This window comes from Catharus ustulatus, chromosome 29 (genome assembly GCF_009819885.2).
Source record: "Catharus ustulatus isolate bCatUst1 chromosome 29, bCatUst1.pri.v2, whole genome shotgun sequence".
Lineage (NCBI taxonomy): Eukaryota > Metazoa > Chordata > Aves > Passeriformes > Turdidae > Catharus > Catharus ustulatus.
The window spans coordinates 5089625-5222026 of NC_046249.1; the positions used below are offsets into that span (position 1 = coordinate 5089625).

At 54.6% G+C, this 132402-nt stretch overlaps 4 protein-coding genes across 6 annotated transcripts; 1 reads left to right on the plus strand and 3 right to left on the minus strand.

Moving 5' to 3' along the window:
- Window positions 1-2693: 2693 nt before the first annotated feature.
- On the plus strand, window positions 2694-27871 carry BTBD2 (BTB domain containing 2). Its single transcript, XM_033082055.2, has 9 exons — window positions 2694-3293; window positions 9970-10089; window positions 13419-13575; window positions 17173-17278; window positions 18085-18282; window positions 21785-21977; window positions 23520-23607; window positions 24558-24704; window positions 25197-27871. Exons 1-9 carry the CDS (start codon window positions 2707-2709, stop codon window positions 25356-25358), a joined length of 1758 nt encoding a protein of 585 aa, XP_032937946.1. The 5' UTR covers window positions 2694-2706; the 3' UTR covers window positions 25359-27871.
- Window positions 27872-28965: 1094 nt separating this feature from the next.
- CSNK1G2 (casein kinase 1 gamma 2) lies at window positions 28966-71853 on the minus strand. Of its 2 annotated transcripts, XM_033082205.2 has the most exons (13): window positions 71790-71853; window positions 45558-46057; window positions 38187-38227; window positions 37589-37658; window positions 37045-37193; window positions 36378-36612; window positions 36086-36171; window positions 35651-35735; window positions 35420-35568; window positions 34953-35036; window positions 33348-33452; window positions 31418-31524; window positions 28966-30938 (listed from the first exon to the last, which is right to left on the minus strand). In XM_033082205.2, the coding sequence occupies exons 2-13, from the start codon at window positions 45742-45744 to the stop codon at window positions 30884-30886; spliced, it is 1353 nt and encodes a 450-aa protein (XP_032938096.1). In that variant the 5' UTR covers window positions 45745-46057; window positions 71790-71853; the 3' UTR covers window positions 28966-30883. The 2 variants fall into 2 exon arrangements, with proteins under 2 accessions (XP_032938096.1, XP_032938097.1); XM_033082206.2 differs by lacking the exon at window positions 33348-33452.
- Window positions 71854-75730: 3877 nt separating this feature from the next.
- Window positions 75731-97231, minus strand: SCAMP4 (secretory carrier membrane protein 4). The gene is given in 10 exon segments (XM_033082117.1): window positions 75731-78706; window positions 78708-78758; window positions 79778-79849; window positions 79852-79897; window positions 81810-81911; window positions 84843-84999; window positions 88632-88760; window positions 91547-91600; window positions 91971-92041; window positions 97042-97231. Coding segments are annotated over 8 exon segments (690 nt in total). The 5' UTR covers window positions 91554-91600; window positions 91971-92041; window positions 97042-97231; the 3' UTR covers window positions 75731-78580.
- Window positions 97232-101445: 4214 nt separating this feature from the next.
- LOC117008450 (nuclear receptor ROR-beta-like) lies at window positions 101446-117069 on the minus strand. 2 transcript variants are annotated; one of them, XM_033082320.1, is made up of 10 exons: window positions 117007-117069; window positions 109593-109678; window positions 109354-109495; window positions 108583-108996; window positions 107988-108109; window positions 107605-107737; window positions 106432-106539; window positions 106001-106111; window positions 105552-105664; window positions 101446-105006 (listed from the first exon to the last, which is right to left on the minus strand). In XM_033082320.1, the coding sequence occupies exons 1-10, from the start codon at window positions 117011-117013 to the stop codon at window positions 104845-104847; spliced, it is 1398 nt and encodes a 465-aa protein (XP_032938211.1). In that variant the 5' UTR covers window positions 117014-117069; the 3' UTR covers window positions 101446-104844. The 2 variants fall into 2 exon arrangements, with proteins under 2 accessions (XP_032938211.1, XP_032938209.1); XM_033082318.2 differs by lacking the exons at window positions 101446-105006; window positions 105552-105664; window positions 106001-106111; window positions 106432-106539 and having other exon boundaries at window positions 106696-107737.
- Window positions 117070-132402: the final 15333 nt, after the last annotated feature.

Here is a 132402-nt window from a genome sequence, read left to right on the forward strand (position 1 = left end):
CTCCACCAGCAGCGTGGGCTGGCTGGATGATCCTGCACTCCCAGGCAGGGCAGGAGCCCCTCGGGGCACGCCTCCAGCACTCCTGGAGGGGAGAAGAGCGGGATCACACAGCCAGTGCCCCCCCGGCGCTTGGCCTCCAGGCCATTCCTGCCAGCCATCAGACACGTCCAACCATCCAGCCGAGCTCAGCGAGTCTCCAGCTCCCTCTAATGTTTCTGGCCCGAAAGGAGCACCCGCAAGCAGGACAGGCCTGAGCAGGGAGCGGGCGGGCGGCCAGGCTGCACGGCCCCGAGGGAAAAGTGTGACGCTGAAATGCGTGGCCAGAAAGGGGGGAGTGATGTGCCGAGCAAACGGTGTTAAAGAGTAAAGGATGCAGCATTTCAAGAGAGAATACAGCTGTACTGAATGCCTGGTTATTATTAATAAATGAAAAATTTCACAGGAAAAACGACTGTTCATCTGAAAAATACTATTTCTAATACTCTAAATAGATACCCTAAAATGCTGTAAGACCTTCCAGCCCTGGAAAAAACGTGTGGTGACATGGTTTAGTGGTGAACATAGTGGTAGTGGTGGGGTAACAGTTTGGTCTTGATCTTAAAAATGTTTTCCAGTATTAATGATTCTATGGTTCTGTGGTTCTTCCTGTCTGCACTGGGACTGTTAGGACAAGAGCTGTGCACAGGAATTTCCCAAACCTGTCCATGTGAAATGCAGCTTTAAAAATGCAGCAAGAAACCTGACAGCACAGAACGCAGCAGAAATGGGTATTGATAACACAATACAAAGCCAGGTTGGAAGCCCTCAATCAAAATCAGTGGTGTAGCAGCACTGCTGTGTCCGGCCATCGTGGTTCATGGGGAGATCCCAGAGCTGTGTGAGGGTCTGGAAGCATTGAACTCACACAAACAGCACACAATCCACACAAACAGCACACAGTCCACACAAACAGCACATCTCTGTGTGCTCCAGAAGCTGTAATGCCAAGGCACAGGAAGCTGAAGGGGCAGCCAAGCCATGGCCCCTCTGACACATTGACTCACAGACCACACGCCTGCTCCTGACTGGCTGTGTGTGCAGCACAGATGAGGGGATGGATAACAGAGAGAGGGGGAATGTAATTACCCTGTGAAGAATAAATCACTTTAACGGTTCAGTTACTGAGATCACAGCAAGGCAGTGGCACAGCCTCTTAATTAATCTTCTGCTTTGCAGCCGGCTCCTGCCCCCACTCCATCTCCATCTCACGCTGCCTGGCGAGGAGATGCCATTGATGGGGACAACACTGGCCAGTGGTTTCTGGTTGAGCAGGTCCAGCAGGAGCAGCAGGGCATGACCAGGTGAGGGATCAGGGTGCTGTTGCTCCCAGGTTTGTGCAGGGTAACACCTGTGGTGGGCCTGGTAATATGATGTCCTGCGGTGCCCCAGGCCTGTGTCAGCAGCAGCAGCAGCCAGTAACTCCGAGCTGATTATTGAGAGGAATTGCTGGGCATGGAGCAGAATGGGGAGGCCTGGGTCTGCTGCAGAGGAATTGCTGGTGTGTGAGACCATGAAGAAAAAACCCCCCTTCATCTCCACCTCCACATGGCCCAAACCTCCCTGACTCCTTGTGCCCAGCACTGACCCCCTTCAGCCCTTTAATTCCCGACCTCTTCTCTGTGAATTGCACCCCCATTTCTCATCCCCTCACAAACTGCTCTCTGGGCTCCTTCATCCCTCATCCTCCTCAGAATAACCCCTTTCACAGGATGCTCATCCCTCAGAATTTCCCCTCAGGGATTGCTCACCTTTGTCCTACTCACTTTGCTCCTCGGGGAATCGCCGTTATCTCCCAAACTGGTTCTCAGGGATTGCTTCTGTCACTCCCCCACACCGTTCCTCAGGGAACTTCATCCCTCAGAACTGCCTCTCAGGGATTGCTTCCTTCATTCCCTTTCCCCCTCACTGCTCCTCAGGGAATCACTCCCTTTTCCTTGCTCCTCAGAGATAGCCCCTTTCACCCCAGGGATATGCTGTCATCCTCCTCAGGGATGCCCCCTCATCCCCAAAACTGCCCCTCAAGGATTGCTCCTCTTGCCGCCCCTCCACGCTGCTCCTCAGGGAAATGTTCCCTTATCCTCAAAGCTGTCCCTCAGGTTTTGCCCCTCATCATCTTCAGGGATTACTCCTTCACGGATCATCCCTTTACTTCCCCTCAGGGATCACTCCTCATTCCCAAAACTATTCCTCAGGGACTGACCCTCTCCTCCTCAAGGGTTGCCCCATTGTCTCCTAGGCTGCCCCTCAGGGATAGTCCTCATCCTTTTCAGGGACCAACCCCCTGTTGTCCCTAAGGGATTGTCCCCTCATCCCCCAAACTGTCCCCAGGGATCGCCCATCAAAATTGCCTCTCTCCTCCTCTACACTGGTTCCTCAGGGTCACATCTCCTCTGGCCCCAAAAGTGCCCTTCAGGGATTGCTCCCCTACTGCTCGCCAGGGAAATGCCCCCTTACCCTCAAAAGAGCCCTTCAGGGGTCGTCCCTCAGCCACCTCAGGGATCGTCCCCTCAAGAATCATCCCCTTAGGGATCATTCCCTCACTCCCCCTCGCATCGCCCTCCATCCTCCCCCTCCGTGCCAGCCCCGCCCGCCGCCCCACGCCCTCTCCCCGCCCCGCCACCGCCTCCGCCGCTCCCCCCGTGCCCGGCCGGCGGCGGCGCCCGCCCCATGCGCCGCTGCTGCCCGGCGCTCTGCATCCGCACCGCCTTCGACGCCACCGCCATCGACGCCACCGCCGACATCTCCGCCGCCCTCGCCCCCGTCCCCGGCCCGCCCGCCGCCGTGTCCCGCCCGCCGCTGCTGGTGCTGGTGCTGCTGCAGCGCCGCCCCGCGCCGCCCGCCCCCGCGGCCCCGCCGCACAAGATGGCGGCCGGAGGGAGCGGCGGCCCCGGCGGCCTCTCCTCCTCCTGCCCGCAGCCGCCGCCGCCCCCGCCGGGCAACGGGGCCGCGGCCGCCGCCTGCACCAACGGCGCGCCCGCCTCGCCGCCCGGCCTCACCTACAACCAGAGCGGCGCTGCCAACCCGCCGGCGGCCAGCGGAGGCGCGGGGGGCCCGGCGGCGGCGGGAGCGGCGGGGGCGGCCGGCGGGGCGGGCGGTCCCGGCGGGGCGCTGCAGCGGGAGCCGGTGTACAACTGGCAGGCGACGAAACCGACGGTGCAGGAGCGGTTCGCGTTCCTCTTCAACAACGAGGTGCTCAGCGACGTGCACTTCCTGGTGGGGAAGGGCCGCGGCTCCCAGCGCATCCCGGCGCACAGGTGGGGCGGGGGGCGCGGGGGTCCCACGCGAGGGGAGCCGGGAGTGCGGGAGGGATGAGGCGTGAGGGGGGACCCAGCCCCACGGCCCTGCGGGGTGGCCACGGCTCCCAGGCCTCGGGAGGGTCGTGGGGGCCGGCCCGATGGCCCTGGGGGCGTCCCCTCACGCCCCCCACACTGATAAAGGGAATTGCCCGTTTATTTGACAAAACTGCCCCTCAAGCATCGCTCCCGCTCCTGTCAGGGATCACCCCCTCATCCCCCAAATTGTCCTTCGAGGATTGCTCGTCTTACCCCCCACGTTATTCCCTGAGGGAATTAATTACATATTCCCTTGTGGAATTGCCTCCCTATCCTCCTCACTTCCCACCAGAGATGGCTCTCCTCACCCTATCCCCCAAAACTGCCCCTCAGAGAGTGTCTCCTTATTCTCAGAACAGTTCCTCAGGGATGGCCCCTCATCCTCTTCAGGGATGATCCCTTTACTCTCCATCAGGGATGGCCCCTCGTCCCCAAAACTGCCCCTCAGAGCTGGCCCTGGGAGCGCTGGGGGCTCTCCTGCAGCCTCGGGTAGTGATGTGCCATCAGGTGGGGTACAGGGGTTCAGGGTTTGGGCTGCTGCACCTCCCCTGTCAAGAGAGAAAACGGGGCCACATAACTGCACCCCACATTTCACCCCCTGCTTAGGGACACACCCTGAGCACAGGAATCTTGCTGTGGTCACTCAGTGTTGCCCCAGATCTCTTCCAGCCCTTGGGTCAGTGTCATGCCCCTCCTCATGATACCCACCTGGGATGGGTCCAGGGTTTGAGTGAGAGTGTTTTCTCTAGAGGGATGGCATGAATGGGGTAGGTGCATCATGGAAAACCCCAAATCCATGGGTCTGGCTTGGAAGTAACCCTTGGTGTGGTGGGAAAGAGGAGAGGAGGAATAGTCCCCCAGGCTGCCTGGTCCCTGCTGACAGGGATCACCAAAATCAGTGAGAGCATCGGGGTTGGAAATGAAAGAACAATGATTTGGAATCCCAAATTTCAGGTTCAACATTTTAATTTTAAAATTACCTTTATTGAATCTTTTCCAAAGCCCTGTGTTTTGGGGGCTAATCCACTACCACAAAGAGCTGGAAGAGCTGTGTAGAGAATGACACCTGGGCCTGAGTAATGCGTGGAGGTTTAGTGCTTAAGGCTGAGCTGCCATTTAAAAATTTGCAGCTCAGGGGAGCTGAGAATGCAGGAGCTGGGAATCGCCTCCACCTGGATGATGCAGATGTGATGTGGCTGATTGACATTCAGCTGGTTCCTCGGGGGAGCTCCAGTGAATCCATGTGTGCCACCCTCTTCCTCTACCCTGGGAAGGGCCTCACAAGGAGGAGCTCAGACATGGAACCAACTTTTTAATTGGGTGAGGGAGGTCCCTTGGTGTACCTGGAAGTGGTGCTTGGCAGAGGGAGTCTTGCTCCAAACACTTTCAAACTATTGCTTTTCTCCTAAGTGCTCACATTCCTGGAAGTTTCCCCTTTTGGATTTCCCCCTTTTGTCTCACTTTTAGAACAAATTACACTTGTTCTAGGCTGTTTTGAGTGTTTAGGGTGTCAGCTTTTCTCTCTTGTAATTTGAAACTTAATTAGTATTTGGGTAAGCTTGCTCCTGTCCTGAGAACTAGGCTTGCTGGATGGGGACAGGTGATATTCAGCCCAGAAATAAATGGAAAATAAAGGAAGCTTTGGAAAAAAAAAAATGTCCCCAAAGAGAGATGCTGCTTAATTGCTCTGAAATTCTTCTGGTGCTCTGGCTGGTAAAGATAGAATGGAGTGTGTCATGGTGTGACATCCCACCTAAGGATTCTAGAGATTTTAGTGAAACTTGTCTGTGTGATGTTACAGTTGGGATATCCTGGTGATTCATGAAGTGCTGTGATTATTTCAGAAATAAGGGAGACTAAAATAAAACCACCCAGACCCCTTCTGTGCTCAGTTCTCTCACAGCAGCTCAACAGCAGAGGATACTTTGTGTTGGAATTGAGTTGCAAAGCAACCATGGGCTCAGTTGGAGAGGTGCTGTTTGGCTTTAGCGACCAGGGCCGATGTTGGTGCTTTGTCAGATGTCTGAAATCATAAACTCACAAAATTAAGGTTGGAAAACCCCTTTAAGATCATTAAATCCAATCATCAGCCCAGCACCACTGCATTCACCACTAAACCATGTTCCTAAGTGCCACATCCACAGGTTTTTTGATCGCTTCCAGGGATGGTAACTCTACCACCACTCTGGGCAGTCCATTCCAATGTTTTACAACTTTTTCTGTAATGAAATTTTCCCTGATATCCAATGTAAACCTCCCCTGGCACAATAGTGCACAGCTCACAGGTAAATACTTCAGCAGTCTGGTTGAATTGTGTAAATTTTCAGACCAGTTCAGGTACCAAGCATGGCTGGAGGAGGAGCAACTCCTGAATAGGGCTCTTGGACAGCTCCTTGGTGCTCCTTGGTGGTGCCTTGAGGAGTGGTGTGCAGCATCCTGCCTCTCATCCTCGATATGACTTCATGATGTGCTGGGAATGGCTTTGGCAGCAGACTGGGAAGCACAAATAATCCAAGAGATTATTGTGGGAGCTGGAAGTGATGGTGCAGGTGATTCCTGGTCAGTCTGGATGGATGGAGCTGAAGAAATGTGGGGGATTTGTAGGTGCTGGTAATGAAGTGGTGTCAGTGAGCACCACAGGTGCTGGTGCCAGGAGGAGCTTTCTGACTGAGCTGTAGGTTCAGGTGTGGTTCTGAGTGCGCCTGGCAAATTCTGTTAATGGTCTTGATCTGAAAGGAGGAGAGATTTAGATTTGATATCAGGAAGGAATCCTTCCCTGTGAGCATGGGGAGGCCCTGGCACAGGGTGTCCAGGGCAGCTGTGGCTGCCCCTGGATCCCTGGCAGTGTCCAAGGCCAGGCTGGATGGGGCTTGGAGCAGTCTGGGACAGTGGAAGGTGTCCCTGCCATGACGGGGTGGCACTGGATGAGCTTTAGGTCCTTTCCCACCCAAACTGCTCTGTGATTCTCAGAAATTTGTGATTCTCAGAAATTTGTATCAAGCCACAGAGACAGACAAAATAAACCTCACAGAGCAACTAAGAGCAAACATTCATTTATGTGTGAGAGCCCAGTTTGTAGATAAAAGGTATAAATGGGTTTGACTGAAGGGTCACCTGTCCAAGTATCTGCAGGCCTGAGAGGATGAGGTATTTCCCACCTGGAGGAGGCTCCAGACCCTGTCGAAGTTCCTTGCCTACCCTGAAGCAGGCTCTGTCTCTGAGCCTTCAGCTCCTTCCCTCTTGCTGCTGAATCAGCCATGAAGATGGGATGGCCTTAATTTTTTTCATTGTCAAGGCCGGGCCGAGCAGCTGCCTCGAAGCCTCACGGCGCCAGCATGGCCAAGGTCAACACATTGATTAGACCCAGCAGTAAGAAGGAAGGTTTTTTGTCTTTTTCCAGATCTGCTTCATTGAGCACACTATCAATGGGATTAGAAATGCCTAAGCATCATCCATCAGGAGCTGCATGGGTGTCATAATTAAAATTGTTAATTGGCCAAAAAATAGAGCTCCAGGGTGAGCAGGGCGGGCATGTGGGGATGCAACCCCTTGTGTGCTCCGGCCTGGGAAATCTACAGCTTGGGGACAGCCTGAGTAAGATTTTGGCTGTTGTTTCCAGGAGTCTCTTCTGAGCCCATCCTGTCTTTTCTTGGGCAAGTGTTCACTCACAGTTCCTGCAGTGTTGTGTGCTGAGGTGTCCCATGGCTCCTGTGCAGGGCTGCTCCTGCCTCCTGCTCCTTTCACCTGGGGTCTGCATCTTCTGCAGCCAGAACACCAGCAGCCTTCCTGCCTCCTGCTCCTTTCACCTGGGGTCTGCATCCTCTGCAGCCAGAACACCAGCAGCCTCTTCTCATCACCTGCGGTGTCACCGAGCTCCAGCATGTCACGTGTTGCTCTGTTCTGTGCCAGCTCTTCTGGAATAGATATTTTAAGGTTTCTCTGCAGTGGTGCAGATGGAGGAGGGAGCTGTGCAGCAGCAGTGGGGTAGTTGTGGGTTTTGAGTGGTTTATTTTATTGGTGTTGCTGTAGTGTCTATAAAGGGAATGGTACTGGTGGATGTGCAGATGAAACCAGGTGACAAGTGGAGGTGTTAAGGTGACCATGAAGCAGTGAAAGTTGTGGTAGGAAGCAAAATAGCAGAAGGAAAGGTTTTCTTGCAGGCCTTTGACAGCCTGTAGAGTCAGCTTTGGATCCTTTTAAAGACAAATCAAATTAACCTCAAGGAAGTTCCTGTGACTCTTATTGCTGACAGTCAGTTTACTTTGGCTCTTCTGGTGCAAAGGCAATGAGGAGAAATCAGGTGTTGCTTTCTTAATTCTTTCATTCTGTTTCTGCTTATTTCTCTGCCTCCTTTCAGTAGTCCACTCTGTTTTGGCCACAAAAGTGTTTAAAAATAACCCTCTGTTGGATTTTCCCATCTGAAACAAACTCCATCTCTTCCTCCTGCAGACCTGCGTGGTTGGGGGAAGCTGTGTAGGAGGAATGGTGTGCATCCCTGCTTTTCCTGGAATGTTTTTACTGCATCCCTGCTTTTCCTGGAATGTCTTTACTGCATCCCTGCTTTTCCTGGAGTGTCTTTACTGCATCCCTGCTTTTCCTGGAATGTCTTTAGAGCAGCTTTAAATGTTCGTTTTTTGAAGAGTAAGAAAATGCTGAAGAGAGAGGAATTTTCTTATGTTAATTACGTTCTCTTAATGTTTTAAGAGAACTTCAAATGTGGAGTCCTGTGTTTCTCTGGCACCTCCTGGGATCCTATTAGGGCTCAACAGTTTACAAAATCTGACTGATTTGTCCCTGACTGAAATGGAAGCAAACATTTGAGAGTTTTTTTTAAAATGAATGCCCTTTTCAAATAGCTTCTGAAAGCTCTTGCTCATTGAGGACCTGTACTGGGCTGGCTGTGAGAATGAAAATTTGAGAGTGCAATTAATATATGTTAATTTTTAGTATCAGACAAAGCCAGCAATTGTTTTGCCATCATTGCTGCTTTTGGAGAAACAAGGATTTTTGTTTCATCTGGCAATTCTGGTATTGTGAGGAAGGTTTTTATTTGTTCTTGACATTTTTCTTGAGAATGGTTTGACAGAAATATGCATGTGTGTACTTTTTTGTAACCACTGTGGTTTGTCCTGAGCTCCCTGAGCCCATGAGGAACAATAAGCTGACTCGTTCAGTCAAACTCTGTCATAGCAAATGAGCCTGGCACATCCATGGAGCTTCACTCCATTGTATCCCTGGGAAGTCCCCTCTGGATGGGAAGGGAATGAAAAGTGAGAAAATGAAAACATTGTTTAAATGGAAATTTCCTACTTTTAAAAGGTTATTTCCTGTTAAATCTGACTGAAATTCCCCTTTAGTGCTGGACTTTCCTTGGGCTGGAGTTTTCTGCCCCATGCCTGCTGTCTTGCATGCATTTCTGCCTGCAGTTCTTGCTGCTTCTCTGGAACTGTGCATCAAAGCACTGCAGCAAGAGCCTGGAATATTCCAGCTTTTTCCTTTTTCTAGCTGGTAGAGGAGTGGTTGTAGTCATCCCCTGCAGCCTGGGCTGCTCTGCTCCCCCACACTCCTGAACTGTGACCTTCAGTTTAACCTCAGGGAGCTGCATGGTGGCAGACACAGGAATCCTTCATGGCAAAAGCTCATCTCTGCATTTCTGAACAAGAAAGTTCTCAAAATGCCTTTTTGAGTCCTGAGGCAGGTACAGCATCTTAAATGTACACAGGACTCTCAACAGCCCAGGCCTGGGCCTCCTCCTGAAACAGGAGATGTTGTTTGTCAGGGGGGAATCATCTTCTTTGCGTGGGAGTGCTGGGACATACTTTTTGGTCTCAAACCTGTTTTGTGCAAATGCCTGTTTCCTTGAGAACCTGTAATGTCCTCTGTGCCAGTAATTCCCACATAAGCTGCCAGCAGTGCTGAAGGGTTCATGTGCACCTCACTGTGCTGGTTTGCTCTGAGGGAGGTTTGTTCTTCCCTCTGGGCTGAACTCAGGGCAGTTATCCATGGAAGGGCTCAGAACGTGCCTGGGGAGGGCAGCTCCTGTGCCAGGGCTTGGCATCTGCAGCTCCTGGTGCAGTTTTGGTTTTGGGAGCTTGTTCTGCCATCACCAAAGACGTGTGCCTGGACCTGCAGAAGAGGATGGATGGTGTGCAGTGACAAGTTTCCCGTAAGTGTTTGCAGCAGGTGACTGTGGGGGATTGCAGCAAGACTTGGACTCTGTTTACTGGAAGAACTTGAACTCCTTAGCTTTGCTTTTTCTTTGCTTCTCCACCGTGGGATGATACATAGGCTCGCTCCTTCAGGGACTTTACAAAGCAGCATGTGTATTCTATTCCATAATTCCCAAAATCTGGCCTTTGGGGAAGCATTACTGTGCTGTGTGCCAGGCCAGGGCTCAGAAGGAAGTTTGGTGCTTTACAGTTAAGGAGCAGCAACCTGACCCTCCCTGCTCTTGCAAAACACTTTTCCTTGAACTCCACAAACAATTTGCTTTCCCTGAGGGTGGCTTTGGGGATTAGCAACCAGCCTGGGATTTTTTTGGAATATAAATATGGTTTAACATAAGGTTTTATTTGCATGCTTGTTTTTTCCACGTTAGGTTCGTGCTGGCCGTGGGCAGTGCTGTCTTCGATGCAATGTTTAATGGTGGGATGGCCACAACCTCTACAGAGATTGAGCTGCCTGACGTGGAGCCTGCTGCCTTCCTAGCTCTGCTCAAGTAAGCTGCTTCTAAAGCACAGGATAAGTGGGATGCACAGATTTAGTGTAGAAAAAAATGTTTTTAATGAAAGTAGAGGAGTATTTGTAGAGCAGAGATTGTTAACTTCCAAAATGAAATACCTCTTTGATCTTTTCAATGGTAGTTAAATCCCTGTTTTCTTGGGTAAAAGTCTACTCTAGCTACTGCATTTAAAAAAATAAATATTTATATAAAAATATATATAATATTGGCCATTGTGTTATAGCTTCTTATTCATTAATTGGTTTGGTTTAATCCAAATGCTCTTTAAGAGAAGAGGGGAAAAGCGATCTTTTGAAAGCTCTGTAAGTTACAAATACTTGGAGCTTGTTTAGGTCATGAGCAAGTTGTAACAGGTAAGCAGGGGTGTGTAATAAATGTCAGCCATTCCATGTTGTATCACCCTTTGTGTGGATTTTATTCCTCTTTTGGAGAGCTGGGCTTGAATTTACATTTCCAGTGTGTGTTGGAAGTCTGTGTGCTGAAGGAGGAGGAGGAAGGGGCTGTAACATCCTATTCACCAATTCCTTTAAGCTTGGCTGGTGCTGTACAACATCCAACAGCAATCCTGAATGGATGCTGGAAAGTCATTGTCCTGTTTCTATAGGATTTCTGTAACCTACTTCCAGGGGTTTCCAGTCCTGTGCTCTTGACATGTTCCCCACTCACTTCCTACTGGGAGCAGTCACTATCTATAGCTCTGGCACACTTCTTGCTTTACCTTCAGAAAGTGCTTTGGTTTTGCCTGTGCTACCTTGGAATAATTCAAAATTGATCTGGGCTAGAATGAAAGGCCAGAAATAATTGGGAGCCCCAAGCCCCTTTCCCTTTGGCTGCTTTAAAGCAGACACCAGCACGTGGGGAATCCCTCTGATTGGTGTGTGCCTATCAGCCATGTGGATCTCTCTGGAGTGCAGAGCTTGTGACTGTCTTTAAATCTTTGTGAGGCCCAAATATCCAGTGAATTAGAGGCAAAAATCCTCTTGTTTCCTGCCAGTTCTGAGATTTCAGCACGTGATTAAACAGACATTTCAGAAGAGACCCATCATCTCGAAAGACAAAGTGATGAGTTTAAGTGGATTTCAGCAGAAATATTTACATTTTTTTAATGGAAAAAGTCGTTGGTGGATTACGTCAGTGCCTCTGAGCTGTGCCCAAGGTCCAGTGACATCTTGGGTGCTTAAATCTAGAAATTAATTTTAAAATAGCTTTTAAAATGCTCAGAGCTTAAATGTGCCAGAGGAGGTTTGGGTGCTGCTTCCAGGAGAAAGCTGACAAATATGTGGTATGAGTTCCTGGAGTAAAACCAGTCCCTCCAAACACTGGAATGGCAGCTGATCCTTACATATGTCTCTGGACTTGGTCCAAGCCATGATGTGATGCTGTAGGATCAGGAGCTTATCCAGGGACAAAGTGCTCATCCTGAATGTTCTGCAGAAGGTCCAGTCTGGATGCTGGATTGTGATGGAGTTGTGGGCTAGTCACCTTTAATAGATGTGCTGTAGTTTTGCAAGAGATTATTTTTCATTATTATTATTTTCTGATTAACCCAAAGATGAGAACACATCTGATTGTCTGGCGTTGCAGTCTAAATGCTCTTTTAAATTGCTGCTGGGCTTTTTCACAGTTCGAACCTTGCTTGTTGTCCCTCTTAGTGGACTGTGGTAAACAGAAATACTGACACAGTCACTGAAGTAAACAAATAATTGGTTTTAGAGCCACTGTGTTCTTTTAAACTTGGAATAGAAAGGATTGCTCAGTGCAGATGGGGCTGGGAAGGGATGTGTGCCAAATACGTTGATGAACCTGTGGCATGAGGCTGCTATTGACAAATGGCCTGAGGCAGCACAAAAGCCTGCTTTCAGCAGTGAGAGTGCTTCCCTGCCTGTGGATCACACTGCTCATGCTGCCCTGAATGGCATCCTGCTCCTCTGCTGCAGATGGGAATGCTGCCTTGCATCCCCCTGAAGAGCCCTGCTGTTGCATGAAGCTGCATGAAGCTTCCAGGAGTAGCAGCCACACAACCTGTGTCCCCTTCAGAGAAATGCAGAGCAAGAAATTCCTGGAGTTTCCAAAATACCGTGTGGAATAAGGATGCCAAGCACAGTTAATACAGTATTACATTTCTGTGCTTTGTGCCTTTGAGATCCTAACTGACTGGTTAAATGAGATACAGTAAAAAAAAAAACAACTCTGCATGGGCTGTTCAGCCTGGAGAAGAAAGGGCTCTGGGGAGAGCTCAGAGCCCCTTCCAGGGCCTGAAGGGGCTCCAGGAGAACTGGAGAGGGACTGGGGACAAGGGATGGAGGGACAGGACACAGGGAATGGCTTCCACTGCCAGAGGGCAGGGCTGGATGGGATATTGGGCAGGAATTGTTCCCTGGGAGGGTGGGCAGGCCCTGGATCCCTGGCAGTGTCCCAGGCCAGGCTGGGCAGGGTTTGGAGTAACCTGTGGAAGGTGTCCCTGCCATGGCAGAGGCTGGAACAAGACAGACTTTAAGGTCCCTTCCAAGCCAAACCATTCTGGGATTCTGTGATAAGGATTAACACCAGTGTGTTTTACTGAGCTCAGCCTCTCAGTTCCTGCTGTCTCTGGTCAGTGAGTTCAGGTATGAGGGGGTTCAGTCAGGTTTCCTTTGTTTTTCAGATCATGAATGTGCTTCCTTGTTTTGACCTAACAGTGAAGGCTGGTGCTTTGCTGCAGCATGGCAGTCCTTGTTTTTCACTGCAATTAACTCTTGCTTGATGTTGAAGTTACACTGTGAGCTGTACTTAAACATCTGTGTCATGAAATGAAACAGTTCAGTCTATAAAGTGAAGAGATGAGAAAGGGGAGTGTGGGTAAAGCACCTCATGTGCAGTGGATGGATATGTCTGAGTGCTTCTCAGCACTTCTGGATTAGTAGTGTAAAATGGAGCTTCTCTTCTGAGGGAGGCAGGCAAGGTTGAATCTTTGTCCTTGTTTATTGTAATTGAACAGGCAAAAATATGAATTTTAAGGGGTGCACTTGGCCAGAGACTTTTTTAGCCTGGTATATGTGACAAGTGAAGAGCTCACTGGTTGTGGGATGCAAGGTGGTTTGAGCTGCTTCAGTGGAAATCCCAGCTGTTAAAAGTTGTACTGTAAAATGTCTGTTAGAAAAAAGAAATTAAAAATCTTGGTAAACCAGAGTCAAACCCTTCTGTCACTCTAGTAGAGGAAATGGACTGGGATGACAGGCAGAGGCACAAACATGTTTTCTATGAATTGAGGGGTTTTACCCTGTTATCCAAATTCACCACAGCAGTGTTTGTTTGCATGTTTTCAGATTTCTTTACTCAGACGAAGTTCAGATTGGACCAGAGACTGTTATGACAACACTTTACACAGCTAAGAAATATGCAGTTCCAGCCCTTGAAGCTCATTGTGTGGAGTTTCTTAAAAAAAACCTCCGAGCAGACAATGCATTCATGCTGTTAACTCAGGTGAGTTTGTGATCATCTCCATTCAGCAAGGTCGAGCACAGCCAGAAAATGTGAATTTTCCAGATGTTACAGAGTTGATCATCCAAAGTGGAGCAGTTCTGGGATGTTTGGAATTCTTCATCCCAGGAGTCCAGCACTGCTGAGCAGCTTCTTACAAAGACCAGTAAAATACAGCAAAGTTTGCTGTTGTTTCAGATCTTTCTGTTTCACTGTGACAGGTGGTTCCTTCCAGAGTGTGAGCTGGGGATGGACTTAACAGGGTGGAAAGATTTCATCTGCCAAGAAGAAAAGTGGAATGAGAGGATTTCCATGTGTTACAGGATCAGGACTGGTAATGCTGAGCTTTCTCTCAGTGCTGTGTCTGCCTGCTCAGCCATTCCTTGAAGGACTTCTCTGCAGTACATTCCCTGAAGTGGGGGTGAAAGAAGACTTTTTCATGAGTGCTTTGCTTTATTTTCGTGGGAGAGGAGTAAGGTGTTCTCTTCCTCAGCCTGGTCCAGCCCAGCCTCCTGCACTGAGGGCTCACAGATCCAGAGTGTCAGAGCAGCTGTTCCTTGGCCCTGGGTCTGATCCAGTCTCTGAGGGTTGGGCTCCTCCACCTTGCATTTGACTCTTGAAGCAGCAAAATCAAAGATAGTGTTTAAAACTTCTGCTTAGTTTGGAAAAGATCAGACTTTGCATTCCGGTTGATTAAATGAGCATCACTGTCGTCCCCATTTCCCAGCCCTGTCTTCTCTCTGATGCCATATTGGTGACATCCACAGTGCTGTCACCTGTGTGGTGGAGTCTGGCACTGCCAGAGACACCCTGTTCTGGGAGCTGTAGGAATAAGAAACACACAGGCATTGTGTATGAATCCTTCCTTTGGGGAATGGGCAGCCTGGAGTGGCTCTGGAGGGATGTTTCTCATCAGCCAGCTCAGAAAAGCTGCTGTGATGTCTGATGTCAGATAGAACTTGCAGAGGAGTTTCCCAGCTGCACTGAGTTGCAAACCAGCATGCTAAGGTGGTCTGGCTCTGAGGGATTGCCTGCCTTGCCCAGCACCCCTGTCTGCTGCATTTCTCCCCCTTGTCAGGAGTAGGGGTGTCTCCAGGCTGTGGCTGTAGGTACCATGTGGGTGGCAGTGGCTACAGCAGCAGTTTTGCAGATACTGAAGCAGTGCTGGCCTGAAGCAGTCACTGCTGAGCTCTTTGCTTGGGATTAGGCTGGGATTTTTTTTTTTTTTTTTAGTTTAACTATTTGGATCAGTTCTCAAAGTAGTTCCATGTCTGCTGCTTCAGACACTTGGCACTGCTTGGGTTCAGCTCTGCTGCAACACTCCATGGCCTTCTTTACCATCCCCTTTAACCTGGCCCTTCCCACATGCCATGAACAGATGAGGCAGCCCCTGAGACAGAGGGGGACCCACACTGTACTTCCCAGAGGCAGATTCAGGACTTGAAGGCTCTTGAATTGGGCAATGGCAGCCAACTCTGTGCTTCCATCTGATGCATGGAGGGACAATTGCAGCTCCTTGGCTGCAACTCTTCTGTTCTTTGCAAATCTGAGAGATCAGTAGATGTTAGCCAGGAGCTGGGAGCAGATCTTTCCTGTAGACTGAAGTTTTGGGGAGGCCTCTTAAGTGAGCCATTTCCTCATGGGTTAGAGGTGTTGGCTGTTGCTGGTATTCCTAATGCAGAGATTTTTTGTGGCTCCCTGTGTTTCTGTACATGAGTTTGTAGCTTTGGCCAGGTAATATTTAGGTTTATGGTGGCTTCCTTAGAGGTCACAAAGGTCCTTCTTTGGCAGAGGAGGAAGGTATCCTTGTGTTTCAGGTACCAGAACCAAAACAGTGCCTGGCATTCTCTCTGGCACTGAGGCATGTGAAATGCCAGATGGGGAAAGGCTTTCCTGATTCCTTTTGTCTGTAGCTTGTTCATTCTGTATAATCATCACTGGTGATTCCCATCTAGTGTTATGTTCACTATTTCTCTGTATCAAGCCTGAGATGTTTGAGGCAGGTCTTGCTTGAGAAACGTGCCTGATCTCCATAACTGGCTGCAACTCACTGAAAGGATCTCTTCTCATAACCCTCTTGTTTCTGGTCCTGTAGTGTGAAAATCTGCCTGTTTTCTGCTTCCACTGCATCGAACCAAAAACCTTTTCAGTAAATTACAGACCTGAGATATATTTTGTACAAGTCATTTCCCAGTAGTCTTAACATCATGGACCTGAGATCCCAAGTAGAGCCCCAAACCTCCTTTAGTGTGTCTGCCCAATCTGCTGGTCCAGCAGCTGTGTCACTGTCTGTCTCAAGCAGCTCCTGATCAGTGGCAGAAATATCAGAGGCAAACAGCTTCCCTAATTGTTTGTGCCTCGTAGTGAACCGTGATCCTCTCTCATGCCAGAGTAGATCCAAGTGTCACTTTGATCAGCAAGGAAATAAAGCTTGCCTGGAGCTGCTGTGGGGAGAGCTCTGCGAGCATAGTCGAAGTCCTCACGTGTCCAAAGAGCCACTGGAGTAGCAGAGTCTGAGTCAGTCACAGCTCTTGATGCCAAGAGTGTGAAGGCACTGGCAGCCCTCCAGCCCCTGGAGCAGGTGACAACTGCTGAAGTTTCCCTGGGCCCTGAGAAATTGTTGTTTCAGCTTTCTGCACTTGAGGTCTCAGAGCAAAGGTTGGACTTGCTGAGCTCTGCATGCCACAAGCAGGGGAGAAGCAGAAGATGCTTGAAGATGCCTCCTGAATGATGGAATTCCCAGCCCAAAACATGAGTTTTAAACCTTACCTGTGGCAGCGAGTTCAAGTCCTGGTGTGTTCTTGTTGGGTGTGATGTCAAGGCAGTTCATTCCTAAACAATAAAACTAAAGCACTGAAGTAAGAAGTCATTCAGTGTTTTTTTAGTGTGTTCCATCCATTTCTGCTGATGCTGGGCACAGGGCTGGTAACACGTGGCAATCCAGGCTGATCTGAAGTGGCAGCAAAATTGTTACAGGACTTCATAGAAGTTGGGCAGAAAAATTCTGAGCAGCTCTCCAGGCTTTGCTTGGAATAGTGACCTATTTTGGGACAATTTTTTAAGGTGACTGGATTAGAGTAGCTGTTTCTGTGCAAAACATGGAAATGCACTAAGCAGGCTGTGTACCCTGTAGGGCTCCCCAGGACACACAGGCACTGCTGCTGCAGCTTTTTCTTGCTAATACATGAGATCAGTGTGGCTGTTCTTACAGAATAAGCTGCCTCTGCATTATTCCTAGAGCAAGCAGGCCTGGAGTCAGTGGGCAAAGCTTTCTTGTAAATAGAAGAATGATGTAAAAACTGCCTGTGCTCAGCTGACAGGGTCAGTGTGGTGCTGGAAAGCACGATCAGTGCCTGCACCCAGGCCGTGTTAGAACAAAGACGTGCCTGAAGACATGCACAGCTGAACCAGGGCTGCTGCCAAACACAGAATTTTCTAGTGTTTGCCTTGTCATGCTTAACTGCTTGTGAAAGGCCCAGTGGATTCCTGGTGCAGTCAGGCATGGTATTGCTAATGAAGATGGGCTGTGGCAGGGGAAGGGGGGTTCTTAGTGTAAACTTTAAAATACCTTTAATGTTAATGATGCTCTTTCCTGCCTAGGCCCGGCTGTTTGATGAGCCCCAGCTGGCCAGCCTGTGCCTGGAGAACATAGACAAGAACACCTCAGATGCCATCAATGCAGAGGGGTTTACAGACATTGACCTGGGTAAGTGCTTTTCCACCCCTCTCTCTCTCCCCCTGCTTTCATAACCAGCTTGTCTCCAGAGTTGTTACAGGTTAATAATGCTTGGCACTCGTGGCTCGGCTGTTCTGGAGCAATCAGTTGAACAGTCCCTGGCACAAAGTGGCTGGAGACAGGGAATTTGCCAAAGAGTTTTCTGCCTTGCCTGCAGAAATGCCCTGTTTTTAATAGTCTGCTTACTTTGGTGCAACTTGAGTTTTCTGGGCATGACACAAAGCCCGCTTCCTGTGTTGATGTTGGCAGGTTTTGGGTGGGTGTAAACTTGCCTTTTTTTGTAGAGTTGGCTTTGTTCCCCAAGTCTTTGTCAGGTTTTGGAGTTAAAAAGGTGGTGTGTTTTTGGAAGCAAGGACTGGCTATTTTAATTACTGTCTGCAGTTTCCAAACTTGCTGGGCACAGTTAATGAACATTAAAATTCAGGCTTTAACCTTCCTCTAATGAGATGGGCTGTGGAGGTAAGGCACGGGTCACCTTCTGGCTTTCATGCTGCTTGTTTCATCCAAATTTGACGTCAAGCAAGTTGCAATTCATCCTCCTGCACTTGCATTAACATGCCAATTAAATGGGCTCTGTTTGTTGCTCCAGTGAGTTCCTTGCTGATGGAATATGCAGATAAATCTTCCTCAGAGGCTGCAGGCAGCACTTTTGGGAGATGCTCTTGGTTCAGCCGCTTCCTCTTTGACCTTGGCTGTGCGTGGTGTCCTCCTGGCGAGGTGAAAGGGGCTGATTGGGGGTTAGAGGCTGAAGCTGTGCCTGTTGTCATGCCCTGCAGACACCCTGGTGGCAGTGCTGGAGAGGGACACCCTGGGGATCCGGGAGGTTCGCCTGTTCAATGCCGTGGTGCGCTGGTCGGAGGCCGAGTGTCAGCGGCAGCAGCTCCAGGTGATTCCAGAGAACAAGCGGAAGGTTCTGGGCAAAGCTCTCTCCCTTATCCGCTTCCCACTGATGACTATTGAGGAGTTTGCAGCAGGTAACTCAACAAAGGTGTTTCTGGGCAATCCTGGTCTTTGCTTTTTCTCTGCTACAGAGATTCAAATCACATCAAAGAGGGTTTTCTCTGTGTATCCTGTAGTGATCTAAATATGAGATTACCCCCCCATTCCTCCCTGTTTTCCCTCATTCTCAACCTAAAAGGGGTTTACAAGAAAGCTGGAAAGGGACATTTCATAAGGGCCTGGAGTGGTAGCACAAGGGGGAATGGCCTCCTGAAGGAGGGCAGGGTTAGACAGGGTATCAGAAGGAAATTCTGCAGTATATGAGTGTGAGGCCTTGGCACAGGTTGCCCAGAGCAGCTGTGGCTGTGCCATCCATGGAAGTGTGCATGACCAGGCTGAACAGGGTTTGGACTACTCTTGGATAGTGGAAGGTGTCCCTGCCTATGGCAAGGGGTGGAACTTGATGAGATTTAAGGTCCCTTCTAACACTCTTGTGTGATTCTATTATCACAGAATCTACTGTCAAACTGCCATTTTCATCCATGCCCATTCACTCATTTTACAGCCTGTGGTGCTCCCCTGGGAGGAGCAGGGGGATCACAGCTCTGTTTGCTCTCACAGCGTGGTTGGATGGTTATTGTCCCATTCAGCTGAGAGCAAAGATCCAAACTGGGCTTCACCTGCTCCACTTTCCAGCCATCCCAAGCATTTAAACTACACAAAACTAATGGAGTTGCAAATAATTGGTGTTGATCATAGCCTGTTCCCAAAGAGAAAGGGGAATGTTTCTCGCCATGCTCTGCCTGTGGTGGTGTTGGCCCTGTCTTGCCAATCCTGTTCAGAGCAGAGCCCCACATCTGAAAAACTTTGAAAATGTTCTTTGAGCTGCAGGCTTGGTGTTGTTTAGTCTATGTCTCAAAGCATTTTTCAAGTTTACATTAAGATCTTGATCCACAGAGATGTCTAACTCATTTCACAGCTTGGTCTATAGATTGCCTTGTTTTGTTTTCATTTCTTGTTGTCTTTCACTTCATCCTCTGGTGATTCCCCAGGGATTGAAAGCTGGCAAATAGCTTAAGTAGTTTTCATGCTAAAAAGACACAGTGGAGCCATTTTCCAGACTGTAACTCATTTCAGGCTGCAGTGCTGTGTACACAGAAGCAAACAGGGGCACTGACCTCCTTCCTTTGCAGGTCACTTCTCAGGGCAGTGCTGGCGTCAGCTGGTCAGTCCTTCATGTCCCTGTTCCCATGTCAGGAGGGCTGTTAGTAAAGAGAAAATCTGTGCTTCAGACTTGGTCCCCACTCTCTGCTTGGCCTGTCACAGCTGTGATATGGCCCTAGGGATGTGGATTTCTTCAGAAGGAGCTTGCTTAGTGAAGCAGAGGTCTTTGCATTCTTCTGCAGAACGCATTTCTTTCAAGTCTTCCTTGCGACCTTGTATCATTCTGTCACTGGCAGGAAACTGTTAATTTTGGTGCATTTGGGTTGAAGGCTTTGAGCTGGGAGTGCCAGTGCCCCTCCCCATATTGTCTGTCACAAACTGCCTGTCCCACTTGGACCTTTGTGCTATGAGAGAAATTCTCAACTTTTTTCCATCACTTTAACCTAAAAGATGAACAAAACCCCCAAACCTGGGAGACTGCAATGATCCTTAAACAATGAATTAACCTGGAATTCCTTTAGCTTTGTCCTTTTTCTGGGTTTCTGAGAGACTCTGATTTCTATGGTGACCACAGTAGAGAAGGAAGCCTTTCCCTTCCACACCCCTCTCTCTCAAAAGCAAAAAAACAGGGAATTTTATAGCAGTGGTTTTACCATTTTATTGTATAATCTGCTATCAAATGTGGGGTTTTGCATGAAGATGTTTTAACTGGCAAATGTGTCCCGCCCTCCCCTCAGAGCAGGTAATTTGAAACTTTGCAGAAGTGAGTTGCAGCAACGTGGGATAAGTTCAGACACGATCAATGAGGCTGATTTTTGCTGAACAAAGTATCCAAAAGCTCATTTACCTTTGAGGAGTCGACTTCCTTGAATTCTTGAGTCTCTCCCCGTTGCATAATTGGGCCAGTTATGTCTGGGCAACATCATGCTGAATTTAACCAGCTACAAGTAGTTTTGGACCTACAAGTAGCTGGGCATTTGCTCACCACACTAAAGAGCATTTAACTGCTGTTGTTTCCCCAGTACTCAGGGGTCTTGTTTCTGTTCAAAGCCTTGTGCAAACAGCCATAGAGAGGCTTTTGAGTGTTAGGCTGACAGAATAATTTTTATCCAGTTTCACTTTTGAAAGTGTTTGAAGTAGTTTGCAAAGATTGAATTTAGCATCAGCAGCTGTGGCTGCTCTTGTATCCCTGGAAGTCCAAGGCCTGGCTGGACAGGGCTTGGAGCACCCTGGGATAGTGGAAGATGTCCCTGCCCATGGCAGGGGGTGGAACTGAGCTTTAAGATCCCTTCCAACCCAGACTGCTCTGTGATTCTGTGATCGCTCTGGAAAAAATGTCTTGTTAGTGGAGAAAAGATGAGAACATGCTCCAGCTCTTGCTAAAATCATTAGCATTTTTCCCAAGGTTCTAAAGGTATTAAAATGTGAATGTGGATGAAATGCCTGAAGGAATGAGCTGAACCACCTTTGTCTGAGTAAAAATACTCTTCAGCTGCTTGAGTTGATGGTAACTGCATGAGAGTCCCTCTGCCTCTTCCTCATGATCCTCCATCATGTCTGAACCACCAGTGTGGGTGTATGGAAATCCCTGTCTCTTACCAGTGTTATCATTTCCAGAAGGATTCGGACAAGGATCAGCTTTTGGGTTTTTTTGGTAGCCCAGTGCATTTGGGCTTCACAGAACTGGGCAGTTATTCACAGTTCCATTTTCCCTGAAGGCTGTGGAGCCCATAACTGCCCTGTGGATAATGGGCAGCACCTTTGTCTGGGATTGAATATCCTGATGCACCGCTGGGATCCCATCTGTGATGGGGGCTTAGCCTGCTCCCAGGCTTGTTTCCCCATGAAAATCCCAGAGAGATTCCTTCTGCTTATGCAGTTCTGGGGCCCACACAATCAGAAGGACCCAAAGGAGGGACACAGAGCTGGGGAAGGTCTGGGGAGCAGCTGAGGGCACTTGGCTCGTTCAGCTGGAGCAGAGGAGACTGAGGGGAGACTCCTCGGGGGCTGCAGCTCCTCCCGAGGGGAGGCAGAGGGGCAGGGGCTGAGCTCTGCTCTGGGACAGGGACAGGAGCCCAGGAAGGGCTGGAGCTGTGTCAGGGCTTGGCATGGAGCTCAGGGAAAGGTTCTTCCCCACGAGGGTGCTGGGCACTGCCCAGGCTCCCCAGGGAATGGTCCCGGCCCCAAGGCTGCCAGAGCTCCAGGAGCGTTTGGACACCGCTCTCAGGGATGCTCAGGGTGGGATTGTTGGGGGGTCTGGGCAGGGCCAGGGGCTGCACTGATGGTCCCTGGGGCTCCCTCCTGCCACAGGATACCCCAGGACTCTGTGGTCCCCTCAGGCTGATGGCATTGCCACTTCCCTCCCCTGTGCAGGGCCTGCCCAGTCGGGGATCCTGACGGACCGGGAGGTGGTGAGCCTGTTCCTGCACTTCACGGTGAACCCGAAGCCGCGGGTGGAGTTCATCGACCGGCCCCGGTGCTGCCTGCGGGGCAAGGAGTGCAGCATCAGCCGCTTCCAGCAGGTGGAGAGCCGCTGGGGGTACAGTGGGACGAGTGACAGGATCAGGTCAGCTCTCGCGTCCATCCCCACCCCTGGGCTCGTGTTCCTGAGCTTTCCACTGCTTTAGCTCTAAACACTCGAGGTTCTGGGCTACACCCCCACTTCCCACCCTGTGAACTCCAAAAGGAAGGTGTTCTGCTGGGCAGAATCATCCCCTGATGCACTCACCTGCATGTTGCTGCCACTTTGCATCTCTGTTGGCAGAGGTTTCCAGGAAATGTGGCAGCACAGGCCCCTGGAAAGAGAACGAAATAACTCCCCAAAGCCTTCCTGCAGCTTAGGGGCACATAAATGAGTTGTCACCAGTTGTCCCCCTGCCATGCTTTGTGTGGGACAGGTAACCAGTGCTCCATCACATTGGTTTCCTGCTCCAGGTGTCAGTGTGGCTTTTTGAAGCCCCTTAACCTCTCCTGTTGGAGAGAGGGGATAAAGTTCTGCTGATTCTCAGTTTGTTCAGACCTGAGCTTGTGAAGAACCAGCAGACCCCAGTTATGGTGACAGAGACTGGCAGGTGTGGCTGGAAAATGGTGCTTTGCAAGGCTTGTGTGGCCAGGGAATGAGAGCAAGACAGGAGGGAATCGGGAAGCCTTGGTTCTTTCCTGATTTGTGTTTATCTTGTGTGGAAGGGGACTCACAGCAATGAAACTCTTCACAATTTTTAAGATGGTTCTGTTGCACTGGAGCTGTTGGTGAGATCCTCTGGTTCATTCAGCCCTGGCAGTGGGAGCTGCTGCCAGCTCCAAAACTTCCTGCTCTCACCTCTAACACTCACAGACCTTTTGGAGCTTGGGCTTGACTTCAGGTTCAGCCTCTGCAGCAGCAGGGGCAGTTCCAACACTGAACGTTCCATGCTGGCTGCAGAGCAGAGGCTTCCAGCCTGCCCCAAGTGTTTGTTCTGGAAACACAACAGGGCTAAAAGAGTTGGTGAATAGATGAAGAAATGCTGTTGGCATCTGGGCAGGCATTGAGGCTTCTGCTGCCTGTGAAGGTGGAGCTGTAATGGGGTAAATACCCTTCCCCTTCTTCCTTGGGGATTCCTTCCAGGGACTCCTGCACTCAGGAGTGACTGAATCCTTGTGTCTGCTCTTGGTAAGTTTGGAATGCAGAAAATACCCAGCAGCACATGAAAAATTCCCCAGGGCTCAGCAGTGAAATATCCAGTGGTGTTTGCTGGACAGAGCCCTGTGAGATGGGCACTGTTCCACACTCCCAGGCTGCCCTGCCTGGGCCTGGTGGGTGTTTGGGGGTGTTGATGTTTTTCTGCGACTTGGAAACTCTTCCTGTGCCTGGACCCTGAAATGTGGTGATGGCATTGTGCAGCTCTGTGTTTCACACAAGCCCACTGGGCAGTCAGAGGTGTGAGTGTGCAGGTGATGGTTTCTGTGCAGGGTTTCACCTCTTTGTAAAGGCTGCACTTAAATCTGTATAGGTTTGATTAAATCATAGATGTAAAATCAGCACAAGTGGAGATATTTGTGCATTGGCTTTGTACTGGAACATTACAAGGGTGGCAACTTTGGAGTGACTTTTCCTGCTCTTTTCCTGCAGGTTCTCAGTAAACAAAAGGATATTTGTAGTTGGGTTTGGATTATACGGATCCATACACGGGCCAACAGATTATCAAGTGAATATACAGGTAATTCTCTCTACCTTAAATTCCTGGCTGTTTTAGGGGCTGGCAAACACATTTTAGTGAATCTGTAACAAAACCTGAGGTTCAGAGGGACTGTGTGTGTCCCTGGGGATGGGGGCTGGCAGATGTAGCAAGGGCCAGATGGGGCACTGGGGATCTGAAGGATTACTGCTCTTGGATTTTATTGCACACGTCACTGCAGCATCTCCCCAGGTCTGCTCCCAGCTTTGGGGCAGTGGGGAGGCAGTTTGGGAAGCAGCTGTGCATGATTTCCCACCCTGGGCAGGCTGGGGAGACTCAGGTGTCTCAAGTCCATCATGATCTTGCCCAAAAACCAGGTTGTCCTGTGGATGCTGTGTGCCTGTTGTGGGTGACACGTTCTGTGCCAGTGTGAGTCACTGGAGAAGGACTGTCCCCAGGAGAGTTACTGCAGCACACAAGGCAGGTGTGATGAGCACAGGCTTCTTCCTCGATTCTCAGGGCTCATCCTGCTGCCCTGAGTTCTTGGAGGAGAAGGGTCTAAGCACACTGTGGGCTTGCAGTGCTCTGCCAGCCTGAGGGGGACGAGGGGGTGTCCTGGGCTGTCTGGGACCTGAGCCCACAGCTCTGTGGGGAGCTCAGAGGGGCCCAGAGCAGCTGTGACTGTCCCATCCCTGAAGGTTCAGGTCCAGGATGTGACTTGGAGCCACCTGGGATAGTGGGTGGCATCCCTGCCCTTGGCAGGGGCGTTGGAGATGGATGACCCTGAAGATCCTTTCCAACCCACTCTGGGATTCTGTGGTTCTGTGATCATAGCATTGATGAGGGACACGAGTAGTTGATGACACCAGTGCAGTCATCACAGGACTGGTCAATCTGGGAGTGCCTGGGGCTCAGCCCAGCTCAGGGACACTCACGTGGGCAGGGCTGGCAGTGCCCAACCCTGCAGATGAAAGGCTGAGCCTGTGTTGCAGATCATCCACACGGACAGCAACACGGTCCTGGGGCAGAACGACACCGGCTTCAGCTGTGATGGATCATCCAACACCTTCCGGGTCATGTTCAAGGAGCCGGTGGAGATTTTACCCAACGTCAACTACACGGCCTGTGCTACTCTAAAGGTACCACATGGGCTGGGGTGAGGTGCAGGCAGGTGAGGGCACCTGCAGCTCTTCAGTGCAACCTGGGCCTTGCTCTGTGTCCTCTGAGGCCAGTGGTGCAATCTCCAAGGTCTGTGTGTGACCTGCTGCTGCCATGAGCTTGTTCACCACGAGCATTCAGAGCTGGTTTTTGACTTGTCTCACAGCACTGAACAGATGTTTCACTGAGGAGGGCATGGGGTGGTGTTTTTTGGTGTGTACAGTTGAGCTGTGAGTCCTGCAGCTGTGTAATCCAGAGCCTGCTGCAGTGGTCTCAAAAAGTTCATGTTTAGCTGTTGAGACCTGGTTAAGTTAGTATTAAGTTCTGATAGAGATGAGATTGAGCTCAGACTACCTGAGGTGCAAATTCAGGAGGAAAAGTGAGGAAATGAGATCTCCACAGCTCCAAACCCACCAGAGAGCCTGGGCAGCAGCAGGGTCCTGACCTGTTCTTGTCTTCCGTGACCGCTGCAGGGTCCAGATTCCCACTATGGAACCAAAGGACTGCGCAAAGTGATCCATGAATCACCAACAACGGGAGCCAAAACCTGCTTTACGTTCTGTTACGCGGCTGGGAACAACAATGGCACCTCTGTGGAGGATGGACAAATCCCAGAGATCATCTTCTACACATAGTGCCACTGCCCAGCCTGCCCTGGACTCGACTCTTCCCCGTCACCTCCCAAACGAAATCTCTGGCTGAGTTTGACCACACCAATTGGAGCCACACTAGCCAAAGGTCTCAGTGAAATCATTTCAAAGCTCATGTTCTGCCTTGTGCTAGTGCTGCTGCTGCTCTCAGGTGCCAGGCGAGCTGGTGTCCCAGTGCAGGCCAGCTGGTGTCCCAGTACCATTCGTAGGTTGTCTGTGGCTTGTTGTTTTTCACCTCCTGATTAACCCTATCTAACAACGTGCGTTTTTTGGACTGTAATGAATGTAGATGCTTTTCCACCGGTCAGAAGCGAGGCAACGAGTGGCTCTGGTTGTGGTTTCACTTGCCATGAGGAGATGGTCCTGCAGACAGACTCGGTCAGGGCTGGGTGGCCCCTGCTCTGCTCCAGCTCAGCAGTCCAGGCCAGACTGCAGGGCTTGGCCAGCTCGTGTCTGGCACCTTCCCTCCCTCCCAGCAGCCTCAGTACACAGAGCCGCCTTCAAAAGTCATGGGAAGTGACCTTTTCCCTGAGGCTTTGCTGTTCCAGCACTACACAGGTTTGGAGACCTCAAACCTGAGCTCCTCCGGAGGGACTGCGACATTTTCCTGCTCTTCTCACTGACCTGTGACAATCTCCACCTCGTGCAGTTGGTGGCAGCGAGGTGACCTCCCTGCAGAGTGGTAAGGGCAGCAGCCTGGCCAGGCAGGCCCTCCTGCATTCTGAGTCCCCGTGGTGCTGCTTCCAAACCCTTGGCATGTCCCAAGCGCTGGGTGATGCTCAGCTCACCCCTGAGCAGCTCCAGCTCTGTTGTTACTGGTTGTTGTCCTTTGCAGAGTGCTGGGGTTTGTCAGCTGAAGCAGAAGGGCACCTGCCTCACCTGTTCCCGGGCATTCCTGCAGTTTCCATGCATGTTTCCATGCATTCCCCTGTTTGTGTGCATTGCTGCCCTGCCCCTGCTGCCCTGATGGAAGCAGGAAGAGAGGCTGGATGTGCACCTGCCTGTTACCTATAATGCAGCAGATGGACAAGGATTTACCAAATGGTTCAGGAAAACCTGGAATATTCTCTGTGCTGGTGTGTGTTTGCACACTGCCACTGGCCAGGCACAGGAGGGAGATCACAAACATCACCTGTTGAGCTGTGGAGCTTGGTGACCTTAAGATACCCCTGGTACCTGTTCAGGTCCAGCTGCTTTTCCCTGTGGCTGCCACAGAGAGGGTGGCTGGTCCTGGGCTGCCTGACCAGCCCCATCCTCACTGCCCACGAGTGAAGACCATGAGGCTCTTCCTCCCCTCCTCTGCAGAGGAAGCTGGAATTAAGCTCAGCCTGGCAGAAACACCGGAGTCACTGAAGTCTCTGTGGGACTGCCTGGGGTGGTGCTGCCTCAGGGTCCCTTCTCCAACCTCCTGCTCCAGCACACAGAGCCATTGCCACTCTCTGGACAGCTGCTGCCACTGGATTTCACTGCTGGAAGTTGAAACCTGGCTGTCCTTGGCTGGAGCACAGCTTCTGCTGCTGCCCCATCTGGGATCCTGGGACTGTGCTGGCTGGAGTCTCCTCCTCAGCTGTGCAGCAGCAGCCTGGGAATGCCCTGCAGCTCCTCACCAGTAGCTGTTAGAGGTGCCCAGAGTGTGTTCTGTGCTCCAGGGAGATAGTGTGAGCTCTGTATTGTCAGCCTGCTTCCAGGTGGGATGGTTCTAATACGGCCAGTACTAAAAAAATAGAAAAAAACCCCAACCCTGGGTCCGTGACCTGGTGACTGAACCCGACTGTGCAATGCAAACAGTGTTGTGAGATGGAGTCACAGCCCGTGCTCTGTGTCCCTTGGGTTGGCCGTGACTGTGTCACCACCCCTCTCCCAAAGGTGGTGGGAGCATCACTGCTGGCAGCCAGGGCCCGTGCTGGGGCCTGCACCTTCCCCAGGGTCTGATCTGGGATCTGCACCTGGGGCATTGGGTGCAGGTGGAAATAGTGGAATAATTGGAATTTGAGAGAAGCAGAGCTGTGCACTTGGCTCTGGGGAAGAGCAGGGCTCGGTCTAGCCCTGCCCAGCTGCAGTGGGAGCCTCCCGTTGGCTGTTCCCTGGAAGTTCTGTTCTCATTATTATTATTTTGTTACGCAAATTCTCTTCCCAAATCCCACCTTCCTGCCCTCCTTGTGTGGGGCAGGTCTGGCAGCTTGTCCTGTCACGGAGGGAGAGGAGTCAAACTCTGAACTACACCTGAGCAACTTCTGTTCTTTATGGCTTTTCCGCAGTTTGATGCAATTCTGGCTTTTGTAGATAGATGAATGTAATTCCTTGTTGGACATGCCTGTTCCCAGAAGTATGAGCCATTCTGTTGTACCACGTCACCTTCCAGCAGCGCGGGCCCGGCCCGGCTCCTGTGCTATTTGATGAATGTATCCGATGCTCTCGTCCCGTGTTCACACTCTGCTTTTTGGCCAGCTTTGTGATTTGTAAATAGGAAAACAATAAAGACATCGAGGTTGTCTTTATGAAAGTTTCTTTGTGATTGGAGGAGAATGATGGCTGCTGGAATGGTGGAGGGGAAATCTGGGCCAAGCTGGCTGCTGGCCCATCTGCCCTGTCCCTGGGGTGAGTCAGATCCTCAGGAATCCTGAAGTGACCCCAGCGATCACTGCGGGGGAGTGCAGACCCTCAGGGTGTGAGGTGGTGTTAGGAAGGCAGCAGGATGGCACAGGGTGGGCATGCTCTGGGTGATGTCATTTTATGACAATTTCTTGAACCTGAATGGGAGGGTTTTGACAATTGAATGCACTAAAAGCTGCCTCAGCCTTTGCCCTGGGGAGAAAGGCAGATCCTCTGGCCTGTGATTCCCAGCACAGAGAGGCTGTGGGGGCTGCTGGAGCAGGGATGAGAGCTGGGCTCTGCCCAGAGCAGCACCTGTGCCCAGCACAGCTCCCACTGTCAGCACCCTGGGGTCACCAGGGCCCTGCCCTTTGCCCGGAGGGAGCAGTGGGGCCAGGGTTGAGCCCCTGGACCAGGGACAGCTTCGCTCTGCTGCAGCTCGGCCTCGGGGCCCTGCAGTGCCTGGAGCAGGGGCAGTGCAGCCCAGCCCAGCCTGGCTCTCACCCTGCCCACACTGTGCTCAGCAAGGCACACGGTCCTGGGGCCTTGGCTGGATCCTGCCGGGCTCAGCACAATGTCCTGGCCTTTCTCCTCCTCAGCCACGATGCCAAGGGCTCCCCCAGCTCCTGTACCCGGCTCTGGGCTGTGGTTCCAGGCTGGATCCTCATTCCAACCTCTGCTGGAGCATTGGGCTCAGCTGGGAATTACCCTCCTGCACCATCACCTTCCTCACTCATGGGCGTTGCAGGAGCATCCGTCCGGAGCCTGGGGAAGGCTGCCCAGAGCCATCGGCTTTGCTGCTGTTCCCCTGACCTGTCCCCCCGAGATTTTCCTCCTGCTGCTCCAGGAAAGATTCCTGGGCAGCGAGCCCCTGCGAGGGGCCGAGGCTGCTCCCACCCACTGCTGAAGGAGCCTCCAACAAAAAGAGCAATGGGCAAAAAGAGCACAAGGGCAATGTCCTCACCCTTGGGAGCACCACAGTGAAGCACAGAAGAATGTGTTGGGTTTTAAAGATTTTTTTTTTATTTTTTTCGTTTTTATTAAAAAAAAGCCCCTAAATTCTATGGCTTCCAGGAAGCATCAGAGAAATTGAAATGCCATTTCTGTACACTTGGTTTTAAAGCAGTAACTAAACTCGCAATGGAACAAACGCTCTCACGTACAATCGCAGTATTTGGACTCCTCGCTGGAAGGACAGAGAGTCCCGGGCTCGGGCCACGGCCCCGGCGGCCGAGGGTGTGCGGGCAGAGCCGGGCACTCCGGACACACCCCCGGGGCCGCTTTCCCTTCCCCTCCGCGGCTCCTCTTCGGCCTCTGCCGGGACTGTTCTGAGCCGATGCGCTGACAAGGGACCACTTCCAGTGAAAAATTTAAGGCGATTTTTAAAATTCGTTGTTCGCCTCGCTGGGGACACGAGGTCAAACGTTGCACGTCCCCTTCCTGCCGTGGCCAGGGACGCAGCAGCAGCCGGGGCTGCCCTGGCTGCTGCAGCCCGGACAAGCCAAAGCCGGGGTCAATCCCGTAATTAGGATGAAGAGGGGCCCTGGGGAGGGCAGGGCCCCATGGGGGACCCCATGCCCCCCAGCCCCTCCACAATCCGGGGTCTCCAGCCTCCCCCCCCCCGAGATGGTCAGTTTGGACAAATGTTTCAAAGCAGCCACAGATGGTCCCATCCCTCCCCCGCCCCCCCAGCACAGCCTCAGCCCCTTCTCTTGGGGCAGAACAACAGGGTTTTGGTAAAGGTAAGTGTGTGTGTCCCCCCCAATGTGTCACGATCAATACACACGACAGCGCGCGGGGTCACTCACGTGGGGAGCTGCAGTGCCCTGGGGGTGGCAGGAACACGGGGGTGCGGGGGGTGTCTGTGTGTCAGTTCCAAAACCTCCATTTCCCCCAGCCCCAGGAGCCGGCCGGGGGATCCCACAGTGGGGATTCCACTCTGGCAGAGCCCCTCCACCCCGGCCTTCACTGCCTGCAGCCGCGGCCCCCCGGGAGCAGCCGCGGGGCCTGGGGGGCTCAGGCTGTAAAACCAAGAGGCCAATCGAGCCCTGCTCACACCTGCAGCTGCCGTGGAAACATCCAGCCCCAAGACATGGCAGCACCAGAGACGAGGCTGCTTTGCTTCCCCTCCCTGCTTTGCCACCGCCATTCATGGGTCCCTTTGGTCTCGGCCGTCCCTGTCCCTGTGTCCCCCACCCCTGGGAGTCTCGGACCTGCTCTCGGCGGGACCGGACGGCGCCTGTATTGCTCGCAAAAGTGCATCGTAAATGAACTGTAAACGCGTTTCCTCTGCCCGCCCCCCGCGCCCCCGGCTCTCCCCGCCCGAGCGGGGCCGGACCGGAGCCCAACTCGTCACCAAAGCCTGAGCGAGGGGGACCCGGCGGGGACGCGGGGCGGGGCCGGAAGGAAGAGCAGAATTCGGTAACACTGAAGATGACGGTCAAAGACTGACGACTCAGCACTCTGCACCGAGACTCACTTTAAATTAACTTAAGAGACAAAGAAGCAACAGAAAAAAAAAATATTCCTCCTTAGCCCACTGCTCTTGAAATTGTCTTCGTCTTCTTCTGACAGCGATGGGTCAGAGTCTATAGTTGATCCCCATTTCAGACCTGTTATAAACTCAAAGCAAGTGACGCCGTGGGTTTTTTCTCTTTTTCTTTTTTTCTGTTTGACGGACGCAGGAACTTCAGCGAAGTTGGGCTTGGTTCGAGTAAACGGCCACGAGTGGCGGAGGAAAGGACAAGCAGTTTGGGGAGGCCCCGCTCCCCACCTGCGCTTGGGGCGCTGGGGGAGCCCGTCCGGCCCGGCCCCCCCGTCCCCGTCCAGCCCGAGGGGCCGCGGCTCCGCGGGTCAAGATGCAGCCACGGCCAGAGGGAGAGGAGCCATCGCTCGCCGCTCCGCCCGGCCCCGGCAGCTCACTTGCGACGCTTGGTGGTTTTCCTCTTCCTTCTCTTGAAGAAACAGCAGCACCTGGGGACAGAGGGGACGCGTCAGTGCCGGGGTCAGGGAAAACAGGAACCCCTCGGTGTCTTGGTGAGCCCCACGTGGGCAGAGCTGCTCCACCCAGTGCCCCTTGTACATGGCAGGGGCTGGACTGTGAGCACCACAACGGCCACCAAAAGTGACACCGGCCACAGCAAATGGTATGGACCAGGGTACTGACACTGACCATGGCACACAAGGCTGGCACGTAGTCAGAGCCAGGGCCAGGCTGGGACTCCAGAGAAGGAGCAATCCCAGATCCATCTACGACCCTCTGTGCAAGAGCCTTGGGGCAGGGCGAGGTGGGAAGGGCTGGGGTGGTGGTGGCCCTGCAGGGTCACCCCTCAGGGATGCCAGGGGACAGCTGGGGACTGTTAATTCCTGGAGGGCACCCGACATCCCGGGGCAGCAGCTGACCCCTCCTCCAGCCCAGCACTGGCAAGGGGGCCGCGGGGCTGGGGCCTTACTTTGTATCGTCTGTCACCTCCACCTCGGTGGGGGCTGTGATGGGGGCGTTCGAATGTCCTGCCGTCGGGTCATCTGTGTTCAGCTCTCCATTGGTGGAGCTCATCACCTGGGGAGAGAAGAGTGTCAGCAAGGGCAGCCTGGGGGCCTGCAGCCCTTCCCTTCCCTGCAGGGCACAGGAGCCACCCAGGAGACCACCCAGCTTTGCCCAGGAGCACCGAGGTGCAAGGGTGGGAGGATGGTGCCCTTGCCCACACTGCGGTGTTCAGTCTCAGTGCTGAGCTCTCCACAAGAGCCCCATTGCACAGAGAGGTCTGAGCCCCTTAGCCAACGCCCCCGGAGGGATCCCAGCTCCTGGGAGCCCGTGCACCAGGAGAGGGGCTTGCTGGCAGCCAGCTCCAGCGTGGGCAGGACACAGGGCCTGGGAAAGTTCACAGCTCCAAGAAGCCCTTCCCACAGCCGAGCATCTGGACACGACTTCTGTTTCCCAGCACCAAGACTCGGTCCCGTGCCTGCCCTGCGGGCTCACACATCCCTGAGCTCCTGCCTGCTCACCAGGGCAGTAGGGTGAGCCACAGTGCCAGGGCCAAGAGGACACCCAAGCCACCAAGGTGACTGGGAGGTGCCTGAACCGCCATCCTGTGCCTGCTGCCCACAGGCAAAGCCAGGAGCTCCCTGGGGATGCACAGGCCAAACACTCTCCAAGCTGCTTGGCCCCAGCGAGGAGCCTCGGCCTTTCCCAGCCCCTCCAAGGAGCTGCCACCCGACAGCAGTGCCCAGCCAGCAGGGCCACGTCAGGCTCCAGCCCCTGGCACCAGCACAGAGACCCCTGCGCATCACCCCCGCAGCGCTGGGTGCAGGCGGAGCATGGCAGGAGGGTTTGCAGAGCAGGAGTGGGCAGGAGGAAGGGAGTGAGGGACAGGAGGAGTGAGGCAGAGCTTGAGCTTGGCCCTTGGAGTCCCCATGGCCTGCCTGGCACCTTGGAGTGCCCGGCCCCATGACAGCAACAGCAGGAGCTGTGCCCAAGGTTGGGGCTGAGCACCAGCAGAGTCACTGAGGAGCAGCAGGAACGAGCAAGAGCGGCGGGGACGGAAGCAGAGACGGAGGAAGCAGCGCAGGCCCAGCTGGGGGGACCCGGCATGGATGTCCCACCATCCATGGGGGAGGAACCCCCAGGCCAAGGCAGGGCTGAGCGGCAGCGAGCGTGGGGCTGACGGCGCCAGCACAGGACTGAGGCAGGACCGCGGAGGGGGGACACGGCCAAGGAGTGCCTGGGAAGGGAGGAGAAGCAGGGCTTGGAGCCAGGGCTCCAGTCAAGGAGGCACAGGAAAGTCCCTGCTCAGACGAGCGGCACTGGGGGCAGAGCGATGTCCACACAGCTGCTGTGCTGCAGCGTGGCATCCATCCATCCATCCATCCATCCATCCATCCATCCATCCATCCATCCATCCATCCATCACCCATCTCTATATCCATCCATCCCCATCCATCCTCCATCCATCCCTATCCATCCCTCCATCCCTGTCCATCCATCATCCATCTCTATATCCATCCATCCATCCTCCATCCATCCCTATCCATCCCTCCATCCCTGTCCATCCATCATCCATCTCTATATCCATCCATCCCCATCCATCCATCCCTATCCATCCCTCCATCCATCCATCCCTATCCATCCATCCATCCATCCATCCCCAACTGCCCTCTAACTCTCCCTGGCAGCACCATGGGAGCCCAGCAGCCCCTGGGAAGCAGCACCAGCCTCATCTGCGAGCCGGGAGCATCAGGGACAGGCAGCACGTGCTGCAGCCGGGGCAGGACCCCGGGGCGGGGGAGCGGGGCTGATCCCGGCTCCGCGGGCGGCCACGAGGCCCAGGGTGGCTCCGCTCCCTCCCGTGCCCGCCCCTGCCCCTGGCGCGTGGTTTCATGTACCTGGACGGACCCCCCGAGCCTGCCGGCTGCCAGGTGAGCTCCCAAAGGCTCCTCGGCAGGCTGCCCACCGGCCTGAGGATCCCACAACTCCGTCCCCTCGGGCGGCTGCTCGCGACAGGCAGGAGGAACAGAATGAAAAGAAACAAAAGAAAAGAGGGAGAATGGGGAAAAGAAGGGAGAAGTGGAGGGAAGGGGCAGGAAAAGTGGCAAAGGGAGTCGAGAAAATAAGACATGCAAAAGCAAAAACATGAGCGGAGCAGCTCAAGTGGTGATTGCGGAGGGCACCGTGCAGCACCGTCCCGGTGGCTCCCAGAGCGGTCCCTGTGATGACAGCGGGGCTCTGTGTCCCCCTGCCACCTTCACACACATCCCCCACGGCCAGCCCCACGCAGGGCCAGCCCATGGAGCAGGGCCAGCTCCAGCAGGGCTGGTGCCCGTGTCTGGGAGCGGGCTGGGGCAGCAGAGCTGGAGCTGCAGCCAGGCCCAGGTGACGCCGTATGCCCAGGACAACGCGGCGCTTGGGGGGCCTGTGTGGTACCAGCTGGGTGCTCCTCCAGGGCTCGGCTGCCCCACAGCCAAACCCTGCCCTGCTGAGCACAACATGGCCCCAGAGCTGGGGACACCCTGTGTCCCCAGGCTGGACTCTGCTCCCATGCTCCAGCAGCTCTCTGCTTTGCTTTTCCCCCTGCTCTGGGGAAGGGATGTCCAACATGGCATTTCCCTGGTGCTGGGGGCAGAGAGCAGAACCTCACTGGGAGCAAGTTCCCAGAAATAAGCCAGAGGTGATTTGAAGATGTTTCCCTCTCCCTAAGGAAGCACTACCAGTGAGCACCAGGGCTCTGCCAGGCTCCCAGTGCTGGGCAGGACAGGGCACTGCACCCCTGGTTTCAGCCCCTTTGCAGGTGCTCTGCCCCCAGGGAGGTTTGGGAGGATGAGGGTTTGTAGAGGACAGCTGGGAAACACATAAGGTTTACTCTCGGTGGCAGCAGTGCCAGAAACATGTGTCCTGCATCAGGGCAGGACAGGCCACAACACTGGAGCAGTTCTGAGCAGCCTGGCCCCTTTCCCACACAGCTCTGCCCGACCCCTGCCCTGTGCTTGGCTCCCTGTGCCCTGTGTGTTCCCAGAGCAAGGGCAGCCCCAGCATGGGGCAAAATGCTGCCAAGCTGCCCCACCAATCCTGCCTTCCCTTGCTGTGTGCCACCGTCCCATCGATGGAAGGGCATCACAAGCAGAGCAGTGAGTCACCCCACAGGGACACTGTCCTTAGCAGAGGTGGCTCAGCCTGCACCAAGCCCTCCCCCTCACTCCAGGCTGGACCCTGCCCCTCATCAGCTGATGTCCAGACCTGGCACACCCCAGTCATGCCACAGCCCTCACAGTGCTTCCTCCCTCTTCTGCCAGGCCACAGGGACATTGCCCTGGGGCCCCAGCAAGCCACAGACCCAGAGCTGTGGGAGGAAACTCTTCCCACAGAGAGCACTGAGGGAAAATGATGCTCCAGTGCCTGCCACCATCCCTGCTGGGCTCCATGTCCCTGGAGCTGCAGCCTAAGCTTGCCCATGCCTGTGGCACCGTGCCCAGCCAGGCTGTGCTGTTGCTCACCTGGTGTTTGGTGTGTGGCTGTGCTTTGTCTCTGTTCGGGGGCTGCACCTGCACCTCGCTGTGCATCGTGCCAATGGGAGTGGGCTGCGGACACAAAGGACAATGTCATTCCTTTGACTGACACAGAGTCCCCCCAACACCCTGCAGCCTCTGGCCAAATGTGCAAAACCCCCAAGAACCAGGGCCTGACCACTGCCCCTACCCCACCCCAGCAGTGCAATGCTTATTATCTGGCTGCAGTGAGCCCAAGGAATGTGCCCATGGCATAAAGCGAGGTGCCAGCTTGGCTGCTGGGGTGCCCTTGGCTCCAGGAGCCTCAAATTCCCATGTCACAGCCCTGGTGACTGGTGAGGAGGGTGGAGCTGATCCCCTGGACACAGTGTGTGGCAGGGATGAGTCACATCCTGACCCCAGTGCCCCTGCTCCCTGGGGTGCCTCACCCTCTGCCCCAGCCCCTCTGCACTCACCAGAGGTTTCCCTGCCCAGTCGTATTCGTAGTCGAACACGTAACCGTTCCTCTCGAACAAGTCTGTGAAGAGCTTCCTCAGGTAGTCGTAGTCGGGCTTCTCGAAGAAATCCAGGCGCCGCACGTAGCGCAGGTACGTGGCCATCTCCTCTGCAGGGACACACGGGCTCAGGGGGACAGGGCACAAGGGGCTCAGGGCTGGGGGCTGGGCTGGGCTGGGCAGTGCTCTCACCTGGGAAGTTCTCACAGAGCACCTCCACTGGGGTGGCTCTTTTGGTGTCACCAATCTTCTGGTACCTCTCCTTTAGTGTGTCAGCCTGGCGGGGACAAGGGGGGGTCAGCACAGGGGCCGGGCACCGCCCTGGCCAGGGGAAGGCACTGCGTGCCATGAATGATTTCTTGGACCCCTCTTCCCAGGTAAGTCCCTCCCCGGGCAAGTCTAGAGGATAAACCCCAGTGTTTCCAGGACAGCCACCATGAGAGCAGCTGGGAGGACACAGGGAGACCTGCAGCTGCTCTGCACTGCAAGGGCCTGGCATGCAACTCAGAACTGGTGGGGTGCCAAGTCTCCAACACCCCAGAGGCCAAACCTTCCCCTTCCTCATGCCAGGGCAGAGCCAGACCCACAGGAAGCCATGCTCAGGGGGCAGCAGGAACTGGCAGTTACCTTGAGGCCTTGCCAAGGAAGGCTCCCACGGAGGAAGTACATAAACATGTGTCCTAACGCTTCCAGGTCGTCCCTGCGGCTTTGCTCTGCATGGAGAAAAAAGAGACATGGGTCAGTTCCCACTACAGCCACTGTCCCTGTCCCCTCCCCAGATCCTGCAGCATCCCATATGTCCTGCCAGCACCCTAAAGAGACAGAGAAGCAGCTTGTCCCCAGCACCCCCTCTGGCACCCCTGCCCTGCAGTCCCTCCCTTCAGCCAGGAGGCAGGGCTGGCTGCCTGTGCCCACACACCTTTCCCCAGGTGGGTGTTGATGCTCATGTAACGCGCTGTCCCTGTCAGGCTCTTGTGCTCTCGGTAGGGGATGTGTTTTTTGGTCTCGGGGTCAATGTACTCTTTGGCCAGGCCAAAATCGATGATGTGGATGGTGTGCTGCCGCTTGCTGCCCGGCCGCCCCACCAGGAAGTTCTCTGGCTTGACGTCTCTGTAGATCAGGCTTTTGGTGTGGACGTACTCCATCCGTGTGATCTGGGGCAGGAGGAGATGTCAGTGCCAGGGCAGAGACCCACCCTGTGTCCTGCACGCTCCTGCCCTGCGCCCTGCTCCGGCCACCTCGCCTCTGCTCCCCTCAGCCTGGCCCCAGCCCCAAGGACGGGCACATCAGCTCCTTCCCACCATGGGAGACAGCTCCAGGCCAGCTGCACCTTGGGCACACAGTGAGATGCTCTGGGCACACAGTCAGACACCTGTGTGGGCTCAGAGAGGGGGTGTGAAAAGGTGGAGAGCCCTCCCTCAGCAGGGAGGGGGTGAGGTATGGGTGAGCCAGGCTGGGATGAGCCAGCACTTTCCCCCATTCCCTGTGGGATGCCCATGCTGCCCACACATCCCCTGCTCCAGGGGCAGCCAGGGGGGCCAGAGGAGCCATGCAGGGCTGCAGGGAGGTGCAGGGGCTGCACTCACCAGTTGGATTGCGATCATCAGGACGGTTTTGAGCGTGAAGGTCCGATCACACAGATCGAAGAGATCTTCCAGGCTGGGTCCGAGCAGTTCCAACACCATGGCATTGTACTTCCCACAGGGGCCAAAGTAGTAAACCTGAGGAATTCCTTCTGCAAGAGATGGAGCAGGGGCTGTGCAGGGCTGCAGCAGGGCCATGCTGTCACAGTCAGGCCACTGCTGGACAGGGAAAGGGGCTGCAGAGGGGGGATGTCCCTGCACTGCCCTCCCTGCACAGCCAGTCTGGCTCTGCTCTTGGCAGCAGGGGGAGGGAGGCAGCTCCATCTGCATCCCTGACTCTGCTGCAGGGGTGGTGGGGGGAAAGAACTAAATCAAAAGAGATCAAAGATGAGACAAGGTGTCTGTGCAAAACCAGTCTCTCCCTGTGGAGCAGATGGGCAGGAGCTCAAGCTGGGAGTGAAGTTGCAGAGTCACATTTAGGGAAAATCTCTGTCCCAGCAGTGCCCCGACAGGCAGCTCCCCAGGGCAGCTCAGCCCAGCCCCGTACCTGCATTGCCGAGCTGTTTGTAGAACCGATACTCCAGGTGCAGCTGGGGGGCCCGGGATTTTATGGGTTCCTTGGCAGAAAGAAAGGAGATCAGTTAAGCAGGAAGTTTAGGGGGTCTGGGTGTCAGACACCTCCTTCACACGCTGGCAGCAGCTGGACTGAGAGCATTTGGGGTTGGGAGCAACTGGTATAAAATGGAGATGAAGCCTCAGGGGATGATGAGAGAAAATCAGCCCATATGGGAGCCAGATAATTTCATCCAGAGAAGGGAAAACATTAATGGGATCAGGTACCAGTGGGGCCACTGTGTCTGCTGCTGGCACTGGCTGAGCACAGCTCAGGCCATGGTGAGGGCTGGGAGAAATCCCTTCCGTGCCTGGACCCGATCACCCCACCTGCAGTGACGTGTGTTCCCAGACTGCTCTCAGTTCTGAGCAGGAATGGAGCTCCCCCCCACCGACCGAGCCATCACATCCATCACATCCCAACCCACTCCACCCACCCCAACACTGGGGGAGGGGGAGAAACCTCCTTCCCAATGGCTGAAACATCCCCCACCCCAACCATGGAGGAACTCCCCGGTTTGATAGCTACTCACCAATTTGATAGCTACGTATTCGTTTGTGTAGAGATTCTTCCCTGCAGGGAGAAACACAAAAATGTGATGAAAAGCAGTCCCTGCATCACCCCCACTGCACACCCCTGCTGTCCCTGAGGGCTCCTGGGCTCAAAAACATCCTGAACAGGTTTTGCCGCTCCCACAACACCTGAAGGAGCCTCAAGGCACGAGCAGGAGCAGAACCCTCTGTGGGAGTTGCAACATGCCTGCTAATGATCCCCAGGGGGGTACATGGATTCCTCTGCCATGGGGAGGCTCCTGGGGGCTGCAGCCAAGGCTGATGGGAGGGGGCAAGGCAGGGACAAGGCTGAGACTTGGTGCTTCTCCCAGCCCCGCAGGGAGAGGGGGCTACAGAGGGATGGCCAGAGTCAGGGGACACTGAGTTGTGGCCAGTGGGAGCCTGCAATGGTGGCAGGGAGGGGGACACCCGGGAGCATTGGAGCAGCTGGCAGTGGTCTGAAGGCACCACAGGCAAGTGGAAATCCCTCCCCCATGGCCAGGGTCACTCCTGGGAATGGCACATGCTTGTGCCTGAATGAACCTCAGCCCTGGGGATGCTCCCACCCACCCAAGGGCACAGAGGAAGCCAAAAGCAGATCCATGGCATGGCCCAGACTGAAGGCTGCAGGGAGAGCCCAAGGGAGTGAAGGAGCAGCTGTGGCACCTGGCCCCCTGTACAGAACCCCCCCAGAGGGCTCCACACCTGCACGGGACTTCACACACCATAACTACGGGAAAGTTGAGTTCTGGGTGCCTCCACATCCCCCCAAAACCAGTGGGCCGAGGAAAAGAGGACACACCTGGGAAGCACCAGCACAACCCAGGCCCATAAAGGCAAAGATTAAAGGTTTACAGGAACAGCTTGGAGCGTTCCAAAAGCCTGCAGGAGCCTGGGCAGGCAGGGGTTAAGGGCAGCAGGTTCCCTCCAGAGCCAGCAGACTCCAGATCCCAGCGATCCCACTGCCTGGCATGTGGGTATCCGATGGAGCTGCATCTGTCTCCTCGGATTTTCTCCAAGCAATTTGCTTAGGGAACAAGCTCCTCCTGGCGTAAGATTTCATCTGCTCTGACTGCTGCTCTCCACCTGAAGCAGCAATAAATCCTGGCCGGGTGACATCAGAGCCAGCTGCTGAGTGCCACAGTCGGCAGCAGGATTATGGGAAGAGGGATGAATGGGAGATATTAATGGAGCAGCTTCTCTCAGGGATGGGCTCTGCAGCCAAGGAGGGGCTCAGTCCTGCTGCCTCCCTGACCCTCTCCCATCCCAGGGGACCTCTGCCAAGCCACTTTGTCTGCTGCCTCTGCATAAAGCAAATCCCTTCACAGTGATTAGGGAGGAGGGGATTTGGGAGGGAGAGAGGAACGTCTGGCGAACACAGCGTGTGCCAGATCCAGGGGGTTTGTCCCATCACGCACTGGCATTTCCTGGGGAGCAGCTGGGACACCCCCAGACCTGTGCATGGCTCCACAGGGCCGTACATCTCAGTCCAAAACAATTACTGCTGCCTTCAGGGCAGCAATGTGCCATCAGAAAACTCACAGCTGGATTTTCCCTGAGGTCAGGCAAGATCTGAAGGGGGAAAAATAGAACATGACAGGAAAACTGCCAGACGGACACTGCAAAAGGGACTCAGCCCAGCAGGGAGGGAGCAAGGATGAAGGCAGGAGCATCCCCAGCAGGGCTGGGAGGAAGAAGGGATGGAGGCAGGAGAACCCCCAGCAGTGACATCTGTCCTGTCCCCACCACACAGGACCCCTGTGGCTCACTGGCATAGAAAGCTACCAGCAACAAGGCTCTGGAGCTGGCAGAATTCTCTCAGCCCAAAAATGACTCCAAATCATTTGGTACTGCCCTCGTTCAGTCCTTCCTTGGGAGACTTGGACAGCTGATGGGCAAGATGGGGCATGGACTGGTCAAATCACCACCCTCTGCTTCCCCTTTCCAAATTAACAAAGATGTAAATAGCAGAACTGGCCTGTCATGAGATTAATAAACGAACAGAAAAGAAAAAGCAAAAGAGCAAGGAGGGAGGATTCCTTCCATGCCAGGGAACTCCCTGCTCCAGCTCCTCGAGCCACCTGCTCTGTCTCAGTGCTCACAAGGGGGCAACTTTGACACCCAGCATGTGCCAGAGCCCAGGGAGTGCCTGGGAGGACTAGAGCAGGCAGGACTTGCAGCACAAAAGGTGCTTTTGAAAGGAAATAAAAGAGAAAAGTGGTGAGATGGGTGGCAGAAAGCAAATATTTGCATTGCAGGGGCCTTTGCTCGGTGCTGGAGGTGCCTCCAAATGCAGCTGCCAGCAGCTGCAGGATGCAGTGTGGGATCAGAATGGGCCAAAGGCAGGAGCAGGCAGCCAGGCCTGGGCCCGGGTGTGTTAAAGCCAGACGTGGCTTTCTCTGCTGTCCCCTCCCCAGGGATTTGGCAGCAGCACCAGCACCTGCTCCTGCACGTCACAGCAGCCCAGGAGGAGCCTGGCTCTCCCAGCTGGGTCCCCATCCAAGCAGCTTAGAACCACGGATTCACAGAATTATTAAGGTGGGAAAAGACTTTTCACCACTCCCATCAACAACCAGCAGCACCACCATGTCCCAATAGCCCATGTCCTCAAGTGCTACATTCACATGTTTTTGAACACTTCCAGGGGTGGGGACTCCACTCCTGCCCTGGGCAGTCTGTTCCAATGCTTCACAACCCTTTTCCCAATCTAAACCTCCCCTGGCCCAGCCTGAGGCCGTTCCCTCTCCTCCTGTTCCTGTTCCCTGAGCAGAGCCCGACCCCCCTGGCTGTCCCCTCCTGTCAGGGAGTTGTGCAGAGCCACAAGGGCCCCCCTGAGCCTCCTTTTCCCCAGGCTCCCTTTCCAGCTCCCTCAGCCCCTTCCCCAGCTCCATTCCTGTCTCTGGACATGCTCCAGCCCCTGGCAGTGAGGGGAAAAGCAAGCCCTGAGGCTGAGCACTGAGGCTGTCCCTTGGCTGTGGCACAGCACTGTGCCCACACCAGGAACCTTTGTGGTGCAGCAGCAGCAGCACAGAGCTGTGTCTGGGCACCAGGATGGGAATCTGGTTTCCCAGACCTGGGAATGCAGTGGAGGAACAGAGGATGAGACAGCTCCATGCAAATGCAGCTGGGCCCAGCCCTGCCAGCATTGCAGCTCCAGTGACAGTGGCTGCACCAGGCCAAGCAACAACAGCTCTGTGGAGCACTGGGGTTTAGCACCATCAGAAGAAAAATGTTATTTTAGAGCTTGATCTTCTCTTCAGAGGAGGCTCTGAAAAAACCAGGAGAAAAAGCAAGTCTGAGTCTTCAGCAAGAGAGGCAGGAGCAGCAGGAATCGTGTGGGTTCCTCTCCCCCAAAGACACCCGTGTGCCACCTCTGGCACGTGGTGGGTCTGTGGCTCTGAGCTCTGGGAGGTGGCTGAGCCCTTGGACACACTGCAGGTACCCACAGAGAGGTCTCTGCAGAGCCCAAGACAAGAAAGGTGTCACAAGCAGTGCACTGAGCCCAGACACATTTTTAAAAGGCACCTTCTGTGGCCCCAAGTAACTCCCTGTGAATTTCTGGGAGGCTGCAGGACAGGCCTGAGAGCCACAGTTCAGGAGAGTTTGGGAATGTCCCCAGCACCTGCACAGGAGCTTTCAGCTGGGGCATGGCCCTGGTAGGGACCTGCTCCCGTCTCACACACTGCACACAGACTCACCCCTTGTGTTCTTCCCTCCAAAATCCTGAGTTTACTTTAAAAGATAATGAATTTCCAGTTTTTAATTCAGAAGGAAAACAGCTGCTATGGCTCCAAACTGCCTCCAACAATGTATGCAGCAGAGGCTGGGGGAGAGGGGTGGGCACTGAGAAGCTGCAAAAAGCACATTTGCACAAGTTTACTGATGGAAGAACAGAAGTAGCAGCTGCTGCCAGGTCCTCCATCCTTCCCTGCACCCTGCTCTAGGCTGAGGCTGCCCTGGGGCAGCTCCATGGCACAGGCTGGCAGGAGCAGCAGCCTTGAGCCAGGCTCAGGAAGGGGCCCTCAGGGAGTGTGCCAGGACTAGGGGCAATTCCTGCCTCTGAGGCAGCCCTGACCAGGGAAGGACCTGCACAGCACCCAGGTACTTTGGGCTCAGTTTGACCTTTCTGCTTAATGTCTGAGTTTTCCTCCTCTCCCTCTACCCCAGCCCATCCAAAGCACTCCTGAGTAGCTGCTAAGGGGAACCTGCTCCAACAAACCCTGTCTGTGAGTGTGCTGGCCCCACTCCCACTGCAGGGACCTGGCAGGGCTGCAGCTCAGCCACACCCAGTGCCAGGGCACAGAGCCCCCAGCCACACTCTGGTCACCCACTGCCACCAGTGTCCTGCTGCCTTGTGTTTCAGAAGGCAGTGACCCACCCTGGCAGGGAGTGGGGCTGGCTGTGGGCAGTACATGGGCAGGGGGAGCTCAGGGGACTGCAGCCAGCAGACACTGCCCTGGGATGCAGTTGGAAAGCCCCAGGAGGAGCTGGGCTGGCACTGGACCACAGCTGGAGGCTCCTCTCTTATCAAAATCCGTAAGTTTGTGATACCACAGCTGGAGGGATGAGCACTCATCAGCTCAGGGTGAAGCTCCAGGACGTAAGAAGGTAACAGGACCCAGCACCTGCACAATATTAAGCTGCCCTCCTCTGTGCCAGAGGGCTTGGGCAACCACCCTGCTCCAGCTCCCAGCCCAGCTCTCTGGTCACACTGGTCCAGTGCAGAACGGGCTGGCAGCACTGCCAGACTGGGACTGGCACCATGTCCCTGCACTGCCCAGGATGCCAAGGCCAGCAGGGACAAGGAGAAGCAGGATCCAAACGCACAGCCCTGGCAGCCACAACCCCTGCCCACGTCATTCCCCTTCTGGCTTCCCACAAAAGCCTTATGCCAATTGCTTTTTTATATTTCATCTCTTCAAACAGATCACTGTATTTTGGACACCTCCTACATCGGTGGACATTTGTCTCTACCTGGGGCAGCTGAGTTGAAGCACCCTAAGGACAGATCACCCTGTGCCTCCTGGTGTGGTGGAGAAATAGGGCAAAGTGGTACCTTTTTGGGAAGGACAATGTCCCCTTCCTCCAACCTCACCACTGGGAGCTGCAGGAGTCACCTCCAGGCACATTTTTTAAGATCTCATGGTCTTCATTATGAAAGGAAAAAGGCCAAAGAAGATCTGGGAGCTTTTACTGAGCTGCAGTTTGACCTCTAAAGCCTTGAGGACTGGATTCTCTATTCCCATGGGAAAGCTGAGTGCCCAGCAAGAGCTGGGGAGCATCCCTGCTCATGCCACCACTTCACAGCAGGAGCCCTCTGGTCCCTTGCCATTCATCTGCAGCTGGAGGAATCCCTAAATCCTGAAAGCATTCCTGAGCCCTGATGCAGTTTGAAGGCACACCTAAGGAAGAGAAATGTGATTTTAGGAGAGAAGCCACATAGCAGTGGCTTCCACTGCCGTGACGAGATCTCGTGCTCAGGCCTGTTTCATGTTATGGCCAGGCACTACAGGGTGTGACAGAGCAAAAAAGCCACGTGAAGGGACTGGAAGCTTCCCTTGCTGGTGGCAAGGACAAACCATCAATGTGAGAATCGACCACTGTGGAGCCTGGAGCGAGAGCTCATTGCTTGTCCCTGCAGCCATGACCAAACTGAGCCCAACTGCTCCCAGGTCCCTGCAGCAACCTCACTGTCAGTTTGACAGACATTCCTCAGACCCATGTGAGACTCATGTCCCCTTGCTGCTGCCCCTGGAAAATGAGGGGGAGGCTGGGGCAGTGGGGGCGGGGGGGCACACTGACCCTCAGCACTGAGCATGGCAAAGCAGCACGGCCCCAGCACCTGCCTAGAGCAGGACACTGGGATCCAGCTCACCCACAAACACAGATCCACTGCAGAATGCTCAGCTCAGGCAAGGAAAAGGAGGTGCAAGGACCCTGAACAGCTCAGGGCTCTCTGTCCACTGGCCAAGCAGGGAGGCATTGGCAGCAGGAGTGTCCAGAGGTCCACCCGGGGAACTGAAAGGAGCAGCTGGTACAGCAAAATCCCCCAGTACCTCTCCTTCAACAAGCCCTGGGTCTGGAGGACGGCTCAGAGTTTTTCATGACACAGGGAGAGACAGCTTAACAGAGGAACTGCTTTGGCTGGATTTTAACCAGAGCATTGCCCCAGCTCTTCAATTACAATGTGGCGATGCCGCCGGGCAGTGCAGGGATGGACGGGTGAGCCTGGCACTAGCCGGTCTGGCACACCGGGAAGAGCTGACATTAACACCCCACACAGGGAGGTGGGGACCGACCCCAGCCGAGCCAGGGCTGCCATGGCTCCGCCCTGGACCCACGGTCAGGGAAGATTTAGCTCAGAGCTTGGTTTGAGAAGGCACTGCCTAAAATATCACAGAGCAGCCTGTGGCTGTCCCAGGCTCTGGGGACTGCCTCACTTCCTTCTTCCCAGAGCACAAGCCCCTTCCCAAAGCACTCAGCCCAGGACAGTGCTACAGCTGGCAGGGACTCCACCCACATGTCCAATGCACATTTCTGGTGACATCCAGACTTTGCTGCTGGCACAGAGGTGCCTGGCCCTGCCAGACCACTCCCAGCTGCCTGATGCCAAGCAAAGGGTTAACAGCTTGCTGAAAGTCTCCAGGGACATTCCCAATCCTGGGAGAGGAGCAACCTCCCCATCCTCCAACCAGGAGTTTCTTTGAGGAGTTTCCTGATAAACTTGGTTCAAAATGGAAAGTGACTATGAAAGATGCTTGGGTTTTATTCCTCCCTTTCTCTGTTCTGCATAGAATTTCAGGAGAGTCTCTCAAACAACTGAAGAACTTATCCAGGATAAAACATGGATTCTCCTCTCTATATGTTTGTCCCAGCAGACTGAACATCCCTCAGGCCCCCATGCTCCACCCCCTGTCCCAAGGCACAGCAGGAGGGCAGCACTGAGAGCACAAGGTGGGTGAGATTTGGTGAGCAAATCCTCACTCAGTGTTTGTGGATTTGGGGGACACCCAGTCCTCTATGGCCACCACAACTTACAACAGACAGACCCAGACTGTAGCACTCTCCCAGAGAGTGACAGGCATGGGGAGGAGATGGGAAATACCTCTGCCATCAGTCCTTCAGGCTAGGATGGGCCTTGGTAGATTCAGCACAGTGTGGAAGGATTAAAGGGGAACCTCTGTGGCAGAACAAGGGCTACCTGCAAGGGGCAGTGCTTCAACTCTGTGTGGCCAGTCTGCACCCCAGTGCCCATGGCCACAGCCTGTGCCAGCTCCTCCCACTGCAGGAGGAGGATGCCAGGGCAATCCAGCACCAGTGGGTACAGTGAGGACAAACATGACCCTTCTCACCTAGACGGAGCTCCCCGAAATTGCCGCATCCAATCTTCTTGCCGACACGGAAGTTGGGACCCACCATTAAGACTCCCGAGTTGGTTCCAGTACCCCGGCCTCCATGACCACTCCTTCCTCCACCTGTCTTGGACATCCTTTTACCTTCCTCCAGCTCCCCTTTCCCTCCTCTCTTATCAAAATCCATAAGTTTGTGATACCCCGGCCTCTCCACGGTTACGCTGCTGCCATACAAATCCCAGAGCTGCCGAAAATGGAAGGGTGAGGAGGAAAGAAGCAGGGTTCCTCTTGGTTAATACACCATCCCGGTGAGCGGTGGGAGGGCGGGGTCTGGAGAAGGAGGGGTAAGAGGCCGTCCCCGGGTGCTGGGCTACTAAAAGATTAGTGCTTCTTCCCAAGGTTCTGCCGGGACTGTCATCATCGCCGGTCACAGGGAGTTCTTTGGTGGAGAGAACATCCTGCAGACAGGGTCCTCCCAGCGCAGCTCCTCGGACTCCCAGCTGTGGAAAAGGAGAGGGAGAAAATCAGTATGAGGAGGCAAAGGACAACAGAGGGCTGTGGGCTCTGGGTTCCTGCCCCCAGCTCTGCAGAGCCCCTCCAGCACCTTCCCTGCAGACAGATAATTCCTGCAGCAAAGACTGCAGGGTGAGAGTAGGACCTCCCTGAGAGGGGAGGGGGAAGCTGGGATAAACATCAGGTCCCAGAATGCCCCATGCCTGAGATGTTGGTTTAAATAAATAAATAAATAAATAAATTTTAAATTGGTTTATTTTAAATAATTTTAAATGAACAAATTTTAAAAAGCTTGGTCAGCCAGAGGTGAAATGGTTGATGAGCGTCTCCATGTTGGAGCCAGCTAGGAGTGATGTGGGGACAGAACTGTCCCCATGGGGAAGGGCTGCTGGAAGCTTCTGGAAGCATTCAGAGACACCATCCAGGGACTCTGAGAGCCCCCAAGAGCAGAGGACACACATGAACCCAGCATTACGTGTGCCAGGCCAGGCATGGGGCTGCCCATGGAGTGAAAATTATTTCCCCTGGCTGGGAGGGTCCCTGTGGATCCAAGGGCAAGGGCCAGTGGAATTGGAGCACTTCCCACTCCAGCAGCAGTCTCTGCTGTGGTGGGCCAAGATCTTGTGCCAGTAGCCCTGCCCAGGACATGGTTCCTGGGGAGCAGTCACACTCAGGGTACCCACCACAGCCCACCTGGGCTGGGGAAAACACCCACTTGGCAAACAGGAACTGACTAACATCCTAACATTGCCTTTTCCTTTGCTCTTATCAACCAAGCTTGATTTTAATTGCAAAGCTGGGAGTGAGGCCCCTTGGCTGCAGCCTGGGCCAATGCTGTGACACTTGCCAGAGCAAATGATGCTCCTGGGAGCTTGTTTGCTCAGGGGTGCAGCACCTTGCCTGCCTCCTGTGCTCCCAGTGAGGCTGCTGGAAAGCCCTGTGCTGATGGTGAGTTCCCCTCAGCTCAGCCCCCCGAACCAGGGAGCTCCTTCTCATGTGCACAGTGCTGCTCATGGCAGGGGCTGGATGAAGTGACCTTTAAAGGTCCCTCCAACCCAAACTATTCCATTATTCCATGACACTGGCTCCATACACAACCCTGTCCTCATGTGGGTACAACAGCCCAACATCAAAGCCAAACCAACCCCTTGCTTCCTTCTGGATGCAAGGCTGGGATGAAAAGAGCCATCGACCCACTCTGTGCTTAAGGAACCAGGTACCCAAGAAGGAACTGCTCCCTCCAGCATTCCAGCAGAGTGGGACTCTCCTGCACTGGGGGAAGGTCAGGCTGGGTCCCTCCTTGCAGGGGTGTCTGTGTAGGAGGCAGGAAGGACAGTCAGGAGGCTAAACATGGACACAGGGGGTCAAGCAGGATCTGGGCTCACGCTGGGAGGGCACACGAGAGACCCACACCTCCATTCCCCCTCACTCTGGTTTTGCTCCCAGCTTGACCCTTGCCAACCTCCTACCCCTCCTTTACCCTCCCCTCAGCCCCACTCTCCTCCTCCCCACCTCACTGTGCTCCTCTCCAGGCCCCTTGATACCACTGAAAGCTTCCCAAGAGTTCCTAGTGCTGCAAACTCCAGCTGACTCTGTGGGTTATCCAAGCAAGCCCCCCCTCCAGCGCTCAGCTCCAGGAAATGAACACACTGTGAGCTCTGATGCTCGGCCAAACCCTGTAAAACTTTTTATTGGCTCTCAATAGCTATTAATAACAGAAAAAAAAAAGCTTCTCGTGCTCAAGGGTGCACAGAGAGAAATGTGGGAGCTGTAAGAGTAACCCAGGGAAAAAGACACCAAAGTTAGTGCTCAGCAGGGGGAAGGACTGGCTGTGTAAGGGTCCAGGGGCAGGACCGCCCCTGAGGTAGTCCCCTAGGGCTGTCTTGCTCCCAGCCCCCTCCTGACACCCAATCCTCACTCTCCACAGCATCTTGGCATACTGCCACTGCTCTCCAGGAGGGACCAGAGCTGCTCCAAAGGCACAGAGTGCTGGGGTCCCACTTGTGGGACTTGCCTGTTCAAGCACATGAGAAAAAGGCTCTCATGCATCATGGGAGCCCCCTCCTGCCCCCCACAGCTCCAGCCTCCATCCAACACCTCCGGAGTATCCCTAGAGCACAGCAGCCTGGCCCCCTGAGGCCACCCCAGCACACCAACAACCGGGGACATCCTGGCGTGCCCAGCACAGCCCAGCCGAGGGAAACTGAGGCCCAGGGATCCTTCCAGCTGTCCCAAAGGTGGGCAGCCCCAGGCTGGCTCCTGGCTCCCTTCCCCCAGCAGCGTGTCCGTGCCAGCAGGAAGCGGGGTGGGAGCGGCAGGAGCAGGGCTTCCCTGCGCTTTGTTCTGCCCCAGCCCCGAGCACACACGGCCCACACGTGACATCCTGCTCATTCTTTGCTCCCCCAATAATTTCCGCTCTGGGTTCAGCACATGGTGCTGCCCTCCCGACCCCTCATGCTTCTCCCACCTCCACAGGAGCCATTCCCCCACGGGCTCCCAGCTCCCAGAGCAGGAGCTCTCACTGGGCGTTTTGTGAACTTTCCCTGGACACAAGCTGGGAAAGGGGAGCAGCGGTGATGCACAGCCCTGCTGCTCCATAACCTGTTTTCGTTCTGAATCAGACCTTTATGCTCAGTCCCAGGGGATTCCAGGCCCAGACTGTTTGCACAGAGTCAGGCGGCCGACAGCCAGAGCCGAGGGAGCTCCAGCCCCAGCGCTTGGGATTATTTTCTTTGAAGAGTTATGGGCCAGCCTCTGCAAGGGAATTTCAGACAATGAAGTGAGACAGAAGGGAAAAATTAAATCCTGTTTCCTGTGAGCACAGGGAGACTGTGCTGCCTTCTCCCAGCTCAGACAAACGCATGGAGCAGCACAGCACAGCTCTGGTCCTGCCTGTGGAGCCTCAGGGGGAGCCCTCCTGGAGGGGCCCGGCTCCAAACCCCAATTTCAGGCATCTGGGCCAGATTCACACCAGTGAGGCCACAGCCCAGCTCCCATGCTGGGACTGCCATGCTGCAATTCCCCCTTTCCCATGTCAGGCAGAGCAGCCAGAACTGCACCCATGTGAGTCTGGCCAGGACAAGTGATGCTCCCTCACACTCTGCCCACCAGCCTCCCCCGGGGATGAGCCAAGGGCTGGGAGGAATCAATCTCTCATCCCAGGAGTGCCAAGGAGACACACTGGTTCCCTGGACCTCAGGACAAAAGCAGGACCCACCTCTGTGCAGCATCAGTGACTGCTCAGGTTTTCCACCCTGTGTCATAAAGGGACCATTGGCCTTTAAAATTGAGAACAACCTAATTAGAAACAGAAACTTTTGATAAAATCCCAGGACTCCCACTGCTCTGGAGCAAAAAAACCCTGTGTTTGTTAAAACACAGCAGCCTTTCGACAGGCAACAAGGACCCAGACCTGACCCATCCTCCCCAGGCAGCAGCACCATGGGGGAAAATTCCCTGGATAAAACTGATATCACATTGTTCCATTTTGCACAGGAATTCTCTCCCAAAAGGTCACAGTGAGGCAAGCAGCCTCAGGAAAGCACCTTCCACGCTGGATTTTTTGGCCTGGAATCAAATCTGATGCAAGATGAGACTAAGAAAACTTGTTTCTTTCTTTGGGAGGGAGTGGGATAAATAAGAAAAAAAGAGAATTGGCCTGAAGTTTGATAGAAGAAATTTCAAAGTAAGCTGTGGTCTTAAAGCAAATAAGCAGTGCCCTGTGGTGTTTGCAGTGCCAGTGCTCTGAGCCAGGGATCCTGCAAGGGGGACAAACTGCAAGCAAGTGCCTCAGCACCCCCAAAACACAACCTCAGAAGAACAGAAGTGCCATAAAAACGGGGCAAGCCCACACACCCTCTGATTCCCAAAGAGGGAGTTCACAGTGCTTTTGCTGAAATATTGTTTGCCATCTGGTTTTAAGCAGGTCAGAGCTGCTCCAGTCACATTTACAAGCTTTTCCCTGCCAATGTAAAGGTGAGAAAAGGGGAACTGGGGTTGGGGGGAGTTGTTTTTTTTTTTTCCTTAAAAGAAGAAAAGGTGCAGCTCTAGTGCTACCCCTTGTCTCTGTGACTTGGACCAAAATATCACGGCTCGGGAAGTTCCTGCTCACATTTGCAAGTATAAGATGCTGAGGGGTTGTATTTTTAAGGATTTCTTTCCTGTAGAATGAAACCCCGTGGCTGCCGAGAAGGCACTTGTACAAACCATCTGGGGCACATTGTTCTCAGCCCTTTGTATGAACACACACACCGTGTTCCTGCCCGAAAGAGGTTACAGCTAAACGGGGCAACACAGAACAGGGGAAGAAGAGGAAAAAATAGCAGCCTGGAGCAGGGAAGTGGCTGGTGAAGGTCAGGGAGCAGGGCCATGGTGCTGCTCAGAACAGGGTCCAGGTGTCCTGGAGCAGGTGGCACCCCTGGGTGCTGCTCCTTGAGCCCCACCAGCCTTTGGGATGGTTCTTGGAGCTGGTTTCTCCATGTACTCTGTGCTCTGTGAGCAGAAGAGAAACACAGCTGCATCCAGATGAAAGAGAGGAAAGCTTCTTGAGAGCACAAAGAGAAAAGCCCTTGACACTCTGCAGCTCCAAGTACAGATCCCTGCCAATTAAAGGCTAAAAATAATCACAAATACCCTGATGTCCCAAAGGATGACCCATCAGCTGGCTCCCAGCACAAAAATCCACACCAAAAAGTAACCAGTGGCCTTACACAGTTGAAACCAAATCCCAATAAATTCTAAAAGCTGAAGAGGCTGGGCTTACAGAAGGATCAAAAGTCTTAAAACAAAGCAAAGTTTTAAAACATCTTCAAGAGCGAGCTACAGACAGTCCCAAATGATGTCTGCAAGGGTTTGTTGTTAAACACATGTTCCAGCCTGCAGAGTTGCAGCCAGCACTGCTCATGATGGAGCAGGGAAAGCTGTGCCACCACACAGAGGTTTCCCAAAACAGGGGTCATGGAAAGCCTCAGCAGACTTCCCACGGGAGCCCTGCAATGGGTACAGCCAGGCTGGCTGCCAGCTCATGGGGTTGGGTCACATCAAGTTTCTCATCCATCAAAGTTCCCAAATCCCTCTCTCCAGGGATGACAGATCATCCATTCTTTATCCAGTCTGTGTTTGTGCTTGGGATTGTCCCAGCCCACTGCAGGACCTTGTACTTGGCCTTGTTGAACTCCATGAGTTTGGCACAATCCCACCTCTGCAGGTCCCTGTGGATGCTCCATCCCTTCCTTGCAGCATGTGACTGCTCCACACAGCTCTGTGTCACCAGCAAACTTGCTGAAGGTACCCTCAGTCCCACTGTCCATGCCAACAGCAGAGATGTAAAACAGCACTGGTCCCAGTACCAGCCCCTGAGGACACCACTTGTCATTGGTCTCCACTTAGAGTGTGACCAGCCAACAGCTCCAGAGAGATCTCCTGAGCTTCCTCCACCCTTGGACATGCACCTCTCCTCTGAGCTGGGCACAGCAGCTGAACAGGCTGAAACTCAGCTCCATGGGATGTGCTGTTTGGAGAAAACTCATCCTGACCCCACAAGGAAGTTTCCTCCAGGGGCTTGAAAGGCAGAGGGGCTGTGCAGCCCCCAGAGCCTACTCCACCTTGGACCTCCACCAGTGACAGCTCCAGTCACCAGAGATTCAAGCAAACCTACCAGGACAGCAGAACATTCCTTACTGCAAAGGAAGACTGGTTTGTTCTGGCCCCATTTCCTCTGGATCCCTCAAGAAAACAGGAGTTTCAGTGCTCTGAGGAACTCCAGGAACCAGGTGGAGATGGGAGCTCTGGATGTCAGATGCTCACACCAAGAGCTCTGAGAGCCATGCCCACCCTGTCAGGATGGAGGACGGGCTGCACCACTGTGGGGACAGCACCTGTGGAGGAGCTGGAGAGCAAGGCAAGGGGTGAAGGGGTCTTTATCCATCCCAAAATTCCCTTAAAAACCAAGCAGTCCTGGAAGCAGCCACTTCCCCAGCAGTTTCTGCCCAGTGCAAGAACATAATTTCTGGTCCAGCAGGTTGGGTTCAGAAGCGATGGCACCCTGGCCTCCTCTCGATCTCCAGCTCCTTTTCCAGCCTCCAGCGAGGCAGGAGCCAGCACAGCTCTGTTTACTCCACTTGCTCCTTTGTAGGTTGGTGTTGGTGTCAGCACAACAGGAAGCTCTTGTTAAATAGTTTGTTACTTAACTGCTGATGCAGAGCCACCGGGGAACCCGGGCGGAACGTGCAGCGCGTTCCGAGAGCTGCGGCAGCCTCGAGCTCAGCTTCAGGGATTTAAGAGCTCTTGGCTCTGCCACCCCTGTGATTTGGGTGTGTATCGAGTCCCTGGCTCTTCACATCCCGCCTGTTACACTGGGATAACTTCCCTACATCCACCTCCTCCATTTGAGGTCCCTGGAAAGATGTTTGGCTCTTTTTCAGCTTTTGAACGGTGCTGAGAGCTCAGCAAGCCCCCCCTGCCTGCTTCAAGGCATCTGCAGAGACAAGAACCCAGAACTGAAGGAACTGCCCCACCAGCCAGGAACAGCATCCTGTGAAAGCCACCCACCCACCTGTCAGGGAAGAGCCAATGGGCACAAATGCACTGTTTGGATCCCCACAGTTGGTCCCACAGAGCAGCCCTCAGCCCAGCTCCCTGACTGCATCCCGAGTCTGCTGTGTCCCTCATCCCCCAGACACGGACTCTGGCTCCATGTGCTGCCACCAGGCTGAGTCACTGATGACACGGCAGACACAGCTCTGTCACCATGGCCACTGCACCAGGAGTGTTTGAAGCACTGACAGTGCTGGCTGGTTTCCCAAAAACAAAAACAGTGGGGTTTTCACTTTGGTGCCCCAATATTTACAATTAAGAAATCTGCATGGGTAGTTTGTCCAAAACATGCTTTTTTCATCCAAATTCTTTCTTGAAAAGAAGACAAGAATAAAGCCGAGGCAAATGTTTCTACCAGAATTTCTTCTAGTGTTCAGAGGAAAAAAAAACAAACAACAGAAACAACCAACCCACAAAAACCCTGAACTGTGGCAGCAAAGCTTTTAATCCAACATGATCCCAGCATCCTTGCTCCAAACCTCTCCTCCCTTCCTGCCCTGCCAACCCTTTACCAAGAGAACTGTGAGGAGAGAGGATCACACCCAGCTCCCAGAGCAGTGGGCACAGGGCACTCCTGGCACCTCCAGCCTGGCCAGTGCCCCACAGCCAGGATCTGACCCTCTCCTTGCATGGCCCTAGGAATGGACACAGCCAACACTCCAGCACTGGAATTAAAAACGTAAATCCACTCTCAAGAGCAAACAACCAGACACACCATCACTTCTAGCTGCACAGGTAACACAGAACAAACAAAAATAAGGCAAACGAAGCAGGAACGTGCCAAGCCTGTCAGACACTACAGAAGTTACCACGTGCAGGAGCTGCCTTGCTCCCAGCACAGGCCATCAGTCAACCCCAGCATCTCAGGATTTCACCCAGGTATCCATCCATGGCTCTCATCCTCATGCATGAAAACATCCAAGGCACAAAATCACCAGGATGAATTTTTCTTTCTGACTTCCTCTTGCAGCTCTCACGTCTATTAAACTTTTCTCTAAATTAGAAATGTTCTCTTGTTACCAGCTATTCCCTTCCCCAGGAGACTTTTATGACACTGTGAACTCTGGTGAGCCCTTAACCTACAACAAATAAAGCTCCAAATTGTTTCAAAGTTATTTTCTCCCAGCCTCTGAACCCAAATACGGCTTTTTAATGGATTGCTATGAATTCTCAATTTTTTTAATGTGTGTGCCACACCATTCCCTCTATAACAACGAGGAGAGCAGAGTTTCAGCAAGGCAGCAGAGGAATGCTTCTGCTGAAGGGGGGTCCTGCTTCCCACCTTGGAGTCTCACCACAAGCAGATTCTCACAACACATCCAGTAATGAATTGTGTGTGGTTTCAGAGATCTCTAAAGGACACCAGGTGACAGGCAAACCCATAAAGTTGCCTCAAAAGCAAAATCTCAGCTGTTCCTCGAACTCCAGCCCAAGCTTGCCAGGCTCCTGCAGCCCATGAGCTGAGTGTGCCTACAGACCCGGAGTGAGCACAGCATCCCCCCGTGCAAGGGCTCCTAAAGGGAGTGGAAGCAAAACTGAAACTGTTCTCCAAACAACAGAAATAAAAAAAAGAAGTAAAAGATGGGGGCAAACCACCAGTAGCAGAGTTTTCAGTTTCCAGTGGATCTACAAGGCACCACTCAAGAGCTGGTGTGAATTCCTTACACTGGTGGGATTCTAACCTAAAAAATTTCCTGCTCTTGAGATGAGCACAGCAGGGCTGCACAAGCCATGTGCCAGAACACCCCTGGAGCAGCAGCTGGAGAACTTCACCCCAAACTGCCACCATGCACAGCACAGCTCAGGGTGGATGAGGAGGATCCCTGCCTGGCAGCAGTATGTCTGTGCACAGTGTCAGCTTTCCAGCAGCAGGCCAGCAGGAGTCATTTTGCACCCAAAAATATCTGAGGAGGAACCAGGTCCCTCTTCAACCAACAGGAGTGGGACTGTTTGATGAACATTTGCTCCCTGCACATATGAGCAGAAAGAAATCAATGTGCTTTGGACAGTCCAAATGCACAAGTTGGATCCTCAACATTCAAATTCAGAACAACCCAAATCTTTGTGTTTTTGAAACCAGCCAACAGAGTAAGGACACTTCTAAATCTCTTAGTGGCCACAAAAAAACCCTCATGAAGCATCTCCACTCCTGGGAGCTGCCAACTCACTCCCAGTCCAATGCACAATTTCAATCTTTTCCTTGGATCCTCATCCAAAGCAGTTACACCTGGGTGGAAAATATTAAACTGTGCTCCACCAAGGAGCCAGAAATACCATGATGGAAATTTCAGCAGCAGCACAGAAACCAAGCAAAAAGCTGAAAGTACTTCTCTAGGAAAAATAATAACAGTAAATATACACATGCTAAAATAAGACCAGATCTAAAAACTAGTCTGGAAATAACAAACCCAGCCCAAGTCAGACAAACCCATCCATGAAGCAAGTGCCCAAGAGAGTTGATTCACCTTTTTGGGTTCTTCAGGCACAAATTTAAACTTCCAGCTGCAGAATTTATAACCAGAAAACATACTGAAGCTCTATGAGAGGAAGCAGCTTTTTGGTTGACTTGACAGGAAAGGGTATGCATTTTGATTTACATATTTCTGATGTGATTGTGCCCAAAGAAGCCCAAGGGCAGCCCTTTCCCAGTTCTTGGCCATGCCCATCTTGGGACTTATTCCCATGGTCCCCAAGCAGGATGCACTGCATGGGAACAAGAGAACAAAAAAGCACAGTGGGTTGTGGAAATGCAAAACCCCTGGTTGCAGGAGTCAGGAGCAATTGGTACCTAATTCCTACCTTCCCATCTGGCCCTGCCATGATGCCTCTGGGATGTTACCATCACCTTCCACTCCAGCATCCCTTCTCCATAACCAGCAACAGCCATTCTCAGGGCTGCTGGGCCAGGAAAAATTCTGGCATGGAGCTGGAAAGATGTCAAAGTGAGCTAATGACCCAGCTCCAGCCCACTGCCCACTGCTTGTGCCAGCATCACTCTGGTGCCATGCTCACATGGGACAATTTCTGTCTGGGGAACTGCAACTTGCTTTGGTCTTACTCTGAGAGGAAGGGCACAGGTAGTAGGGCAGGTAACCAGAGCACGAAACTCCTTCTGAATAACAAAGACAGAGGTTTGCTTTCTGCCTGTGAAGCAACTCTGCAGAATCTATCTCCCCAGTTCAACGCAGAAAAAGCCAATTAGGATGTCAAATTGGTTTCGGTTTTACTGAGCCAGAGTTTGTGGCACTGGAAGAAAGGAAGTTCACTACAGACAAAGCTGAGTTTCTGGCTGGGAGACCTTAAAAGGACAGCAGAGTCCAGCTCCCAGTGCCTCGTCCCTTCCTATCTGCTCCAGCGTTTCCATGGGACGCGCGCAGCCACCCTGGCCAAGACGTGACTTTTCTCTGGAGCCCCCGCTCACCACGGCAGGACTGGATCCACTCAAGCATTTCTCACACAGCACTGACTCAGCCCAGTGGTCTCTGCCCTCAGCCCCTCGTGTGTGCTGGATTTGGCAGCTCTGCCACGGGGTTTTCCATTTAAATGAGACAATACACCCCCAACACAGCAAGCTCCAGGGAGACACTGGATCCTAATTAAATCCATGCTGCTGCTGGAAAACTGAGCTGCAGAGAGGAACCAGCTGCCTTCCAAAAGTCTACAGCAGTTGGCCAGCAAAAAGGTGTTTACCAGTCCCATGGCTTCCGCTTCTCCTGCTCCCCCATCCATGCATTTACATTTTCATTTTCCAACCAGTCCCATCCTGCCCAGTTCTTGCACAGATTCATTATCCACAAGCGTGCTCATCTTGGGAAGGAGCCTGCAAAGGTTTCCTTCCTACAAGAAGACCCAACGTTGCTTTTAACCCACTCATGCCAAGAGCATAAAGCTCAAGACTCAGCTGCATCACCAACACCAAATCTGAGATGTTTCAGAGCAGAACAACCCAGGCAGATCTGACTGACACACTGGGAAAGGGCAGGTCTCCAGTGCTCACCTCCTGCAAAACCTGAGTTTTGCTTTCACGCCTGGTAACTCTCTGCAAAACAGGCTTTGCCTGCAAGCAGGTGTCCAAAGCACTGTCTGTATCCCAAATCACTGAGTCACATCTCTGTGTGTTCACCCTGGGAAACAGAGAAGCCCAAGGAGAGCTGTTGCTCACAGAGCTGCTGAGCACAGGTTGCAGAGCCCACAGCACCTCCAGGGCAGGCAGCCCTATCCCACACATCAAACTCTGCCACCGGACACTGTGGGAAAAACACCTAAAGTCTTGACACTCAGGTACCCTTTTACTTCCCCAGGAGGTCGAACAAGGACAGATTCAAGTGCCTGCCTGTCCTGCAGGACCATAGGGATCCAGCCTAAGGGCAGCGGGCTGGTGAGGAATGGGAGCTGCATGAGCACAGCTGGAACAGGCATCGCTGAGCCCTCTCCATCCCCAGCTCCCCAGAAGTTTCTAGAGCAGATTTCATTTCAGACTCAGGCAGCAGCTCTAAGACTCCCCCCTGCAAAGGTATGAAAGGTATGATCCTATGTGTGTCACAAACACACAAATTCGTCACCACTGTAACCCACATTGCCACTCTGACCATGACAGTCGCTCTGCTGGGCTACAAGAACCAAGCAAGAAAGTCTTTTGTTCAGATGTCAGGTTTCTGAGCAGGCAGCTTCCCCTTCCATCTCCTCCCCAGAGCTTGCAGCCTGCTTTGCAGTCACCAGGCAATGGGAAAAAACAGGCTTCTAGATAAACAGATAATTTTCATCCAGCAGCTGGGAACAACAGCTTCCATTTCCATCTGAGCCTGGAACACCTCCTCCTGCACTGCTGTAGCCTGAAATAAGGTTAAGACCATCTACTTCCTCAGCTGTCCCTGAATACTCCCACGCCCTTAAAAGCCAACACTTTTCATAAAAACAAGATGAAGTGCTGCTCGCCTTTCCCTTGATAAGGGATCTTAATGCACTTCCGGCAGCACGCCCGGGAATGGATGTGGAAGAGGAGCTGCCATCAGTTTCCCAGGGAGAACAGGGAAAGGCTCTCCCTACCTCCACTGCAGCCAGAGATGTGCTGCACCTTGCCTTTGCAGCCATGGCCACAGCTGAGGGCTGCCCTGGCTCCAGAGAGCTCCAGGCACGGGCTGCAGGATGTGCCCGGCTGAAGGACAAGGGACAACCTGCTGCAAGAGGATTTGACAGCATGCCCAGAGGAACAGCAGGTACAAATGCAGGCAGCAGCAGGAGGAAACATCAGAGGAACATGCCTCTGGCTCAGAATGGCCCAGCAAAGCAGAGAGGGGAACGCTGCAGCAGCTGTGAGGTCACAATGTGCCCATCCAAGAGCTGATCCTGAGTCCACGTGCTCAGCATCTCCTGGAGTCAGTGGGCACAGGGACCCTTGGAGAACAGCACAGCACTGGCACTGCTGACACACCTCACCAGGGCAGGAGGGGCAAGAAACAAACAGCAAACAGCCCTAGCAAACGGCTGTCCACTTCCCAACACACTGGGATGGGGTTATTTCCCAGCCTGGTATCCAGGCCACTCTGCACTGCTGCTTGTTAATCTTCGGGGTCTTCCCTCCCTCCCTCCATTGAATTTTCAGTAATGCACAGGAGCACACACTTGTATTTAAACATTAGTGCCAAGTCAGATGGTTGAAACAGTGAACTACCAGAGAGCTCTGAATCCCAGTCCCACCAAAGCAGGGGGATGGGAAGGTGTCCTGCTCTCCCTCCTCTGGGACAGCCCAAACATCACCACAAAGCCAGTCCATCACAAAGCCTCATCACACACACAGTGCTGGGTATGATGCCATTGCTTCTCTCCACTGTACTGAAAGCAGAGCAGTGTCCACACTCTCCACTACAATCCACTGAGAAGGCCCTACAGCAAAAGCTTCCTCCTTTATGCAACCACAGGCACCTGAGGACAGAAACTGAGGCAGGACATGACAGTAGCTATTCTCAGAGGAGGGGCTGCAGTGCCATTGCCACCCCTTGCCACAAGCTACAGAGTCCCCACCTGTGAGTCCTGGACCCTCAGCCATCAGTGCATGACACAACAGCTCCCTGCTGACACAGCTTTATCAACTCCTTTATCAATTCTCACTCATGGGAAAGCTGAGAGCAGCTCTCAGCAAGGAAAGGGACCCCCAACACCCTGAGTTATGGCCCTCTCTGTCCATGGGACTCCCTGGAGAAGCACTGCTCTCCCCAGCCAGCCCTGCCTTCCACCCATCCACCCCTCTCCTCTGGGAGCCACCCTGCTGGTGCTGTGGGCATCTCTGGAGGGGGACACTGCCCACAGGAGGATCCAACCTCATCACAGCAGGATGAGGCTCCAGAGAAGCCTCCAGAGGCATTTTGGCACACATGAGTCAGAGGGTCTGAGCACATGGTGGGGTGGGATGTCCCCCAGATGCCATGGGAGAGTTCCTCATGGGACAGCTCTGCTTCCAGAGCGTGAACTGTGCCAGCATCCCACAGGCCAGGAGCAGAGCAGGGATGATGGGGCCATCCAACAGCTGGCTCACAGGGAGTGCTGTCAACTGGTGGGACATGTGCAAGAGCAGAGGAAGAACATGAGCCATTCGAGGATGTCCTCAGAGATCCCACAGCCTCAAATCCACGTGTGCTCCTTCCAGCATTGCGAAGCCTCATCGGAAGGCAGATGACGGGATCAGCATTTGTCCTTCAGACAATGAGACATTTCCCAACACCTCTCCCATTAACAAAAGCGAATTTTTGAATGCATGTGTCTCCCTTCCCTTCCTCCTCCAAGCCCAAGCTGGGTCTGAAAACCTTTGATCCACCTGGAAGAGATTTCCTCCCCACAGAGGAACCTGACTGAAAACCAGCACAGGCAAGCCCAGCACTCTCCTCCCCATGGAGTGGAACACACCACAGTGACACACTCAGAACTTCTTCCCCCACAGCCCTTGGCCCAGCTCCTAAATAACCTCAGGAGCAGGAGACTGGGAACAGACTGCTGCCCTCACTCACAGGCCTCCTCACAGCACAAATGGCTGAACATCACTGAACAACCCAAGGTATTCCAGCTCGCTCCCAACTTCTAGGATGTGAGAGATCAAAATTTAGCAGAGAACTAGAAGTGGTTCCATTTCCCTTCCCTGCAGCCTCTAGTGAGCACAGAATGAGCAAAACCACTCCCTCCACTTTGCCTGCATAGCCTCCTCACGTGCAAGGCACAGGGAGCAGGGGAATCCCAACACAGGAGGCCAGACAAGGAATCTGAGGGATACCCTCAGCACACTGCACCAGCCTGACAATTTCTGTGCCAGGGACACAGGTGACATTCACTCTTCTGGAAACCACCATCTCTGGAGGGCAGGACATCCCCGCTGCCCAAGCTGCTGCGTGGCCACAGCAGACTGCCTTGCTGTATCTGAACCACAGCTTTCCAAGCAGCCATGCATGAGAAAACCCCCTCTGTTCCAGGAGACCCCAGGCCAGCAGGGAAAGCAGATGATCTCAGGTGCGGATGCTGCCATTGCAAATTCTTGACACGACACAGCAGGCAGGACACCCCAGAAGAGACCCTATCCTTCTCCTGTGCTGGCATCCACACCATATGGCTCCCAGGGCTGGACACACACCTCCTTCTCCCCCAGCAGGCTGGGAAACAATCCAAGCAGCAGCATTAGCCATCTTATCTTCCCAATATCCTTCGTCACAGGCTCCAGGGGCTTTCCAGACCAGTGCCCCCCCAGCTCTCACACTGCTCCTTGCAGCAGCTGGTTCAGAGTAGGTCACCAAGGAAGTGTCATTACAGAAGAGAGAACTGAGGCACAACACTGCCACATGTCACACAGAAAGCAGTAGCAGAAGAGGCAGAAAAGTCCAGCCTCCAAAGGCTGCTGTGCTCTCTATGGTCACCTGCAGGGATGGTGGCTCTGACCACAGGTGTCTTCTCCAGGCAGGGCAGACACCTAGCACAGGGCAGTCACCTGGCACAGCCCCAGGAGCAGGTCAGCCTGACCTGGAGATTGCCAGATTGGTTTCAGATTTGTTTCCTGGTTCACATTTCCAGGAGGTGGATGGAGTAGATGCCTGCAACCAGCAATTCCCTCCTCCTCCTCCTGACCTGTGCCACCCCAGGCAACCACCCCCTCTTAAGAGCTGCTGCCCTCCTGCCAGGGGACAGACACACACCACACCCAACTCTACCACTCCAGGGCTGTCACCAGCCCTGTGTGGGAAAGGAGGGATGCCCAATCCAACAACTTGGGAGAGTGAGCTGCTCTGTACCACCCAGAGAACCAAGTGCAGAGCACTCACAGGGTATCCCAAAGCTCAGCCAGAAGAAGGTGCCAACCATCAGTCCAGCAGCTCCAGTGAGGGGCTGGGAATTGTGTGGCAAAGTAACCAGCTCCTGACAGGAGAGCCAAAGCTCACATGGGTGACTTTGAGAAACCAGACAGCTTTGAGAAAGCAGAGAACCTGTCACCTTCATCAACAGGCTGGATACCAGGAGGAATTTCTTCTTAAAAAGGGTTTTTAAAGGGGCTGCCTGGGAGATGATGAAGTCACCACCTCTGAAGGTGTTTAAGGGAACACTGGACATGGCACTCAGCACTCTGGGCTGAGTGACAATATGGGAATGGGTCACAGGCTGGACTCTATCTTGGGGGTCTTTTCCAGCCTACATAACTCTGGGACTCTGATCACTTCCCATGGGCAAGAGCTGTGACACAGATTTGCCCAGTACCTCAAGCAACAGGGCTCCTTCCCAGCCCTGCCTGGGAGCAGGGGAGGAAGAGGCAGAGACAATACGCAGCACTGGAGGAATGAAAACCACAGTTTCATCTCCCATCTCCAAGATGTGGGATAGCTACTCATCCCACAGGGAATGGGGGCAAGGGGCAAGCTGAGTACTCTGGAAGGGGTTTTTAATGAGCCATGCACACACTAGCCACAGCTTAAAGGGGGAGACAGACCCACAAAGACTCCAACTCAGCAGATTCAGAACAATTCCAGCCTGGCTGCCAAAGGCCTGAGCACAGCAATGGCAAGAGCTGTGTGTGCCAGCAGGGTTCTCTGCTCCTCAGCCATCTGGGGACTGTCACTCTGCACAGATCTGCTTGGCCTCCTGTCATGTGTAGCGCTCCCAACCCCTTTTTCTATCAGCAGGATCTGGGTTGGCAGAAACACTTTTAATTGTAGGATTTTATTTTTTCCCTAACCCATATCCTCTTGACAGAACCAGGTTAGGAAGCAGCTGCACTGGCAGATCTGGGGTGGCCTTTTGTGAGGCAAGGCAGGGGAAAAAAGGGGTGCCTGGATCCAGTTATCTTGTCAATCAACACAACTACAGTTAATCACAACTTCCCCACCTCTCCTAAAATCACACGCAAAGGGGGAGCACCACCAGCTCAGCTCTGTCCTAGCCCAGTCCCTTTGTCCTGGAGAGTCCCAGAACAGGGTGGGCAGAAGGGATGTCATTCCCCCTGGTGACAAGGGCTGTTTCCATTTCTGGGTGGCAGAGCTGCAGCTCTGCCAAGCTGAGCTGTCCCATATTTTCCCCTCTGCTTTCTTCCTGAGGATGCTCCAAGCCCAACACATTTCCCCGTAAAAAGAACTGCAAAACTGCACAGATTTGAGGGGGACAAGAAGGGGAGGGAAGGGTAAGCACCCAGTGGGGCTAACCAGGAAACCTCTCCCCAAAAAACTGTCACATTCATGTGCTGAGATGTCAAAACCACTTTCCTGCTGCAGAGCCACACAGGATCTGACTTCCTGCTGCCCTGGCTCCCAGCTCTCCCCCCAGCAGGGACAGCATTCCAGGGCCACAGGCAGGACTCACAGCCCAGACCATGAGGAAGAAAGAGTAGCACCATGCAATTAATCTTTCCTGCAGAATAACTGGGGCAGAGGAATGCTCTGTGGCATGACAACATCCATCAGCTTCCTTGCAAGAGCCAGCAGCAACTTCAGGGAAGCAGCGAGCGATCCACAAGGCGTTCATCTCCCCACCCCCTCTATTACAGGACCATCAGCAGCTCAATCCATTTCAGCTTTCCTTGCAACCTTTCAAAGGTATGCAAGCGACCTGCTTATTTCACAGATGGGCATGGAAGGATCTGTGATCTCAGAGAAAAGAAGAGAATAGAGAACAGCGATTTCCAACTAACTGGAGACTAACTGGGACAAAGTCCATCAAGCAGCCCAGCCTGCTGGCTTGCAGGGGTGGGTAAGTGTCAAAACAGAGGGACCAGAGACCTACATCCCACTCCCAGTCCCACCACAAGCTGTGCAGGATCTTTTCACTCCTCCACCCCTCACACAGAGGATCAGTCTCACAACCCTTTATTAATCACTGGGACAGCTTTGTGGATTAAGGATTTGGTCTGGTTTGCACCAACCTCCACATCAGAAAGGCACATTCCAAAGGTTTGGTTTTTTCTCATCTTCCCTCATTCCCCACCTGTGTGTATTTTGCAGGGGATGAGAAGGGCAGGACTGAAACAGGAAGAGCACAGGACTGGCTACAGCTGAAGAGGTGGTGCTGTGCACTGGGAAAGGAATCTTTCAAGGGGTTCATCCCAAAGACTCTCTCAAACTGGTATATCCAGTGCAACCTCGCTGGTTCTCCCCTTACCTGCTTCTTCCAACCCTACACAAAGGGCTTAATTTATAAAATCAGAGGGATCTTTCCAATGAAGAAACATGTAGGATACACCCCCAGGAGAACCCATTTCATCTTGCTGCTATTAATACCTGGAACATTATTTGCACGAACAGATTGTCCTTTCCCCCTCACTTCTGGGCTCTCACTTCTCTGGTTTGTCCCAGAAATCCCAGCCAGCACACGTTCACCCTTCTCTACTACACACTTCCATCCAAAACCCCAACCTTTCCTTTTTTTTTTTAAACTTAATTACTCATGTTTCTAGTTCACATCACCTCTTTCAACCCCTGCAGACAGGATACAGCTCCCCTGGCTCCCTCATTCATTAGGCAGCCAATTTGTGGGCCTCAACCCATGAACTCTCATTATGGAAAGGGACCAAGACTTCCCACAGCTGCCCAGCATCCCACTATCCTCCAAGCTGGATGGGGCTCTCATTCCTCTTTGCTTCCCCAGCACCAAAGCTGTGACTAAGAGCCAGAGCCATGCTCTGGCTGGGCTTGGCTCTCTTTGGCACAGCTTCAGGCTGGGCCCAAGGGCTGCTGCAAGCCCTTTGCCACACTGGCACGAAGTTCTCAACCTTTCAGAGCTGTGCTGAGCTCTGCCCACAGGACCCAGGAAAGCCTTCCCCTTGCAAACAGCTGCATGCCTTTGGTTTTGCTTCAAGAGGAAACATGTTGTCTCTGTATCCAGGCATAAAACAGTCAAACCCGGCCAAAACCATCCAATCAACAGCACAGAGCATGACAAGTCAGGGCAGAGGGTTACCACGGAGCTAAGGAAGCCCAGATTTCCCAGCCAGACCCAGAATTCCTGACCTGCCCTGTCTGCAGAGAGGGGCTGGGAAGAGGATCAGGCTCCTCTCAATCACCATGTCCTCACCCATCACAACCAGCCCATGCAGCCTGAGATGCCACCACACCCCGACCCAAACTGTGACACACACCAGCACACAGTCCCGTTCAGCTGCTCTCCCAGAAACGTGGGACAAGGTCAGCACTGAACCAGCAGCAGGCTTTACCTGCTTGTTCAAGGCACCCTGTGAGAAGAATCACACAGAAAGGTGAAGGATCAAACAGAAAGGTGAGAAGAAGACATGAGCACCTTATCAAGTCAGCCCAGGGAATGGGAAATCCTGCCATTAGCAGAAACCACTGCAGAGGATTTCTCAGCTAATGAACCCTTGCCACCACAGACCACAGCGAAAGCAAAAGCACCAGGGCATTTCTTTTCTGATAAGCTGCTTTTATGGGGAAGTTCAGCCCGGCTGCCCACACCAGCCCCAGCTGGAGAGCAGCTCCCAGCCTATGCCTTTAAATCCCCTTGGCAGCGCAGGACTGGGGCTGCGGGAGCAGACACGCCCTGTGCTCCAGCGCTGGAGCACACAAACATTTCCTCCCAGCCATTCCCAGCCAGAGCTGCCTCGTACCTGCCATGGCTGTGCCAGAGGGAACACAGGCTGTGCCACACGCACCTGGACAAGCACAGCCTTAAACTCATTTCCTGAATCCCTCCTGCTTCCTCGCCAGCACTGGACATTCTTCCCTCAAACTTCTTCCTTAAGGCAAATATTTGGAGTCTAACAGGCATTCCTCACGGAAGACACAAGTTAAATATTGGCCCTAAAACAACAGTCAGTGCCTTTCAATGATTCTGGCTGGAGAAGCTCTGGACTTTGATTTCTGGCTCTGAACAAAAATAGGAGGAAAGCACTGAGCATTACATCCCTCTCCTGGGAGAAGTCAGATTTCAGGCTCTGCAAATCCCCTGCCAGGACCACAACCAGCAGTAGGAACTGTCCCTGCTCGTGCTTTCTCACACCTCAGGTGTCTGCAGTCACCCAGCCAAGGCTGCTGCAGTGCATCCTCTGCACCGGCACAGGATCAGTCTAAGTCTCATTTCCAGGACTGTGATTATATATCCTCAGGGAGACACTGGAGAAGACCTGCTGGGAACCGTGGGTGCCATCCAGGGCATCTGCACACCTTATCCTCCCTGCCTCTGGCTGCACCACCAGCATTCCCAAAGGTGCCCACCTCTCCATCCAGCCATTCCCAGCTCTTCAGTGCAGAAGGCTGTTTCTGCTCTGAAGGTAGCCCAGCTCCTGACAGATGTGCTGGCTCTTGTAAAGAAACATCCCAGCAAGGTAGGAGACTGGTCAGAGAGATGGCAGTACAATAAAAGGGAGAGGAAAGGGTGAGGAGGAAAAAGAAACCTGCACTGAGGTCAGTACACCTGAAGCCTGGCAGCACTCAGGTCCTGGGATGTCATGGCATTTTCCATATAGATCAGGGGAGCAGCTGCCAGAGCCCTACAGAGGCAGGTTTGTTGCACCCCAGAGTAGCTCTGTGATGTCCAGATGCTGCTGATGCAAGCCTGAGCAGAGGGTCTGCTCCATCACCCCCACTGCAGGCAGGTCCCAAGGAGCTCCTGCCAAAACCACCCCAAACCAGAGCCTGCTCCAACACCAGGGGTCTGTCCACTGCTCCTCCAGAAAACACCTCAACAGTTACCCTGAGAAAGGTTACATGGCACATGTGCTACACACCAACTCACACTCACAGGGTTTGTTCTATATCCTGCTAAATTCAGCATGGGGTGTGTTAAATGAGCTTCCCTTTCACTCTCCTGTGTAAGCCCAGGAGCACCTGGCTCAGCTCTGCCCGCTCTGAGCAGGCCTGGGAGCAGTGGAGAGCTGCTCCCTGGCAACATCCCCCGTTGTTGGGTGAGATGGAGAGCTCTGACGGTCTGCTGTGCTGGAATTCCTCTCTGATTCTTTCCTAAGACACTTATGATGGTACTTCAAGCTGGGGAATCTGCTGGGGGCTCTGACAACGTCTCAGTGAGATCCCCTGATGAAGCAGCTATCCCTCTGAAAACAGTGAGGGTTTAAAACCAGTTGCAAGTCACCCTGGTGGAAATGTTAAAGCTCTGAGCACTTCCCTGCCCAGCCACCAAAGCCCATGGAGCAACGAGCTCCAGCAAGTTTGAGCAGGAATTCCCAAGGCTCAAGGCAGAGACCAGCCTGTACCTGTCAGCACCAGCACCTCCTCATCCCACAGAACACTGGCTCTGCCCTCCCAGAACCGACTGCAGCTCTTCAGTTCCCAGCTCTGAGCAGCCCCTTCCGGCACAGGGACCCACCTCTGCTCCCAGCCCTGAGTCCTTCTTCAGTATTCCCTGTACTTGGCAACACCAAAGCCAGACTTCAACTCAAACCAGCAACGCCTTTGAGATGAGAGGAACTGGCAGAGCTGGGGGCGAGGGGATTCCAGGAGAGCCTCAGCCTGCCCCTCGCCCACACACAGCACAGAAGTTGCTGGAAAGCACCATCCTCTCCCCGCATCAAACCAGGGAAACCAAGCAGAGTATAAACTTCATCACTGCCAACAGTCCCTGCTAAAAAAAGGATAAGAGAAAGGGTGTTTTGCTTTGTTGTTTGTACCTCAGTGTTACCTCAAAAGCAGCAAGATTTTTTTACCTGAAAACATTGGGCAAGGACAGAGCCTGCAAGAATGGAGCTTTTGTAGCACAAACACAGCTCTGTTCGGGTTTAAATTAGATTTCCACTGACCTTTTTGAGCCCATCATTCAGCCACCCACACCCAAGCAGCCCCTCTTAGCAAGGCTCTGCAGCCCCCAGACCGGGAAGAGGAATAAACCCCCAGAGACTTGGCTGTGCTCCCAGGGAACCCCCACACCCCTCCCAGCACCACTCCTGCTGCACAGAACTGCTCAGCTGCAGGGTTGCAAAGCTCTTCCAAAGGAAAGCTGCACAAAATCCAAGTTCAAGCTCAACCTTAACCCCTGTTTATTAACTTAAGAACATCCCTCTCAGGGTGACAAAGCCCGTGCATCACCTGCCAACCGTCTCATTCACCACTGGGAAAGCAAAGGCCAGGCCTGCCTCATTAAAAAGCATTACATAACCTTAAGCAACAAAGGGCTACAGGACATTCTTTGCTTGGTGGACATGTAAAAATGAATGACTCAAAAATTAACGCTCCTTTCCTCCAGACTCCTGGTGTCTGCAGCACCCTGGGAGGCCAACGAGCACCTTATTTCCAAGGCAACAGCATCTTGGCTCATCCCAAATCCTACTCTCACATCCAACTTATTGCCACCCCTGCCCTGCAGACACTAAACAACACACAGCAGTGCCCAGCTCTTTCAGAGCAGGTCCCCAGACAGCAGGGGATGTGTTTCTGCTGCCTCATGGCTGACACTGGGGGGAAGCTGAGATCTCGGCCTGTGGCACAGGGACCCCCCCCCAGCCCGGGGCCAGCTCAGCTGGACCTCACTGGACAGGACTCTGGGCTTCCCCATGCCACCATCTCAGTGCAAGCCTTTCACAGACAGGACTGTGGCAGCACTTGGTTTCCCTGTCACCACAAGGCCTCAAGACCTGTGTTTCCTATGAGTGAGGAGGTTTCTGCTGTGACATTTCAAGTGCTGGGGGGCTGATGCAGGGGGGAAGGTGTCAGCAGAGCAATGCTTGGAAAGGCCACTGCCACCAACCTCCCAGCAGAACACAGAATCCAAAGGCTCTGGGAGATCTTCCTGGAGACACAGTAAACTCCTATCCACCATCTCACTGGAGTCAAAGAAGCCAATCTGTAGTTTTTACAGAACTAACTGAATTCATCTACTGCAGGAGCAAACTCTCCTTACTGTGGGTGGTGGATGAAACCAGAGACCTCTTGCTCCACGTAGCATTTTGAAACACCCTGTAAAGCCTTACCTAGAAGTTTCAGCCTACCTGAAGAGCCATTTCCTACACCACACAGAGCTCATTGTGGGTGCTGATCTGCTGTGAGCGGAAGGCAGAGAGACATCCTGTGGTTTTACAGCCACTGCACCACCCTCCCTCCTGCCTCCACCGCGCTGGGGGGGGCCTGAGCAGGGGGTCACAGCTCTGAGCACCATGAGTGGCACCCAGGAACCTGACAGGGCAGCACAGACTAGGCAGGGGTGTGCTGGAATACCTCAGAATGGAATCACAGAATGGTTTGGGTTGGAAGGGACATTAGAGTTAATCCAGTTCCACCCCCTACCATGGGCAGGGATGCTTTGTACTAGTCCAGGGTGCTCCTTTGATCCAGTCTGGCCTTGGAACTTCCAGGGACAGGGCAGCCACAGCTGCTCTGGGCAACCTGTGCCAGGGCCTCACCACTTCACAACCAGGAATTTCTTCCCAATATCCATCTAACCCTGCCCTGTGTCAGGGGGAAGCCTTTCCTCCTTGTCCTGTCACTCCAGTTCTTGATGCACAGGCTGTTTTTTCAAAGTCAGTTATTAGAAATAATGCATCAACGTAACACACAAGGGAGGGGCTTCCCACAGGAAGGGCTGCGGGGCTACAGCCTGGGCAGGAACTTAGAATTCTTCAGGAGGAGAAAGGCAGCTGGTATGAACTGGGCAGCCTGACAGAGGACCTTGATGCTCCACACTCAGCTGCCCCAGCAGAAAATCACCTTTTCACCTCCCTCACAACCAAATCTTCTGCTCCTCTGCAGTGACAAATCTACCAGACGCCAACTGCCAGCAGGAAGTAGAAACAGTCTCTCACGAAACCCCAAAACTATTCACACAGCTTTTCTAACAGGAAGATGACTTGTTCTCCAGCAGAAACTCAGAGCTGCTGGGACCTGCTCTCCCTCCCTACCCTTCCAGCTCACAGGGTACAGCTGGACTGAAGCAGACTCCAGGTCACACCATGTCTGGGCCAAGGAAGGAGGCTCAGGTTCACAGCTTCTCACTGCACCCACAACGAGCCACGTCTGCCCAGTCAGAGCCCAATTACAGGGCTGTGGGCAGGGCTGTTCCCACAGGCTCTCGGCAGAAAGCTGTGGCAAACACACGAAAGAAGCTCCTGAGCTGGCATCCAAGTCTGTCTCTGCTCAGCAGCACTACAAGGGAAGAGGGTTTCACTCCTCAAAGTGCAGCAGGAAGTCACAGGAGTAGCACAGGGCAAACCAGGCCACTGTCCTCTGGTACCAAACCCCACAGTGCCCTGGCCCTGCACCAGGGAAGGGTCTCCTCCCCTGCCCAGGGGCTGCAGCTCTCCTGCACACCCCCAACAGCACATCAGGGGTTGCTGCTCACCCGAGACTTCCCTCATCCCTCCCACCAAGCCTTTACTGCCTGTGGAGCTGCAGTTCCTGTCTGAAGGCAGAGATAAACAGCTTCCTACCCACCCTGCCTTGCATAGGGCCTGGGCCTTGCAGCAGTGCCCCAGATCAAGGGCCAGGCACACACCTGGAGGGACCAGCCAAGCACAAGAGTGCTGCTCTAGCACAGCTCACCCCAGCTCCTCCTAGGAGGAAAGCTAGCTAGGAAAACCACGGGGAGGGGGGTGGGCAGGGGGAGACAGCTCCAGAGCATAGCCAGGCCCGAGCCCAGCAAAGATGTTTATTGGCAGCTGCTCTCAGACATTGTGTCTTCCAGCCCAGTGGGGCTGGAGGGGGGTGGGAAATACTGATTGTCCATGAGCACAACCCTCATGTCATTCCCATTGATCCGCTGAGTCACTCCCGTATTAACAGTTTTGACAACACCCGGGCTGCACAGGAGCTCTGACATGGAATACAAAACAAGGGGCACTGCGAAGCTGCTCCAGAGAGCAGCACCCAGGAACCTGCTGAGCTGCCAGGGCTCGCTTCCTCCTCCCAGGAGCTGCACCAAGAGCAAGCAGCACACACCGCGCTGCAAGGGCAGAGCACACAGCTCCATCCAGTGTGCCTGGGGAAGCTGCTGGACACAAGGTCTGCCCTGCAAACCATCACCAGCTGCACCCCGGAGATGCAGGGGCAAAGCAGAGTAGCTGCTGCTTTGGCAAAGCAACGACACAAAGTGATTTTTAAGTGATTCATAAGGTCTCACAGAGCTGTCAGCTAACGAGGTGGAGATCAAACCCTAAGGCACAAAAGGGCAGCCACCTCTCCAGACTGAGGGACAGCCCCTAGAGCGCTGGGGGCTCCCCAGATCTCATGTTTCCACAGACCTGAGTATGCTGGTGTCGGATCAGCCAGCACCACAACCCTCCCAGCACCCCAGAGCTGCTCAGCAGTGATAAAACACTGACCAAACAACGTCCCTATCTGCAACGTACCAAATTAAAACAAAACCAACAAATCTTTGGCAAGTTCCTCACAGCAGCCAAGCCTATCCTGCCACAGCAAAGGCTCCCCATGGAGGCCTCCTGCCCTAATTTGCAGCAATTCTTTGTCAGACCACTGGCAAACACCAAACGTTTGCTCCAATCTGTTACATAAGGCCCAATTTTTGAACCTGTGTGCTGGCCGTGGGGAGATGGGGGCACACTGTGTGTGACAGGGCAGCCTGGCTGGCAGGTGAACTCACACACTCCTCAGAATGCACTCCCACACCTCCAACCACTTGTTGTGTGGAAGGAAAACAAATGGATTAGTTAAGGAGGCAACTTCCAAAGGTTTTACACACCTTTTCAACCCGGGTCCAGGCTAACACGAACTGTTTGGAATGGACTGATATCATGGCAACTCAAAAGATGTTTGTGAAACTTTGCTTTTTAACTTTCAAAATACACCAAACACGACAAGTCTTCATGTTGACCAGGGCACAAAACAAAAGGCACCTTCCTGACCATCCCCACAACTTCCCGTTGTTTGCTCCCCGAGATCCAGACCCAGCTCCCGGCTCAGCTCCCTCCTGCCTGCCAGCCAGCGACAGGAGCCACAGGCCTCCCCGGCAGAGCTGCTTCTCATTTGCAAACCTCAGGACAGCTCAAGTCCTGTCTGCTGGGGGCAGGAGGGGGAGGGCACTTTTCCCTTTTCTCACATTCATCCTCAACCCGCTTCGCTGAAGAAAAAAAAGCCGTTTTAAATACCAGGTTCAGCACAGTCCTTTCCCCAAATAAACACTTCCCAACCCCTCCGGAGAGAGGAAAGCCACATACAAAGGAGCCAACATCCTGCGAGGCTCAGGCAGGCCGGGGCAGGGTGCGGGCCGGGGGGACACGCGGGGAGGATCCGACCCCATCCCTGCCGCCCACCCGGCCTGGGGGCACCGCGGGGCTCGCACCCCTTCCCCGAGGCCACAAAACAGCCACGGCCGGGAGGGAACGGGGCGAGGCGGCCCCGGGCCCTCAGACCCGGCCCGGTCTGACCCCAACGCGACCCCAAAGCCTCCCCCACCCCTCGATCCCAGCCTGACCCCCACAGCCCCCCACTCCTCCTCGGCCCAGACCGACCCCCCCTCAGCCCCACCACCTGGCCATCTCCCCAGGCCAAGCCGGGGCCTCCCCCGGCACCTCCACGACCCCCCTCGGCCCCCTCCTCTCTCCGGGCCCCTCCCGGCGCTCAGCCTCCCCCGCCACCGCCCCGGCCCCGCCGCCCCCGCCCGCGGCGCCGCCCGGCCCCGCCGCCCCTCCCCGGTGCCGGCCGTACGGAGCCGAGGCCGCAGGGCCCCCGCCGTCCCCCGGTGCTCCCCTGTTGTTACCTCGGCGGTCCCTCAGCGCCGGGCGGCGGCGCCGCTGCCCCGCGGCCGCTCCCCCATGGCGGCGCCCCCGGCCCGGCCCCGCTCGCCTCCCCTCCGCCGCTGCGCCAACGGCGTACGGCCCGCGCTGCGCCAACGGCGTACGAGCCGTGCCTCACCCGTGCGCGCCCGCGCGCCAGTGGCGCAACCGTACTTCGTGAATACGGGCCGCGGGGCGGAGCGCGGCGCAAGCGCAGCGGGCGCGAGGGTGGCGGCGCAGCGGCGCTGGCGTAGGGCGCGTTCGGGAATAGCGGCCGGCAGGAGGCGGCGCGGTTTTGCGGCAGCGGCGCGCGCTTTACGGCAGCTCCGGTTAACCCCGCGCTGCCCGGCGCCGGTGTCAGGAGGAGCGGCGCTGTCGCGGACAGGGCCCGCGCTATCTCAGCGCCCTGCAGGGACTGGAGGGCGCAGCTCTCACCCAGGGAACGGGCCGCGCTTTAGAGTGCCCTGTAGGGTCCCAGCCCGCTGATGGATATGGCTCCGATGTGGGTTGTCGCGCCGCTGTCGCGATTTGGATACCACCGTCCTCCGGGTGGGGTACGGGCCTGTGGCAGGGAACAACATGGGGGGCATCGACCCAGCTATAGGGACAGGCCTTAATGTGTAAGTGAGATCCGCACCAGAGTACATCCCCGTTCTAGGATACAGCCCTATTGTGGGGTACTGCCCTGTTCTGGGGTACAGCCCCCGTTTGGGGTACACTCCTATTGTGGGGTACAGCCCCCGTTTGGGGTACACACCCTGTTCTGGGGTGCAGCCCCTGTTCTGGGATACAGCCCCCGTTTGGGGTACACTCCTGTTGTGGGGTACAGCCCCCGTTTGGGGTACACACCCTGTTCTGGGGTACAGCCCCTGCTTTGGAGTACAGTCCCATTCTGGAGTTCAGTCCTGTTCTGGGGTACACACTGTGTTCTGGGATACAGCCCCTATTCTGGGATACAGCCCCATTCTGGGATACAGCCCCCTTCTGGAATACAGCCCATTCTGGAGTTCAGCCCTGTTCTGGAGTGCAGCCCCATTTTGGGGTACAGCCCCTTTTTGAGGCACAGTTCCCTCACCCCCACATCGATCCGCACTCCAGGCCTCTGGGGCAATCTCAGGTCCTGCAGAGGGGGCACAGCTGTGGCACCCCATCCAATGGGAGCAGAGGGAAGTCAGGGTGGGATTTTACAGGGATTGTCACCTTTCTGGAGATATCAGCCCCGAGCAAAGCCACTCTGAGGGAAACAGAGGCACTGCCATTGCACTGTCTTGCAGGGAACAGAGCTCCAGGATTGTGAGATCTGCTGGGACAGGAACTGAGCAGGGACACAGACCCCACTGCCACCTCCTAAAGCCTTACATTTTCTTCTGATTGATCACCTGGGGACAAAATACTCTATCCCTGAACTCCCTCAGCAAAGGAGGACCAGAAGATAATTTCTTTCTTTCCCCTTTTTTTTTCAATCCCCAAGTTTCAGGCTTTCAGGGTAAGGTTGGAGGGAGGGGACACCCCTGCACAACCTGCTGGTTACATCTTTGCCACAGCACGGAGCAGATGCACCCCAAAAGTACTTTCAGGCAATGGGCAAATGAGTTGTGGTTTGGGGGACAACAAGGTCTCCAGCATCACCCCAAGTACCCATTTCAGCATTTCCAACTGCTTGAATTGGTTCTCTCCTGTTGCAGAAATGTTCCAGGGAAAAGCTCTCCCACAACATTTGGCTGGAGGACTTTTCCCTAGGGGTGAAACTCCTACAAAAAAGCGCTGATTTTAGAGCATCAGGAAAATTCTGAATGTGTGAATTCCAGCTGCTCCCATCCTGTTCCTGTGCTGTGACCTGGCTCAGGAAGGTGCTGAGGTGCTGTGACACATATCCTGCCGCTGGAAATGATAAAATCACCCCTGGAGAAGATATCACCCTGAGGAAGATAAAATCACTCCTGGAGAGGATAAAATCACCCTGGAACCCTCTCTTTCCTATTTGCCCCATCCCACCCCCCACCCCCAATCTGTGATTTTAGGCGATTTCACACACTTTGAGAACTCACAAGTTGTTCAGACATTTGGCTGGAGAATTGAACCACCCTCTGGAGCAGGAGAGTGGGGAAGAAAGGAGTTTTGATTTTATTTCAAGGCAAATCTGCAGCGGTGAGCACAGGGTGTGCCAAAGGCCTGCAGAGACACGAGCAGCTCATGCCAGGGAACCAGCACAGGGAGCAAGAAAAGCCAGGGAATTTCTGTGGGGAAAGCATCTAGCTAGGAACCCTGTCCCTCTCCTGTGGGCATGAGACAGTTGGGGCTCATTCACAAGCAGACAACACAAAGGGACCACTGATTGCACTGGAGAATGGGAGAATGAGCTGCTCCTGGGTGAGTGGGCAACACCTTCCCAGCTGGAACATCCTGGAAACTGCAGTGACAGAAACACAGCAAGAACCAGAGAAAAGGAAAATCCAGGCCCCTCACAGTGTCCCTCACACCCTGGTGCCAGCAATGCAGAGCTTTTTGGGAGCTCCTCAGGATGGGGGGCTAAGCTACCCCCATTCCTGGGCACATTCCTGACAAACCCTGCCCAGTCCTCCTGCAGCAGAGGCAAAAAACCCCTCTCATTCCAAGTGCCAAGCAGCAGCTGGAGCAGGAGCTTAAAATGTGCCTCGTGCTCAGACTCTGAGGCCCTGGAGCAAGAATTTGAAGAAAATCCAATTCATCTTCATGCTCAACACATCAGGGGCACAGCAGCAGCTGTAGGGAACCACTGTCAGAGAGAGAAGGATGGTGAGGGCCAGGCAGGGGGAACCTGGCACAGGGAAGACACTGAGATCAGCAGATGTCACATCAACAGCTGTGAGGGAAACGGCTCTTCCAGGATTAAATATCTGCCATGGAGTGAACTGGGGTATGACACCACAATATGGTGATTTCTATATTCCTATCTGGAGTGTTGTGACCAACTCTAAGGTCCCCATACAAGAAAGACATGGACCTGTGGGAATGAGCCCAGAGGAGGCCACGGAGATGCTGCAAGGGCTGGAGCCCCTCTGCTCTGGGGACAGGCTGGGAGAGCTGGGGGTGCTCACCTGGAGAAGAGAAGGCTCCAGGGAGAGCTGAGAGCCCCTTGCAGGGCTTGAAGGGGCTCCAGGAGAGCTGGAGAGGGACTGGGGACAAGGGCTGGAGGGACAGGACACAGGGAATGGCTTCCACTGCCAGAGGGCAGGGCTGGATGGGATATTGGGCAGGAATTGTTCCCTGGGAGGGTGGGCAGGCCCTGGCACAGGGTGCCCAGAGCAGCTGTGGCTGCCCCTGGATCCCTGGCAGTGTCCCAGGCCAGGCTGGACATTGGGGCTTGGAGCAGCCTGGGACAGTGGAAGGTGTCACTGCCATGGCAGGGGGTGGGACTAGATGGGCTTTAAGGTCCCTTCTAACACAAACTATTCTGGGATTCTGTGATAGCTTTGGAAAAACATTTTGGGCAATAAATTGAGCCACATGCTCAAGGGATTCAACTCACCTTCGCTGTCCAAGCCCATTTACTCCAGGGGTAACAGTCTCCTTCCAGGCAATAACTGGGGAAAGCAAACACCAGCACTGCCAGGGGCTCTCTTCACTATGGAAAGGCCACAAAAATGACCCCAGGTGCTTGGGAGATGGGACATTCTCCTCACCTCTGCTCTCCAATCCCATTGTTAGAAGATGGAACAATGGCAGCAACTTTAGTCAAAGCTGATGGGGCATCTCTAAGAGTACAAACCACAACAAGCCACTCACACCAGTCCCCAGCACAGAGGATGAGCCTCATCCATCAACATGCTGTTCTTTTACAGAAAAAACAACATGCAGTGGGAGACTTTGGAGGAACACAGAGATTTTGCCATTTCCCTCTGCCAGATAACTCTGGTTACCTAGGAACAGACACTTCTCCGATGCGGCCAGTTCTCCTCATCAAGCACAGGATGAGCATTTATTGTCTTGTGATCAGGAGAAAAACACAAACAAAACCCAGAGCTCCACAGGTGACATGAAACATCGCACACAGACACGCCACGTGACGCCCGACCACACCAGGAGCCAGGGCCAGGTTAATGGTGTTAAGAACTTTTAGAAATCTAATGTAAACATTTAAAAACATACAGGAGTCAAAAAAAAAAAAAATTAAGACACGGTTGTTGAGGCAGCGTGTTGAGTCAACTTTCTGGAATTACGGTTTCTGGCATCGAAGAGGAGGGAGGGGGATGAGATGGCAGCTCCCAGCTGGAGGTGCTTTGATCTCCACAGGGATCTCAGGCAGTGCAGGCTAACGGGGTGATTTTGGTGTCCAGCTCCAACCATTCTGGTGGGCAGGCTCCCAGGCACCCCCTCTCCTTGCATCAAGCATTTCCTGTGTGACTGAGGCTGGGTGCTTCAACACAGCCCCCAGATTCTCCAAGGGGAAAATCCCAAAGAGAGCAGGATGTGGAGCCCCCAGCAAGGCTTCTCCTCTTGGTTCCTTCGAAACCTCCAATGTGACACACTGAAATGGGGCAGCTATCAAACGGTTTGAATTTTGGCAAGAGGCTGAGGATGGCGAGGGGCAGGACCAAGGGACACGGGTGCACCATGTCCTGGCTCCCAAGTGTGGCCAATGCCACCTTCAGCCCCGTTGGCCCTCACCCCATGGTGCATCCATCGTATTTCCAGGGAGTCAACGCCAGGCAGTTCTTTCATCACTCCGATGGCAAGCGACAAAGAACACTTAAAATTACACTTGACACTAGACAAAGGCACCTAAAAGCTTCACAACGCCATCAGGCCGTGTTTTGTTAAGAAGGCTCCAAGAGCTCGTCCTCCCAAGCACATTGCACACTCTCCAGGAAATCCCCTGGTGCTGGGAGCACATTCCATGTCCCAGAGCCAGTGCAGGGTTGCTCCTGCAGCAGGGGGTCAGTGTGGCTGTAAACGAAATTTGGGGAGGCTCTGCCCTCCCATCCAAGGTTGCTTTTGCTTTGGCCCTGATAACACAGGGGTCATGCAGACTCCAGACTGTGCTTCCCTCATTATTTACAGTGTGACACAGGACGAGTTAACAGGGAAACAGGGAATTCTGCAGGGGCAAGGAGGAAGTGGGAGCTCTCCTCTGTGAATCTTGATTTCATTAGATAAGGCACATGTAGAGAAAAATTTTCAAAAGACCACTTGCAAATCAATTCCACCTAGCTAGTACCATGTCCCTGTCCCTTTCCAGGAGCCAGTTTTGTTTTCCAGTTGCTCAGTGTGAATTTGGGAATTTGGAATAACCTCATTGACAGCCTGCCAAGACAGCAGGCTCTGGGTCTGATCCCCAGGGTGCCCAACCCCTCCTAGGTCTCCCAAATGGAGCACTCTAGATCATTGGCCAAAACTTTGAGAGCCAAAGACTTGGAACACTCATTCCCTATAAAAAAATTGGGAACTGACCTCCCAGTTTGGACAGGTTTGAAAAAATTCACAGCAGGCTGAGGGGGAAGAGGAAACTGCAGCCTTTGCTGCCTGGATCGCTGTAGGACTCAGGGAATTGGATGGCTCAGGCACAGAATGGAGATGAATGACAAGGTGGAAGATTATCTCAGGGAAAACAATCCCTCTCAACAGCTTCATCCTCCCTTCAGTTGATACTTGGAGAAAGGCAGGAATACCTCCCTCATGGAAGTCTTGGCAGCCACAGAGCCAACAGCAGCCATGAGGACTAAGGAAACTTCCCCTGGTGTCCCAGATCCCACTGTAATATTTGGAGTTCACGCTACACCTAGCAGAAGGCAGAATTAAACTATTCATTATAATAGAAGCATTTCCAAACCACACTGGGGCTCCAGCACTGAGACCAGTCATTATCTTGCATTCAGCTCCTGGCTGGGAACCCAGGACAAAGCTGTCCCAACAGGACAAGGTGTGTCCAGTGGGGCATTTCTTGGGCCAGCACAAAACCTGGCTGAAGTTACATGGTGGGGAGATCTCATGCTGAGTCCCTGTACCAGGGTAAACATTACCAAGGCCCAGTGTCAGCTCTGCACTGGTTTTCACTGGGCTTTGGTTCAGGCTTCAGTGAGCAATCATGAAATTAAGGAGATGAATCTGCCCCTTTGGAACACACGGATCCAACAAGAGGTTTTGGCAGCAGGGAAAGCAAGACCTGTAGCATCACAACAGTCTGAGCCAGGCAAATGAGGACTTGTGGGGACTTCACATCCGAGGACTCACCCAGGGCACGCTCTGTTACCTGCAGGGATCCTCCCACGGAGGGTGGAGCTTTCACAAATCACTTCAGTGTCACCAGTACCAAATAATTTAAGTGCTGCATTTCCCTTAGAGTGAAAAATTCAACATTATTCATCCAGGAGAGTAAACACCAGCTACTAATGCTCTGATTGCTTTTGCTACAGATGGGTGTGGGCATTCCATGGAAGCTGGGCAGGAGCAGGAGCAGCTGTGGGAGTGTTGCCATCGCAGGGAAGCCGAGCCTTTTCCAGGGATGGTCAGGAGAGGATTCCCTCAAGCAAGGGCAGTGAAGGGTTTGTTCTCAGTCTGCAACAAGGCAAATACTGGTGACTCAAGGCAAACAAAAAGCTTTCTGCCATGGCCGTGCAGTGCAGTGGAGGTGGGAAGGGCTCAGAGCACGGATATTCCGCAGGGATCAGGAGACAAGAACCACAAAGGTCCCCGAGATGAGTGGGGTGCTGGGGGGGGAATGCAAATGATCTTTTCCAAGAACAAGACTAAAAAGACCAAAAGGAGAGGAATCCAGGCAGTTTGCAGCTGCTGCTGCTTAAGGCCATTGGTTTCCAGAGGGGTAGTTGGGCACTGTGGGATACTCTGGCAGGCTGTTCCCAGAAAAATTGCTGTACTGGGCCTCCCTGCTGGGAGGGTTCCTCCATGCGCCGCTGTTCCACTCAGTCCTGAGCCTTCTGGAAGCTTCCACCACCCCCTCGGTAGATTTTATGTACCTAAGGGATAAAAGGGAGGACAAGAGGAGTCAGCACCAGGAGCCCAGAGCTGTGCCCCCTGCAGAGCCAACTAGGAACAAGGATCATGGATTTGTTCCTCTCATCTGTGAAGAGCTGCATTTCTGAGGAACAAAGCACAAAAAATGCAGTAACTGCAGTGAACAGAGGTGCAGATAGAGAATATCGACCCAATACCTGAACACATTTCAGCTGCATGCTCAGAATTCAGGTGGGGGATCCCACAGAAAGGCAGCCAGCCCCAGGCCAGGGGACTGAAACCTCTCCAACACAGAGTCCAACACCACAGAGCTTCTGTTCTCCCTGTTTGCAAAGCTTTCCAGAGACTCCTACTGCAAATCCTTGTTTCTGCAGAGACCCAATTCCCACCCTGCCACCTGGTCCCTACTGCAGATGCTTCACCCCTGACCATCCCAAAGAGCAGCAAATCATGGAATCACAGGATTGCTGAGGCTGGAAAAGACCTCCAAGACCACGAAGTCCAAACATCACCCAGCTCCACCACCATGTTCATCACTAACACATTATCTGAACACGTCCCAGGGATAATGATTCCACCACTACCCTGGACAGCCTGTTCCAAGGCTTTACAATCTTTTCTGTGAAAATAAATGTTTCCTAATATCCAATCTAAATCTCCCCACTTCATAAAGCCTCAGGTTGCTCCACATGAAGCTTGCTTTGCATGACATAAAGCAACATCACCACATGACACTGTGACAATTTCCAGCCTGAGCTTGTCTTGTGCTGTCTAGATTTGTCCTCCAGAAACTCTGAGAGGTATCAACTGACTGCACTGTGCAACATTTCAAAGCAGTGATGGCTTGTGGTGGCTGCTGAGCTGCCTCTTCATATTATTGTGATACACAGCAGGGATTCTCCAAGGCAGAGAGAGATCTGAAGAATCCCAGAATGGTTTTGTGGCTGGAAGGGAACCTTAAAACTCATCTCATTCTGTTCCCCTGCCATGGGCAGGGCCACCTTCCACTAGAAGAACCTACCCTTATAAGGCAGATGAGCATTGCAACTGCTGACATGGTGAACATGATGGCAGGGAACAGCATGAACACAGCACAGCTGCCACGCTGGTGCTGAAGAAGGTGATGGCTGCCAACCATCCACTGGAAGAAACACAAAAAGAGACACAATATCCATTATAATCTGCTTTTCAAAGTGTCTTTGTTATCAGAAAAATTGTTTACTCACTTATAAGGCCCTGTCAGAGGTTGCCCAGAGCAGCTGTGGCTTGCCCCTGGGATCCCGTGGAAGTGTCCCAGGCCAGGCTGGATGGGGCTTGGAGCAGCCTGGACAGCAGAAGGTGTCCCTGCCCATGGCAGGGGATGGAATGGGATGGGCTTTAAGGTCACTTTCAACTCAAACCATTCCTAGGATTCTGTGATTCAACTCAGAAATTACAAGGCAGCTTTTAAGCTCTTGAAAATGAAATGAACAATGAAGATAATTGACAGAATTCAATGCAGGTATTTCCCCAAGATCTCAACTCTCACTTGCCAGCATCCCTCACTAATCCAGTCTGACAGCTTTAAGCGACAGCCAGCTGCATGGAGTTTGGGAAGAGAAGACATATTCCCAAGGTTGTGCATCTAGAGACCAGAACTGGGATCAGGGAACACCATGGTCCTGTGACTTACACTCCATCTCCATTCCTTTGCTGGCAAAAACCAGGTGAGGCATCAGCAATTCTGAAACCACAGTGTTAAATGGAGTGCTAAGACTTTCCATTACTTCTAGTTTCAGCAGGAATTGCTCTCAAGTCTCTACAGACAGGAAGTTAAAATGCCAAATAATTATAACACAACCAGGGACAGACACTAACAAGCTCCCATTTTATTTTAGAACTCTCACAGTACTTCTCATAGGCCAGCAATGAGTCACCACACTCAGCTCACCGTGTGCTGCCAGCACTGAGGGCAGTGCTGAGCCTGACACAGGCTGCTTAAATGGCAGAGGAAATGGACACTGAGGAAAGAGGCTACAAAGAGCAACCAGGTGAAGATCACAGAATGGCTTTGAGTTGGAAGGGACCTTAAAGCTCAGCCAGACCACATGGGCAGGGACACCTCCCACTACAGCAGGTTGCCTTTGAGTCTCCATCCAACCTGGCCTTGATTTCTGCCCAACACAGCAATGAAAGCCAAATGGTGCACCCCAAGAGCAGATAGAGCTCTGCCACTGGGGAAATGTCTTTGAGTTACAATACAGAGTGTGATAAAAGGTATCTGTTCTATCACCATCTGTTGAGGGTGGGGGCAGTGATCCTGATCTCCATCGGGAGATATTCTGCTAATGGGGCCATCCAATTGAAACCAGGCAGGGCATTGTTCTTTATCTTTGCACAACCCATCCTTCCTCCAGCCCGTCATTTTCTGCTCATGGCCATTGAGTCCCACTGTGTGACTGATAAAATTACTGCATCCATTGGAGTTGCTCCAGCCAGGGGGAAGAGCCCAACATATTCTTACCAAGATAAAAACAGAGGTTTTGGGACACTAAGGGAGCCCCTTTCTCCACTGGACTCCAGAGGAAAACCGGATTTCTCCACATCACCACTGACCTCCAGAGGGAAACTGCACCTTGTACAGGAGCACTGCTCCAACTGAGCCACATCTGTCACTACAAAAGGACTGAGCCACCATTTAATCAAACTGCTACCAGTACCCTGCCTAGGGGTGTCAGGTTTTACTCTGACTTTGTCAGGGCTTGAAGTCTGTTTCTTTGTAGTATTGTATTTCTATTTTAATTTCCCTAGTAAAGAACTGTTACTTCCTATTCCCATATCTTTGCTGAGAGCTCCTTGATTTCAAAATTACAATAATTTGGAGGGAGGGGGTTTACATTCTCCATTTTCAAAGAGAAGTTCTTGACTTTCTTAGCAGACACCTGTCCTCCAAACTAAGACAGGAAATCAGAAAGCTTCTTCCTCTCCACCTTGTACTCCCATCAGCCTCTCCAAGTGCATGGAAGCAGCCACAGCTCTGATCTCCCTGGGCCTGCTGGAACATTCCCACTTACCACGCTCCCCATCCAGAGAAGCCGATCACCTGCAGCACCGTGAGGAGGAGCTGCGCCCCGAAGATGAAGAAAAAGGCCATGAAATTAAAGGAACTGTCTGACCTGTGGAGGAAGAGAGGAGGTCAGGGGGCACTGGCACCTTGTGCTGCTCCACACCCATGTCTGACCCCACCACCACATTCAAACCCTCCCCAGTGGGGACTCAGAGAGTTCCCTCCATGGCTGTGTGCTGGGAGGCTTCTCCCCTTCCCTGGCAGTGAAAGCACACAGCTCCATGACTCAGCAGCACAGATTGGCTCCCAATAACCTGGCTCTTGCAATTGCTCTCCCCCAAGGAATTGCATGTATGATGACACACAGAGGAGAGGCTGAGGGACACGAGTCTCCTACACAGAGAGTCTGAATCATTCCCTGACAAAAGTCAGCCCAGCCTGACACCTGCCCAGCTCCTGGCAAGGAGGCACACAGGGGCCTGATGCTGGCAGGCAGAGCTTGTCCATGCACCAAAAATGATCACTGAGCACGAGAATTCCAGCTGGGAATGTCTCAGTGCCTGCTTGTCATCATGTTCCCACGCCCATGGTAAATCATCCAGCACTGGGGACATCATACAGGGGAAAACAGCCAGGAGAGAGGTGGGTCGGTACCCTGAAAGCAGAGGCACACTTCCCATCTCTGCAGGCTCCCCATGCTCAGGATGTACAGGAGGTCCTTGAGTTTATGCAGGTACAGTAATTAGCATGAAAATTCCTCTAAGCAAGATTCTGACCAGGGACATTCACAGCCTCTGTCATGGGTGCACTGGGGGACTGGCACTGCCCTGCCCAAGTCTGGGCTCTGCCACAACACCTCTTCATCCCATCAAACCAGCCACATCTGAAGTTCCTCAAACTATCATTATTAATGATACAAATGATTCCCATACTCTAAGGAACTCAAAGGGCCAATGATTTATCTACAGATCTACAAAAAAATGCTTCAGGTGCTTGTGAGGCAGTTTGGTGCAAAGGGAATTTAGAAAAGAGCTTCAATCACTGCCAGCTCCTGCTTAAACCCTGAAAGTATTTAAATGCTTATTATTTTAATTATTTTTATTATGCTAATGGTTGTTAGTTTTATAATTCTAGCTTCTGATGCCTTGGGAGGAGAGGAGGGAGGTGAGGCACATGGAGAAGCCTCCAGTCAGACCCACGCTCCTCGGAGCTGCCCGTGTTGGTCTGGGTGTCTGTCACAGATGGTGGCTCTGGAAGATTTGTCATCCTTGAATATCCTCACAATCCCACCCTTCAAATACCACCTCAGAGTACAGCATTGAAAGAAATACGTTAGGCAGGGCCTGCTGACTGTAGTGCCTGTCAGAATCCAATTAACAAGGATTAGGCTTGAAGCTGAGCCTTCAAACAGACTCTTCCAACTCCGACCTGAAGGGGCTTAGAGGAGTCTTCATTTGAAAGGATCTGCAGGAATTAGTGGGGATACAGAGAAAAGGTGATTTCTCATCCAGCTTTCTGGTGCAGATTTGCTACAGCTTTGCCCTAGCACCAAAGCTCTGCAGCTAATTTAATTTGGGATGCAGTGGGATGACGAAGGTTTTACAGAAGCATCCTCCCAGGACAGGGTGCCAGCACTGAAGGTGGCCTCCTCAGGCAACCCTCCTCAGGGCAGCCTTCCTCCAGGGCAGCCCTCCTCCGAGGGCTGATCTTGCCTCTGGAAATCACCACTTGTGATCCCAGCAGTGCTGCCCCTCTGCAATGATTTCAATGCCTCTTCCAACTGGCTGTCCAGGAGATGACCCCTGGGCTCCCCAGTCTGTCCCTGGGCTTGAGTCTTTTTTTAACTGCAAGTCTCTGCACAGAGTAACCTCAGGGACCTCTCAGCATTCACTTGCATAAACACATCCAAACAACGTTCAAGGAATAATGAGAAACGGCCCTTGTGGAGCCTGGGGGAGGTCAGCAAGGGAGGAGTAATTTTTCCCAGAACTTTAGAATGGAAATTCTTCTTTGAACAGAGCTCCAGCACTTGAAGGCCCTGGGGCTTCTGGGCTCAGGATGGGAACAAACTCCAGCCCCAGAGGGCAAGAGTTCAGAGCTGGGATTTTCATGTCATTTGGAACTTTGAGACAAATCCAACTCTCTTCTTTCCTGCAGAAATGACCCTCCCCTGTACTCCACGATGCCACTGGTGATTTAACAGCACCTGCCCAGTGCTGTGGGCACACAAAGCATCAGTTCAGAAGCACATTTAAATAAATAATTTATCATGTGCTAGACAGGACCCACCTGCCACCTCTCACCTCCCATTTCCACCAGCTGCTTTTGCTGTTATCCAAACCAGCTCATGACAGGTAAATAATCAAAATCTAGAGTTTCCTACCAGGAAGAACTTCACCTTCAGAGGGCAAACCTCTGCATGGTGTGTGGGGTGTGGTGGTGGCACTGGGCAGGCCCCTCCTTTCCCTGTGTCAGGCTGGGAGCTGCTCAGGACCCTCCTAGCTCTGCCAGGCTTTACACATTAATGTTGAGTGATGCCTCATGGTCCACAGCAAATGCAAATGATTATTAATTAAAGCAAAAATGTAGGATGGCTTTAAATATTTGTGGAGTTTCAGAAGGACTGACTCCAGGGAACTGCTTTTATCTAAAAAGCTAAGCAGAGAAGCTCTCAAGTAGCTGGAGACAGAAATCAGAAGAGTTCTGAAAAACTAATAATAGTCTTCCATCAAAATAAGCCTCAATGAAGCCTTACCAAATTAGTACCTATTTTAATGCTGCACTGAGATGAGGGTGCTTCTAAGTTTGAGATATTCAAGTACAATGTGAATTTAACCCTTTCAGAAGTGGCAAACTGCTCACCTCCAATCTTATGTGACCCTCAGTCCTGCATCTAGTATTTACAAGTAGCCACATTCATCTTCATTTTGAAAGTAAACAAGACATTCAGACATCAGGTGCTGACCTTCATCCCACCAATAACAACAGGGGAAACTTCCAGAGGGAACTGGAGCAGAGGCACCTCTGGGCTTGTACTCACCGGAAGGCTTTGTAGGCAGGTCGGAACCAGCAGACGTAGCCACAGGGGCTGAAGAGGATCAGCCAGAGGATGGCCAGGCCAAAGTTGGTCCCAGAGCCTCCCCCCATCCACCAGGCCAGGCAGGCGATGAGGTTCACGGCCAGCGTGATGCAGTAAACTGGGAAAGGGCAGAGGAGGGAATGTGGGATGGGGAAATTTCAGCACTTGGTGAGAAAAGGAAACAAAAGATAATGGCTGGAGCTGTGTCAGGGGGGTGGGATGGAGCTCAGGGAAAGGTTCTTCCCCCCGAGGGTGCTGGGCACTGCCCAGGCTCCCCAGGGAATGGTCCCAGCCCCAAGGCTGCCAGAGCTCCAGGAGCGTTTGGACACCGCTCTCAGGGATGCTCAGGGTGGGATTGTTGGGGTCTCCTGGTTAATGCCAGAGCTGGACTGATGGTCCTTGTGGGTCCCTGCTAGTTCAGGATATCCCAGGACTCTATGAAACCCCCAGGGTAACAATGGGAAGGGTCCCTGGGGCAGCAGTGCAGCTGCTCTGAGTGAGTCACAGGCTCCTGTGTGACCTGGAGCTGGGAGCACAGAACATCCAGCTCCAAAGGGATCCTGCAGCACAGGGATGAGGGAACTCATTTATGAGCTCTCAAAGCATGAAGAGCTTAGGTAGCAACTGATGTGACCAATACAGGCCATTGTTACCATGAATTATGAGCAAGGTCTAATTTCCATTTATAGCAAAACCCCTTTATGAGAGGAGAGGGGGATGACCCTAGCCCTGCTCCCACCTCTGAATGACTCTGTGCTTGCTGGGGCTGCCTCAGGAGCTGTCTCTGAGCCAGCTCAATGCCTTGCAGGCTCTCTCTCTGCTTCCCTGGGCCTCTGAGGAAGCCTGGATATCAGCCTGGGGGCTTGGCAATGCAGCCTTGAGCAAAGGGATAAACAAACTCCAATCAGGCTGAGAACATGGGACCACAGGGGTGGCTTAGAGGCCTTTTCACATCCCTGTTCCTGTCACTTGGATAAAAAGGAACAGACAAAGGCCCCCAGAGAACAGCAGTGCTTAGTAGTACTAAGTAGGAGTATATGAAGGGATGCTGCTCCCCCATTTTCCTGGAGCCCACATCCCTGGAAAGGGGGTTCAGCCCCAAGCAGCTGTCCCTGCATCCCCCAGGCTCTGCCAGGCTCAAAAAGGCCAATGTACAAGCTCCTATTTTGGAAAACTGGTGGTGACTCTTAAAACCCTTTGTGGTAACCTGTATCAACAGGCACAGAGAAAGGAGAAGGTGAAAGGTCCAACCACCAAAGACCCTCCAGCACAGCCTGGGGATGAGCTTGTGGTAACACTCTGGACCTTGGCTCAGCTATTCAGGCAAAATTAAATCCCCAAATTTCTCTTTGCCGGTGCCAAGGGAACGTGTCCTGCCCATTCCCCACTTCACTCCCTGCCATGGCTCTGCAGCTCATCTGCACATCACTGCCTTGGTCCTTCTGACTCTTCCCTCTCCTCCTGGCACTGACCCACCTGCCTTCACACAGCCTGGGGGTCCTAAACAACTGCAAGGTTTTATGGTCACATAATAATACTGACCACACAGTCAGGGGAGTCAAACCTATATCCAGCTGCTACTTCTGACTTACACATGGCCTGAGAGTAAAATAAAACATTGTTTTACCACAAGAAAATGTCTTCTGAGTAGCCAACAAAGCTTGTACACAATGGTTTGGATGTGTCTTAATGTCAGGGGGAAGAATATTAGTTATTTAAATTAATTAATACTAGGTATTTAAACAAACAGCTGTAGATACCCTATCCCTGGAGTGTCCAAGGCCAGGCTGGACAGGGCTTGGAGCAGCCTGGGACAGTGGAAGGAGTCCCTGCCCATGGCAGGGGGTGGCACTGGATGGGCTTTGAGGTCCTTCCAACCCAAAGTATTCTGAGATTCCATGAATCTATGATATCTCATTTACACACCAATTAGCTGCACTTCTCCAAATACTCATTTTCAGAAGCTATTTATTCTCCAAAAGTTACTTATTTTAAAATACCAAACAAAACAACACCAAGCCAAGGGCATCTCCAAAGTGTCAAGGAACTTTTGGCTCTCCCTGTGCCTCAGGTCAGTGTTTGTTCTCCAGCAGTGGGAGCTCTGGTACAGCCTTCCCCAAACCTCCCTCCACCTTAATCCAGCACTCACATCCAATTAAAGTAATGAGCAATCACCCTTCCAGCAACGACTCGTGTGTTTCTACTTTTCAAAACTGGCCTTTCCTTGTTTACCTTCTTCCCTTTACACATTTCTCTCCAACCCACGCCAAAAAATCAGGGAGACCCCCAAAGGAAGTGTGCTGCAGATGGAAATGTGAAACTGCTGAGTGCAGGAGATGGAAATGTGAAACTCCTGAGTGCAGGAGAGGGAAATGTGAAACTCCTGGTGCAGATGGCAGTTCTCCTGGCCATGCCCAAATCCCTGGCTCTCCTCCAGCCTGCCATTAACTCGACTGAGGGACTCTTTGTTTTGGGAGAGGGGAGGACAAAGGCGGCTTTACAGCTCCGACATCGCACCAGTGAGTCTGGAGGGACAGGCAGCTTCTTCAGGCAAGAAAATTACAGAGCTCATTGCAGCAGCTCCACATAACCAAAGAACAATGGAGCCATGGATTATGCCATTATTTATGCACACAAATCTCTCTCCTACACACATCCCGTGCATCTGGAATAAAAGCCATGCCATCAAATGCAGAGCTGGCAGAAAACAAGCTTTCCTTCAGTGAGAAGGGTAAAGAGGATGACAAGCATTTGGGGAAAAAAAGATAAGCAAGGCAAAAAGATTCTTAATCTTCCAAAGCTTTCCCTGTGGTTTCCTAGGCCTGCCACACCGATTTCATTCCTTGGAGAAGAATGACAATTTTCATTTCTGGTTTCTGAATGGCTGAGGCAAAAAACAGGAGCCCAGGGCCAGGAGCTCTGTTCACACAGAGCATCACAGCAGCAGCTGTGACAGGATCAGCTCCCAGCTTTGGCAGGATGGGAAATGTTTGGGGAGCTCTGGATAGCTAAGGAAGAGCCATGCAGCTAGAATACACTGCTTGCATTGGGAAGGGGAATGAGAGGATAAAAGGGAATTTTAGCCTTCCTAGAGTGAGGTGGGGAGCCAAGTAGCAGCAAATGGGCCACAATTACTTTGTCTGAAATTTTCCTATTCCTGTTACTTTAGGGGAACTAGGAAATTCCTGAAGGTAACTATTTTTGGGAGTTAAATAGGCTTACAAAAAGGCTGGAGAGGGCCTGGGGACAAGATGGAGGGACAGGACACAGAGAATGGCTTCCCACTGCCAGGGGGCAGGCACAGATGGGATATTAGGAAGGAATTGTTGGCTGGGAGGGTGGGGAGGCCCTGGCACAGGAAGTGTCCCAGGCCAGGCTGGATGGGGCTTGGAGCTGCCTGGGACAGTGGGAGGTGTCCCTGACCACGGCAGGGCTGGAATGAGATGATCCTTCAGGTCCCTTCCCACCCAAACCAGTCTGGGATTCTATGAACATCTGACATTATTAAAGGTACCAAGGTGGTCTGTTGTTTACTAACAGACTTTTCCAGCACTGACACCCTGATTTCTTCAAGATCCTTCAAGGATTCAAGGCACAGCAGCTTGAAATTCAGGCATAAAGTTATATTAGAGTATTCTAAGGGGGTTCACTGCTCCTCATCAAAACTTTAAAGCACATTAGTCATTGAGATCTATGGGATTTGGCTACACAAATACCTTTTTCCAGCACAGGTGTTTTTATTCAACTTACAGATCCACACATGATAGATTCTCTTCACCAGGAACTGGTAATCGATGGGAATTTCATCAGCAAAGTTCTGGTAGAAACATGGTTTCAGAGGGATGAACTTGGGAAGCGGTGGGAAGTTATTCACCTTTTCTGGAACACAGAACACAGATCTCAGCTGGGAGCAGAAATGTGTCATATCCTCCACACCTTCCCAACACTGCTGCATGTTCATCCTCTCCCTGGACCACAAATATTTTGGTTTTCTTCCTTAGCAGTGGGTAGGACATTTATTCTACTACACACAGGGCTGAGAGAGGAAAATAGGAACAAGCTAATAAACATCACATGGATTTAACACCTTTACACATCAGTGTGAAGTTGTGAAAAGTGCTACAAGAAAAAAAACTTAAAATAAGCTGAGGATGAGCTTCCTCAGAAAGGGGATGTGTCAGCAACATCTGGGGGAAACAGCTGCACAGAAGTATTTAGTTACAACCCTTCAGAAATCCACAGCAAGAGGAAATAAAAGCTGAGGAGTGTCCAGACAAGCAGATTTATCTTCAGCCACCAGCTCTGGGTAGGCAGCAGCATGTCCTGGCCATGGGTCAGGCCTTAGGACCTGTAGTAGGCTGGGACAAAAAGGAAGGGAGCCTGAAGGCATCCCCAACCTGGAATTCTGTACCCAGGTATCATCCAGTACAGGGAAATATGTCAGATGTAGGGAAGGAATTCCTGGCTATGAGGGTGGGGAGCCCTGGCACAGGGTGCCCAGAGCTGCCCCTGGATCCCTGGAAGGTCCAAGGCCAGGCTGGATAGGGATTGGGGCAACCTGGATAGTGGAAGGGTTTGGAACTGGACAGGCTTTAAGGTCCCTTCCAACCTAAAATATTTTGTGATTCCATGACTCTGTGTCAGGAATGGTCTTGTTTTGAAAACATACAAGATTTTTAATGGAAAAAGGGTACATTGAAGTTTTTCCTGCAAGGTTAAGCCCCAGGAAAAAGAAAAAAAGAAAAAAAAACCAAAGTAATAAAGAAAAAGCTATGCATTCAGAGATAATAAATCAGCAAATGCTGCCAAAAGCTATATGATGAAGAAAACCCTACCTTGGGAAGAATTTCTGTTTCAAAATCAAGTAATTAAATGCCTGAATCCTGTGCTGCTGTCAGCTCCCAGATTTGTCTGTGTGTGCCTGGATGATGCTCCTACATGTTTGGGAATGTTTGCTCTTGCCTTCCAGAGCTGATTAAAGTTTGATTCCAGGGCATTGTGACTAATTGTCTCTAGCCTCCTTCAGCCCCAGTAAACAGAATTAAAAACAACCAGAGGAAGAGATGAAGAATGTCCTGGGAAAACCTCCAAATGGCGCAGGAGACGAGAGGAAATGTCTGAACAAGAGCTGTCAGCACAAGAGTTCCCCTTCCCTTCCCATTATCTCCGGCTGAGGAGACATTTTGCAGGAGCAGCTCCTCAGCTCTGTTTGAAGATTGGCAGGGAAGAGCCTAGAGCTGCAGCCAGGCTTTAGGAAGGAAAAAGGCTTTCCCTCATGCATATTTTCACACAGAAAATATGGTGAGAACGCCCACTGGGAATACATCAGAAGTAGCTATGGAATAATGTCTGAAGTTACCAGCCCAAATTGACTTCTCCTGATAAAAACAAACATCAAGTCTTCTTCCCCTCCTCACCCACCTCCCTTAAACCCATTTTATACCAATTCAGATGCCCCTCCAAGCTGGTTTGAGTTACTGGTTAACACCACTGCTGACTCCATCCCATGGAGAGCTGATGGCCCAAGGATGCTTTCAAAGTCCACAGGAATTTGGACTCCTCTGCATTAATTTTTTGTCTGCTGTAAACACCTAATGGGATTTCTCCTGCACAGTGTGTCCCTGCAGCCTAGAAAGGGATTTAACAACGCTGGATAAAGGGAAAGGGAGGGGACACAGCTTTTAAAGCTGAAAGGACAGGTCTCTAGGGAAGCCAGTAAGATCAAGATTAATCAAATGCAGTAAAAGCAGATTCTCTAACAATTTTTTTTTCCTGAGGGGTGAGGAGACTTTTGTTCTGTCCTTGTCTTCAACAGCTGAAGCTGCAGATTGTTCCTTTGATTCTGCTCTCTCCCATTTTCTGTCATGGACAGCAGAGCTGCTGCCAGCTCCCAGTGCAGAGTTCCCACGTGCTGGGGCCAAAACCAAGAAGCCACTGCAGTTTGTCATTTTTCAAGCTCATAAAATGGTCCAAACACCCCCACAATTGTTTGCTAGGTACACAAAGCTGGGGATTACACCTCTTCTTTGCTGCTGCCCAGCTGCTGCCCACCTCCTCCCACCCAGAGACCCTGCAGCTCCCAGCTATTCTGGGTTACTTCTGAGATTACACAAAATAAATTACATGAAAATATCCCCTTTCATGTCTGACTGCAGAGCTTGGAGTGCTACAGTTCTCCTGTCAAGGCTGGGATCAACACATCAGGTCAGCAAATGCAAAAAACCAAACTGCATCATCCATGAGCAACAGCTGGAGAGAAATTCCAGACTTCCTCTTATTTTTAAAAAGTTGGAATTTTGTTACTAATTTCACTGCAAATAAAATTCAGATGGATCAATAGTAATAGAACAGCTAGGATCACTGTGGAAAGCCTCTGGAAAGAAGGAATTATTCTCATGTATTTTTTTTCTGAATAAATTCCACCCTAATGAAACTTTTAAGCAAGTCACACTTGAACCTTTATCACTTGAGCAGAAACCTGAGGTGACAGATAGGACACAGCAGGAAAGTGAATGTGACCAAGGCAAGTGAAGTAGCTGAAAAGCTTTAGGGATCACCAAGATCTTGGGAAGGGACACAGGTCACATTCCTGACACTTTACAGCCACCACAGCATCATGAACAGCATTCTCTGAAATCTGCTTGCCCTGTCTGAGGTGCTCTTACCTGCCATTTCTAATACTTGTGTTCCCTGGTGAGGTTTCAGACAGAGCAACAGATCTGTTGGACAAAGAAAATCAGGTCAGCACATGTCAGTAACCAGCACCCAGAGAACCTCCTGGAAATGGGAATGTTCCCAGTGTGTGACAACAAAGCCTGGGGTTCCCATTACAAACTACTCATGTCAATCACCCAAAGGATGAGAGCTGGAGCCTCCCAGAAAGGATCCTGGTTTCTCCTTGTGCAGAGGAAGCTCTGGCAGCACCTCATTCAGACTCTTGGAAAGTTTGTATTATCCAGCAGCACACAAACGTGCCCCTGCACTCCCTGGCAAAGGCTGAGGATGCTTGGGGAGCCCTTGCCAGAACACCCCCAACTCCCAGGGGCAGCCACACAGGTCAGAGTGGGAAGAGAAATGTGTAGAACTCACCAAACTTAATGCCTCATTTAGGTGTTGAGATGATTTGCTGGTTCCTGGCTCTCTGTGGTGCTTCCCAACTCCTGAAACAGATAATCCCTGTTAGCTGGGCACTAAACTCCTGATTAATAAAAAAATAATCAGCTGGAACCAAACCAAACACCCCTTGTTATTTTAGAAATTCTGCACAAATGCAGATTCATTCTTCCTGTTACCATCACTGAGCGTGGCTGTAACTCTGGCAGAAGCAAATCCTGGGAAGTTTACCCAGCATCAGCTGTGCTGCTGATTTTGGCAGAGCTGATCCCACAGATGAATACACAGAGAGGTCTTTGCTAAACTGTAATTCCACCCCTTCTTCCTTAAGGATAAAAACACCATGTGTCCTACCTGCAAATCCCAGAATGGAAACACAGAACACATGAACCAACCCTGCAAACCAGCACCGTGGAGTCTGACAGAAATTAAGGCAGTCTAGACTAAAACTGCCCCTAAAAACAGTCAGCAGCTGCAGCAGCAGGGTCAGAACAGGCACACTGTATCCAAATCCCTCAGGATTTACAGCAGCTGGCTCCCCTTTGCTGCACCTCCCTGCTGTCCTCCCCTGTGCCCCAGGTAAGGTCTGGAGGCTGCAGAGTTCTGCACTGGCATAGCTGTTTTGTTGGGTTGCTTTTGCTTTTTTTTTTTTTTTTTTTTTTCATTTGAGCTACTCTAACCCAGCCCATGGAGACAGCAGCACCCAGGACTGCACCAGCAGCCTGTTCTTCCTCTGCAGAGATGTACAAGCTTAAATACATCTGCACAGAGGAGAACATATTATTTTCCTGGACCAGTGTCTAGGAAGCCCAGAGTATGGACAGCAGGCTCTGTCCCCTGGGAGCTGCTCAGGGATCCATCCCTGCCACAGCTGAGGCCTCAGGGCTGTCCCTCAACACCAGCACTGCCCAGTGCCTGACAGTGCTCTGTAGCTGATGCTTTGAAAATGGGAGCCTTTGCTTTGCATTTTTCAAACGTGTGAACAGAAAACAAAGGATGAAGACAGTTAAGAAAACTTCATTAAAACTTCACCCCACCCTTCTGCAGCTGCTTTAAGATGACATCTGTGAATTTCAGGGGAAAACAAATGGCCCATAAACACCAGCAACACTAAAGCACTGAGGGGAATCATTTACTCAAGGAGTCTGCAAATAAGAGCCTTCTTCAGAAGAGGATTATTTAGCTGTTGCACTTCAGTGTTGGTGTCCAACAGCGCAGAGAGGTGTCTGTCCACTGGAAAGGGATCAGAAGGAAAGACTGAGGGGACATTCCTGGCTTGACAGAGACAAACAATGGGCTTCCTGCAATGGCCAAACAATGGTTTTCCTGTGCCCTTCTCTCAAGGAGACCTGTGCTGCTGCGAGAGGCTTGAACCAAATAAATAAATAAAACCCCCAGACAAAGCAGCATTCTGGTGATGCACCCCCTTCCACAGAAAGATGTGGTCTGGATCCACAAAGCAGCATCAAGAACACTTCTTCAGCAAGGATAAGCACACATGGCCATGTTTTACACTGAGTAATCACTTCCTGAGAAGTGCTGACCTTCCCAGCTCCTGCTAAAAGCACAGCAAGCTTCTTCCCAATATCCAATCTAACCCTGCCCTCCATCAGTTTGAAGCCATTCTCCCTTGTCCCATGACTACACCCTCTTAGAATCAGTCCCACTCCAATATGTACATCAGATCTCTATTCATCTGGATATTTCAGTTTAACTGGGAATAGATGAAACTCAACAACCCTACACCTAGTGCAGATTTTCTTCATTTTCTTTCTCCACTGCTTGTGGAGGGAGGAAAATCCCATACATGCTAAGGAAACTCTGGTGTGAACTTCCTTTTTCCACTGTGTTCATCCGTGGTCAATGAGTAACTCTGAAGTTCACAGTCCAATGCATATGACTCAGGAGTCCACTGGAGACACTCAGAGCTTTTCTTCACCAGGATCTTGCAGACAAAATGCCCTGTGTCAGTTCCAGGGACACCACTTCCCTCTCAAGCCAAGACACGAACACAAGCAATGCTGTTTTGCTAGGCAGACAACAACACGATTCCTTTGAATGTGACTGCAGTGTGAAACACTGCACCACCTCAGACTAGGGAAAATTTTATGAAGGAACACATGTAGGAATCTGCTTTGAGGTACATTTTGAGTATCACAGAATCCTGGAATATCCTGAGCTGGAAGAGACTCTCAGGGATCATCAGAGCAGCCCCTGGCCCTGCCCAGACCCCCCAACAATCCCACCCTGAGCATCCCTGAGAGCGGTGTCCAAACGCTCCTGGAGCTCTGGCAGCCTTGGGGCCGGGACCATTCCCTGGGGAGCCTGGGCAGTGCCCAGCACCCTCGGGGGAAGAACCTTTCCCTGAGCTCCATGCCAAGCCCTGACACAGCTCGAGCCCTTCCTGGGCTCCTGTCCCTGTCCCAGAGCAGAGCTCAGCCCCTGCCCCTCTGCCTCCCCTTGGGAGGAGCTGCAGCCCCCGAGGAGTCTCCCCTCAGTCTCCTCTGCTCCAGCTGAATGAGCCAAGTGCCCTCAGCTGCTCCCCAGACCTTCCCCAGCTCCGTGTCCCTCCTTTGGACACTCTGCAACAGCTTTGGGTCCTTCTGACCTTGTGGTGCCCAAGGTGCCCCCAGCACTGGAGGTGAGGCTGCCCCAGTGCAGAGCAGAGTGGGACAATCCCTCCCTGGTTCTGGTGCCCCCAGGACACGGTGGCCCTTTGGGCTGCCAGCAGTGACTCAGATCCAACTTGCCACTGACCAGACCCCCAGGTCCCTTCCCAAGGTGCTGCTCTCCAGCCTCTCATTCCCAGTCTGTCCCTGCACCCAGGGCTGTCCCCTCCCAGGGCAGGATCTGACACTTGCCCTTGTCACACGGCTGGGGATTGCCCAGCCCCAGAGTTTGTCAGGGACTATCTCTGCCTTCCAGGGGTCAGCAGCTCCTCCCAATTTAGTATCATCAGCAAACTTAGTGAGTATCTCTTCTGTTTCTGCTACTGCAAACCCTACTCTTAAGGCCCCTGCTTTATTCTGTCCTTATCAACTAGTTTTAGTTTGTTATTTCTCCTGACTGTTTTTTCCACTACCACAGAAAGGTGGCAGAGAACAAGTAAAGGCCAGGCCAAAAGAGGAGCAGTGACAGGGAGGTAGGAGAGCTGAATTCATTCCTGCTTTTAATAAACCCACCAAGTGGCCTGGAGCATGTCCCTGAGACCAGACTCACTGGACATGGGCTCTCTTGTGCCCTGCAGGTGTCCCAGTCTCAGAAGAACCCAATATCCCAAGTTTTCCATCAACAAATCCCCCAGTTTCTGAGTCCTTGCTTTAGGATATTTTTATACTGCACTTATAATTTCATACTGTTTTGATGACTCTGCTCCCAGAGAACAAGTGACACTACAAGAGGAAATGCCTCAAGTTGTGCCAGGGGAGGTTCAGGCTGGACATCAGAAGGAATTTCTCCATGGAAAGGGTGGTCAGGCATTGGCAGGGGCTGCCCAAGGAGGTTTGGAGTCTCCATCCCTGGAGGTGTCCAAGGAAGGCCTGGATGTGGCTCTGGGCTGGGGACAAGGTGGGCATTGCCCACAGGATGGACTCAATGACCTTGGAGGTCTTTTCCAGCTTTAAGGACTCTGACTCTGCAATGCAGTGAGACCAAGAGTTTCCACACAATCCTGTACTCCAGGGTTTCATTCAGAGCATTTTGTCAAGAGCAAAGAGGAGCAGGATCCCAGCACAGAGCAGAACTGTCCACACTCCCTCATCAACAGGGATTTAACGATGGGCAAGATGAGAAACCTGGGCACAACACACATTTCCTGACAGTGGTTCAAGATGAGCCTTTGGGGAGGACCACCAGACTACCAGGCTTTCAGAACCCATCTTGAGCCAGCAGACCTTTCAGAAGAGCCCAAAAAGAACGAGACCCCCACAGGATCTGGAGATCTGGATGTGAAGTCACCCAGCTCAGCAGGGAATCAGCGCAGCCTCTGGTGCTCCCAACACAAGCAATCACCTTTCTCATGATCTCTCCAGTTGAATTTAAAGGCAAAGTGGTGGCTCTGCACTGTTGCAAGACAAAAAGCTGGGTTTGAGCCTCTTCCAGAAGCCCAGCTCTTACCAGGAACTTCCCAGAGAGCCCAAGGCAACTCAGCCACTCCAAAACAATCAGCTCAGCATTTTAAACCCAGAGCTGACAGAGCTTGGCTTTGGTGGTGTTCCTCTCCCTGATGCACCACCAGTCCTCACAGAGTGGGACACTGTCCCTGCAGTGACACAACTAGTCAAAAAATAACTCCAAAAGCCACCCAGCATAACCAGGGAAAAAGAGGAAACTGTGTGGCAGCAGTGCCCTGAGAAAAGGAGCAGGGAACAGTGAAGTTACAAGGGTTATCCCCTCCCACATCATTCCAAGATCAGCTCAGCATTACAGGAGCTTCGTGGGAACTCCTGGCTGTACAGGGCTTCTGCTGTCCCACGTGCCCCCATCCTGGAGCTGGGGAGACAGCAGAACTGGAAGCAATTCCCCTCAGGGCTCCTCAGCCTGTTTACACAGCCCTATATCTGCTGCCTCAGCAGGTGAGCAGGAGCCTTAATTTGCCTATGCAAAACTCACAGCAGACAAATATTGATTTTGGTATAACCACATCCAGAGGTGAAGCGTGGCCACTCAGGAACAGAAACTCAGATGGCTCAAGAAGACAGAAAGCACAGAAACACCGTGCTTTGGATACAAGCCTGTCCCACCCCTTGTCACCTGCTCAGACTGGCCTCACACAGAAGAATTGGACTGCAGACAGCAGCAAAAATTAATTAGCCCAGAACAACAACAAAATGCAGATAAATCAATCCACCAATTGCTTCATTTCTAACCCACTGCTCTCTTCATCACAGGTTCCACAAAAGAGTTTCTTGAGAGAGTTACAAAACGCAGAGACCAGAAATGAGAAGGGAAATTAGAAGGGGAAATAAAACTACAACATCCAGGTGCTGTCTGTCGAGGGCAACACACACATCTCCGGTACCCAAACCACATCAGATCAGAGATTCACCCTCAAAACCACTGGAGAACGCCTGGCAGGAACCTCCCCGGCGGGAGCAGGGCGGCCGGGCAGTGTCACCCTGTCCCTCCCGTGTCCCCCCGAGCGCTGCCAGCCGTGTCCCCTGGGCCAAGCCGGGAAGGAAGCCGCGGGGGCGATTCCCCAGAGCCCCTGGGGAGCGGCTGCTGGAGGCACCCCGGGGCTGGGGGCACACGGGACCCGGCACGGCACGGCCCGGCCCGGCTCCTCCCGCCCGCTGCCCCCGATAGCGGCTTCCCAGCGGGGCCGCCCCCGATCCCTCCCCCGCCCGGGCTGTCCCCGATTCCTCCCCCCACACACGGCCCGTCCCCCCAGACCTGTCCCCGATACCTCCCCAAGCCCAGCTCCCCCATCGCCCCCCGGAGCTGCCCCGTTACCCCTCCCCAGGCACCCCCGTTACCCCCCGGGCTGAGGGAGCGTCACCGCCCCCGAGCCTCTCGCTACACCCGCGAGTCCCCGCGACCCCTCCCGGCCCCCAGCTCCTCCCACTCCCGGCTCCCCCGTCCCTCCTCCGTGCCCCCTGCTCCCCCTCATCCCCCAGACTCCCAGCTCCCCCACCTCCTCGGCACCCTTCGACCGCCGGCAGCCCCCCGACCCTCCGCTCCCCCTCCCGCCCCCCAGCTCCCCCTACCCGCGCTCCCTCTCCCCGACCCCCATCTCCTCCATCCCTCCGCCCATTTCGCCCCCGGCCCGCCCGGTGCCCTCGGCCCGATCCCCCCGCGCCACCTCAGCGAGCGCCCGTGTCCCGCTCCCCCCGGGCCGCCGCGGGGCGCGCTGGGAAACAGAGTCCAGCCAATAGCCACCGCCGCTGCGCGTCCTTCGCTATGGACTACAACTCCCAGCGTGCCCCGCGGCGCACACTCGCTGCTATCATGTGAGGGGCAAGGCGGAGGGGAGGGGCGGTTGGCGCGGGACGGCAGCCGGGAGGGACAGAATTGTCTGAAGTACCGGGACCGACCCCGTCTGGGGCTGTGCCGGGGGAGAACGGGGAGATGTTCCAGGGGCTGGAACAGCGCTGGGAGAGCGGGGGGAGTTTCAGCTGGGCAAGAGAAGGCTCCAGAGAGACCTCAGAGCCCCTTACAGGGACTAGAGGGGCTCCAGGAGAGCTGGAGAGAGATTGGGGACAAGGGGACACAGGGAATGGCTTCCACTGCCAGAGGGCAGGGCTGGATGGGATATTGGGCAGGAATTGTTCCCTGGGAGGGTGGGCAGCCCTGGCACAGGGTGCCCAGAGCAGCTGTGGCTGCCCCTGGATCCCTGGCAGTGCCCAAGGCCAGGTAGAACACTGGGGCTTGGAGCAGCCTGGGACAGTGGAAGGTGTCACTGCCATGGCAGGGGGGCACTGGATGAGCTTTAATGTCCTTTCCAACCAAACCATTCTGAGTCTCTGGTACAGCTCGGTCCCGAGAGCACAGAAGAAATTAAAGTTTTTCCAATTAAAGACATTGAAGGATTAATTTTCGGTCTCATTCTTAGCTAAAATTTAAAAGCACTATTTCCAACATTATAGTTGTTTGGTTTTTATGTGTGTGTGTGTGGCGTGTGTGGTTTTTTTTTTGTTTTTGACTTTGTAAAACAGAATTTCATTTTTCTTCCTGTAAATTTTGTGCAATATACATCTATGTACCCACAGGAAACACCTCAGTAAAAGGTTGTCATGCATATATTACATTGCTTTTTATTTAATGTTGTGAAAAATTCTGACAACAATTTTGTCCTAAAATGAATATTTCTTCCTCCCCTGCCTTTCCTTCCTAAGCTGACTTGTCTGAAAAAGGAAATTTGATTTAGTTTATTTATTTTCTTTTCTGGTCCCTTCCAGCCTGAACACTTTTGTTCAATTCTGGAGCTCCTCAAAGTCCTTATTTTCACCACATTAGACTCCTTAATGCAGGTAGGAATCCTTCCTCCAAGGTCTCAGCTCTGCAAATCCTGTTAATTCGAGTGTATAAAACCCCAGCTCGACTTTAAAAACCATTTCCAAGCTCTGGGGCCGTGGTTTCTGCCAGTCCCAGCTCTAGGGAGTGTGTCAGGCTTATCCCTCTTAGCTGAGCAAATACTGAGACTTCCCTCTGCAAAATTCCCCTAAAATTCCCCCAAACCCCACCAAGCTTCCCCGGAACCAGCACCGGGGCTCGGTGTCTGCTCGGGCCGGGCTGTCCCGTTTTTTGGGATTGTCCCCCAAAGCGGGGTCGGGACGGGCAGCCCCGCTGGCTCCAGGATTTTCCAGCTGCCACGGGAGATTTTGGGAAGGAAGGGTCAGGACTCCTGTTCCCATCCATTCGGATCATCGACATGCAGGGAATATTTTGGGTGTGAACCAGCAGAGGTCACTCGGCCCCAGTGAATCCAGTGTTGCGGGACCAGTAAGAGAGGGGGCGATACTGGGGGACAGCGGAGCCGGGGAGGGGACACCGCCCGGGCCACCCCCAAACTCCTGTCCCCTGTCCCATCCCGTCCTTCCAGAGCCACCCTGACGCCGCACTTCGGTTCTCAAACCTTCTTGACAATTCTCAGCTTCTCCCTTGGAGCCATTTTCGCCAAACTTTTGTTTGTTTGTTTGTTTGTTTGTTTGTTTAAAGAGAATCTCTTCACAAGGAATTTTAAAATGGATTTACCAGGCTTAAATTTTATTATTTATTTTCCGAAATACACCAAATAAACAGAATTTTAAAGAGGCACTTTTTTAAAAATCTCAGTGTGCAGCAACCCAAGGGTGGCACCCTCAGCTCTGGGGCTCCCACATCGCACACAGAGGTTCCCTGGACACCCCAGCTCCACTCCCTCCACCCCCGAAGTGGGTGATGGCCTTTCCCAACATCTCCACAAGCTGTGCCCTGTTTCAGACTGTTCCCAGCTCTTGGAAGCAGCCAGGATTTATCCTGCAATATCTGAACTCTGAATGGGTTGGAAGGTGAAGCCTTGTTGTCCCCTTGGGAATGGCCGGGGGCAGCAATGGGAGCTGGCATTGACTGACCCTGCTGCCTCAAGGATCCCTTTTCATTATTTCCCTCTGCTCCACAGCTCCCAGACAGCCCAGCTGTGCTGCTGAGAGCCACAGCTCTGGATCTGCATGGGCAGCAGGGAATGGACACCCAGGTGAGATCCACAGGGGAAGCAGAAGGAAGCGAGGATGAGATTGGCATGTTTCACACTCAGTGATCCCTTTGTCCTGTCTGTACCCAGAGCAGAGATTCAAAGAATCCTGGAATATTCTGAGTGAGAAAAGACTAACAAGGATCATCAGAGCAGCCCCTGGCCCTGCCCAGACCCCCCAACAATCCCACCCTGAGCATCCCTGAGAGCGGTGTCCAAACGCTCCTGGAGCTCTGGCAGCCTTGGGGCCGGGACCATTCCCTGGGGAGCCTGGGCAGTGCCCAGCACCCTCGGGGGGAAGAACCTTTCCCTGAGCTCCATGCCAAGCCCTGACACAGCTCCAGCCCTTCCTGGGCTCCTGTCCCTGTCCCAGAACAAAGATTGGTGCCTGGCATCCAAGTCCTTGCACCCTTGTTAAATCCAGGGCATCCATGAACATCCAAGTAGAATGCCATGGTACACCTGGGGTGTTCTTTCCTCCCTAGGACTGGGAACTGTTTGAAAATTACTCCCAAGCACGCCTCAGCTGTCCCTGATTCCTTCCCACAGATGCACCATCCCCCCAGACCTGTCTCCAATCTCCTGTCCCCGAATGTGCCTCAGTACTGCCAGATGCAGTCCCTGTCCCTCAGCTCACAGGGTGTTAAACAGGATTCCCAGATGAAGAACCTTCCCAGATCTCTGCTCTTCCTTGGAGTGCCCAGAGGATGCAGAGGGCTGTGAAGAGCTTCCAGGGGCTCCAAACCAAACACACCCCACAGGGCACTGCTCCAGCCTCCTCCTGCCTCACTTTGTGCTGCTCTTGGCATGAAGTGAAGCAAGAACATCTCCCGGTGTCTGAAATTTACCCTTCAGTCCAAATCCTGCACAGGATGGATGGAATTGTTCCCTGGGAGGGTGGGCAGGCCCTGGCACAGGGTGCCTGGAGCAGCTGTGGCTGCCCCTGGATCCCTGGCAGTGTCCAAGGCCAGGTAGAACACTGGGGTTGGAGCAGCCTGGGACAGTGGAAGGTGTCCCTGCCATGGCAGGGGTGGCACTGGGTGGGCTTTAAGGTCCCTTCCAACACAAACCAGTCTGGGATTCTGGATTCCATGGAAGAAATTAAAGATTTTTCCATCACTTTGAGGGATTTGTTTCCATTCTCACTCTTTGCTAAATTTAAAATCACTATTTCCAACATTTTAATTTTTTTTTTACCTTGTGAAACAGACTTTATTTTTCTTCCTGTAAATTTTGTGCAATATACATCTATGTACCTATAGAACACACCTCAGTAAAAGGTTGTCATCCATACATTATATTACTTTTTATTTAATGTTATGAAAAATTCCAACAACAGTTTTTGTCCTTAAATAAACGTTTCTCCCTCCCCTGCCCTCCCTTCCTAAGCTGACTGGTCCGAAAGAGGAAATTTTATTTAGTTATTTTCTTTTCTTTAAAAAAATAGAAATTACAATCTTACAAGACAGAACATTCAATGAGAACAGAAGCAATTTCCTAAATCTAAAAAGTAAAACATTTCCATAAAACCTGTTGGTATCTACAGGTAGGTGTGTGTGGAGGGGTGGTAAATGGAAATAAAAGGTTTTCCATTTCTTCCTTTCATTCATAGAGATAAAAAATAACATAAAACCGACTGAAACTTTATATATTTTTCTCTTTTGCACCAACATTCACAAGAATATATATTATATATATTTTTGATCCATCTTTATACACAGTGTGAGGGTTCTGTGGGTGGAAATGGACACTCAGCTAAACTGCCAGAGCAGACAAACAAACACTAAATTAATCTTGGTCTGGAGAAGAGCCATCGCTGGCAGCCGAGGCTGCCCAGGGCTGTTGGAAAGGAACATCCCACGTTGGGATGGGAACGTTTCCGAGCACGGAGCACCGGAGCCAGGGGGGCTCCCGGGCACCCTCCCCCCTGGCCACAGGGGACAGCAGGAATCTCTCCCTTTTTCGGGCATTTCTGCCCAGGTTTTATTGTTTGCCCTTTCCCTGCGAGCGTGGAGCTCTGCATGGCCCAGGGGGGTGGGGAGCCTTGGCACAGCCCTGGCGAGCCCAAAGCAGGGGCTGCCATCCCTTGCCATCCTTTCCATGCGTGGTGCCCGTCCCAGGCCAGGAATCACTGAATCGACACCGAAATCACTTTATCCCCTCCCAAAAAATCATCAAATCAAGTCGGTTCCTTTAAAGAGAACTGAAAAGTGCAGGTTCCCGCGGTTTGGCAGGTCGAGTTACACGTTTAATACTTCCAGTCTTCCCTAGGTTCCCACGGGGGGCTCTTATTGCTCAGAATAATCAGAATCTCTCCCCACGGGACGGACGCTGTGTGTGAGCCAGAGGAGCGCGGCCGGTGGCGCGGCCCCGCCCGTTCCTGGGCTAAGGTGCTTTCCTGGGTTCTTTGCCGGATGAAATGAAGTCGGTGGTGTTGACCGTTGGTGTGTGTTGGCTGAGGAATACTGAGGGCCAAAAGAAGGGTGTGTGCTTTTTTTTTTTTTTTCCTGTTTTTCCCCAAACGTCTCCAAACACCCACGGGCTGTTCCCTGCGAGCCCGGCAGAAGCACAGTCGTGTTCTGGGGGTGCTTTTCCCGGGAGGTGAACGGTGCTGGCGGAAATGATGCTTCCAAAAAAAAAAAGGCACAACCCTCTGGACGTAAAAGGCAGTACTGACTTCTCGCTTCTGTCCAAGCTTTGGAGAGGGCAGGAGAGGAGCTGGGCACATCCCCACACCGTGGACGCTGCGCTGGACAGCGGCACATTGGCACTGGACGTCGCGTGGGGCCGTGGGAGGGCCAGCAGCCTTTTCCTGGAGACCTGGCCCAGCAGAGAGGGAGCCAAGGCTGGCAGGCTCCAATCTAGTCCCAGAAGCAGTTTGGATGTGGTCAGCAAACCCAGGGAGCTCAGGGCTGCATGCGGCGGGCGGCAGCTGCTGGGGAGGAACGCGGTCCCACGTTTCCCTCTGCCTTCAAATGGAGCACAAATCCCATCAGCTTCCTGGGGAGTCTTCCCTCATCAAGGTTGGTCCATGGGCTTCCCTAGGAGGTCTTTTTATAAAAGCAGGAATATCCCTCACGTCACTAAGAAAGCTGCTTGTTTAAAGGGTGCAGTTATGGATCCAAAGGTTTTGGCTCACGCTCGGGGATGATCCGAGCTGCCGGAGGATGGGATTGGGTGCAAGAGGAATCAGCACAGAGCAGGAAAGGGGCTTGGGATTTTAGCCCTTTGTCAGCAGAAACTGGGGCTGCCTCGGAGCAGATTTTTCCCTTGTAGTTTTTTGGCATTTGCTGCAGCGGGAGCGGGAACAGGGATGGAAAAATCCATCTGCAGAGCCACTGAGTCTCTCAAGCATCCCCCGCTGCTGTGGCCTAGAACAGCATCACCCCACAAATGCTTCCCTTCATCCCTTTTTGGGTCTCCCAAAAGGAGCAGTAGGTCCCAAACACCACATTCATTCCAAACACCCTTATTCCTTGATGGGAAGGAATAAGGACCTTTCACTTCCCCCTGACTCCAACAGGCAGTTTCTCCCCCTAAAGAAATCCTAAATCCTGCTAACTCAAGAATAACCCCCAAAATAACAGTTCTAGGGAGCTCATAGAGGGGAAAGCCTGGGTCCAACTCAACCTGCAGCACCCATGTGCTGCATGTGTGTGGTGTGGGAAGGGAGAACCTGGGAATGGGACCAGCTGTGGGCTGGGTGGAGAAAGGGTCACAAACCCTTCTCTGGGTGCTGAACCACGGAGCAGTTTTAGTGGGATTGATAAGAGAACTCTACACAACAGCAGTACCCGGAGAGCCACCACTGCTCAGCCACCACGGGGACAGGGACAGCCCTGGAGCCCCTCCAGTGGCCTCTGGGGTGGGATGGCCAGGATTTGGGCTCTGGCTGAAGTCCCACGGCCCTGGAAAAGCTTTTGGGATGCACGAAGGTGGCACGAGGCAGGTGAACCTGCTGAACCGGCTCTGCAAAGTCGGGTGGTGGCCCAGCTGGAGGAGCTGGCTGGAAATTTGGGAAAATGCTGTGATGGAGGGTATGGAGACCCTGCAAAACTTTTCCCCTGCTGCACTGGGCATCTTTTCCCTTAAACCAGCCTCCTCCACAGGAAAATCCTGTGCTGAATCCCCCACCAGCCACAGCCAGACCTTTCTTGGCCAAGTTCCCATGGGAGATGAAATAAAGCAAAGGCTCTGTCTTTTCCCTCTCTCAGCTCCAGCCCCAACCTGACCCAGCCGAGTCAGCATTGCCCCTTCTTTATCCCATGCCTGGTGTTTGGGTTAAAAAAACCCAATAAAATAAAAATAATAATTAAAAAATAAAGAAATAAAAATCAGAGGTGGAGAGTGCAGCCGGGACAGCAGGAAGGGCACTCCCTCCTCCTGTGCCACCGGGAGCAGCCGGTCCCTCACCACTGCCAGGAGCATCTCCTCTCCCGAGCAGAGATTTCACATTCATTTCACTGGTATGGCAAAGTCCATTTGCTTTTTCCTTCAAGGTGCTTTACATTCAAGAGCTATTGCAATCCACAGCGAGGAGACGGGGCCAGGGAGGCACCACAGCCCCCCCGGGGTTCTCTTGAGTTTGATTATTTGATTTAAATTAATTGCCCCAAATCTCTGAAGTGCAGTTTGTCTCCAGGTTTTGGGGAGCTCCAAGGGGGCCGCTGGCTCCTGGCCTTAGCTCTCCCGGGGGTCGCTGTACTGAAGCTCCGAGTTGAAAACCTCCTTATAGAGTGGGGGGAAGTTCATGGCAGTCTCAGGGTGCAGGAGACGGAAAAATTCCAGCTTGTCCATGTGCAGGTTGCAAATGGTCTTCATCAAGGGCAGCTTGGAAACCATCTGCAGGGAGAGAAGGAGCTGGTGACCACTGGGATGCTGGGTGTGGTGCCACTGTTCACCCTCCCTTGGGGACAAACGGGGGGTCTGGGGACCCCTGGGTTCCCAGCTGGTGTTCCTTGCACTGCTGTTCCCCCTTCCCTGGGCACAGGTTTGGGGATCACTGGCTTTGCCTGGCCCAGGGGTACCAGCCGACTCCTCACCTTTGGACAGCCTGGCAGTAACCTGGCCTCACCCCCAAGCCCACATCTTTCCACAGGGAAAGGGGCTCCTCTCCACCCCAACTCTATACAGGTCAAAGCGTTCCCAAAATGTCTAATTTTGCCTAAAAAACCCACTTGCTGGTGCACTGCCAGGTTCAGCAGCACGGTACTGGCTCTGCCTGCACCACAACAGAGACCCACAGCCATGGAAGGCGAAATTCTCCTCTGACAGGTTTGAGGTCTTGTTCTCCAAACTGCCCGTGTGTGGCTCATGAGCTGTGACACAGCCACGTCCCCCAGCTCAGACGCCCCCTGTGCCCCTGGCTGAGTTTGCTGTGCCACTACCTTTGAGAGCTTGTCCTCAGCGGAGTGTTTCTTCTGGATCTCGTGCTGCAGGGCCACGTAGATCTTGTCCTGGAGCTTTTGCACCTTCTTGGACTCGGTCAGCCAAGGGCGGTCTGGGGGAGAGGAAGGACAGAGTCACCAGAGGGTCACAGTCACCACAGGGTCCCTCCCAGGCACAGGGCAGTGGCCTCTGGCTCTTTTAACCCTTCCTGCTCTCCAGGATGATTTTGGGGACGCTTGGCTCCTCTCTATGCTCCCCACCCCACCATGGGTGACACGGTTCCTCTTCCCACCAAGGAGATTTGACAGATGCATTTTGTGTGTCTTTAGATGCATTTTTTCCCCAAGTTCCTTCCCAGGAATAATTGAAATCATGCACCAGGGAAGCAGTGCTGAGGTTTGTGGGGTCAGCTCTCCCCACAGGACACCCTCCCCAGGGCCCCCCATACCTGGGGACAGCAGGACAGCAGCAGTGAAGAGGGCGAGCTCCTCATCTGACAGCTGCAGGCGGCACAGGGTCCTCCCCAGCTCGAAGATGGCACCGATGAGGTCGTCACAGCCTGAGCAGGGGACAGCAGGGACATGTCATTGTCACTGCTCTGCCTACCCATCAGCAGAACCCAGCGGCACTCGGAGCTTGGAAAGGTTTTGGGAGATGAGATGGATGGAGGGAAGTCCTGGACACTCACCTGGATGCAAATTCCAGCCTTGTCTGGGCTCCAGAGGGAGAGGAGAGGGACAGGGAAAACAGAGGAAAGGGGGGGGAGAAGGGGGGGAGAAGGGGGGGAGAAGGGGGGGAGAAGGGGGGAGAAGGGGGGGAGAAGGGGGGGAGAAGGGGGGGGAGAAGGGGGGAGAGCCCCGAGGGAGGGGCAGCTCTTACCGAGAGATTTGAACATCTGCATCCCACCGAACTTGCCCTCGAAGAGCACGGTGTTGTTCAAGGGGTTGAACGCGCGGATCATGCGGATCAGGAGCACCTCGAGGCAACCTGATGTAGGCAGAGAGAGCGCAGACGAGGGCAGGGCAGGGCAGGGCAGGGTGGGGAAGGTCAGGGGGTTTTTCATCACCCCAGGACCAAATGTAAGAAAGAGGAAAGCCCCCAGTGCACGTTTGAGGTCCAGATTGTTCATTCCCAAGAGCAGAATGGGTATTTCAACAAATCCAGTTCGGGTTTTTGGGATTGGTTGGGGTTTTTTTAGGTGTCCAATTGTGACCACAATATTTCACCAAAGGGAAATATTATCCAGTCATTCGCAGCCAGGCACAGAGAGACCGAGGTCGTGGTGGAGCACCAAGAGAGAGGAAAGGATGAAAACAAAATAAATAAAAAGAAAATGGAAGGAAGAAATGAAAGAATGAGTTAAACTCCAGTGCATCAGGCAGGTCAGCTCTGGCTTTGGGGTACAGCACCCTGCTGGGACACTGGCGCGTGTTCGCAGTGCTGGGTGCTAATCTCAGCTCCCCAGCTCTGACATAAGAGAAACTATGAGGTTTTTTCAGTGTTTTGGGGATTTTGCACATTCAGCTCCCTGGCCTGGGCACGGCATCACCAGCTTGGGCAGATGGAAGGGTGGGAGACGTGGGTGTGCGCTGCCATCATCCTCCTCTTCCCAGTCTCTTGCTGGGAGAAGAGGCCAATCCTTTTCTGTCAATCCTCCCTGCTCCTGTTTGAGTTTGGCACCCCTTCTCCCAGAGGAAAACCTTCTGTTCTCATTTCCATCCCAGTTTCTGGGTGACATTTGGAAGAGGGCGGCCATGGAGAAAAGCCTCTGCCCAAGGCAGCCACTCCCCACATGCCCCCCTTCTCCATCGCCCTTAAATGTGACTTTCAGCTCCTTCCAGCCCAGCACCTGCTCCCCCAGCACTGGGAGAACTGGGGCAGTGAGGGAGGGGATCCCCAAAAGGAAAGCACCAGCCAAGAGAAAAGATGGGATTTGCTTCTGGCCCCACAGCTGCCGCTTGGGAGAGGTGTTGGGGATGGCAGGGGGACAGTGGGGACACAAAGGGGGGTGGCAGGGACACAAGGGGGGTGGTGGGGCTCCCCCCCTCTTACCGGCTTTCAGGAGGATGATCTGGTCATTCTGGCAGAGCTCCATGAAGCCGTCGATGCGCTTGGCAAACTCCACCACGTACTGGATGGCGTTGGAGATCTGCAGCGAGCACTGCTGCCACATGGCCTCACAGCTCTGTGCACAGCAGGGACACTCAGGGGGTGCTGGCACCCTGGCTCTGTGACCCCCCCAGGGCAGGGATGAGACCCCAGTGCTGTGCCACGGGGGATGGTGGCATTAGGACACCTGGGATGTGAGCTGCCACCCCAATCTCCCCCTCTGGGCAGCCCCCAAAGCACTGACAGACCCTCCTCACCTTCATCCCCACCTCAGCACAGCCCCAGGGGACACTGGCTGTGGCTGGGGCTGTGACAGTGGCACTCACCTTGCTCTGCAGGGCACGGACCTCCTCAGGGGAGTAGAGGCTCCACGCCAGGCGCTTGAGCTCCTCCGTTGTGTACTGGCACGTCTCCAGGTGCGACTTCACCACATTCTGGGCCACCCGGTCTGCAAGGTGGGGACAGTGGGCAGTGAGACCTGGGGACCCCAACCCTGCCCTCTCCTCTGAGGCTGCTGGGGCTGAGAGCTGGAGGGGTGATGGGGCCCTCACAAGGTGTCACGGGGGTGTGAGAACAGATGGGGCAGCAGGGGCTGAGCCTAAAGCAAGCAAGAGATGTGCCACATGACCTTGGGTGTGCTGAGCTCCATCAGGGAGATTTGGGGCTGCTCCAAGAGCTGAGACTGGGCTCACTATCTAGAATCCCAGAGTCCCAGAATCATTTGGGTTTGAAGCTTAAATCCCATCCACTTATTAATCTTAAATCTCATTCCAACCCCCTGCCATGGACAAGGACACCTTCCCTAGACCAGGTGTGTGTCCCGGAGCTGGGTATGTCCTGCAAAGTGCTGGGGGTGGCCCCAAGTACCACCCTCGGGGCCACACACACCCCAAACATGCCCAGCACTGTGGCAGTTCTCACCAATCTCCAGGACAGAGATGTCGGGGGGCAGCTGGGCACCCTCCAGCGCCCCGTGTGCCAGCAGCGCCGGCTCCAGCATCAGCTCGTAGATGGACTCCTGCTTGATGAGCGTGGTATCAGCCACATCCAGGCTGGACTGGTCGGGGGAGGGCTGCGCCGAGGTCAGCAGGTCCAGGTTGTAGTAGGTGCTGCTGCCGTCGGGGGTCAGGGGGAAGTCGAAGAGGAGCCCGTCCGACAGCGTGGAGATGTCATCCAGGTCCGAGAGGCCACTGCTGACGCTCGTGGTGTACACGCGGCTCAGGGGCTCGGGCTCATCCTTGGTGCCCCCGCTCTGCTCCTGGCTCTGCTGGTGCTTCTGCACCTCGGCGTAGAGGCTGTCCCGCTGCTTCTTGGACATGCGGCCGAACTTCACCGCTGCCCCGGGGGGAGATGGCGCCGTGTCAGGGCAACTTCACCCCCCGGGGCAAAGCCACGACCGCCCACTGCCCTGGAAAACATCCTGGCTCCCGGGGGAGTGCCTGGTTTGGGGGACTCCGAGCCCCAAACGGCGCTGGGACCCGACTGGATGCACCCCCCCCAACCCTGAGTCAAACCAAACAGAACCAGTTTAGATTTTCCCATGGAAAACACAAAAACATTTCTTGCTTCCCAAACCCTCCTCGCACCGGGCTGGCCCTGTGGAGGAAGCAGTTTCTTCCTGAGTGCCTGACTCGCTCCCAGGAGGAGCGGGTGGCCCCCGGGGACCCCGGGCACCTCCAGGGCACGACTCACCGTCGCGGGACATGCCCAGAGCCAGGCATTTCTGCAGGCGGCAGTGCTGGCAGCGGTTGCGGTTGGTGCGGTCGATCAGGCAGTTCCTCTGCCGGGAGCAGGAGTAGCTGGCATTGTTCTGCTGGCTCCTCCGAAAGAAACCCTGCCCGGGATGGGACGGGAGGAGTTAGGAAAGAGCCCGTCTGGAAGCCAGCCCCCACGGCAGCCCCCCTGCCCGCTCCCGGCATCCCCGGGCTCACCTTGCAGCCTTCGCAGGTGATGACACCATAGTGGATCCCTGAGGATTTGTCTCCGCAGATCTTGCACGGGATCACCTCGATTTGGGCTGCGAGGGATGGGGAAAGGGGAAACCACCGTGGTTAATAATGGTCACTGCTGAACGGGAGGAGGGAGGTGGCGCCCAGTCCATGACAGCCACGGGCTGGCACAGCACCTGGGGAAACTGAGGCACGAGAGCTGGACCCACGGGCAGCTCAGCTCTTCCCACAGACTCCAAAAGGATTCTTGCACCTCAGAGAGGTCCCTAAAAGGTACACACAGGACGTGGGGTACCTCCATCCCCCAGCAGTAAGAGACAGGGTAGGAAAGCCCTTGGATCCGGGAGAGCATGGAATGTTTCTGCCCCAGCCTGCCCAGAACCCTATTTTGGAATCACCCCCCTTATTTTTCAACCGATGTGTGCAGCAGGACAGGGACAGCCTTGGCACAGGGACCATCTCCATCCCTGCAGCTGCAGATGCTCTGCTGCTGGAGGCCTGGCCCAAGCAGAGGGTTGGCCCCCTCCCCCCAGCAGCTCCTCTGAAACCCAGGACCAATATAGCCATCCCCAGCTCAAGGTCCCGGCCCCTTCCCCCCACAAATCCGCTTCCCTCCCCGCTTCTGCTTCGCTGGCACTGAGCTGCTAATAGGCTTCGTCCTCCTCATTTTCCAGCTGCCCCAGATCTGGGCTGGCTCTGTCCTCCCGACCCGCGGGGGGGGATGCACGGCACCCCCGGGACTCGTACGTGCCTCCCAGCATCTCTGCACCCTCTAATCCCCGCTCCAGCCCCCGCACCCCCCAGCCAGGCTCAGCCTGGCGTCGCTCTCGAGGGTGCTGGGCAGCCACCGCCGCGCCAAAATAACCCCCAGGGCCAGATTATGGTTATGTCCAATCTCCTGGGCCTGTGCAAATCCCCACTCGGGTAATTCCCTTCTGCCTCTCTTCTCCCCTGGGAGCCATCGGCTCTGCTCGAGGGATGTGTTTTGTAGAGCCACCTCTGTGAGTGACAGTCCCAGTGCTCAGCCAGCACCACCTGGCAGGGTCCTGGGGTGCTGTGCTGCTTGGGGGAGGCTGGCATGGGGCAGTGAAGCCTCACTGGGCAGAGGGGCAGTCGAGGTGCCATTGGTCCTCCAGGGATGGCATTGGTCCCTCAGGGATGCTCAATCCCCCAGGGGTGCCACCGGTCCCTCCTAGTGATGCTATCAGTCCCTCAGGGAAGCCATCGGTGTCCCCAGGGATGCTATTGTACCCCCAAGGATGTCATCACTGTATTCCCTGGAGCAGGAGTCACTCCAAATCCAGGCGTAAGAGGAGGGAGGGATGGATCCCTCCTGCCTCCTTTGACTGATTAACCCAATGCCCCACATGCACCGGGTGGTTTTGGGGTTTACCCCTCCTTCCCCAGGCTGCTGAGCTGGGCTTCCCCCAGGGCTGTGGGTTGTCCTCCGACTCGAGGGAGTCACATCCCATCCCTGCTCCTTCCCACATTCTCTGCCAACTCCTCTTCCGTGGAGGGGCCTGGGAGAGCAGAGCTGATTTCCCCGCGGTGGGCAGGGCAGGGATGTCCACAGCATCCTCAAATCCCCCTCAGCTGCACCAACACTGCAGCCCCAGGGCCACCCCTTTCGCAGGCATGGATGGAGGCACCAGGGGGGCCACGTGTGGCCACCCCAAATCCCCCCCATCCGATGACCAAGACACCCCCAGTTCCCTGGATCCCGCTGCCATCTTCCCCCACGCTGCCGGACCGCAGGGACGGCTCCCCTCTTCAGCATCCTGCCCCGAGCCCTGTCCCGGGATAGGACCGAGGTGGTGGCAGGTCGGGGGGCACGAGGAGGGGGTGCCACCCCCGGCAGGAAGCGGCGTCGGCTCGTTATGCAATGTTAATTGCAGCCGCCGGCAGCGCGGGTGATGCATCGCGGGCGCCGCGCCCTCCCGCCCGCGGCCGATACCCGGTACCCGGAATTACCGGCACCGGCAAACACCGGGCTCAGCACGGCCCGGCACCGCCGGCACCCACCCAGCAGAGCCCAGCCACTCCAGCCCACAGAGCCCCAAAAGCCCAAATGATCCCAAGGGCTTCGTGTAATGCCAGTGGGATCCCAAATCCCGAGCCCGTGCCGGAGGGGAGCCCCCCAGAGCTGGAGGTGATAGGGACGATGCTGTCGTGGTAAAGGAGAAACCACGACCACCGCAGTGTGCCCGCAGCCTTTTGGGGCTCTAATTACCATCCTGCTAATTACCCGGCCGTGCCCGCCGCTGGCACCTGACCCGCTCGTAAGACGCTCGCCCCAAATAACTGACGTGGAGATAGGGCCATAACCTGGCGATGGCAATTACAGCCCAGCACGGTTAATTGCTGCTCTGGTTGTAAACCCGGCTGAATCACCGAGTCGGCTCCTTCAGTGTCCCCTCGTGCCGCAGCCATGGACCCCCGAGGCGGCTGGACCATGTCCCCATCTCCCCTGCGACCCCCGGATGCACTCCTGGGGCAAATCCAGAAGGATGAGAAGGAATGTGGGTGCGGTGGGGTGGTCACAGCAGCTCCCGCATCCCCCAAATCTCACTGCGATCAGGGAAAAACATCACAGTAGACCCCAAATCCTGGATATTCCTCCACTCCAACCACCCCCCGCCCCGTGCCTCAGTTTCCCCACCAGAGAATTTGGCATCTCCCACCACAACCGTGCCACCATCGGCTACCCTGCGAACGGGGAGACATTTAGGAGGGGGCGCACCTTGGGGGAGGAAGCAGGGAAACTCCACCCTGGGGCCGATGGGACTAAAATAGGGATCAGGATAAAAGCAACAACAAAAGGGTTAAAAAAATAATTAATAACGATCTCCAGCCGGCAATTAAATTGTCCCGGCGGTGGTATTTGCTCTCCTCCCACTGTAAACACTTCTTGCCCAACTCCCGGCCCGCTGCCACCGGCCGGCCCTTATGTAAGTGGCCCTGTGGCACGGTCCGGCCACGGGGCCCGGCCGTGGCGGGGCGATGGCCCCCGGAGCGGCGGCTGCGCGTGGCCCCGCGGTTGGAGCCATCCTGTCCCACTGACACACTTTCTGCCCGTGGCCACGCGCGCTTGTGTAACCACGGCCTATGTAACATTAACCCTTCCGGGTCCGCAGCCACTCCTGCACCGGGCTGGTGCTCAGGGTGGTACCCCGACCTCCTGCCACCGGGAGCGGGGATTTTGGGGCGTTTTGAGGCATTTTGGGGTGATACCTCCACTTGGGGACACCCATTTGCCACCCTGAGCTGCAGCTGCAGGTGAGGGACGCAGGTCTGTCCCTGCACAGTGCCCAGGTCGCTGGTCACTCCCCAGACCCGCCGTGTGTGTCCCGTCCGTGTGTGAGCCCAGCAGTGCTCACCCCAGACCATGCTGGAGGCTCCGGTGGTTTCGGCAGAGGCAGAACCGCCCTCCCCGGAGCAGGAATCGGCCTTGGTGCCACGCCACGCCGGCACACCCTCCTCTCCATCGCCTCCGCCCCAAGGGCGGGCATCTCTTGCACCCCAAAACAAAACAAGGCAGGCCCTGCAGGGTGCAGCCGCGGGGGCCCGGCCCCCCCTCTGTGGTGCAGGGAGGATGGTGGCCCCATCCTTTTCCTCCTTCCCCCATCCCTCCCCTGGGCTGTATGAGGCCACTGCTTTGGGGGTATCACCCCAAAACTCTCAGCACCCCACTGAGCCTTGGGACGTGCTGTGACCCCAGTGCTGCTGGAGGCTTTTTGGAGCTGCCCCCCCTCCCATCAGTTTATCTGGCTGTGGGGTGAGGACTTCTGGGAGGGGCATGTTTTGGGGTGCACTGGCAGATCCCTGCACAATCCCCTGAACAGTCCCCCAGGGCGATCCTGCCCAGCTGCCACCCCACAGGGGCAGAATACAGCCAGCCCTTCCCCTGGGGGGCCATGTGAGGCCGTGGTGTCCTTACCGAGGTAGTGGGGTGAGCATCTCAGCTCTGAGTATTTCAGAGGTCGCTCCTCTGGGGCCATCCTTGCCCCAAATACCCCCTGGTGCTTCCCCAGTGCCCTGGCTCATTATCCAGTGAGCCTGCTGGGAAAGCAGGGCCATGCTCCATCCCTCTGCCAGGCTCGATCGATGCCCCAGGACAGGCACCCCCGGTAATTGGCAGCAGCCCTGCAGCCCCCCCGGGTCCCCCAGCCCCAGCCAGGGCACTGGGGTCCTCCCATGCTTCACCTCCACCATGTCTCCCCCTCCAGGGGGACTCAGCATCCCCCTGCTGCACCCCGAGCAGGGAGAGGGGGATGAGTCCAGGCTGCACGGGGACACACAGGGAGCTACGGGACCCCCAGGGACCCCCATTCCTGCCCTAAACCCCGGCTCTGCTCCTGCATCCCTTGCAGCAACCTCCAGCCCCGGGAGTGACTGTGCTTCCTCACAGGCACCATCCACAGTTGTGTTTTGCTGCCGGGGTAGGAATAATAAGGAAATAAAGGGAATTATCACCCCTTTACATCTGCTGTTGGCTTTAAACAGCCTCCAGCGCTGCAGCGCCTCGGGGTCTCCCAGCACCCCGGCACTTCAGCCATCACTGCCAAAATATCCCATTCACATCCAGCACCCTGGGGAACCCCAAACAATCCCAGGCCCATGCTGGGTGTTCACAGCCCCGGCTCCAGGCACAGGAACACTGGCAGCACGGGTGCCAAGTGGGCAGTAGAGAAAATTTAGATGACACAACCATGGCCCCGTGGCCGAGCTGGGATGCTGGAGGGGGAACTGCTTTCCTAATTGATTAGCAAAGATTTCCTGGAAACTTTGGGCCAGAACAGCGCTCAGCTGCTCTTACCCTGCCCTGGGGCAACCCCTGGCCACCTTCCCTTGCAGGCACGCGAACTGAGGTTTTACATTCCCTCCAGTCCTCAGCAAAGCGCTGTTTTTCCCTGTCCCGTGGTGCAGTGTGTGCCCCCAACAGGGGAATCGTAGCGCCGGACGGGCTCTGTGGCTCCCCCAGGGCCGCCCGGCTCCCGTCCGGGCTGCTCCGGTTCAGCAGCTCCGGTTCCGCAGCTCCCGTGCCACGCAGCTCCGTGCCAAGGCCAGCCCCGCAGGCAGGACGCAGCCCTTTGCACTTTGCCTGGTGCACAAGGGTGGCAAAGGTGAGGCAGCGGGAGGGGGACCTGCCAGCCCGGGGTGGGGACAAATCGGGCTGCGGTGGGAGAACCCCTCCGGTGTTGCTGCTAAACCAGGGGGAATTATCTCCCTGGGGCTAAAAAAAGGCAGGAGAGCAGATCTGCTCACCACATCCGATAAACCGGGCTGATTTAGACATTAGCAGCTCCTTAAATAGCGCTGCGAGCTCAAAGTTAAACGTGACAGGGAGCAGGGACAGGAACGTTGGGCTAGGGACAGCGACCACCGGCCCCCCACCGCTGCTCTTCCCTGTCCAGGTGCTGACTGTCCCTGGGGTTATGAGGGTGGGGGATCCCAAATCCCGCCTGGACCCCTCAGGACCCCATAAAGCCAGCGAACAGCTTTCTCCTTCAGGTTTGTTTTTTGGGAAGTGCCGGGCAGGGGCATCCCCGCGCTGTGGTACCCGGCAGGGGCGCAGCCGTCGTGCGGGAGGGCCGGTGGGTGCCGGCCGCCCTCGGCCGCGCCAGCGTGTGCACGCCGCCGAAACGGGCAGGGAAGCTCCTCCTCCGCCCTCTCTGATTTTTCCAATGACAGATCTAGGTCACTAGGACAAGTCGCAAAGGCTGCCGAGCCACCGCACGCTCCTCGCCACGCTGCTTGCAAAACAAGTGAGCAGGAGGGCTGGAAACCGTATAGGATTATACAAGGCAAAGCCTCTTCCCCGGCCCCAGCGCAGCCGCGGCGCAGGGAAGGACAGGAGAGAGGAGCTGCTGTGGCCCCCGGGGAAATGGGGCAGAGCAGTGGCGGTTTTGGGAAGGAAAATGGAGATTGAATCAATTTGGCGTCGCCATGCGGCGTTTGGGCTTCGAGAGAGATGAGGACGCGAGACTGCGGGAAAAGCGCCCGACTGGGGGAATAGTGGGATATCAGGAGGGTTTGGCCCTAAATTAGGGTCAACACCAGCAATTCAGGGGGGAAATGAAAAATATATTTTAAAAAGGAAAAGTTCGCCCAGTTGCTAATTAAGCCGGTGCTGGCTGTGTAAGTGCTACGTAAGAGCCAGGCGTGTTCATAATTAGACAGGCGTTAATGCTTCCCTCCGTCCTAATAAAGGTGAAAACCCAGCATGTCGAGGGGCAGGAAGGGGATGTGGGGGGCTTGCCTCGCCCTCCTCACCCACCCCGGCCCCACCGTTACACAAGAGTGCGGCGCGGGCAGAGCCGCAGCACCCGCGGCGCAGGGAGGAAGCAGGATTTGAGGAGCTCGAGATGAACGTCCTGGTACCCACACCCCAAAATGTACCTAAGGATGTGCACCCCCAAAACACACCTATGGAGGGGCTGGAAGGAGTCCTGGCAGGACGAAGGGCTCAGGAAAGGCAGGGGATGATGGAAAAATGATTAAAAGGAGGATGAAAATCCCAGCCCAGGGTGCAGCGGTGCTGGGAACAGAGCTGAGTTCGGCCACCGCTGCGTCACCATCACCAGGCCCCGCTGGATTGTCCCGCTGGAACCTTCCTCCCTCCATCCTCCTCCTCCCCACCGCCTGCTTGGAAAAGCAGAGGGGTGAAAAGTAGGAATTGCCGTTGGTAAAGGGTAAAAAAACCCAGGCAGGTGCTGGCACAACTCACCCCTGCCCTGGACAAGGGGCACCCAAAATTGCACCTAATCCCTTGCCCATCCCTGCAGGAGCCTCCCAAACTGCTCCCCGCGCCGTGGGGAGGGGGAAAAGGGGGAAAAAGCTACAATAAACCCAGCCCTGGTGGGAGCAACATATTGAAGAGGAGATTAAGGGGTTTAGTGCGGGGAAAAGCTTAAGAGTGCGTCTAAGCCGGCGTCGGAAAGCAAAGCAAAATAAACAAGAATTTTATTCCTAACGAAGGGGGAGCTGGAGAAGGCGGAGCGGCCCCGGCGGGGCTGGTGCGGGTTCCCCCCTTGTTCCCCTCCGCGGGGCTGGTGCGGCCCCCCCTTGTCCCATTCCAGCGAGGCTGATGCGGGTCCCCCCGTGTCCCCAGCGGGGCTGGTGCGGGGTCCTTCCCATCCCTTCCGCAGGGCTCAAAGGGGTCCCCTCGCACCCCTCCAGCAAAGCTGATGCTGGTTCCCCCTTGACACTGTCCAGGCTGACGCCGAGTCCCCCCGTCCCTCTCCGGCGGGGCTGATGCGGGTCCCCCGAATCCCCGTCCGAGCTGACGTCGGGTCCTTCCCGTCCCCCTCTGCCAGGCTGATGCGGGTCTTCCCCTATCTCCCCCGGGACCAACTTCTGCCGCTGCCCCCGCAGCCCCCCAGCCCCCCGTACCCACCTCGCATCGTGTCCGCCGCGGTCAGGGCGCCGGGGGGCGCATGGGGCGGCGCGGGGGTCCGGAGCGGCGCGGGGCGCGGCGGGGAGCGGCGGCACCGGGAGGCACCGGGCGGCACCGGGAAGCACCGGGCGGCACCGGGCGGCTCTGGCACCTGCCCCTCCGCCGCGCCGTGACCCACTTCTGCCCGAGCATGCGGCCGTTCACATGACGAGCCCGCCCCGCCCCCCCCCCAATCGGTTTCACTTCCAGCCCCACCTCCTGCCCTTCGTCCTCCTCCTCCTCCTGCTCCATCCCCATCCCCGCCGCTCCGCCGCCCGGTGCTCGGCGCTGCGCGGGCGCTGCCCAGCCTCTCCCCGGGGCCGGGGTCTGCGCGACCCCTGCCCCGCCGTGGCCGCGGGGTGCTCGGAGCTGCCCCCGGGGCTGCCCGCCCCCGGGAGGGCCGTGCCGGTGCCCGTCCTGCCCCGGCTCGCCCAGGCACGGGGCCGGCTGCGTGTCCCGCTGAATCACTGCTCCCTTGCTTCACTTCGCTCCCGTGCAGCCCCGCTATCCCCGACAGGGACCCCGCTCGGCGCGGGGACCCCAAAAAACCCCCGGCAGGACAGGACAGGGCGGGGAGGCTGTGCCGAAGAGGCAGCAGTCGGCACTGAGGGGTGTGGGGAGCACGGGGACCCCCGTGTGGCTGCCCAGTGTGTCCGTGCCAGGGTGCAGATGCTGAGTTTTGGGGGCACATCCCTCCTGGGAGACCTGCAGGTCGGGAATGGCGCCATGGAAGTAGCGGGAAGCTTTGAAGGTGGCAGGGAGGCATTGCCACGCTGTCCTTCGTGCTGGGATACGCACAGGTGGTTTTGGGGCCCAGGTTGTACCCCGGAAAAAGGGACACTTGGACACTCTGCCTAAGACGTGCAGAGAGATGGTGGCTCTGGACCACGCTACGTGACCTTGCCGTGCAGAACCTGAGATGTCGGCATGGGGCAAAGTCCCCTGGCTGGAGTTTGAGGTGCACCAGGTCACCAGAGTTCTCCCTGGTGCCATATCACAGGGGTGGAGGCAGTTGGTCCTGGTAACACTGGGCCAGGGCTCAGGTCAGTGCTCAGCAGTGCCCAGAGGTGCCCGAGGACAGTGGCACTGCCTGGAGACCTGGTGTGTGTGGAGAAGGCATCTGCCTTCAACCCCACTGCAGACATGAAGCCGGCATCCACCATGGGCGTGGACCTGGCATCACCACAGGCATGGATGTGGCACCTGCCATGAGCATGAGTGTGGCACCTGCCATGAGCATGGCGTCCAGTCGTGGTCACAAGCATGGCACAGCCACATCAGCCATGGGCATGGAGACAACATCCACCAGAGGCACAGATGCAGCCACCATCACCATCACTACACATGGGATCACTGCCTCCTCCCTGGAGCAGCTGGGCCCTGAGGGGACACCTCAGCCCCCCAACACTCAAACCAAACCAATTTAATCGCAGCTGGAGGGGGCAATTTCAACCCACATCCATCCCAAACGCTGAGCTGAGCTGTGGGTGCAGAGATGCTGATGGGTAGCGGGCAGAGGGGTTCCCCTGCTGTTCCTGGAACTGTCCCCCCGCTCAGGCAGAGGCAGAGGTAGGGGCAGAGGGACGCTGGGGCTGAGCCGTAGTGGCACTTTGTGCCGAGAAGCGCCCGGCTCTGCTCCGGCGCGGGAGCGGCTGCGGCGGGGAGGGGGACCGGGCTGGGGGGTGGGAGGTGCGGAGGGGCCGAGCCCAGCGCGCTCCAGTGCTGCTGTCTGACATGATTTTGCTGATGGCGATTGGGAACGGGTTCGCTGCTCTCGCCGGTCGGATTCTCTCCTTCCTCCCGGCTTTCCTGCCTCCTCCGCATGGATGGGCAGGCAGACGGGACGCGGGGCGACGTCTCCCCTCGCTCTTCGCAGGCTCCGCTTCCAGCACGGCTCGTGCGAGCACAGCCCCGGATGGAGGCAGAGATCCCACCCGGTGCACATCCCGAGCGCCCCGGTGCGCGGCGAGGCCGCTGCCGTCCCCCGGGGTCACGGGAGCTGCTCGAAGCAGGTCACCCTCATTAGCCCCATTTCAGATGGGGAAACTGAGACCGGGAGCAGCGCAGTGACTCTTCGTGGCACGCAGGGTCCGGCCCCAGCGAAATCGCCCCTCCCAAAAGGCGGTCGCCGATTGCTGCTGTTGGGACAGTCGTGGCTGAATCGCGCCAGAGCGAGAGCGAAAATACTCCCCGAGTGCTCAGCGCAACCCAGAAGTATGAAGTTACATAAGCGGCACCACACCTGCCATGAGCAACGCGGGACCCACGCACCCATCCACGCACCCGCTCCCGCCACCATCCCCTTAACCCTTGGTGTGCGGCGCAGGCAGGTTCGGGAGCGGCCCGGGGAGAGGCCCAGGGGAGAAGGAGATGCTGCGGGGTTACCTGAGCGTGTGCTGGGTGCTGCGGGTCTGGGACTCAGCCCCACGGTTTTGGGGCCACAGGGGTGGGGGTGGAGAGGCTCTAGAGCAGGACTCCTTTTCCTTGTGAGTGGGGTCTCACCCCATGGGCTCGGCTGGGTTTAAATTGGGGTCCTGGTCCCAGGAAAGCCAGAGCGAGATGAAACCAGTTCACTGGTGGCTGAGCCCCTGAAATATTTATTCCTAAGAGAAGAACGGCCTTGACCAGGGTTGTTTCTGCTGTGGCAGTGGTGGAGGTCTCAGAACATCCCCTAAAAGTACTCTCCCCCTCCCCAGGCTGTGACAGGAGCTGGTGCAGCTCCGTTCACAGCTGGCAGGTGCAGAGACCCTCACCCCAGTATCTACTGGTGCTGCTCCTGGCGATAGGAAACAGTGGGGCTGGAGGGCCAGAGCTGCCTTTGGCTGCTGGGTGGTGCCAGGCCTGGACTCGGTGCCAGGAGCTGCACCTGCTGGGGCAATGCTGGGGGACTGGTGGGACCAGTGGCAGAGGAAGGGAAAGGCCACCAGGAAGGGATAAGGAACCAAAAACTGACACTTGCTGCCATCCAACACTTCTGCTCCTGGCCCAGCCTCGCTGCCAAATCTTTGTGATCAGGGCCAGGGCAGACGGCAGGGCTCTGCCAACCCGTGGCAGCACTGAAGTGGCCACCGCTGGCACGACTCTTAGCCAGGATTAGCTCAGCCGGCCCCCGGCTGGCCCGGAGGTGAGCAGGAATTCCGGATGACACCATCACACCTTAATCACTGTTTGCTCTCCCTCGTGCCCCACCCAGCGAGAGGGGAACCTTCTGCCAGCATTGCCCGCCCCACACCCAGAGCCCCTCACCCCGGCCCGGGGACCACTGCCAGGGCTGTGACAGCAGCCCCGAGTTCGGTGAGCCCTGGGCTGGCACAGCCGGACCCCGTGGTGTCTCTGCCGTGGGCTCCCTGCCAGGGGCACTGCCAGGCTCCTGCCGTGACTCAGTTTCCCTGCTGGAACGGCTGGCCTGCCCGGTAGCGAGTGGGTCACGGGGTGAACCCACTGACAGGGGCCACAGCACTGGTGTCCCCACATCTCGTCCTCAGGTGCTGGCATGGGGATGTGGCCCATGGAGTGGGCAGGAGTCCTGTCCCTCAGTCCCCGGGCTGGATGGGGATCCTGCTCCCCAGTCCCAGGGCTGGGTGAGGGTCCAGCCATGTCCCCCCATTCTGGGCTGGGGGTGGGGGCAGCAGTGGGGGCCGGGGGGGGGGCCGGGGGGGCTGCAGGGGAAATGCATCTCTTGCAACCACTGAGCCTTATTGTGTGCCCCGGGCTGTGGGTGATACAAGGGGGCACCCCCTGCTCAGGGGCTGGGTCCCACTGCTTTGTCCTCTCCATGGTGTCAGTGTCACCCTTCCTCCCAACCCTGCTGCTGAAGCACCTCGGTGGTGCCAGATGAGGATCTCTCAGCTGTGCCAAACCAAACAGGGCAGTGCCCTCAGACCATGGGGATGAGATGTGTCTTTGCCAGCTGTGCCAGTCCTGGCAGCCAGTGGGATCAGGCATGGTGCTGGGCACGTGGCCCTGCTGCAGAGCTGTGAGTCACTGCACCTTGGGGCTGCTTAGGTAAAGGCTGGCACGGGCTGGGGCATGGGACTGTGGGGCCAGGAGTAATGGGGCCATGGAAAACAGCTGTGGTGTGGGGCTGTGGGGTCATGGGGTTGTGTCCTGGAGCTGTGAGGCCAAGGGTAATGGGTCCATGGGATCGTCGTGTGGGGTTGTGGGACCATGGGGCTGTGGTGTGGGGCTGTGATGTTCAGGGGCCATGGCATGGGGCTGTGGGGTCATGGGGCCTTGGGTGCAGGGTGGGTGTCATTTGGGCACACTGTGAGTGTAAAGCAGAGCATGGAGAAGGGGGAAACTGAGGCAGCAGTAGAGTGCACCCCTGAGTCCTGCAGCCCGTGCAGGGCTGTCCCTGTCACCACCCGATGCCGGGGGCTGGGGGGCAGCAGGGCCGGGTGTAACCGGAGCCCCCGGGATGGTCTGACCCGCTCACGGCTCACTTAACGCCTGCCCGGTGCTTATGCAATAGCTGCTGCCATGTGGCTCTAAGGGACACCCAACGCCGCGGCAATTACCTGGCCCCTAATCAGCAGCGACGCAGGATAACGAGGCTAATTGGAGCCGTGGCTAGCAGAGCTGCCGGGGGAGGAACATTCTGTCTCCTCCTGCACCCTGAGGGGTGTCCCAAGCAATTAGTGATTGCTGAGCCTTCGTTAGGGGCTGGGGGGGAGGGGAACCATGGCCGGGCTGGACCCCACTGAGCCCTGGGCAATGGCTGTGTGTGTCCATTGGAGTGGAGCACGGCATCCCCTTCCCTGCCTGCATCCCCATCCTTGCCTGCATCCCCACTCCTGCCTGCATCCCCATCTCTGTCTGCATCCCCGTCTCTGCCTGCATCCCCATCCCTGTCTGCATCCCCTTCCCTGCCTGCATCCCCATCCCTGCCTGCATCCCCATCCCTGCCTGCATCCCCATCCCTGTCTGCATCCCCATCCCTGCCTGCATCCCCGTCTGTGCCTGCATCCCCACTCCTGCCTGCACCCCCATCCCTGCCTGTATCCCCATCTCTGCCTGCACCCCCACTCCTGCCTGCATCCCCGTCTGTGCCTGTATCCCCATCCCTGCCTGCACCCCCATCCCTGCCCGTATCCCCATCCCTTCCTACATCCCCATCCCTGCCTCTGCCCATTTGCATTCCTGTCCATCTGCACCCCAATCCCTTCCTACATCCCCATCCGTGTCTGCATCCCCATTACTGTTTGCATCCCTGTCTCTGTCCATCTGCACCCTCATCCCTGTCTCCATCCCCATCCCTGTCTCCATCCCCATCCCTGTCTCCATCCCCATCCCGCACTCCCGTGGTGCAGTGACGCTCCAAGTAGGTCAGTGGGCCGCGGTGTTGGGTGACTGCTGCAGCACCGCCCTGGGGGGCTTTGCTCCCTTTATCCCTGGTTGCCCTCGCCCTTGGCCGAGCCCACCCGGCTGCTCGCCCCGCTGGGCTCTGTGGTCCCTGGGGAGTGGGCAAAGCAGCGTCTCCCTGGCCCAGACTGCCGAACCCTGGCTCACCTCATTGCACAAATGATGCCCAGATTGGCACTTGAAGGGGTCCTGGCCCCCCCCACCGCTGCCCCCTCCCTCCCTGGTGCCCCAGGGGGCTCAGCCCGGCAGCGTGGGGTGCAGGGGGCTCCCCGGGCACTCCCCACAGCACTCGCCCCCGGCTCGGGCGGCGCAGCCTCCGCTCAGCCCTGTCCCGGGCACCGCGCGGCGCTGCCGAATCTCCAGCGTAATAATTAGGAGATAAACAGGAAAGAGGAAAGGGGCAGATTTCATATTCCGCCCCGATCCCCCCGGGAGAGATAAAAGCGGAGTGGGGGGACTCAAGGGGGCTTTTTTCCCACTTGTTTCTGCTGAATCAAACATTTTTCCTCCTGCTTAGAAGATTTCCTGACTCCCCCCGTTCCCCCCGCTCCTGCCTTAATGAGGTTTTGCTGTAAAAGTCTCCGAGCCTCAACCATGGCCTTGAGTTAATCTCCAGGCACCTTCAAAGCTGGGTTGTTGCTGCCCCCCCCCCAGCCCCTCCTTTACCTCCATCTTTTTGAACTTCTCAGCCACAAAATTGCTGAGTTTCATGTGATGCTGCTTCTCCTGCACCCGGCGGCGAGCACAGGGGTCCCGGGGCAGATGGTGGCACTTGGCAGTGACACGGTCCCTAGGGCTGGGGCAGGGATGTGGGATGGTCCCTCCAGGTGCAAAAGCCACCTGCCTTTGAGGGGAACCTGCAGCCAGCCTGGGGTGAAAAGGGTATATTTGGAGATTTTATTTTTTCCCCAAAACTGGAATATTGTGGAAATACTGCGTAAAGATAGCCCATGGCTCAGGGCTGATGGTACCATCAGTAGTGAGGCTTTTGGGGGCTGGTGACATTGGAGCATCACCCTGTGGGGCAGGCAGGGGATGTGGCAGGATGTGCAGGCAGGTGCTCATTGCCAGGAGCATCCTCCCTCCAGGCTCAGCCGGGGATGACTGTGGGACCCCAGGCTGGGGCTGGTGGCAGGGAAATGGTGCTGGTCAAGGTCCTGTCCTGGCTGCCCACTCAGGGCTCTGCCATGGGAAGCAGCTGCTCCCTGGGGAAGGGGCCTGGAAGCTGCACAGCCCCTCGGCAGCATCCCTGCTACCAGGACAGACCCCGGTTCTCAGAGCACCGGTTCATCCCTGCTGGGGGGCTCTGGGCACCTCTCCCTCCCCATCACCTTTGTGGGTGCCCAGCCCTGACCACAGAGGGTCCAAAGGAGAACGGGAGGAGCAGGAGTGGGGCTGACAGCAGCTGAGCTGCTCGAGTGTGGGGTGCTGCCCTGTCCCACCCAGGTTGGAGCCATCGGACACCGCTGGGCTCCCTCCTCCTGCCCCCGGTGCCTCGGGCTGCCCGTGGTGCCCGTACCTGGGCGTCCCGTTCCAGAGCCGATCTGGAGGCTTTAGTGCAAGTTAAGCCGAGCAATCCCTTAATTCCAGGGACCGAAATAGGAAAGATCAGTAGGTCAGTGGGAAAAGCTCTTGGCCAAAGTTAACATGTTAATGCAGAGAGAAGGCGAGGTAAAGAGCAGGGAAGAGGAAAGTGCCCAGAAATCTGCTGCTGGCCCGCCCCGTGCCCGAGCTCTGCTCCCTCTGCATCCCGCTGGGGGGATGCAAGCACTGGTGGCCCAGGAAGGTTTGGCAGCTCCCGGTCTGGTGCAATTTTGGGAAGGAAGGGGGGTTTTTCCCGTCTCACCAAACACCCCCAGCCCAGCACTCGCATCCCCGAGGCGATCCCGGTGCGTTAAATGCCGCTCTCCAGAGGCGAAAGGTTGCGCATTAGCGCCTGCACCGCTGAGCGGCCCTAATTAGGGCTTGGCAGGCGCCCGCCTTGGCCCCGTAAGCACCTTTTTGGCTGCTGCTCTGGAAAAAGCCCTGCCAGAGGGCTTAGCTTTTAATACAGTCAAAGCCCAGGTGAGCCACCCACCGCTGCCCAGCATCGAGGGGCCGGTGCCAGCCCTGGCTGAGGGGCTCAGCTCTGGTTATGGGTCCCAACTCCAACCCCCCCCTCCGGGGGCTTCACCTGGTGGCTCCACACAAGACCCCCAGCCCTGCAGTGCCAGTGCTGCTGCTGGTGCATCCCAGCAGGAACCTCCCAGGGCCTTTCCCTGTATCCCAGCCGCTTTCCCTTGGGGTTGGATGCTTTTGGGCAATAATATCGCTATGGGAGCAGTTTCCTTAAATCCATCTTTGTTACCACAAGCAGCTTAGCACCAGAAACTCTCTTCCTCTCTGTTCTTTTAATACGATCCCGGCTTAGCAAAGCCCTGGGCTTAGCCACTGCCCCTGCAGTGCAAGTGAGGAGAGGAGAATTAAATAATATGAAAGGAGAAAACAAAGGGCTCTGCTTGATTTAAGCAGCTGGAGGGGGGGGTGGCAGCAACCCAGCCCTGCCTCAGGGGAGCCACTGGGGTTACCTGAGGAGGGGGATGCTCGGTGGGATGATACAGGGTGGGGCCCCTCTGGAATGCCTCGTTTTTACAGGTCAGTGGGTCAGGGATGCTCTGATGTTCTCAGCCATTGCTCCTGCTGACAGATCCCAAGGGAGACAAGGTGTGTCAAATACCTCACTGTGCTTCCTGGTCACAAATATTTCCATTTCCTAGAGTTTTTCCATCTTGGACTCTGTCAGAAACAGTGAATGGCTCAGGAGAAATCAGTGCCCTTTGCAGAGGCAGCATCCCACCCAGAATGGGATTCCCCACATTTCCCAGCCCAGCAGACCGGGATGGTGCTCCCTGGCTGCCGGGCAGACCCTGCTCTCGCACTGTGCCCGTGGGCTGGGGGTTCCTGCTCACTCCTGGCTCCCAGCTGGCTCCCATGGCTGCCACCGTGGCTCACCTTGGACTCCGCTCCCGGCACAGCCCAGCGCCCGGCTGGGTTGCTGGGGAGACGGGCTGGTTTATTTACCATCGGGTCTGCGATAAGGAGTGTGAAAGAAGAGGAGGAGCACATGGTGTCCAATGTGCCTGACCCACTTTTCCATCGCCCGGGCATTGCTCGCCCTCGGCGATTGGATTGCAGCGGCTGCGGAGCCGCCGGGGCTCGGGGCGTCCTTCCTCGCGAACCGCCTTCGCCCTGGGCTGGTCGGGAACAGAGGAAAAGCATCCCCGGGCACCAGGAGTGGACGCTGAGGCCGGGAGATGCAAACCCGCGTGGGAGCTCCACGGGCCGCTCCCCGCGCCCGTCCTTGGCCGTGGTGGCGGCGCGGCCCCCGCCGGCGCTGGCACAGTGGCCCAGATCTGCCATTCCGCATGGCTACCCCGGCTGTCCCCGGGGCCGGCCCGCCAGCCCGGGCCCTCGCTCGGCGCCTCGCGCGCCCGCCCGCTAATCCGACATGACTCTTCCATTAGAGACGAGATGCCGGCAAAGAGCTTTTCGGTGTAGGAATTAACTCCTTCTCCCACCCCGCAGCTCCCTGACCTGCAGCGTCGCTCCGGCTCCGTTGCCTGTGTGGCCTGGGGTCAGCGGGATTGGGGGGGTCCCCCTGTTGTCACCCCCAGCCTGGTGGTGAGCTGGTTCCCCCGGGCTAAGCCCTTCCGTGTGCATCTCTCATCCTCCTCCTGTGAGAATGCAGGATGTGAGCAGATACCCAGCACTGAGGTGGCAGAGGGTGCCAGAGAGGGGCTCCATGGACCCCTGGGTGGCAGGAGGGGCCCCAGCCCAGGCCCTGTCCCTGGCTGCAGCACAGCCGCTTCCCTTATTGATCTTCTCTTGTTGTTAATTATCGGCTCCAATCGAGCCTGATCAGAGTCACGGCTCCCTGCAAAAACCCTGTTGTGGTTTTGCCCATTCCTGCCCTGCCCTGAGGTGCTGGGGTTGCTGGGGAGCAGATGGGACCCAAAGGGAAACTTGGGGAGCTGGCGGCGGGTGGGAGTTGGGGTGCATGTCCTGGCTAGGTGCTGCTCCCTAAGCAGGGGGACCGGGGACATGGTGGGGACTGAAGGGGGGTAGCAGCCCAGACCAGGAGCCACCACATGGAACCCCTGAATGGCACAAATGTTCCACAGCAGAGGTACCAGCATCTTACACGTGACACTGGGGGTAGCTCCTGCAGAAAAGGAGGTCAAAACAGTGCAGTGTTTGCTCTCCAGGAACAACCACTGCCCTAAGGACAGCCACCTTCCCACACCTAGGCAGGGCTGTCCCTCATGTCCCTGTAGCCCAGGAGCCATTCAGGGGCGGTGACAGCAAGCCCTAGTCCCCTGCTCCAAGGACAAGCCCCAGCATCCTTCCAGAAGAGAAGCAAACCTGATCCTGCCTAGTGCTGAGCCCAGGGGAAGCACTCACACTCTGCCTGCTTGTGCTGCTCCACTGGAGGAAGAGAAGGATGGACACTTGTGTCCCCTGGCCACCCTTCCAGCTCAGGGCTGGGCTCTGTCCCTGAATGGAGTCAGGAGCCCACTGATATCCTGTTCTCTTGCCTGAGGTTCTGGAAAATACCCCAGACAGAGGGTTTGTTGTTTGTCCCCAGGATACAGAGGGGAAACTGAGGCACGGAGTGGGAGGGGACATGCACCATGATGGGCTCTGCAGAGGTGGTGGCTCTGAGGCATTGCTGGAACCACGAGGGTGCTTGGGCCCTGTCCCTGCCATGGTGGGCTCCATCTAAGGGGATTTCAGAGGCAGCCACTGCCCAGCAGCCCCCAAAGTTGCTGCAGAGCAGGAAGGGAGTGCTCAGGAAGGGCTCCAGCCAAGAGGGCCAGAGAGGGGCTGGGGAGGGGCTGCTCTCCCCTGGTGTTCTCACCATCACCTCCCTCACCACACTGCAGTGTCACTGGTCTGGGGCTGGGTTGATACAGGCCAGGATTCTGTATAACGCTGGCTGTGAGCATCTGACTCACAGTGGGGATGTCCCAATGGAGAGATGACTTGGACCCCAGCCACCTGTGTGACCGTCACCTCCCACACATCTACATGGCCCAGGGACAAGGGCCTCTAGCAAGGGAACAACCCTGCAACAGCCAGAGAAGACAGGACTGAGGACAGCTGCTGTCCCTGTCCCTCGCAGTGACACTAGGACAGCCCAGCCAAGGTGGACACTTGAGGCCCCTCAAGTGGTGCTTTGGAACTCAGAGTGGGGGACATCCACCAAAACCAGTTTGGGAGGTCACTCTGCAGACCCACTCCTGGCACCCAGGGTCTCCTGATCACCCCAGAGCACAGAGATGCCCAAAAGGACATGACCTCTCCTCCCACCCTGAGCAGGGGCCAAAACATGCATTGATTATTTTTGAGGGACTCTTTGACTGCAAATCATGGTGTCATCACTCTTCCTCCACACCAGAGAGCTCAGACTCCATAGCAGGGTGGGGCTGCGGTGGCAGTGGAGAAAACCATGCCCAAAATCCCAGTGCAGAGCCCCCCATGAAATATTCAGGCTTCTCTGCACAATTCCCACCTTGCTGTCGAAAGCACCATGAATATTGCAGGTGGACATTAAAGTTTCAGGGCTGCCATGTTTCAGGACACTGTGACCACGGGAAGTCTCTCTGCTGGGACATGTCACACCTTTGCCAGGCTCCAGTGACCTCTTTCTCTCTGGTTTGCCCCAAAAACTGGTGGTGGTGTCGGGCTGGGTCCTTGAAGTGCTACAAGAGCAAACCAACAGAAAGCTCCTCACTGTGTCCCTGGAATGGATTTCTCAGTTCAGAGTTGCAGGAGGTCCTGCAGGACTGGGGAAAAGCAGAGGTCACGGTCACCCCTCCCAAAGGCTCAGCCATGGTCCCCACTGCCCTGACAGCAGCGTGGCCCCACACCTGCATGGCCCTTCCAGGCACAGAAAAACTCCCTGAGCATCTCTGAGGGTTTCATCCTCCATGTCATGAGCTTTCCAGGTCAGTCCCCACCAGAAGAGACCATTCCCTTCTCATCCACCTGCTCTCATAACTTGGCTCTTCCCGTGTTTATATAACAGCGACGTCTCCTGCGGACTGGGGAGAGAATTGGCCGGGGAGAAATAATGAGGATAATTCAAGTCATTTGGGAAGATGAGGTTTTCGAGGTGCCCAGCGTCTTCCACCTTTTACATGGTGTCTCTAATCATCTGCAATCTCGGATGGCCATTGATGGAGCTCGTTGCTGTGGTGACGGATGAATAGCCCTGGGATTGTACCATGCCAAAAAAGTGCTGTCCTTTCCATCAAAACAACAACAACAACAAAAATATCATTTTGTTCAGGAAATTAAGCAGTTTGCAACCAAATAGCAGAGTCTGAAAAGGCTCCTGCATGTCCCTTCCTCCCGGCCCCCGCGGCTGTGTTGGGTTTGTCAGGAACATGCCCAGCACCCCGGAGGGTCCTTTGTGTGTGCCAGACAAGGAGAAGGTGGTAATTGCAAGGGGGTTTCTAACCCACTGAGCCTTTTAAAAGGATTTGATGCCCCCCTACACCTCTCTGCTCACCCAGATATGTGTCACACAGGCAGGGAGCACGGGGCCCGGGGCTGGTGCAGCACTAGGTTAATGTGTTAGCTGTGCACGGCTGGGATCCAGGGGACAGGGAAGTGTGGAGGATCAGAGACCAGGCTTAGGGCTCAGGTCCTGCTCATTCCCCAGGAAAGAAGAAATTCTCAGTGGTGAAAGCCAGCATGGGGCTCCTGAGCTGCAGAGAAGTGTGGCCAAGGCCAGACAAGGAGCACAGGGCTCCTGCCATTGTCAGCTCCTGTGGTTTTCTATATAAACTCCCTCCCAAGCAATAGGACCAGAGCTCAGTTTTCCTCCCTCCCCAGATGCTCAGGAGGGAGGAAGATGGAAGTGGCTGGGGTGGCTACTGGAGATGCTGCTCTGGAGCTGTGCCACTGGATGTGGGTAGCACAGCCCTTGGGAACAAGGCTGCCAGGCTGGGAAAGGGAGGCTTTGGGGTCTGCCCAGCCAGGGATTGACCCTGGCTGTGGATTTGACCCTCCCAGTATTGAAAACACACTGCCATGTTTCAAGCTGTGCACTGTAGTGTTTGTATAACCCCAGACTGGCTTGCATGGGGAGGGATATTAAAGTTCATCCAGTCCCACCTCCTGCCATGGGCAGGGACACCTTCCTCTATCCCATGTTCCTCCAAGGCCATCCAGCCTGGCCTTGGATGCTTCCAGGGATCCAGGGGCAGCCACAGCTGCTCTGAGCACCCTGTGCCAGTGCTGCTGGATCACTGTGTTGTGACACAGCACATGGTGCATGTGTAACCCCTGTTACTGCTCTGGGCTGCAGTTTGAACCAGAGGTCTGGTCCCTGCTGGCATCTTTGCTGCTCCCCAACATCACCCACTAGTAATGGAATCACAGAATCATAAAATCCTGGAATATTCTGAGTGAGAAAAGACTAACAAGGATCATCAGTTCAGCCCCTGGCCCTGCCCAGACCCCCCAACAATCCCACCCTGAGCATCCCTGAGAGCGGTGTCCAAACGCTCCTGGAGCTCTGGCAGCCTTGGGGCCGGGACCATTCCCTGGGGAGCCTGGGCAGTGCCCAGCACCCTCGGGGGGAAGAACCTTTCCCTGAGCTCCATGCCAAGCCCTGACACAGCTCCAGCCCTTCCTGGGCTCCTGTCCCTGTCCCAGAGCAGAGCTCAGCCCCTGCCCCTCTGCCTCCCCTCGGGAGGAGCTGCAGCCCCTGTGAAGTCTCCCCTCAGTCTCCTCTGCTCCAGATGGGCAAGCCGAGTGACAGGGATGGTGTAATTCGGAGCTGTGTGACTTTGACATTCGTCCTGCAAGAGCATAAGAAGCCATGAACACGCGTAGGGCGAGCGCCCAGCTGGCAGCCGGGGAGATCCCGGGGGTGCAACAGGGTCAGAGCCAAACCCCGCACCTTGGGCGGCGGGAGGGAGGAGGGAGAAGGAGGGATGGGCACACGGAGAGAAAACATTTTAGACGACCTGAGGAGGGGAAATGTGCTAAGTTCCAGCAGCTCCAGCCCCTCGTCAGGCGAGAGCCCCTGATGTGCAGTGCTTTGCCAGCCGTCCCCAGCGCCCTCCACCCTCCCTGGGCTAGCGAGAGCCAGATGGAGGCACATCTTGGCTGCACGGAGAACGAGGCAGTGAAGCGGGCTGGGGAGATTAACTCCGAGGGGAAAACAAGCTCAGCAGCCGCCGCGGAGCTCAGGACCCCTGCGTGTGTGTGTGTGAGCACATGCGTGTGCTCCGAGCACACACGGACACACATGTACAGAGGGAACGAGGCACTTGGATGTGTTTGTGGATTTGTGAGTGTTCGACAGAGCTGATGAGCCCGCGCCTCGCCTCGGAGGGGCAGCCGGGTATTGGCGATGTGGCATCATCCTTTAATTGCTCTGCTTTGATAACAGTGATAATTGGCTGGAAATCGATATTGTTTTGCTCCTGTTTCTCCCATCCTGTCTCACCCAGCCTCCCCTCCCTTCCCGGACGCCGTCGTGCTCTCTTTAGTGGGTGACATTTAAAGGCTCTGTCACAGCCATTAGATAACCCAGGCGGAGAAGATGCTGTGGAGAGAGCTGATGCCGGCAGGGATGGAGGCAGCTCCGCTCTTCTCTCTCATGGTTCGAGGACAGATGGAGACGATGCTCCAGCAACGTGTCCTGGTGCTGTGGGAGTCACAGGAGTGGGGAGCCGGTGGATTTGGGGGTGAGGGGAGAGTGGAATGGGGAAGGGACAAACCCAGGCTGTGTCGGCCAGGAACTCCCTCCGGCTTTGGATCTGAAAATTGTGCCAGAGCATCACGGGAAAATGTGTATTAATATCACACTGCCCAGCCTGGCCCGCTCTGTGTGCCCCCCACCTCCCCAGCACAGTGTCCCCAGCTCCTGCCCCAGCCACAGCTGGGATCTCAAAGCCCCCAGGGTCAGGGACCCCCCTGTCCCCTTGCAATTGCCCTGAGAGCAGCCCCTGTGCTCCACCTGCCCAACCAGGGCTCCTGGGGTTTTGTCCTCACAAAAGGTGCCCTGATCCCCAAAGATGAAGGGCCTGGGGAGCAGGATAGCAGCACCAGAGGGTGGATGGTGGAGCCCCAGGAGCCAGGGGCTCATTGGGCTGGAGCTGGCACCCCAAGTGCCTGGGTCTGAAATAGTGAAGCGACTCTCCTTAACCAAGGGAACCTTGTTAGCTGAGTGACCCTCACTAACAAAGCAGGGTCCAGGGACCCCCTCTGCAGGGCTGGCTGGAGCATGGGGCTGGCAGTGAGTGAGGGATGCCTAGGAGGCTGCAGGTATGAGTGTAAGTTACTTGTACCCTCACCTTACACGGGCAACTCTACACCCACCCCTCCCTGGTTACCCATGCACACACCTTCCCAGGGTACCTGTGCATTCACCATCCTCATGTGTGTCCACCTCTACAAGAACCTGTACCCTCTGTGGGTACCTGTGCACCCATTGTGCCTAGGTACCTGTGTGCTCACCCTTCCTGGGTACCTCTGCACTCACCTTCCCCGGGTACCGGTGTGCCCACCCTCTGTGGGTACCTGCACGCATCATCCCTGTACTCCCACCATCCCTGGGTACCTGTGCTCCCACCATCTCTGGGTACCTGTGCTCCCACCATCCCTGGGTACTTGCACTCTCACCATCCCTGGGTACTTGCACTCCCACCATCTCTGGGTACCTGTGCACCCACCGTCCCTAGGTACCTGTGCTCCCAGCATCCCTGCGCTCCCCCCATCCCTGGTTACCTGTACACCCCGTCCCTGCACTCTCGCACCATCCCTGGGTGCCCGCGCCCACGTCCGTGGGTTCCTGGTGCCACCTGGTGGCCGCGCGGCCACGGCCCGGAGGTGCCCGCGGTGGGTGCCACGGGAAATGTCCCAACCTGTCCCCGCAAGGACCTTTGCGCTGCCCCAGAGTCTCCCCCGAGAGCGGAGTGTGGCCCACGCCTCTCCTCA

What these genes read in the sequence shown, in the direction of transcription:
- BTBD2 (XM_033082055.2), top strand. Translation starts at nt 2,707, where the DNA reads ATGCGCCGCTGCTGCCCGGCGCTCTGCATCCGCACCGCCTTCGACGCC. An exon ending in CATTCATGCTGTTAACTCAG is followed by an intron (nt 13,576 to 17,172) that starts GTGAGTTTGTGA and finishes TTTCCTGCCTAG; the next exon opens with GCCCGGCTGTTTGATGAGCC. An exon ending in GGGACGAGTGACAGGATCAG is followed by an intron (nt 21,978 to 23,519) that starts GTCAGCTCTCGC and finishes CTTTTCCTGCAG; the next exon opens with GTTCTCAGTAAACAAAAGGA.
- CSNK1G2 (XM_033082205.2), bottom strand. Translation starts at nt 45,744, where the DNA reads ATGGATTTTGATAAGAGAGGAGGGAAAGGGGAGCTGGAGGAAGGTAAA. An exon ending in CAAACAGCTCGGCAATGCAG is followed by an intron (nt 37,194 to 37,588) that starts GTACGGGGCTGG and finishes CATCTCTTGCAG; the next exon opens with AAGGAATTCCTCAGGTTTAC. An exon ending in ACTGGGCAGGGAAACCTCTG is followed by an intron (nt 35,037 to 35,419) that starts GTGAGTGCAGAG and finishes TTGTGTCCGCAG; the next exon opens with CCCACTCCCATTGGCACGAT.
- LOC117008450 (XM_033082318.2), bottom strand. An exon ending in CATCTCTGTCCTGGAGATTG is followed by an intron (nt 108,110 to 108,582) that starts GTGAGAACTGCC and finishes CCCACCTTGCAG; the next exon opens with ACCGGGTGGCCCAGAATGTG. An exon ending in TCCGTGCCCTGCAGAGCAAG is followed by an intron (nt 107,738 to 107,987) that starts GTGAGTGCCACT and finishes TGCTGTGCACAG; the next exon opens with AGCTGTGAGGCCATGTGGCA.